General features: G+C 35.5%; 4 protein-coding genes and 1 long non-coding RNA gene across 5 annotated transcripts; 3 read left to right on the top strand and 2 right to left on the bottom strand.

The window, feature by feature from the left end:
* Nucleotides 1-660: 660 nt before the first annotated feature.
* Nucleotides 661-2419, top strand: LOC127841827 (DDRGK domain-containing protein 1-like). The gene is made up of 2 exons (XM_052370951.1): nucleotides 661-814; nucleotides 1510-2419. The coding sequence occupies exons 1-2, from the start codon at nucleotides 761-763 to the stop codon at nucleotides 1768-1770; spliced, it is 315 nt and encodes a 104-aa protein (XP_052226911.1). The 5' UTR covers nucleotides 661-760; the 3' UTR covers nucleotides 1771-2419.
* Nucleotides 2420-47634: 45215 nt separating this feature from the next.
* On the top strand, nucleotides 47635-86411 carry LOC127840758 (general transcription factor IIH subunit 3-like). Its single transcript, XM_052369174.1, has 8 exons — nucleotides 47635-47706; nucleotides 60369-60475; nucleotides 63002-63107; nucleotides 65347-65421; nucleotides 66631-66698; nucleotides 82379-82524; nucleotides 82803-82839; nucleotides 86345-86411. The coding sequence occupies exons 1-8, from the start codon at nucleotides 47635-47637 to the stop codon at nucleotides 86409-86411; spliced, it is 678 nt and encodes a 225-aa protein (XP_052225134.1).
* A 1994-nt stretch (nucleotides 86412-88405) lies between these two features.
* Nucleotides 88406-101647, bottom strand: LOC127840757 (4-hydroxyphenylpyruvate dioxygenase-like). Its single transcript, XM_052369173.1, is given in 9 exon segments — nucleotides 88406-88940; nucleotides 89391-89513; nucleotides 91343-91459; nucleotides 91868-91939; nucleotides 93922-93968; nucleotides 93971-94074; nucleotides 98541-98580; nucleotides 99517-99562; nucleotides 101552-101647. Coding segments are annotated over 9 exon segments (705 nt in total). The 5' UTR covers nucleotides 101633-101647; the 3' UTR covers nucleotides 88406-88865.
* A 4338-nt stretch (nucleotides 101648-105985) lies between these two features.
* LOC127841831 (uncharacterized) lies at nucleotides 105986-116480 on the top strand. Its single transcript, XR_008031350.1, has 3 exons — nucleotides 105986-106108; nucleotides 113883-113931; nucleotides 116084-116480. It is a non-coding gene; the product is annotated as an uncharacterized LOC127841831 (long non-coding RNA).
* A 16510-nt stretch (nucleotides 116481-132990) lies between these two features.
* LOC127842756 (zinc finger and BTB domain-containing protein 41-like) lies at nucleotides 132991-137288 on the bottom strand. The gene is made up of 4 exons (XM_052372457.1): nucleotides 136962-137288; nucleotides 135378-135460; nucleotides 133992-134087; nucleotides 132991-133739 (listed from the first exon to the last, which is right to left on the bottom strand). Exons 2-4 carry the CDS (start codon nucleotides 135450-135452, stop codon nucleotides 133041-133043), a joined length of 870 nt encoding a protein of 289 aa, XP_052228417.1. The 5' UTR covers nucleotides 135453-135460; nucleotides 136962-137288; the 3' UTR covers nucleotides 132991-133040.
* Between the last annotated feature and the right edge of the window lie 6891 nt (nucleotides 137289-144179).

Genomic DNA, 144179 nt, shown 5'->3' with positions numbered 1-144179 from the left:
CTCATATTTAGGGTTAGAAAATGATTCTTTTATGACATTTTCACACCATTGCTTAGTCTCTACTTCTTGTTAAGATTACATATAAGTGTTAAGAGAATATCTAGTTTCCGTCCAAGTATTTTATGTTAAAACATGGAGCATTGCTCTAATGAAAATTGCCAATACATAGGGACATATCTAGGATTACAAATGGTACGGGCAGGGTGGAATGGCGACCAAAGCGATCTTATGATATTTCTACTAATTTTCTAAATCTACGGAAGTTCTTATTTGAACACATGAAATGACGTTTCTTAGAACAGTTTTTGATGCCATTCATTTAATCTTTATTTAACTGTATAAAACTTCATAATTTTTGTTTACTTGTATTGAACAGTCTTAAGGGAAAGATGTAAAGATAAAAGTAAGAAAAGGTTTGCACCAAAAGGGCAGCAGGGGGAAGCAGCCTGGTTTTTCACTTTAGATCTTCCCCTCAATTACACAAAAATTGGGGTCTTGCATTGAGAAAAATGGGCTTACCGGTAATGCATGCTTAAAGTTTCATCCAGATTAGGCTTTGCAGTAGGCACAGGTTAATCAGGGACGACACTTAGAAGATAATTTCTTTAAACTAAAAATACCATTGAAGTTGAAAGTGACGTCCCTGATAAGCCTGTGCCGACTGAACAGGCTAGTCTGTGACAGCATATAACGTGCATACATTGAGCCTCCTTTACCCACAGCGATACTCATGTGATTCTGTAATGTTTCTTTACAGGAAATGAAAGTTGTGATGCTTGAGGAGCTGGCAACTCATTTCAAAATCAGGACCCAGGTTTGTAGCACACTTACAATTTTACACACCTGTTTTTACTTAACCCTTAACCTATTATTAGCCCACTTTGATGCGTTTGTAGTCCCTTAGAAAATCTAATTAAATTTAAAATCTTTACTAGAAACAAGTTCTCAAGGTTTGATTTCCTATTTTGAGATACTGGTGAGCACCAAACAGCATAAAACCTGAACAGACTGCGAGTTTAACTCGCAGTCTGTTGTGGTATTATGCTAGTTGCAAAAGTAATTTGCCCTTAACTTCTGATGGGGAAAGGGTTTAAGTATTTCTCAAATTTAAGACAATTGATAACCATACAGAAGGCTTTGCACACACCTTCAACACAAAAATACTTTCCATTTTTATGTAAGGTAGGAAGGTCACCTAAACCTTTTCTTGTTGCCAACTTTTAATGATTACCAGTTTAATAAGAATTATACTATGACATGCTGAAAGCATCCAAAGTTTTCTTCAACTTTTTTTCTTTTAGTTATTTTATTTAATTTAAATTTAATTTACCTGTTGTATTAATTAAAAAAAAGAAAGTTTAATAGTCATTTTAGTGAATTAAGAATGTGATCGAAAACTCAACTTTGAAAACAAAAAAAAGTTAAAGTATGTAAAACTAACAAGAATAGGGTTGGTATGGTTATCGAAAACAAACAACTGTTTTGCACCTTGTTATTTGTGTATTACAGGACTGCATTGACAGGATTCAAGACCTTCAAAAAGAGGGACAACTCACTGGTGTGATTGATGATAGAGGCAAATTTATCTACATCACCGTGGAAGAACTCGAGTCGGTTGCAAAGTTTATCAAACAGAATGGCCGTGTGTCCATCCGGGAACTTGCAGAATCGAGCAACCTGCTTATTAACTTGAACCCGGATAATACGGATATTCGCAAGAAACTAATTGTTGGGGATGCTGATATAGATATGATAGAAGTGACTGAATGAGCAAGGAGTGCTCATGATTTGTTTTGCTGGAGAGGGTCGGGACTAGATAGAGAACAGGGTGGTGCAGATGGGGTCAGTTTGGATGCAGTCGTGGGGCTTAATCCTTTACCACTTAGATGCGTATTTTGGCGCATTTGTAGTCACTTAGAAAGTTACATTTAATTAAATACCTGTCTTACTAGATTCAGGTTTTAAAGGCTTCATTTTCAGCCCTTGGATACTGATGAGCATCAAACAGCATAAAACCTGAACAGACTGCGAGTTTCTCGCAGGCTGTTCTGGTTTTATGCTGTTTGCGCATAGCTGTTTTCACTTTGCTTATAAGTTGGAAAAGGTTAAAACAAAAGAAGAAGAACTTGTGCACAAAGTTTCAGTTAAACATAAATCATAACATAAAATTTCAGTTAAACATATATCATAACATATAATGTAATACGTGACTTTTAGAGAAAAACACTATGTTTATCCATTATCTAGTCCGTCACCAATATGTTTGTGTGATACTAGTGACGCATTTCGTCTTTTAGCATGTTAATTTTTTTGTAAACAAAGCATTAGCTAGTATACGTCAACCATGTTTGTGTGATACTTGTGACATTTTAATTCTGATGGTTTAAAAAAAGAGACTAAAAACGGACATAAAGGAAAACATGTTTATCATCATATCTTTTATATAATTAACACATTTAAGCACACACTGGTATTGTTTATGATTGTATCTATTATACTAAACAGTTTGACAAAGGTGTTAATGAAACAAGCACGTTTTAAAAAAAATGAAGTTACAGATGCAAGGTTTTAATAGTATCAAGGAGTGTACGAGTTCCAACTTGTTTTGTCTAATTTCAACACATTATTGGAACAAGCTTAAAAAACATAAGTTTCTGAGTACTTAATTAAAACATTATAGACAAAAATAGCCTTAATAAATGTTTTTGTTTACTGAACTCTCTTTTAATTTGACTTTCCATTTGGATCCGGACTGATCCTGTTTCTATATGTACCACATTGCACATGATTAGGACCATAATGCAACATAAGGGCCGCGCTCTTGGAAATCAAGGCTTAATGCATGTGCTATTCCAGATCAGTCTGTGCAGTCCGCACAGGATAATGTTGGTGGACATTTTACGCCTTAACTGGATTTGTAGCTAAAAGATACTTCTTTTTAACGAAAAATACCATAAAAACAAAAACAATTCATCTCTGATAAGCCCATGCAGACTGCGCAAGCTAATCTATAACGACAACTTACGCGCTTGTTTAAGCCCCATTTTCCCAGAGTGCGGCTCATTAATTTACGGTACGTTTTATCCCAGCATGTGCATATAAGCAGCAAATGCCCTCTCCCTTCCTGAACCCACATGGGCGGTATAAAGGCAAGCATATAAATAGAAACAACAACACGTTTTTGCACTCTTTACAATTTCTGCACTTTCAAATCAATTGCAAAAATCGTCTTGGTTGAAATTTTCAATGTGGATAATTTTGACTTGTCGAAAATGGGACCCATAATCACCAAACCCATTATTATACTCAAGATTAAAGTACACCGTAGTCTAAGACTCTAAATAATTCACAGTTTGCATCACAGGGTCAGGAAAAATGGTGCTTTTAATCCGTATCATATATTTCTAAACCAAGAATTACATAGTAATGTGTGTTTACTTCCGTGCTAGACTTGACTTTCATGTACTTTCGGTACATTACAGTTGAAAAAATATTGTTTATATGTATACTTACGTTGGTGAAAACCGATCCTGATCTGATTGTTATATCTTAAAGGGGTGCAACGATATAGAAAATAACAGGCTACTGTCCGATCATTGTGTCATATATCAGGTGAGGCTGGGAATAATAAAAACGGCGAGGCTTGTCTACTGTGTCGAACCTGATATCTTAGGAAACGATAGGGCAGTAACCTGTTTTCTGTTCATCATACCTTTAGGCACACATTGTGTGGGTGCAACGATATACTGGTATATCGGTTTACCGTTGAACATTCAAACGCCATATAATAAATATAGTATATAATATTGCTGTTTGGTTTCGCTCGATCGCAACATGTATTAGTATTATTTATGTGACTATATGTGGCGTGTTCTGAGACTTTTAGTACAAATTCGGCAATTCAAATAATGAGAAAATTCATACGAGTCTTAATGCATGTGCGTAAAGTGTAATCCCAGAGTAGTATGTTCAGTCCGCACAGGCTAGTAGGGGAAGACACCAAATAAACTGGATTTCCGCAAAGAAGATAACCCCTTTAAACGAAATACCGCATACCGCTAAGCGGAAAGTGTCGTCAGTTATTAGCCTATGTGGACTGCTCGGGCTAATCTTGGACGCAACGTTACGCGCATGCATTAAACCCCGTTTTTCCATAACAAGACTCGAATGATACTGTTGACATAACAGCGAGAGATGTCCCTGTTAAGCTACCAATATAGCAATTGTATCATTCATAGATAACGAGATAACAATCGTATATGTGACATGAAAGGGAACATTCTATCATTTTCAAGTAGATTAAATAAGTTTTTAAATAAGAGTTGTCAGTATCGTTTCATTTATTTCAATCTACGCTGGTGTTTTCAAATATATACGATAATTTAAGTATCTAAGAATGACGTCACAAAGATATTTTGTTTGCCTCGGATTTCTACTGGGCGGCATTGTGCAATTCGCAGAATCTTTATTCATCAACGGGTGTCCAATGTTTGGATGTCGACCGAGCGGCTCTTTCTCGTTTTACCAGCATATGCCCGGGCTGGATGCGGCCATTAACTGGGTCAGTGACCTAAAACTCTAGCCATTACCAAAGCCGTACGGCTGCGTTTCCGATTCCTCCAGCATAATTTGTCTAAATAATGACGTATTCAGCGAGAATCAGGGATACGTAAGCCTTTATTCAACCAATGGCTCGCTACACTGGAAAGACAAGATTCTGCATTATCCGTCTTTACCCTTGCTGGAAAAATTCGGTGACGTCACTGGATCCGATGGTAGCAAGCTGGTTCACTATGATCAGGATGGTACCCGATACCCTGTTATAAACCTTCAAGATTTACGTCCCATGTTTAATATGGTGTTGGTTGGAGACGATGTCCAATTCTTGCTTCTTATTTCCGGAAATGGTAACATTGTTGCCATGGAGACCAATGGCGTCCCCATTGGTCTGTTGACGCTGAACGCCACATTTGACGGCGCTAACGGCACGTTTGTTCCAGTTTCACCGCCTGTGGTGAACGACTTGAGATTTTACGTCCTTACGCGGTTTTTGCCCACAGAAGATAACCGGAAAGCTGAACGCGAGAATACGAAAGGGTCGTCGGTGGGATCTATGGACTTCGATGACAAGTGTGTGTATCGCGTTTATGCTATTGACATCCAACAACAGATAAGCGATCGCATAAAAGTCGCTTGGTATTACACCTTTGGTGGTTCCGAAACGCAAAGAACTTAATCCGAACGACAACCGGTTTTGGCGAATGGTCTACAGTCTGTGATGTACGACTGATCAAACAAGCTAGTTAGATTTAGATTTATTTCGATAATGAGCATTATAACATAAAACAACAACACATACATACATTAAAATTTAACAGCATTTAAAATATGTTATTAATGAAATGCTGTGTGATGAACCATGTCAGTAAGCATCAATATCAAGGATGACACAAAAAAGAGATGATAATCTCTTGTTTCCATTGTGGTCCTTTCTACTGATGGTGGTCTGACATAGAGAGGCATGGACCATGAAAACAAAATAAAATATCATTACAATATAAAAGAACAAAGGTATTTATAAAAATGACTCAACTATGCTGTTGCTCAATTGATTATGACAATGTAACAAGATAAAAAAGAAATACCTTATAGTAACTGATCTATGTAGCTATCTCAGACTAAAAGCACAACGTTACAAATAAAATAATATCACATTACTCTTGGGACTAGTTAGGAGTTGAAAACAAAACATGAATAAATAGGACAATAATCATCATTCTAAAAAGTGGTTCTTAACCGCTCCTTTAAAAGTATCGAAAGTGGGAATACTCCTTATATGTGGAGGTAACATGTTCCATAACTTACATTCTAGGTAAGCAAACGACTTAATCCCAAAACTTTTAACCTTTGGAGGCACAAATGACCCATGTTCACTAGACCTAGTTCTATAAGAATGAACAGAATCCTTAGTTAAAGTTTTGACTCATGTAGCTTGGAGAAAGACCATGCTTAATTTTGAATACATGACATAGTGTAATTTGTTCCACTCTTTTGGAAACCGGCAACCAGTTTAAAGAAACAAAATGTTGGTTGCTGATATGAGACCTGGGTTCTAGATTGAGAACAAATCTGACCAATTTGTTTTGGGTGATCTGGAGCTTATCCTTCCAATATTTATTTAATCCATGAAACCAGAAAGAACACGCATAGTCAAAGTGGCACTGGATAAGTGAAGAAACCAAAAAAGTCTTTTAGTGTGGACTGTAAGAAATGCTTGTTTTCTGTACATAAATTTTAACCTGGCATTTGCCTTTTTGATGATTGAAGTAACCATGAATTCACCGGTTAAATGTTGATCAAGGGTGGCACCTAAATATTTTACTGATGAAGTTGAATTAATAACCTGGCCATTACATGTAATATGAAGATCCTTATTTTTCAAGTTTCTGCTTAGACCCAAATATGATTGATTCAGTTTTACCAAGATGCAGAGACAATTTATTATCAACTAACCAATGGCTAACAGTTTCAAGATCTTCTGCCAATTCTTTTTCAATAGTTGACCTATTTGTCCCAGAAACCAAAATAACAGAATCATCCGCATATAGTAACAATTTGTTTTTGACCACTGCGCATGTCATTAATATAAATTAAAAACAAAAGGGGACCGAGTATGGACCCTTGTGGGACACCACATGTAATCATACAAGGCTGTGAGAAGATACCAGACACATCAACAAGTTGTTGCCTATCAGATAAATATGACCTGAACCAACGCAGAATACCTTGACTAAGGCCTAAGGCTTCAAGTTTCATAAAAAGGGTAGAATGATCAACAGTATCGAACGCTTTCTGTAGGTCCAGTAATACCATGCCTATATAGTGACCTTTATCCATTTCAAATTTAATATACTATGACAAGTGAATGAGACAAGTATCAGTTGAAAATCTTTTTCTGAAACCAGACTGAAACTTGTATAATATTTCTTTTTCATTGAGATAGGATTCAATTTGGTCATAAACAACCCTTTCAAAAACCTTAGATATGATACTGAGTATGGACACAGGGCGATAATTGCCAACATCACATTTATCATTTTTCTTAAAAAGGGGGACAACTCTTGCTGATTTCAAGTCATCAGGAACTACCCTTTGGATTAAAGACAAATTAATGATATGAGTAAGTGGACATTTTATAATAGTAGCACTATCTCTAACAAACTTACATGGAATACCGTCCAACCCAGTAGATTTATTAACACTCAGATTATTTAAATATTTCAAAATTTGATTCTCAGACATAACTGAAAAAGAGAAATTGTTGTGACTTATACCTTTCTGTGAGTAAAAGCTAAACACAAAATTTCTTCCATACCTATAAATAGCCTTTGGCAACTTCTCAACCAGTTTAGATGCAACTGTTGTATAAGAAAAATATTAAAATTCTCTGATACCTTTTTCTTATCAAAACATATTTCATCACTATCATCCAATTTCAAGCTAATGTTAGAACAAGAGGATGATTTAGACTTTTTGGAAGGTATACCAAGATTCTCTAGTGTATTCCAGAGAGACTTAGAATCAGACTTGTTTTCTTCTAATTTATCTTTTAAAAAATCCTGTTTTGCCTTGTGTATCATATACTGAGTTTTATTTCTCAAATTTCTGAAATTCTGTAAGTTTACAATAGACCTGTCTTTTTTGTATACATGAAAAGATTTATCACGTTCGTTAATACTCTGGAAGATTTCTTGTGTTATCCATGGCTCAGTACGCTGCTTAACTCTAACCTGTTTGACAGGAGCTATGTTATCAATAGCTGACAAAAATATGGATTTAAATGATACCCAAGCATTTGAAACATTATCACATAACATCACTGAGCTCCAATCTGCATTTAACAAAGTATTCTCAAAATCTTCTTTAGTATAATTTTTTAAAGAACGCATTTTGACAGTATTATGTAAGCCTATAAAATGTATACTAACTTTCCTAGTACAATATGTCAATAAATGATCACTTATGCATGTATTTATCACACCAGACTGTATAATCTTATCAGTGTCAGAAACTAGAATCAAATCAATTATTGTAGATGTAATGTCACAAATTCTTGTAAAATCAGTAATTAATTGTTTAAAATGAAGCATATTCATAAAAATTCCAAGACTAGTATAAAGATTACACTTTTTGTTACACTTGGATACATCAGTGTTAAAATCACCTAAAATTATACATTCTAAGGAGGTAAAATGTGAAGTACTTGTACACACAGTTTCTAGAACATTGTAAAAGTTTGTCTGGTTTGGAGGTCTGTATATGATTCCACACAAAATGGGTTTCGTCATTGGAAGTAAAATTTCACACCAAGTAGCTTCAAGTTCATCGTGTAAAAGATCTTCTCTGGGATTAAAAGCTAAATCACTCCGTATATAAAAACACACTCCGCCGCCATGTCTATTTCTATCTTTTTGTATGATGTTGTAATTTTCGATCTGGATCTCACTGTCGAAAATAGAGTCGTCCAACCACGATTCGGAAATTCCTATACATGCAGCTCTGGTCTTACGAGCTAGTAAACGAATGTCATCCAATTCGGGTAAAAGACTTCTGACGTTAAGGTGAATAAAATGAAGTCCACGTTTATGAAAAACTTTATATTCGGATGAAAATTCATTTGTTGGAACTGGTCCGGGACAAGGATGTATGTCCCCACATAGAAGAATGCTCACTGGCAACCAGTGTTTACACATAGAAGATGAATATGAGGTTCTCTTCTTCTTTCCAATATTCATATACGTAGTGACATAGTTGTTATAGAATACAAGATGATTGTAAGACACATTTTTTGTATTGTCCGAAAATGTGGTACTATCCGACGTAATGTAATGCTCAGAAATTCGCTGAAGCGGGTGGGTGGGGTAATCATACACATCTCCGAAAAAAATATATTCTAGAACGTATCACATAAAAAGTCAGCATTAAAATCAATTTCAGTAACTCCATCTTATACCCTCTGCATCCACAAGTCACGGGAATGTTGTTAAAATGTCTAAAATTACGTTTAATAAAAATTATTTTCCGGAAGTAAACAAAAATGCCTCTCTAGGTCAGAAACCACCAAATTAATTACGTGGCTGTAAATGAGCATGGGCCAAGTAGATCCTTCACAGATACGCTGTATAGGCTAAATGATAAGTGGAATTCAGGAGAAGCGTTGGCATAGCGTCCATGTCAAGATTTGTCACCGACCATTGCTATAAAACGCCATCAGGAGAAGTGGAATGCTCGAAGCGAAACGTTCCGATGATAGGACCAGAGTCATTGCTGTGGATCGTCACACCCGAATCCACGATTCTAGGCGTAGACCATACCGGCACAACTCAGCGCACGTTTAATGTGAACGTCATTTTCAACAATGACGTCAACGTGACGTCATTGTTGAGTACAATTCGTAACGACGATACCGAAAAGGACACTCTGATTTTTGCTGTCACTACGGGCACATTCGTTCCTTCTGCCTACACAATTATGCTTAGAAACTCCCCAGATGGCACTGTATTCGAGTTTTCGAGTCAAACCAATCTCCGAACATCTTACATTGTTGCATTGGATACGGGTACGCCCGGTAACGGATCTGACGTCATACGCAGGAAGGTGCCCGTGCCCAACAATATGGTAGCACTGGGGCAGATAAGTGGCGTGCAATCAAGCGCGTCTTACGACAAGGGTCGACTTATCGTGTATGCCGAAGATACCGGCAAAGCGGCTGAAATCTTCTCCATCAGCTAAGACCAGTCTGATTTTATTTTTGTAATTGAGTCGTCAACCTTGAGGATCCATATGATCCGCGTTCTGGGAAAACTTGGCTTAATGCATGCTCAAACGGTGTCCTCCCAAATTAGCCTGGGAAGTCCGAAAACCTTATCGGGGAATACAATTTCTAAACTGGAGTTTAGCTAAAAGGAGACTTCCTTACAACGAAACATATCATACAAGCGGAAAGTCTCTACCCTGACTGCAGCGGCTGATTATTACTAGTAATTATGCACTCTATTACAGGAAAAACCCTTACTGTGAAAATGAAGATTTCACAGGAGAAAGCCGCAGAGTCACCATGATTCAAGAGACTGTCCGAATTCCCGACCAACCGGTAGTTGAAGCGGAACCGTTAAAAAACCTTGTATCAGAAGGACAAGTGGTGGCATTGTTCACTGATGATGAATTATGTAAATATTATTTAATGAAGGTAACACATCCGTTATCTAGTTCCACAACGGTAACCAAGGACCAGTGGGGAGCGGTTATACCATAGAACTCCGAAGTGTTTACTGGGTTATACTACGACAAAGTCGGAGAAAACAGATATTCTTTGATAAGGAGTCCATACGCAATTGTTCCCGCAGCATCAATTTTATACATTTGCGCACAGATTGACAGTAGCAAAGATACAAATAAAGTGCCAGAATATCTACACACATCAATATCGAATGTGTGAACATGTCAAAGGATGCTCGTTAAAAACTAACTGTGTGACTGTCATTTTCGTTGTCAAACGTCATGTGTTGAATATACGCCGAGTTATTAATTTTTTACGTCGTTTTACGTCGTTTTCATGTTACAAAGTGTAGTCGGACTTTTTGACGTTACTTCCAAGCACTGAAACCAATATAACAGCTCAATGAATAAATATAGTGATGACGTCATCAACTTCACTGCTTAAATTACGTCCGCAAATGATAAGAGCAAAAAGAAAGTTTATTTATGTGTGAATTTAAAAAAATGTATTAAACCATACAAATAATATTGTTAATAAAAACGGAAAGCGAACAATGTTATAAACAACGATTTTAATGGAATGCAATACTAAAGTAAACGTAGAATTTAAGCTTTGCTAATACAAGTTAACTAGACAAACCACTAACAAGATAAACAGATCACCAGTGAAAACGAACAGCTTTCTTATAAAATCATAAAATAGTCTTGTTAATGAAAACGGAAAGTGAACAATGCTATAGACGATAATTTTAAATTAAATATTGAATTGAAATGCATAAACTCATGTTAACAATTTAACAACATGTAAGACAAAATTATTCACTAAAATACATATTCGCTAAGTTGCCACACGATTGTCGCTGTTAACGCAGAATTTAAGCTTTGCTGTATAATACAAAGGTTAACTAAACAAACCACTAACAAGATAAACATATCACCAATGATACACGAACAGCTTACACAATGTAAGCCGCTTTCAAAATGTCACAACACTGCACGACACCACAAATAGTTGAAGTAGACTTTAGCTGTTTATTTATAGATTTAAATTTCGATAATCATACAGACACGTGATCGATCTATGTTATATCTAATCTTATATTTAATCTTATATCTAAAATCCAAAATATAATTATATTTCCCCAAAACTATATGTACTAAATGTTTATATAAAAAATAACTGTACGAAAAACATTTTGAAATTCTACATAAACATCGAAATGCATTGAAAACAATACTTCAACAACAATTAAGAGGTGCTCATTTGAAAAGAGCTAAATAAAAATAAAACCATTTTATATACTAACAAGTACAATCATGCGACACAAACTTTTTTTTAAAATTCTGAATAAACAATGAAATGCAATTTACTCAGCAGTGAGACAACAGGGTAAAAGAACGCACACGGAATTAGAGCCAACTACATACTATGGTTCAGCGCCCTTACTCGGGGGAATAATTTTCATGAAAGATAACTCTTATATGACGGATAATACGTATATATATAAAGTTAAATAGCTTGCGTTGGATAAAATGGTTTATTCTGAAGCGAATAAACATTAGTTACATTGTACTAGCTTTATTAAAAAACGGGTTGGGGTTTCGATCAGCTACACAATGACGCTTTTCATATCAAAATGAAATACGAAGCAACGCATAAGTCAGGTACTTTGACAATAAGAAACAGGCTACAATTGGATGCGATTTAGGCAAAGAGGGTGTTGATGCAAGCATTTTCGTAAAACGGCAAACCTAAGACCTCCGCAAGCTAGACATTAACCCCTATACAGAGCTTGTATGCAAGCATAGAATGTAAGATATTGGAAGTGGCCATAGTGTTTGGCCAAAAATGGTTTAATCAGAATGTATATTGGCACGAGCTCATAGTTCACTCGTAAGCAAATTGTAGCCATCATGAAAAACGCTGTCTTCAGTACCACCGCGTTTGCAGAGAAGGTTACACGTGATTAACATACGCCAATTGTGTCAAACGTAGGCTTGGAAACGAATTCCTATCAGCGACCTACTTTCTTAACAACCAATGCGTCATACGCTGATGAACATTACGGGTTTTACTTACAACTTCGCACAGACTGAACAAGATTAGTGACTAACACATGCAAATTCGGAAAAAATATATGGAGACCAATATACCAGTTTCTTAATACTACCACTGCTGCAGTTTTTAAATATCATGATAATATATATGACGCGTCGAATTTCAGAACGGGCTGAACATGCATCTTTGTTTGGCGGAGATTATCAATAATTATATACCAGTTCTTTGAGATTATTTATATTCGGAATATTGACGCGCACTGACCTCGTTTTCAATAACGTAAAACCTATGCATATAGACATGTGTTTAGTCAATATATTGATAAGTAATATAAACATTCTTATACCTCAATAATAATTGAGCGACATAATTGTTAGTACCATTTGCGCATATTTATACATTTTATTTCATCTTCATAAAAATACGAGTTACCCATTAACATCAGAGTAAAGGTGGTCTGGAAATTAAACATCGATAATTGCACATAACAAATATAAAAATACGCCGTATAATAAAATACTTTGTATTATATAAGTATAATTCTCAAAGGTATGGGTGTGTCGGTGTTTTTCTTTAAAAGTTTTCATGGACGAGCGAAAGTGTAAGAGGTGTGTTGAATCAACCATAATACAAAGCACTATAAAAGGCGAAGTACATGACACTATTTTAATTTGATCTTAATTTTCGTTCAAGTGGAATAATTTTTTTCTTTAATAGTGAATATTTAAGCATTTATATATAAAGTGAAAAAAACCTAACACTCTGTAAATTGAGCTGTTTATGTACGTATATTGATATATCTTTACACTTGATTGTGAATGATACATTTATGTCATTTATATAAACAACCTCTTTTGTTTGCATTTTTCAAAAACATTATCTAACCCTGTTGTGATCAGCGAAAACGCTTTTTAAATTATTTTGTTCCGTGCAATAACGCACACTCTTTATATGACTACGTACTGACGGAGTTGTATTTTACTGGAACCTGATAAATACTTAAATGTTTAGCATCTAATAAAAAAATGTATAGGTATTAAGCACTTTATTAGGTTGCCGGACATTCGTTCCCATGGAATATCGCTACGCTAATTTTGACAAGGCGAACATTCATTCCAACGACTACCCGGATTTCGTTCCAACGATATTTTGACAACCCGGACAGACCAGATGTTCGCTCGTATAAAATAAATTTGGGATCACATGTGAAACTAAAATCCAGGATAGCAATAATGAAAGAACCATTGCCCGGGATAGGAACGATTGTCTGTTGGAAAGAATGGCCGACATTTAAATATTTTTTTATGATTAAACTGGTTAATATCTATACAGTATTCAGTTTTTGACAATCAGTAGGGACAAATTACTTTAATTAAATTTGCGTATTTGGTGTCAAAGAAGTCCTACAAATGACTAAGCAATACACCACGAGAAGACATGGGGGTATCAAAAATTGTATTAAATGACCGGTCATCTTCCACATGTGGTTTATGACACCTTGTTGTTATTTGTGTGTAACGTAATTAAAAATCATAGCATCACCCTGGAATAAACATCACATACTTTCCAACGAACAACGGAAATCTTGCGAATGATCGTCGTTATAGTCATGGAACTTCTCGAAATGAAAAAAAGAACTTTTCAGCACTTTTTGTAGGATTTTGATTAAAGGAACGATACTATTAAGGTGTCCGATACTATGAGAGTAAGGGTTACTGTATAGTGTTTTCTAGTTTAATGAAAACATGTAATATTTTCAATAGTTTTGTTTTTCATGTAATTAGAAACATCATACTGTTAATCCACTGAGTCTACTTTAAACTGTCTGAAAGCTATGACAACTATAATTGTAAGGCCCCTAGGCTTTTAGTGCAGGTTGATAGCATGTTTTACTGGTCTGAGATCGCTGCTTCCTAGTCGGCTCCGAGATCATCAGTTGCAAGGGCGAGATCTCGGGCAGATGTTGCAGCCATCTTCGTAAGAAGGAGGTAGGTAGATAATCTGGTTCTTTCAGCAGAACCATTTGGGAGTCAATATGATGGTAATGCGCTTCTAGTATTCTGCTCTTCATGGCCCTAACAGGTTAAGTTGTTGCAGAAGTCTTCAACAACCAAGCACTTCTTGGTTTGTAAATTTTCTATTTTCCGCAGGAAAAGTTCTGTGTCTCCCTGGCTGTACAGACTTTATATTGTAGTTACAGACCTGTCTCTTCTTATGTTAATACTTTGATGTCAGCTTGTTGGTTAGTACAGTGGAAACCCTCTAAACCTGATCCTCTCTATACCGGAATCCTCTCTTAACCGGACAAATTGTCCGGTCCCATTTTTTCCCCTATAAAACCATGCGTAAAATATCTCCTCAAGACCGGAATCCCCTCAATTCCGAATACCGGTCATTCTTTGGATCAAAATTTGGTCATTCCATACGTAATTGTACCCCTCCAAACCGCTCAGGGCCGGTTTATCGCACCTCAGACCTAGTGTCGAAAAGTTGCGAATAGGTGGTCGAAAAATTTTAAACTGTAAAAATCGCAAACCAATTTAAAGATACTTGTCTTGTGATGTACATATCGATCAATAGAGGTGATAATACTGATTATAATTACTGATAACAAACATAGAGTTCTTTAGTGTGTTTTGTTGTTGATGTAGGAAGCCGTTTCAAATTTTAATAATCTTAATGCTTTATATTTTGTGTAGTTATTTACAAATGCAAATTTAGTGTCATATAAAATGGTGATTTGCAGAGTTCTTGAAGCAGTTGCATTTAGATATTCATTTAGATTTTCAAATTGGTAATTAAGATAACTAAGACTAAAAATACTCTTCACCAAACAAAAGACGGATTAACAATGAAATGAAATTTAGATTTTCAAATTGGTAATTAAGATAACTAAGACTAAAAATACTCTTCACCAAACAAAAGTCGGTTTAACAATGAAATGAAATTTAGAAACATCAACAAACTTGTAAGGGACTGGTTCTGTATTGTAAGGGCTAAGTCATTGCAGATCTCTGGTCCGATCATACAGGAATATGCAGGAAGCTTTGGTAAGGAACTAGGAATTAGTGACTTTAAAGCGTCTAATTGGTGGCTGTGTTGTTTGAAGATGTTTTTCTGTGTAAAAAGGAACTAAATTCACATAAAAATGCATACACGTGTGACATTGTTTGTTTTTCAGGGTGCACTGTTTGTTGTATGTTGTGAATGATATTGCTTTCGAATCAATCGATTAAGTGAGATATGTTGTTCTTATGTGATGCAGTATCGATAACTGTTACATGTAAATAAACTATTAAATTTTGCTGAAAGTGTTTTTTTCCACATCAGCTATGTAATTGAGTTTCTGAAAGTAAAATAGCCAATGTCCTCTCTAAACCGGAATCCTCTCTAAAACGGAATTTCCTCTTGGTCCCGGAGATGTCCAGTTTAGAGGGGTTCCACTGTATCTACTCTAATTTATTGTTCCGGGATATTGTTATTGAGGAGCATAAACACTCTCTATTTATGTCTTTCTTCTCTGTCTAGCCTGAATGCTTGGTATCCATTGTTAAGTACTATATGAACATTATTTAGTAAAATAAAACCAGTAATGATTCGTTTACATGTTATTTGGGATCGAGACAAGGTGAATCGCTATCGCCATTTTTGCATTTAAATAATATTGATGAACAGTTTATGCTGATTACGTTTGAAGGAGTTAATTTTGGTATGTTAAAAGTGTTTTTATTGTTAAATGCTGATGAGTGTAATATTTGCGGAATCGGAAACTGGACTACAAAATGAATTAGATTTATTAGAGCAGTATTGTACTTAATGGAAGCTAATGTGAATAAAACAAAAATACTGATTTTTAAGAAGGCGAGCAGAATAGACGAAATTGTTTTCGTTTATCGGGAACAGGGACGTGTTCCGTTAATAAATAAACGTATCATTTGTGTTTTAAAGTACTAGTTTCAAATATTACAATATGATAATGTCAAGTACATAAACACTGTTAATGATATGTTATTACATGCTAATGATATATATCCAGAAATAAATGTCTTGGGTTAATTCCCTCAAGGTATTTTAAGACAGATTAGGTTAGTGAAGTATGTTTTTTCTGAAGGGGTATGAGATATTAATATATTTTTATCCATAGCTATACAAACGAATATCGAATATGTTTTTCAAACCTGCTCTAGTGAAATGCAAAACTCGACCAGAGGTAGAAGTTATAGCCTTTCCAGTAGCTTTAAGTTCCAACCATATTTAAATGTAGTTAATGTTTCAACTGTTTTATAGTATCTACCCACAAACTTGAAGTGGAAGCAGGGAGATGACACAAGCCTGAAAATATACCGTTTCAAAACAGAAAATGCAAACACTGTTACGTTCTTGAGGACGAATCTCATTCTTTTACTTGAATGCCCAAGGTTTATTTATTTACGTAAGAAGTATTTAAATACATATTACTGGAAAAACACAAACATGCTCATTGTTATTGAACTCTTACAGACTGACAATGAAAAAAGTGTAAGAAAATATCTATATTTTTGCTTTTAAAGCTTTTAAACAAAGAGCTGACTTAATAATCACAAGTTTCTCTCCATATGCTTACATTTATCTATCTATTTAATATAAGCATACAAAATACGACAATGTGAATACAATTATTTTGTATTAAGACTTTCATCTAGCATAGGTTCTAGTTGTACACCATTTTTGTATTAAGACTTTCTTCTAGGTTCTGTTAAAATTCTGTACGCCATTGACATGTGTATGTAGTTTGTTGTAATACGTGTGTACTCAAGGGCTTAAAGCCTAACGTCTGTTGACATAAACTCTATATTTTCTGCAATACTTGTTGGTAAAAAATGCAGTTACATACTCATACTCAGAAACGTGTTTGAAAGTAAACACTTATCCATTTTTTCCATAATTTCATTGTCATTCACAGTGAACATAAGGTTAAACAAAAATATATGTGTATTGAGCTAGTACATTTAAAGGGGCCTTTTCACAGATTTTGGCATTTTTTAACTTATTAATTAAATGCTTTATATTGATAAATGTAAACATTGGATCGTAAAAGCTCCAGTAAAAAATCAAGAATAAAATTAAAAAAAGGAAAAGAACATTGCCCGGACCAGGTTTCGAACCAGTGACCCCTGGAGTCCTGACAGAGTCCTGAAGTAAAAACGCTTTAGCCTACTGAGCTATTCCGCCGAGTACATATACTTGAAGTATTTCATACCTTATATAAGCAATCTTCGTAGTTTCACAAAATTTAACGACAAAAACAGAACTCTCAAAATTATTCAATCGTTTCGCGTTGCAACGCTTTATAATTTTTAGGTTTTAAAATCGTCAAAAGATGCATATAATGGCTATATTAGACCATGGTAAATGTTCAGTATTACTGTTTCCTCACAAATATCATAACTAAAACGAAAATTTGCGAATCTGAAACAACTTTTTTCAATTTTGTCAATTTACCAAAGCGTGAAAAGATCCCTTTAACCCATGAATTATCTGTATAGAATCGTATACTCTACTTTGTCTCATTTTCTGTTGCTTTGAAATATAATATTAATATAAATAATATCATTTCTTTCAATCTAAAGCAAACAACCAGCAGTAAAATGTGCATTACGATTTGGGCCCCAAATGAACTAAATATCTTTACAAGATCCACCTACACGATGAACCTTAATTATAAGTCTGGATAAATATATGTAAGATATGGATTTTCCAAAATTCTTATTTTGTGAAAAGCGGCATGGTCAGGAACATATGCACCAAAATACTCAGGTGTACATAACCACACGCTGATAAATATATTTATAAGTTGTTATAACTCTAGCTTTTAAGTTACGTGCGATGCAAGTACATTTCTACTATATCATTTTTGGTGAATAAAGGCCATACATATTGTTAAAAATGTAAGAAAAAGTCGCTACGGATGCTTATTTACATGATGATATGAAATTATACGCATGCATGTACATGTATTTACAAACAATCACAATAGCACGTTGTTGAATAAATTTACCTAAAATATGTATCTATGTTTTTATATATTTTAAATACAGCATAACTTACTGAAGTCTGTACAATAATTTCATATTTAATTACACTGCAAAGGTTTTTGCAGTATCTTTACACGCTAATTGTAAAATCACCCATCTGGCACGAGTAATTATTATTGAATATCATTGTCCAGAAGTAGTTACAGTCTTTTTTATGGACACCGTCAGTCTTCTTTATAAAATCAACAACAAGAGGTTAAGCTATCGGCAATCATGCGTAGAACTTTCCAACTACCGGTAACTGCTGGAGGAGACATAGCAACGGTTTCCGCAAACATGCCGTCCCGTGTTTCATGAAAAAAGCGACCTACTAAACATGGGTGTTTACACCACAAAAAATATAAATAAATAATTGCCTGCTCGAAATGGCCTGCGTCTTTAAGAAATCGACATTATCCTCCGTCACTGTTGGCAAACAGTGCTGCATAACCAAGAAGTCGACATCGTACAATAAACTGCCTCGATAACTCTATAAGCATTGTTGTTTCCAGAGTAGCCTGGCTCTTCTTCCGAAATAAATAAACCAACCATATGTCTCGTCACTTTTCGTGCACTTCTTCAATAACAAGAATAAACTGTTCCTCAGCTAAATATATGACCGTATTTTATGGCGGCAGTTTCCATGTTAGCACAACCTAGATAGCAAATACATTGTATCAGACTTTGAGGCGGAGCCGCTTCAGTGGTTACACATACCTGTCTTTAATGGTTACACATACTGTACCTGTCTTTAATGGCTACACATACCTGTCTTTAATGGTTTCACATACCTGCCTTTAGTGGTTACACATACCTGTCTTTAATGGTTTCACATACCTGCCTTTAGTGGTTACAAATACCTGTCTTTAATGGTTACACATACCTGTCTTTAATGGTTACACATACCTGTCTTTAATGGTTACAAATACCTGTCTTTAATGGTTTCACATACCTCCCTTTAGTGGTTACACATACCTGTCTTTAATGGTTTTACATACCTGCCTTTAGTGGTTACAAATAACTGTCTGTAATTGTTTCACATACCTGCCTAAAATGTTTACACATACCTGTCTTTAATGGTTTCTATTACCTGCCTTTAGTGGTTAAACATACCTGCCTTAAATGGTTACACATACCTGTCTTTAATGGTTTCACATACCTGCCTTTAGTGGTTACACATACCTGCCTTAAATGGTTACACATACCTGTCTTTAATGGTTTCACATACCTGCCTTTAGTGGTTACACATACCCGCCTTTAACGATTACTAGATTTACCGAAAGCGCGCGCTTTCGGTATCGGTACCGAAACCGCATTGTCAGCACCGAAAGCGCACTGTAAAATGTAAATTATGGAACTAATCAGTTGACCAGTTAAAGTTTCAATTAAAGAATAAATGAAAACATGTTTATATATGCATTTTTCATGGAATTTTTATAGAAATTCGATCTTAAGCGCGTTAGATTATGTCAATTAACGCTGTATCGGTACCGAACGGACGGGCGCACTAACGAAGGGTCGAACAGACAGGCGAACGAACGGACGCATTGACGAACGAAGGAACGGACGGACGCATGCACGAACAAACGGACAGAAGAACAGACGAGTTCCCCATCCAGATCAGCAATCAAGGCGACCGCAGAAGTGCCTGTGCCCATTGCACTAGCACCATTGGTGTGATTTGTGAATGTTTCCTCTTCCCCCCTCAGTTTCTATTTCTTTTCCCCTTTAACATTGCTTATGTTTCTTTCCATCAATGTAAGTGGACTTGTATATACGTTTCATTCTGTATTATGTTTTTTTGACTTGTAAGTTGCATTTTGCATCTTGTATTGTCAATTTACTACGACGCCATGACATAATGTCATGCGTAAATATATTATTTATCGGGATAGGACTCCAATAAGGTTCGTCTTTCAGCCCAATCCTATGTCAAGTCATGTAACTTGCGAATATGTTTCTATGTCGTAATAAAATAAGTTTAAACCAAATAACGTCACGTTACATTCACAACAGGAACCATAGTGGCCAGAACAGAAATCAAATAGTAAGTGGTGTGTAATCTATATTTATATTGGATAACTACATATATGTATTGTCACGAGTAAAGATGAAGCATAAACAAAACAATAGTGCCCATCACACAAACATGATTATTATTAACAAGATTTGGGTAGATTTGGGTATCCTTATTATTATTATTATTATTATTATTAACATCTGTGCTCCGGCGTTATAATTTGTTTACATCTTCGTGGATTGTTAATGGAGTTTTTAAAGGGGCCTTTTCACAGATTTTGGCATATTTGAAGTTTGTCATTAAATGCTTTATATTGATAAATGTAAACATTGGATCTTAAAAGCTCCAGTAAAAAATCAAGAATAAAATTTTAAAAAAGGAAAAAAAAGGAGCCGGTACTAGGGCTCGAACCAGTGACGCCCGGAGTCCTGGAGTTAGTCTGGAGTAAAAACGCATTAGACCTCTCGGCTATTTTGCCGGGTATACACAGTATGAGTATTTTATACCTTATTTGCAACGTTCGTAGATTCGTAAATTTAAACTACGACAAGAAAACTCTCCAAATTATTCAATCGTTTCGCGTTGCAACGCTTTATAATGTTTAGGTTTTAAAATCGTCAAAAGATACATATAATGGCTATATTGGACTCTGGTAAATGTTCAGCAATACTGTTTCCTCACAAATATTATAACTAAAACGAAAATTTGCGAATCTGAAACAACTTTTTTCAATTTTGTCAATTTACCAAACCATGAAAAGATCCCTTTAACACTCCAATAATTGATTTTTGTGTTCTTATCATTTGTTCTGTATTGTTAAATGTTACATGTTGCAATGTTGACATCGAAATTATATTAAAGACAACTAAAACTATTATAGCGTTTTCCTGTAATACATATTTCAATTGAAGTAAATAATGAATACCATGGCATGATGGAACAACATTTATAAATCAAATAACGAGTTTGCATTTCAATAAATTTCAACAATATAGCAAATGTATCTCAAAATATCAACAATTCACATTTTAATAAGTGGCTTGAAACATTTGTATTAACAGTATGTATCTAATTCTCATTGTATTGTATACATAACGCATATATCCAATGCGCTTTCGGTAAATCTAGTAAACCGCCTTTAATGGTTACACATACCTATCTTTAGTGGTTACACATACCTGTCTACCCTACATACCTGTCCTTCTTGATTCGACAGCGTAAGTGGCTACATATTCCTGTCTACCCTACATACCTGTCTTGCTTGATTCGTCCCCTTTAGTTGTTACACATACCTGTCTACCCTACATACCTGTCCTGCTTGATTCGTTCGCTTGAGTGGCTACACATACCTGTCTACCCTACAAACATTTCCTGATTGATTCGTCCTCTTTAGTGGTTACACATACCTGTTTTGCTTGATTCGACTGGTTCAAAACAAGTGCCGCACTTTATTATTACGCATTTCTGTGGTAACAAATTCGACAGCACAACTTTACTCGTTTCTACATGGAAAGTATACGTGTTTACGTTTCTTCTTTTGAGCTCAACAAAAGTGTTGAAAGTCTTTTCGGTAAGGTTCAGTTGTTGACAAAAACGGCTTATCAATTTCTTTATCAGAAGCCTCCAAGACTTTGCTGTCACGAAAAAATAAAAAGAATGTTTTACTGCATTTTTAAAACTATTTACAGGTAAACCCTGTCTCTTTCCCTGTCTTGAACTGGCGACCAGACACGGTAACGCTGGTCAAAACTTGTCCCGGATTCGCTGGTATTTTTCGATGGTAGTTTAACGGTGGTAAATTGTAATGTCACGATATTATTTCAGCAGGATGCAAACAAAAACGAATGCTGAGATTACATAACGCTGAGACGCATTAAAAATTTAATGCCCATGTTTGAAAAATCGCGATCTAATCACTTTGGTCTAACGAACCAACCCCATTAATCTTATTCTGAATATCAGCATACATTGTGATAAAATGAGCTATCTAGCATTAAACAAACGGTAAAAAGAGGCTGAAAGAGTGTAGCAATACGTTTATGTCAATATACCCATATATAAAACAAATAAAGCACTGTTTTTAAATTATTAGATAAACACACTGTTGCCGTATTTGTTGTAGCTAGTACGCATTTTATCTATATTTAGCCTGTTGTTTCGGACGTAGTTAGGATCAAATTATGTCTGAGCGCAAACATCAAGCACCCGTGCTCGGACTGTGCTGTATATGAAACGCGTTTTAATACTTTACCTAGTTGTGAATATCTAAAAGAGACAAGAAAATTTCATAAAATGACGTGCATGAAGTTTCCTTTACAAAGTTATAGTTAACACTCTTAATCCATAATTTTTCCATATATTGCCAAATTATCATGAAACTTTCTGACAGCGTTAATTTTAATAAATATCGGTCGAGTTCTAAACAGTTCCTTATTGTTCACCTATTGTAACAATTTGTGTGTGCTATATAACCTTAAACAGACTATTCTTTCATTCGAAGCAACAATGTTATTTCCCTATACATCTACAAAAACAATAAGCCCCGTTGGCTTGCAGAGGGCGATATATTCATGCCAACGTATCCACAAGACTGCCTTACTGGTTCAGGCGTGAACCTGAGGTTTGAACACCTTCGCTCGATGGTCGGGTTTGATCCGAGTCCATTTCGGAAATTTGCTTGGGTGATTGGAACGCCTGGGATTATTTTGGTGAGTGTTAGTAAATTGCAGTGCTGTTTGCGCTGTAATGGTTATTAATGTTATTGTTCTCAATGTAGGGAAATACATCAAAGCTTTATATAAGTGCTTATGAGCTTATATTGTTTAAACCATCTGGATTGTTATGAACTAAATGATTGATATCCAGGATGGGACTTTTAATTTGTATTCCAAAGGATGTGGTTTTAAAATACAAAAAACACGATCCCTGCTTTTTAATCAGCACAAATATGTAGTTAATACATCATGTCGTTGAAAATTATTGATGGATAAGAAAAAACAAACATTTAAACGTCAGATACACCAATACGAAATGAAATTCTCGGACGATTCTATATCATAAACATTGTTCGAGTGTATGTGACATTACAAAAGCAATTTTCATTTGCCTTGAGTGCGGACATTATAAAGATAAGGTAGAAACTTTGCGTATTAAGAGTTTAAAATATTTTTGTTCAGCTAAAGAGTTACCATTTTTAACGAAAGACACAAACAACTTGCAACTGTTCAAAAGTCATAATTAACAAATTGACATTCCTCGTGGTATAACCAACTCATATGACGAACGTAAGTTTTTATATTATCCAAACATAGTCACGCGTTGAACAATGTGACGAATCACACGAAAAACAACGTGAGCGAATGCGACTGAAAAGGCAACTGTGGTATTATATTTAGAATCATGCACTAGAACCCAGACAGCAAATGATCAAAAGAATTAACAGTTTTCCTTATCATATATCAGTTATTTTCTGACACGAAGCAAACAGAGAGAAAACATTTTGATGTTACAGAACTCATGTCGGATTAAATTATGACTGCCCGTGATCGGAACTCTCAAAAGTATTTCGAAATTGCTGTACATACATGATTACTTATGACATTCTTTGTAAATTGAAAGTGCGTTCTTTAGAAAGTATGTGTGAGGTGGGAACTGTATCGATAATTTTTCGACAAAAGTCGATTTTAAACCAGGCGGGAGAATCTGCTTCAATACGTATGTTTAAGAGATGACTTTTATTTTATTTTATTTTTTGTACGTGTATGCCCTATTTTCAATAAGACATCCTCGAGAAAATTAAACTATTTCGTTGTGAATTTCAATAAGATTTAAACATCGCAGCATATAAAAAGTTCTTCGCAGTATTGCACGGAACATTACAATCGTTGACTAATGTCTGTATGTACGATGCAAATAAATGTACTTCGCTTTATTTTCCATTAACTCGGGTTTAGCTATAAGCCACAAAGTTTCACGTTGCACTGTTGACTTTCGAATCGTTGTTTTGTTTATATGACTTTCCAGTCGCAGCAATATACTAAGGCCTAATATGTATATTAGAGGCATATCAGTTGTAACTATCGTATATTTAAAACTTATATTTATAACTAGAACGAATGTTAAATTTTCAGAAACTTGTATATATATTTTTTTTTTTGGTTTGCATAAAGCACAGGTATCTCTTATTAGGAATTTCAGCGCACATTAAACCTCTCGGATTATAAGATATATTGTATGCATTTGCAGAAACCATGCATTTGATTGGACCGAAAGACGACTAAAAACCAGAGAAAAAAGAAAAGATTAGACGTATCAATGTCTGGTGTGTAACGAGAGGGTGTCACCCGTGCGCTTTCACCACAAGTGCTGCGCAACAAAACGTTTGTCTTCCAGAATACTTGGATTTGAACTACAGGAACTTAATAATAAAATTAACTCTACTTGAGCAATTTAAGGAATTTAACTTTGAACATGCAGAAAAAAATTCTTATCTTTATTTGTCTATATATGTACCAAATTTTAGCTGTCGTACCGACGGCAATACACTATTTTATTTCAGGAATTAATTAATGCATTTTCAGTATTTAGTCTATATTTACCAAATTATCATTTACAACACCTCGTTTTAAAAGATTCTTAAAACACAAGTATTTAAATCGTTGGGGGAACGTTATGTGTACGTTTTTTCTTCCAGATTACACCAATATATTATTATTTCTAGTAATATAAAATCGCAAACATTGGATTTTTATCGTTATGCATGCCTTAATATACCGTCGATATGCCCCTTAAACATGTGAACAATGTATACTTGGTTTATAAAACACTCGATTGCTATGTTATCCTGTTTCAATCAAAATTCGAATTGTTATGTTAATTATTATTCAATAGTTGTAATATACCGGTATATTTCAATAAAATCTGGTTGAAGATGTAATGGACATTATGCAAGTTGTTGGTTATTGGTTACACTCGCTTTAAAGTCCTGTTTTAGTGTTGAACAAAGAATTTAAAATAACGTTTGAATATGGAAAATATCTTGATGTCTTACCTAAACATCTCATATTTTACTTCTGTATATTAAGAATGTCATGACATCCATTACGAATCCAAAAGGGTAGGTTCAGTACTAATCGTATTGCTAGAGAAGAAAGGTATTGTATTTGTTGTAGCTCGCGTGATATAGAAAACGAATATCATTTAATGTTAATATGCCCTTTTTATAACGATATCAGGAAAAAATACATACAACCTTATTATTTCAAGCGACCATCATTGTATAAATTCCTAAGCCTAATGAGACTATGTAAAAAAGAAGAAGCTATAAAGCTATATGCTTTTGTTAAAGAAGCCCTGTTGACCAGAATGTCCAGAACACAAATACAACCAACTGAGTGTCGTGTTCCGCGTGTTCTATTGCATGTTTGTTTGTGCAATTGTTTGTTTAATGGTATGTTTAATTATTCAATAATCATATATACTTATATACTTCATATTTAATTAGTGTTAACAGCATAACAGCTGATTGCCACCAGGTCGCATAAATACTTGGTACAAATGCGATTACCGGTATTTTGGGTGTTCCCACCACTGCCAGGTACACTACTAAAATCTGTATTATCACTTACTTTTTATGACCTTTTGATAGGTCTATTATAGTATGGTTAAGACTGACGATGTTCAATGTACAAGTTGTAATAAAGTATATATTTTGCTCTATTCTGTTATGCAAGGGGTAACACACCTAACGCCCGATAGCAGTATCTTAAGCGGGAATTCATTTTCTGAAAAGTGTGATCATCAAGCAAATTCTACAAATAAACATCCCCGCCGAATATTATTGATTGTGCAAAAGATTGTTATTTACATAGAACTGCCAAAGAGAGGAAAACTTGCGTGCACACCACAGACCTATGGTAATAATACGCATAAAAAAATGAAAAACACATTCTTAAGGCTTTATCAATTAAAGGCATATTGCTCTGAAATGTCCTAGTCATCCAAGCAAAACTTGTAAACTAACACCGAAGTACAATAATACACATTAATGTTTAATTTCATGAAATTCATCAACTTCGTACAGAGATATTACAACCGCTTCAACCAATTAAGGGGCTAGAACTTTAGAGTCGCTCCCTACAAAAATTGGAAGAGCACTTCTTCAATATGATGGTATACATTAATTTACATTGCACGAAAGTTAAAACAAACTTTCATGAGAAACTACTCGGTGCAGACATATTCCTCAATTTCAATCAATTAAAGGGCCATAACTCTGAGATTTCTTAACCGAACCCGTCGATATATCAACTTGCACTACTGCTGCATTTTAAGTTTCATGAAATTGCAGGCGATAATTCCAATCAATTTAGGGACTTATCTCTGGAGTAACATAGTTGACTCTGACAGAATTTACGCGTGCACCACCGCAGTATGAAAATACACATTAATGATAAGTTTCTTGAAATTTCATGCAGCAGTAGCTGACCAACAGCTCCGGACGAACGGACGGACAGCACCAAAACAATATCCGTCCGCTATTGGCGGGAAATAAAAAGCAGATTTATAATTTACACTACAATGAAGACATGATAACAAAACAAATAACGTTTAAGTTTATTGAACACAAACAGACCATTACGGTAAACAAAGCATATTACCTTATGTGCCTGCGCAAAATCATACATACGCAAGTCAATAGTATTAATATATTCATACTTTTTGAACAACAAATAATATCACTTAACGAGAGCGACATATTTAGACACAGGTGGTGTATTAGTTTAACCATATTTATTGGTTCAAAACAATAGATAACAATAGTCATGTGCATATCAAGAAGTAATTAAACCTATCATGGATAAGAAGACAAACATCTTTGATGCTTATTTTAGATCTCTTCCATGCTGGAGTTACAAGACAAAAATGCAATATGGATTGTAAAGGATGCTATTGTTAATCTAAACATTAGTATATACAAAAGAAGGAAGTTCGTGTTGTCACACACTTATTGAAGATCACATGTGGTTAGAGTATAGCTATGATATTAATTAGTGAAAACATCATTTTGAATAATAAATAATCATATTTTAACGAAAAATCTACTTTTCTGAATTTTTCTTTTCACTATCAAATATATATAACAAGGTATTCAACTCGAAATCACCCCAAATCAGGGTGCATCGCTTTGAACAGCCATTACTTCATCAATTTTGCAGCGATTTTCATAAACGCGGTCTTATTCAGCGCAAAAATGATTTTCCTTTTTGGAAATGTATATATCTTGTTATATTTCTACACATGCTGGGTTAAATTGTAAGAAATAACACGATACACAATTCGCGTGACCAACTTGAGGGCGATCAGACAGGATTCATGAATGAAATCTCAAGGTGTAGAGACACACCTTCGCATTGGACAAATGTAAATACGTGTGTTTAAAATGTCAGTTAGTTGAAAGGTATGTAAACAAAGGTTTCAAACGGCGCTGAACAGTAAGTTTTGATGCATAATGCAACGACAAGCACGGTAAGAATGTTTTTTCATACGTTTTATTGAATAATGGCATCGAGGTCCGTGAACTTTACAGGGAAAATGCTCTTTACTCCGTACATATTTAAGTCTTATATTCTGTCTAATCGATGTCAAGTTGGGTTGTTGTGTATCGTGTTATTTCTTAAAAGTTGACGCAGTATTTGTAAAAATATTGCAAAACATGTACATTTCCAGAAATGAAATTCATTTATGCGTTGAATAAGACCGAGATCGTAAAAATCGCTGAAAAATTGATGAAGTAATGGTTGTTCAAAGCGATTCACTCTGTTTTCGGGTGATTTCGAGTTGAATACCTTGTTAAATATATATTTGAGGGTGAATCTTTTTTTCCAGAAAAGTTGATTTTTCGTTATAATATGATTATTTATCATTCAAAATGATGTTTTCACTAATTAATATCACAGCCACATGCTAAGCAGCTGTGTTCGGGATCAGGGGGAGGGGAATCTATCCAAATCACTGTCTATATGTCAAAGCGTTTTGATGCTTCAATGAAGCCTTGGACACGCTGAAATATAAATGTGTTCAGGTGATAGAATGTCATCCCCAAATAATATATTTTTTTATCGTCAATGGGCAATGTAGATTTGAATGGACAAGTTACGTAAGTTATCAAAATGTGGGCACTGCAATAAAAAGTGGGATGGCGTTTCTTCTGCACCACAGGAGCATAGAGGACTATTAATAATGTTTCTACGGTGTAACTCATAGTTTAATGTGCTACAACCTAGACGTAGTCGGCAGTGGTCGATCTTCGATGTTCGACGACCGATATTATAAAGAATTTGCGATATTGTGCTTTGTCTGTTTGTGAGTTTATGTTTGAATTCAGTTATCGTAGTGGCGTTTCGTGTGGGCGATGCTGGAGTATTACACGCTCATTTAGATAAAACTCATGTAAAATGCACATTAAATGAATTTCCACGGAATAAACTAACAAACCTTGGCATTAACAACAAACTTTATGTAAGGCTTCGTGTTTGACCAAAAAATTATGATTGTAAATACAAAAAATAATAAAAGCACAAACAAATTCAATATGTACTTTAATGAAGTTACACTGAACACTAAAATCAGCTGTTAAAGAGGCGAAATACTTTTCGAAAAACTTGCATTTTATTGGCGATTGAATGTGTTTCCACAAACTTTACATTGATACAGTTTGCAACGTTCTTTGTGTTAAGGCGATGTTCTGCTAAATATCGCTGTGCTTTAAAAGTTTCCGACATGTTTCGCATTTAAAACTTGCCTCTTTGCCGCATACGCTTGTATGTCTTTTTAGGCTGGATCAACTTTTGAATGAACCTGAGCAATGTGTACAGTTATATATTTTACATTCTGCCATGTGTGTTTTAGAATGGTCATTTAAATCAGTTTTATAATTAAATCGTGTTGTACACACATCACAAAAGTAAGTAAACGCGCATGAATATGTCTCATGTGACACTGCATCCTACTTTAGTGACGAACACCTTGTCGCAAGGTTCGCAGTTGTAATTAACGTGCACCCGCGATTGGGAACGTTCGTGTAAACGTGCTTTCCATTAATATCTTTGTCCACACACTTTACAATCAAACGGTGAATCGTGAGAAGCGTGCTGTTTCGTTTTAAGTTGAGCTTAAGTCTTAATGTCTTTTTGCAAACTATACATTGTAGACGTTCGATCCTTTGACAGTGTGCTCACAAACCTGTCGCAAACACGATCGACATGTTTGTGATTTATAATATAGATCCTGGATTATATCTTTGTCCACCGACAGAAATGACTCCGCCGTTTCTCTGCTTGCAGCCACCAACAGTGTATCTAACTCATTAAATGCCTCGCATGCATATCCAGGTACACTGCCAAGTAATGGTGACTCGGACTTTTCATTCTCGCTGGAGTCGCCAGTGTGGCTGAACATAAAGCCGCGGAACAATTTTTGAAATTGTTATGGTAACAAATAACATGATATAACGGTAAACATTATATGTATACCCCATGCATTATTTTTATTGATTGGATTTTAAAAAGATTCATGCATTTTTAAATCTAGAGGAGGTAAATGAATGGAGGGCCGGCGGCGCTATAGACGGTAGTTTCTGGTCAGTAAAATTAGTTTGCATCGACTTATGAAAATAGCCACGGATTACCCAATAGGCACTGTAGGCAGCTGCTTATGGGACCCGCGTCTTTAGGGGCGCCCCATAAGACTGTGACGAAACAATGGATTGACGTACTTAGATCTTCTTAGCATTATATACAAAATTGACAAGCAAATAATTATATCAATGTTAGGACCCCCGATTAGGTGAAGGTTCGTTACTCGTTTGTCGTAACAAAAAAAAATATGGTAATATACAGTATTATAATGAAAAGATATGCCTATTAAAGATATGTCACATTTTATTTCTTGCGAGTTATGGCACTGAAACGTTATTTAAGCCATTTGTATCGACAGGGCACTGGCGTTCTAGAAGGCAATAGACCAAATACAGGGGCCGGGCACGATTCTAAACCGGACCTGTATGAAACCTTCAATATAGCAAATCTGGTGTGTTTTGTATCAACAAACTAGAAGATTTATTTCCTCTGTTTTCACACAACTGCTTGAAATATACCCGAGTAAAAATTGTATCGATTATAATAGTAATATTAAACCTTTTGACGACAAAAAACAACAACAACAACAACACAATGATATGATGATACTTGTGCATCTGCTAAAACAGAATTGGTAGATAAAGATAAACAAGTTTAATGACCCAAACAGAAATGTTCCGAATTCTACAAACTTACATCATATAAAAAGGCTGAGGGATGGATTGTGTTGCCGCTGACAGACACAAATGACAATCCAGTGTTTGATAACCAGCAAAAGAGTGACATATTGAAAGACACATTTTTTGGCGGCAAGCGCGTTGAAAATGAAACCTTTAATGAAGATTTTTAGAAACAGATCGAAGACGACCAACGTAAGATTTTAAAAAGGCAGGCATAATAGTGGAAATTTAAATTTGCATTACAAAAGACACGTTGTGGAGAGAGTGAATAGACATACTTACATGTAGGTATAGTATTTTCCACTGGGTGTTTTTTTTTCAATAACATATGACGCACTCTCAGGACAGGCTCTTAAAGCATTATACAAGCTGAAAGCGGATTTAGTTAAATACCCAGATATATCAGTAAATCATAGAGCTTTTCGATGAACTTATTGAGCCTATTCTAAGCTATGGGTGTAAAGTATGGGGGTTACATAAACGTGTTCAGATCGAAACAATACATAAACGATACTGTACACAAGTGTTAGTTGTGAGGTTGCAAAAACAAAAAGATTTCGATTATCGGGAACATGGACGTGTTCCGTTAATAAATACACGTATCATCTGTGTTTTAAAGTACTGGTTTCAAATATTACAATCTGATAACGTCAAGTACATAAACATCGTTAATGATATGTTATTACATGCTAATGATATATATTTAAAAAAAACGTCTTGGATTTAAATCCCTTAAGGAATTATAAGACAGATTAGGTTAGAGAAGTATGTTTTTCCTGAAGGGGTATGAGATATTAATATATGTTTATCCATAGCTAAACAACGAATATCGGATATGTTTTTTAAACCTGGTCAAGTGAAATGCAAAACACGACCAGAGGTAGAAGTTATAGCCATTCCAGTAGCTTTAAGTTCCAACCATAATTTAATGTAGTAAATGTTTCAAAAATTAGAATTGCGTTAACTGTTTTAAAGTATCTACCCACATACTTAAAGTGGAAGCAGGGAGTCGGCACAAGCCTGAAAAGATACCGTTTCAAAACAGAAAATGCAAACACTGTTACGTTCTTGAGGACGAAGTTTTTCTTTTACTTGAATGCCCAATTTTTATTTATTTACATAAGAAGTATATAAATATATATAAGATCTACTGGAAGAACAAAAAAAAATGTTCATTGGAATTGAACTCTTACAGACTGACAATGAAAAAAGTGTAAGAAGATATATCTATTTTTGTTTTCAAAACTTTTAAACAGAGAGCTGACTTAAATGATCAACAGTTTCTCTCCATATGCTTACATTTATGTATATATTCAATATAAAAAAATATGACAATGTGAAAACAATTATTTTGTATTAAGACTTTCATCTAGGTTCAGGTTGTATACCCATTTTTGTATTAAGACTTTCTTCTAGATTATGTTACAATTCTGTACGTCATTGACATTATGCGTATATGGTTTGTTGTAATACGTGTGTACTCAAGGGCTTAAAGCCTAACGTTTGTTGACATAAACTCTATATGTTCTTCAATACTTGTTGGTAAAAAATACAGTTACATACTCATACTCAGAAACGTGTTTGAAAGTTAACACTTATCCATTTGTTTCCATAATTTCATTGTCTTTCACAGTGAACATAAGGTTCAAGGTTCAACAAAAACATATGTGTATTGAGCTATTACATTTAACCCATGAATTATCTGTAAAGCATCGTATACTCTACTTTGTCTCATTTTCTTTTGCTTTGAAATATAATATAAATAATAACATTTCTTTCAATCTAAAGCAAACAACCAGAAGTAACATATGTATTACGATTTGGGACAAATAATAAACTCAAATATCTTTACAAGATCCACCTACACGATGAACCTTAATTATAAGTCTGGAGAAATATATGTAAGATATGGATTTTCCAAAACTCTTATTTTGTGAAAAGCGACATGGTCAGGAACATATGCACCAAAATACTCAGGTGTACATAACCACACGCTGATAAATATATTTATAAGTTGTTATAACTCTAGCTTTTCAGTTACGTGCAAGTTCATTTCTACTCATTTTTGGTGAATAAAGGCCATACATATTGTAAACAAGCAAATTCGTTGAATTGATATCCCCCGCCAATATTCTTCTGGACACAAAAAGTTCTCTGGACGGATAGACAACACCAACGTGCATCATCATCTTATCCATATATACACTCCTACCAAGTTTCAATTAAATCCGTTAAAGTTATTCCAAGATATGGCTTCGAACACACAAACAAAGCATTTTTTCAAGATACAAAGGGCCATAACTCCGTTATTATCCACTGGCGTACAATGCCATTTGGCGCGTATCATCCTCTTATCCATATATATACTCATACCAAGTTTCAATGAAATCCGCCAAAGCACTTCCAAGATTGGCTCCTGACACAAAGAAGCCTTTTATCAAGATAAAAAGGGCCACAACTCCGTTATTTACCGATGGTATACAATGCCATAAGGCGTGCATCATCCTCTTATCCATATATATATATACTCATACCATGTTTCAACGAAATCCGTCAAAGCACTTCCAAAATATGGCTCTGGACACAAAAGTGCCGGCCGGACGGAAAGACGGAAGGAGGGACGGACGGACAACGCCTAAACAATATCCCTCCGTCTATGGCGGGGGATAAAAAATGCAAGAACAAGTCGCTACTGATGTTTCTTTATAATGAGAGGAAATTATACGCATACATGTACATATATTTGAAACAATTACACTAGCTTGTTGTAGAATGAATTTATTAAAAATATGAAACTATGTTTATATATATATATATATATATATATATATATATATATATATATATAAATACAGCATAACTTACTGATTTTTGTATAATCATGTTTTTTTAATTACACTGCAATGCTTTTTGCAGTATCTTTACACACTAATTGTAAAATCACCCATCTGGCACGATTTATTATTACTGAATATCATTGTAGTTACAGTCTTCTTCGTCGACACCGTCAGTTTTCATTACAAAATCAACAAAAGAAGTTAGGTTATCGGCAATCCTGCTTAGAATTTTCCAACTACCGGTATTAAAACTGCTTGAAGAAACATAGCAACGGTTTACGCAAACATTCCATCCCATGTTTCATGAAAAAAGCGACCTACTTAACATGGGTGTTCAAACCACAAAAAAAGAAAACATTTTCAATGCCTGCTCGAAGAGGCCTGCATCTTTAAGAAATATGCATTATCCTTCGTCACTGTTGGCAAACAGTGCTGCATAACCAAGAAGTCGACATCGTTCAATAAACTGCCTCGATAACTCTATAAGCATTGTTGTTTCCAGAGTAGCCTGGCTCTTCTTCCGAAATAAATAAAACAACCATATGCCTCGTCAGTATTCTTGCTCCTCTTCAATAAGTTGCTCAGCTAATATTTGACCGAATTTTATGGCGGTAGTTTCCACGTTAGCACAACATTGATGGCAAATACATAGTTTCAGACTTTGAGGCGGAGCCGCTTTAGTGGTTACACTATCTGCCTTTAATTTTTTCACATACCTGTCTTTAGTGGTTTCACATACCTATCTTTAGTGGTTAAACATACCTGTCTATCGTGGTTACAAATACCTGCCTTTAGTGGTTTCACATACCTATCTTTAGTGGTTACACATACTTGTCTACCCTACATACCTGTCCTGCTTAATTCGTCCGCTTTAGTGGTTACACATACCTGCCTTTAGCGGTTACACATACCTATCTTTAGTGGTTACACATACCTGTCTTTAATGGTTACACATACCTATCTTTTGTGGTTACACATACCTGTCTATAGTAGTTACACATACCTGTCTATAGTGGTTACACATACATGTCTTTAATGGTTACACATACTTGTCTATAGTGGTTACACATACCTATCTTTAGTGGTTACACATACCTATCTTTAGTGGTTAAAGATACCTGTCTATCGTGGTTACACATACCTGCCTTTAGTGGATACACATACCTGTCCTTAGTGGTTACACATACCTATCTTTAGTGGATAAACATACCTGTCTATCGTGGTAACACAAACCTGCCTTTAGTGGTTACAAATACCTATCTTTAGTGGTTACACATACTTGTCTACCCTACATACCTGTCCTGCTTGATTCGTCTGCTTTAGTGGTTACACATACCTGCCTTTAGCGGTTACACATACCTATCTTTAGTGGTAACACATACCTGTCTTTCATGGTTACACATACCTATCTTTTGTGGTTACACATACGTGTCTTTAGTGGTTACACATACCTGTCTATAGTGGTTACACATACCTGTCTTTAATGGTTACACATACCTGTCTATAGTGGTTACACATACCTATCTTTAGTGGTTACACATACCTATCTTTAGTGGTTAAACATACCTGTCTATCGTGGTTACACATACCTGCCTTTAGTGGTTACACATACCTATCTTGAGTGGTTACACATACTTGTCTACCCTACATACCTGTCCTGCTTGATTCGTCCGCTTTAGTGGTTACACATACCTGCCTTTAGCGGTTACACATACCTATCTTTATTGGTTACACATACCTGTCTTTAATGGTTACACATACCTTTCTTTAGTGGTTACACATACCTGTCTATAGTGGTTACACATACCTGTCTATAGTGGTTACACATACCTGTCTTTAATGGTTACACATACCTGTCTATAGTGGTTACACATACCTGTCTTTAGTGGTTACACATACCTGTCTACCCTACATACCTGTCTTGCTTGATTTGTCCGCTTTAGTGGTTACACATACTTGTCTTTAGCGTTTACACATACCTGTCTACCTTACATACCTGTCCTGCTTGATTCGTCCCCTTTAGTAGTTACACATACCTGTCTACCCTACAAACATTAACTGATTGATTCGTCCGCTTTAGAAGTTACACATACCTGTCTACCCTACAAACATTTCTTGATTGATGCGTTCTCTTTAGTGGTTACACATACCTGTCTTGCTTTATTCGGCCGGTTCCTGTCTTGCTTTATTCGGCCGGTTCAAAACAAGTTCCGCACTTTATTATTTAGCATTTCTTTGGTTACAAATTCGTTACAGTTACGTATCGATCTTTATGTCAGTCTGTAAGCGCACTATTTTATGCGCAATAGTATAAGTACAGTGATTCGACAACGATTGTAAACATTGGTGAAATGCTTCTTACATAGCTATTCTTTTGAGTGTTTATGAAGTCTGATTGTGCAGTTTGCAAACATCAACGGAAAGATTACAATCCAATGCATTTGTCATCGTCCACCGTTTGGAATGTCAATTAGGCGATGAGTGAGTTCTTAGTATGTTTCTTTCTATTTTATTAATTAAAAAATGGCTGCCCCCATGGTGATGAAATGACATGTGTTCGAGGTTTGATATTTCTAGATATGGTAACTTTTTTTTACTATTTAAGCGTAACTTGCCCTCGTCAATGTCGATATTAATCACTAGTTATATAATTTTCCGCCGAAATACGTGGAATAAACATGATTAACATTTTTGAAAATAATGTATATTTTATTGTTAAAATCGCTTTGTATTTTGATTGATTTTGTGGATGTTATGATACGTTGATGTACAAAATTGGTATAAGTTTGAAGGAAAAAGATCCTTTAAAGCATTTATGTATACATTTTCAATGTGGCATTCCCTCTTTAGTCAAATTTGAGTTCAGTGCTAGGGATCCCACATTTGTATGCCCCCTTCGAAGAAGAGGGGGTATATTGCTTTGCTCATGTCAGTCTGTCTGTCTGTCTGTCTGTAGGTCGGTCGGTCCGTCAACCAGGTGGTTGTCAGACGATAAATCAAGAACGCTTGGGCCTAGGATCATGAAACTTCATAGGTACATTGATCATGACTCGCAGATGACCCCTATTGATTTTGAGGTCACTAGGTCAAAGGTCAAGGTCACGGGTGAAGGTCACAGTTACTGGAAATAGGCATTTTAAGGATTTAGCATGGTTCAAACAAGGGAAACAACTACCGTTTATGCATGTTCTTTTTGTTACAGCATTTGTCTCCCTTAAATTCATTTAAAATCTCATTTTACATCAGAGATTCCAAATATGACCTGTAAATGAGCCTTATATTTACTGCCAGTGCTAGGTTACCTTTTCCCATTTGATCATTCTTAAGTATTGTTATTGTAATGCTACGTTAGCGTTACCACCACCATGCCCCCCTTCGAAGAAGAGGGGGTATATTGCTTTGCTCATGTCGGTATGTCGGTCTGTCGGTCTGTCTGTCTGACTGTCTGTCGGTCGGTCGATCTGTCTACCAGGTGGTTGTCAGACGATAACTCAAGAACGCTTGAAGATTATGAAACTTCATAGGTACATTGATCATGACTCGCAGATGACCCCTATTGATTTTGAGGTCACTAGGTCAAAGGTCAAGGTCACAGATGAAGGTCACCGTTACTGGAAATATGCATTTTAAGGATTAAGCATGGTTCAAACAAGGGAAACAACAACCGTTTATGCATGTTCTTTTTTACAGCATTTGCCTCCCTTAAATTCATTTAAAATCTCATTTTACAGCAGAGATTCCAAATATGACCTGTAAATGAGCCCCATATTTACTGCCAGTGAGTGCTAGGTTACCTTTTCCCATTTGATCACCACCACCACCACAACCACCACCACCACCACCACCACCACCACCACCACCACCACCACCACCACCACCACCACCACCAACCACCACCACCACAACCACCACCACCACCACCACCACCACCACCACCACCACCACCACCACCACCACCACCACCACCACCACCACCACCACCACAACCACCACCACCACCACCACCACCACCACCACCACCACCACCACCACCACCACCCAACCACCACCACCACCACCACCACCACCACCACCACCACCACCGCCGCATTTTGATTATGCTTGCTCTATATGGTACCATAGTCTCACCAAAGTGTTACAAAATAAGCTCCAAACCGCCTAGAATAAGTTATTGCGGTTTGTCCTAGGTCTCGATGCAAAGGCACATATTGATTGCTCAACTGGCTACCAGTCAATAAACGTGTAGACCAGATTGTTCTTGGCCATGTGTTTAAGATTAAAAATGGTTTGGCCCCTGACTATATGGGAGAACATTTTATTCCGCAGGCCTCCATTCATTCATACAGGACCAGGTCAACTCAAAAAGGTGCATTTGCTGTCCCCAAACTCAAAGGTTTCGGGTCAAAGTCCTTTTGTTTCACGGGATGCTCATTATGAAACAATTTACCCTCCAGTATAACACAGATTGATAGATTGTCTGTTTTAAGTCGTCTTTACAAACTCATTTATTAGAAAATATGTATCTTTTTATGTGTATTGTTTTTTTATTATTAAGGAATCATTTCTAGTCATCAATTTTCATCAACATTGATCCGATCTTCCATAAATGTAATGCATTCTCCATTGTTTATAAGTGTCACTTTATGTCCTGCCAGCAGCACAAAGGACCACAATGGAAATATGGGTTAACTCATTTTTGTGTTATCCTTGGTGTTGGTGTGTATGTCATGGTATATTTATCTTAATGTATGTAATATTTGTATATATTGTACATGTTGTAAATGCCCATGTATGCATTCCTTGTCGAAATAAATCCATCTAACTATCTAGAGAAAAACGATTCTTTAATGAACTTAAATATACTAGTACACAGACAGGAATATGGAAGTAATTACTAAATATGAGAACATAGCCTTTAAGTATAAACGCTCTGGTGCTGGCAATCCTCTGAAAATAAAAGGTGCACGCACGGACTGTATTGATGTCAAGAGTTGAGTGTAAAACTGTTCTATCTATCCAGCCTTTTTATTAGAGATAAAATTGTTTCATGCTGAACACGCAGTAAAACAGTATTACAAAGACGCGGTCATGTGTCTAATGTTCTGGTGGTATGCTCAAATCAGCCATTGGAATAAATGAAGTGTATTCATTCGTGTCTAGCCCCGGGAAATTTTATTTGAATTTAATTGGACACTTACAAAGGTCAGGTTATGTCAAAAGTGACGTTAAACAACTACGCCGAAAAAAAATGCGATGTAATAACTTAGGTCTAACGAACCAACCCCATTAAAGGGATCTTTTCACGGTTTGGTAAATTGACAAAATTGAAAAAAGTTGTTTCAGATTCGCAAATTTTCGTTTTAGTTATGATATTTGTGAGGAAACAGTATTACTGAACATTTACCATAGTCAAATATAGCCATTATATGTATCTTTTGTCGATTTGAAAACCTAAAAATTATAAAACGTTGCAACGCGAAACGATTGAATAATTTGGAGAGTTCTGTTGTTGTCGTTTAAATTTACGAAACTACGAAGATTGCTTATATAATGTATAAAATACTTAAACTGTGTATAACCGGCGGAATAGCTGAGAGGGCTAATGCGTTTTTACTTCAGACTAACTCCAGGACTCCGGGGGTCACTGGTTCGAGCCCTGGTACCGGCTACTTTTTATTCCGTTTTTTTTAATTTTATTCCTGATTTTTTTACAGAAGCTTTTAAGATCCAATGTTTACATTTATCAAAATAAAGCATTAAATGACAAACTTCAAAATATGCCAGAATCTGTGAAAAGGCCCCTTTAATCTTATTCTGAATATCAGCATACATTGTGATAATATGAGCCATCTAGAATTATAAATACGATAAAACGATGCTGAAAGAGTGTAGCAATACGTTTGTGTTAATATACCTATATAAAAACACATTAAGCAATGTTGTTAAATTATGAGATAAACACACTGTTGCCGTATTTGTTGTAGCTAGTACAAATTTTATTTATATTTAGCCTGTTGGTTCGAACGTAGTTATGTAGGATCAAATTATGTCTGAGCGCAAACAACAAGCAACCGTGCTCGGACTGTGCTGTATATTAAACGCGTTTTAATACTTTACCTTGTTGTGAATATCTAAAGAGACAAGAACATTTCCTAAAATGGCGGGCATGTGGTTTTCTTTACACAGCTATAGTGAAGCCTTGGGCACACTCTTAATCTATAATTTTCCATATATTGCCAAATTATCATGAAACTTCCTGAGAACGTTAATTTTAATAATATATCGGTCGAGTTCAAAACAGTTCCTTATTGTTCACCTATTGTAACAAGCTGTGTGTGCTATATAACCTTAAACAGACTTTTCGTTTATTCGAAGCAACAATGTTATTTCCCTATACATCTAGAAAAACATTAAGCCCCATTGGCTTGCAGAGGGCGATATATTCATGTCAACGTATCCACAAGACTGCCCTGATGGTTCAGGCGTGAATCGGAGGTTTGAACACCTTCGCTCGATGGTCGTGTTTGATCCGAGTCCATTTAGGAAATTCGCTTGGGTGATTGGAACGTCTGGGATTACTTTAGTGAGTGTAAGTCAATTGCTGTGCTGCTTGTTATAGTCACACATTGAACAATGTGACGAATCACACGAAAAACAACGTTAGCGAATGCGACTGAAAAGGCAACTGTGGTATCATTTTTAGGATCGTGCACTAGAACCAGGAAAGCAAATGATCAAAAGAATTAACAGTTTTCCTTTTCATATATTTGATTTTTTTTCTGACACGAAGCAAACAGAGAGCAAACATTTTGATGTTACAGAACTTATGTCGGATTAAATTATGACTGCCCGTGATCGGAACTCTCAAAAATATTTCGAAATTGCTGTACATACATGATTACTTATGACATTCTTTGAAAATTGAAAGTGCGTTCTTTAGAAAGTATGTGTGAGGTGGGAACTGTATCGATATTTTTTCGACAAAAGTCTATTTTAAACCAGGCGGGGGAATCTGCTTCAATAAGTATGTTTAAAAGATGACTTTTATTTTATTTATTTGTTGTACTTGTGTGTCCTATTTTCAATAAGACATCCTCGAGAAAATTAAACTATTTCGTTGTGAATTTCGATGAGATTTAAACAACGCATTCGTTGTTGTATTTTTGATGGGATAGTAATTACTAGGGAATCTGCAAAGTTCCTGGTGGTGTTTGTGCTGTTACCCCTACCATAATTCTCCACGTTATGTTTACTGTACAGGGGCGTCTTCCTGTTCTAGCTGGGGAAGTTCGAGTCCGTGATCTAGTTGGAATACCACTTCCAAACCTGGCCCGCGTAATCGGGGCCATGATTACCTTGTCATCCGTGGGGCTCATCCCAAGATGTATGATCTAGATCTGCATCTTACTTAAAACCCCGGGGCCGTAAGATAAATAGGTTTATATAGTATATGTAGCAGATATATATTAAATAATAAATGACAAACTATAATGGTTGTAGATACTTCCCGTTGATGGTTCCTTCTGCTGCCCAATCGACCGACCAAACCAGAAATACTGAACATGTTTCAATTAAAAGTTTTTGAAGATGGTTCCTTAACAAGTCAACATAGTACGCGAAGATTAGACTCAGATGTATATTATACTGACTTTATTTTACTGAAAAAGGACATGTTAACACATTTGCAGAATGACAATTTTCGATATGAAATGTTTAAGAGATGCAAAAGAAAAGAATACATCACCGATATATACAAACCAGCGAAAAAAACATTACTAAGAAGAGTACTTGAAATATCGCTTCTTAAAGAATGTATTGATATAACTGCATATGAAAATTTCTATGCAGTATTGCACGGAACATTACAATCGTTGACTTACGTATGTATGTACGATGTATATAAATATAAATATAAACCTCGTTTTATTTTCCAATAACTGGAGTTTAGATTTAAGTCACAAAGTTTCACATTGCACCGTTGACTATCGCACCGTTGTTTTGTTGATATGACTTCATTCGCAGCAATATACTAAGGCCTAATATGTATATCTGAGGCAAATCAGTTGTAAGTATCGTATATTTCAAACTCAAATTTATAACTGGAACGAATGTTAAATTGTCCGAAAATTGCACATATACATATGTTTGCATAAAGCACAGGTACATCTTATACGGAATTACAGCGCACAGGAAACCTCTCGGATTATCAGATACATTTTATGCATTTTCAGAAACCATGCACTTGATTTGACAGAAAGACAACTAAAAAGAAGGGGAAAAAGAAAAGATTAGACGTATCAAAGTCTGGTGTGGCGAGAGGGTGTCACCCGTGCGCTTCCACCACAAGTGCACGTTTGCCTTCCAGACTACTTGAATGTGAACTACAGGAACTTAATTATAAAATTAACTCTACTTAAGCAATTTAGAGAATTTTACTTTGAACATGCAGAAAAACATTTTTATCTTTATTTGTCTATATATGTACCAATTTTTAGCTGGCGTACCGATGGCAATACACAATTTAATTTCAGGAATTAATTAATGCATGTTCAGTATTTAGTTACTGTTTACCAAATTATCGTTTAAAACACCTCGTTTTAAAAGATTCTTAAAAAATAAATATTTAAATCATTCGGGAAACGTTATGTGTACGTTTTTTCTTTCAGATTACACCAATATAGTATTATTTCTAGTAATATAAAATCGCTTTTTATTGTAATGCAGGCCTTCATATACCTTCGATAGGCCCCTTCAACATGTGGACAATGTAAACTTCGTTTTTTTTTTATAAAAGAAACGGTTTCTGTGTTATCCTGTTTAAAGCAAAACTCGAATTGTTATTGTTATGTAAATTATTATTCAAAAATTGTAATATACCGGTATATTTCAATAAAATTTGGTTGAAGATGTAATGGACATGATGCGAGTTGTTGGTTATTGGTTACACTCGGTTAAAAGTCCTGTTTTAATGTTGAACAACGAATTTAAATAACGTTTGAATATGGAAAATATCCAGATGTCTAACCTAAATGTCTCATAATTTACTTCTGGAGATAAAGAATGCCTAGTCATCCATTATGAATCCAAAATACACATAAATGATAAGTTTTTTGAAATTTCATGCAGCAGTAGCTGACAAAACGCTCTGGACCTACGGATGGACAGCACCAAAACAATATCCCTCCACTATTGGCGGGAAATTAAAAGCAGATTTATAAATTACACTTCAATGAAGACATGATAACAAAACAAGTAACGTTTAAGTTTAATTCAACACAATCGAGCGTCAGACCAATACGGTAAACAAAGCATATTACCTTATGTGCATGCGCAAAATCATCCATACGCAAGTAAATAGTATTAATATATTCATACTTTTTAAACAACAAATAATATAATTACCGGTAAACGAGAGCGACAAATTTAGACACAGGTGGTGTTTTTCACGCTCCTTTAGATAAAACTCATGTAAAACGCACATTAAATGAATTTCCACGGCATAAACTAACACATCTTGGCAATAACAACAAACTTTATGTGAAGGCTTCGTGTTTTCCCACAAAATCATGATTATAAGTACATAAAAAATCACTAACAATTTCAATATGTACTATAATGAAGTTACACTGAACACTTAAAATCAGCTGTTAAAGAGGCGCAATACTTTTGTTTTAACTTTCACTTTATTTAATAGTGTTCTTTTTTCTTTGGCGATACACTGAACTGCGGTGATTGAATGTGTTTCCACAAACTATACATTGATACATTTTGCCACGTTCTTTGTGTGAAGGCGATGTTCTGCTTTATATCGTTGTGCTTTTCTAAGTTTCCAGTATGTTTGGCATATAAAACTTGCCTCTTTGCCGCATACGCCTGTATGTCTTTTAGGCTGGATCAACTTTTGAATGAACCTGAGCAATGTGTACAGTTATATAATTTACATTCTGCCATATGTGTTTTAGAATGGTCATTTAAATCAGTTTTATAATTAAATCGTGTTGCACACACTTCACAAAAGTAAGTAAACGCGCCTGAATGTCTTCATGTGACACTGCATCCTACTTTAGTGACGAATACCTTGCCGCAATTTGCGCAGTTCTAATTAACGTGCACCCGCGATTGGGAACGTTCGTGTAAATGTGCTTTCCATTAATATCTTTATCAACACACCTTATAATCAAACTGCGAGTCATGTGAAGCGTGCTGTGTCGTTTTTAGTTGTGTTTAAGCGTAAAGGTCTTTTTGCAAACTATACATTGCATACGTTCCTTTGACAGTGTGCTCACAAACACGATCGACCTGTTTGTGATTTATAATATAGATCCTGGATTACACATTTGTCCACCGACAGAAATGACGCCGCCGTTTCTCTGCTTGCAGCCACCAGTGTATCTAACTCATTAAATGCCTCGCATGCATATTCAGGTACACTGCCAAGTAATGGTGGCTCGGACTTTCCATCCTCGCTCGAGTCGCCAGTTTGGATGAACATTAAGCCGCGGAACAATGTTTGAAATTGTTATGGTAACAAATAACATGATATAACTGTTACTGTGAACATTATTTTATATCCCATGCATTTTATTTATTGGATTTTAAAAACTTCCCTGAATGTCTAAATCTAGAGGAGGTAAATGGATGGAGGGCCGGCGGCGCCAGACGGTAGTTTCTGGTCAGTAAAGTTTGCATCGACTTATGAAACCAGCCCCGTATTATCCATTAGGCACCGTAAGCAACTGCTTATGGGACCCACGTCTTTGCTTCTTCTTCTACTTCGTACTTCCTACAGTCAATTGCTGACTATTACAGGAAGGCCTATTATAGGCAGATATGGACATTGTCGAGTCCGTTTCCTGGGAAGAACCAGAACTTGGTGTCTATGGATCGCTAGGCGGACACCTCATCCACTACACCACAACGACCTTTAGGGGCGCTCCATAAGACTGTGACGAAATAATGTTCTTACTTAGCATTATATAACAAATTGACGAGCAAATTATTATATCAATGTTAGGACCCCCCGATAATGTGAAGGTTCGTTAGTCGTTTGTCGTAACTTAAAAAAATATATGGTAATATACAGTATTATAATGAAAATATATTCCTATAAAAGATATTTCTTTTTTTCTTCCGAGCTTTGGTACTTTATCCATTTGAATCGACTGGGCACTGGCGTTCTAGTAGGCAATAGGCCAACCTAGGGGCCGGGCACGATTCTAAACCGGACTTGTTTGAAACCTTCAATATAGCGAACCTGGTGTGTTGTGTATCAACAAACTAGAAGATTTACTTCCACAATTGCTTGAAAATTATACTCGAGTAAAAAATTGTATCGATAATAAATAGCCTTTTGACGACAAAAAAACAACAACAACAAAATGATATAAACAAAGTACCAGGACAAAGTACAACAGCTGAAAATTCAAAAGTTAATGTAAACATGAAGATTGTGGCCTTAAACTGTAGAGCATTTTCAACAGCAAAAAAAATTAAATATACTAGCTGAAAATTTTGGAAGTTTTGTGCCTCTGTGAAACATGGGAATCTCAGAATGAAAAACTGAATTTCAAGAAATGGTACATTCAATCTAAAGTCCGAACTGAAAAACAGCATGGAGGCATTGCAATCTTAGCAAAACATTCTGAACATTTCATAATCGAACCGAAAAAAGATTCAGAAAAAGACGATGTTGAAGCCATTTTCTCGCTGGTTACAATGCAAAATGGAGAACAATTCTTACTGGTATCATGTTACATTCCACAATCTGAAACCGAACGTTTAAAACGATTTTTGGATATGATGACATCAATCAAACATATATATAGAAATATAATAGTTACATGAGACATGAATGCAAAGAGTAAACTTTGGGGCAACATAGTAGAAAACACGACAGATGATATATTTGAAACCTTCTTAATGACAAGTAATTTCATTTGTTTAAATGATGGTATAAATACAAGAAAAATAGTCCCAGTGTTATAGACATGATCCTAGTTACACCTGAGCTAGTAAAGAACATACCCTGATGTGAAACATAAACGCAAGAAAACGTCAGATCTGATGACATGCCATGGCTTTTTGAACTGGAGGATGGGCTGCAACGAAACAATAATGAAACAATATAAAAGTACTTGCTCAACAAAACAAACTTGTCAGGATGGAATGAGATCACATAAGAGAAGTTTGGTTCATGGAATGTAGAAATACAGCCTGATATGAAAATCGATGAACTGTTTGAATCCTTCTTAACAACATTCAATGAATGTGTCGATGAATGTGTGCCGAAGGTAGAGAGACGCTCTAGTACAATAATGAAACTACCACATTGGTATAACGATGAAGTAAAAGAGGTAAAGGTTGAAATTAACCAAGCTAAAAAGCACTTTAAGAGGAGAAGCACGGAAAATCGTCTAGAAGATTTAAGAAACAAAGAACGTTAATATCATGATACCTGTAAAAGTGCCAAAATAGAATGGGTAGAAGATACTTGTGATAAAATAAATAGGTTTAAAGACCCGAAACAGAAATGGGTTGAATTTTATAAGCTGGCATCATATAAAAGGGACGAGAAAGGAAATTTGCTACCGCTGATAGACATTAATGACAATCCTGTGTCTGGAAATCAGGAGATGAGTGAAATATTAAAGGACACCTTTACGATGGCACGCACATTGCAAATGAAATATTTGATGACGACTTTAAGAAACAGATTGAAGATGAATTACGTCAGATAACAAGTAATTATTAAAGAGTCGGATGAGTATCTCAACTATCCAATCACTAGCGATGAAGTGAGAGCATCTCTTCAAGGACTTGAAAGTGGAAAAGCAGCCGGTCCAGACATTGTATTTACAGATCTCATTAAAAACCACAACGATGAATTAATAGGCGCAATAACAAAGTTGTTCCAACTCTCCTTCTCATCTGGAGCCTTACCCAAGATGTGGAAAACAACTAATGTGACATTATTGCAAATGCCTGGTAAAGACAATTACTACAAAGCTTGTTCATATAGGCCAATTAGTCTGACAAGCGTAATTGGCAAATGTCTAGAGAAGATCGTAAATTTCCGACTCTATTCTTATGCCGAACACTTTAAACTACTGGGCATGGAACAGGAGGGATTTCGAGTTTCGAGAGAGAAGGGGTATCACACATTTATTGTTACGGCTTGTCCAAGATATATCGGCTGGCTAAAACAACAACAAGATCACAGTAGCTCTTTTCATTGATATGGAAAAGGCATTCGACACGGTGTGGATGGAAAGGCTACTTGTTAAACTGTTAAGAATGGGGATTAAAGGGACCATTTGGAACTGGCTTAAGGACTTCTTATCAGACAAAGAAGCAGTATGTTGTATTGGATAATATATAAGGCAGTATACATTAAAAAATGGGGCTTCTACAAGGCTCTGTACTATCCCCTTTGCTGTTCAACATCTTCCTCGCAGACTTCTTTGAAAAGCTTAGCAACAAGAAAGTGAAGTTCGCTGATGATGGAACAATATGGAAAACGACTGATGACTTGTCAACCGTAGAAGAAAATCTACAAGGCGATTGAGTATCGATTGAAGAATGGACAATACAGTGGCGAATGAAGGTAAATGTTGATAAAACAGAATACTGTATATTCCGTGAAACATGTGGGATGATACAGACATTAAGTTGCGGATGAAAGGGAACATACTGAAGAAAGTCAGCCAGACAGAGTTACTTGGAGTGATCCTTGACGAAAACCTCTCATATTTAAAACACATATAATATGTAGAAATGAAAGCATCGAGAGCCTTAGGACTACTGATGAAAGTGGCCAAGACTGAGAAGATATCTAGAGAAACATAGTGAAATTATACAAGAGTCTGGTGGTGCCACACCTTGAGTACGCGGCTCCAATGTGGCAATGCAGCGCTCATGTCCAGATACTAGAAAAGGTACAGAGAAAAGGATTGAGTGTATGCCTAGGTGGTGTAGGTTCGGACAGTTGCATGGCCCTTGAAATACAGTCATGCGTTCTTCCACTGGACTTGAAAAGGGAGGAAATCTTAGTCAGAGAGTGTTGCAAAATAATGGCAGAAGATGACATGTCACTGCCGAAGCAGACCTTAAACGAGTATAGAAATGAAATCCCAGACGATAAGGTAACCCCAATTACAAAAATGATTCGCTAAGTGTGCGAAATTGAGACACTGACGGAGATAAATACAAACTACATAGAACCTTCAGTTACCTACATCTATAATATAATATCTCCGCCCAAGCCGCTCAAGGTCAACATATTGGAACAACCTTGGCACATTCAAAAACAGATCAAAGGTCCAAGAACAGGCAAAAACAGTCATCCAGCAGATGTTGCAAAATGAAGACCCAGACACCGTCATAGCCTTCACGGATGGATCCTGCAGAGGGAACCCGGGTCCATGTGGTGCTGGTTCTTGTGTGTTTCTGCCATCCGGTGATAAAGTAGAGCTGAAACAACCAGTCTCCAATCTATCGTCAATCTATCGTCAATCCTGGTTGGTGAACTTGTGGCAGTAAAAATTACTCTACAATTTATCTTGGAAGAACTGAAGAAGCGACCGATAAGAAAGATATCCTGTCCGACAGCCAAACAACAATAGATATGCTTAAACTAGATTGGGAGTGCAAGACGCATACACAACTAGTACTAGAAACCAAATTACTGTGGGCTAATATCCTTAAAGAAAACGAGGTGGGCATTGGTTGGACCCCAGGCCATGCTACCATAGAGGGTAATGAGATAACATACAGACTGGCTAAAGAAGCAGCAGCAGAAGCAGGGAAAATAAAAGGTAAAAGATAAGAGCCTATATCCCAGGCAGAAGTTCAAGCAGCAGCAAGAAAGTCAGTGGAAATACAGTGACAGAGACGTTGGGAAATATCGGACAAAGGAAAGAGACCGTTTGAATACAAAAACAAGGTTCTAAAAGGAAAAAGCATGGACTTCAACCAATGTAAAATACAGCGCGTGCTCCTCCCACTTAAAAGCGGCCACTGTCGACTGCGCGAACACATGCATAAGATAGGCGCAGCACATGACCCCTTTGCGAACGTGGCGAGCCGGAATCTGTTGAACACTACCTGCTTCATTGTGAGAACTATAACCGAGAAAGAGAGACAATGTTTAATAACCTAAATACCTGTACCGGAATCAGACCAACAGAGGTGACAAAGACGGTGCTGCTTACCACCACCCCAAATGATGATGATCCCTTGACACAGAACTGCAAACAAATAGTTGAAGAGCTGAGTCGCTTTGTTCAAGCAACAAAACGTCTCCGCAAACCTATTTTGGCACAGTTATTTCCTCCTTCACGCATGACACACGTTATAATTAAAAACCTCTCTGAGAGACTTTACACAGATGCGTATTGACCTTATCGCAACATCCGGGCACTTGCGTCAGTTAGAGTTACATGCCCCTTGATGACGGTGAAAACAAAAGCGCTGTCGCCATTTTATTTGCATTGAAATATTTAACACTGCTCGCAATTTTCTTAAGTTAAGGCACATCTTCGGGACCATTTGTTAGAATAAAAATACCCAGAAATAGAAATTCTTTCATAAGAAATTTAATTTAATGGACGAACACAAATAAGGATGAAAACAAACAACCAATAAATTTTAAATATATGCAACATATAGTAGCTGATTTGAACCTCTATATTTGTTACCGTATTACCTTGTTACGTATTAAATAAATTCTCATGATAAATGTTATTGTTTTTATTTAATTCACACCAATTTCGACACTTTTTGTTTCCGCATGTTAGGTATTTGAATGCCCCTTTCTTCATCACAAACCGATTATCTCGTTATGATCGGATACTGTCCAGACAAAGAAAACACGGTGTCATAAAGCCAGCTGGGGACCTATACTTGGGGCTCTGCATAAACCACATGTGGTCATTAAACACAATTTATGATACATCTTTGTCATCTCTTGTCATAATGAGCAGTCATTTAAGCCAAATTTTTAATGCCGAAATAATTGAATATACAGTTGCTTTATAAAACACGTTGACTCCTTAAATAAACTTTTAATTAAAATAAATGCAATATTTTTCATTAGATTGTTTGCATCAGTCTTTAAATCGTGTAAGCCTTTGTATTCTGTTGTTTAATTGCCCCTTTGTTTTGCATAATCCGATTATCTCGTTTTGATCAAATATTGTCCAAACTTAACTGACAAAAAGGTGTCATAAACCTCACTGGGTGGTCCAGTGTCATTTAATACGATAGATGCCACCATGTCTTCTCTTTCTGGTAGTATTAAGCAGTCATTTGGATGAATAATTAACGCCGATGTACTTAACAGTTGCTTATATTAGATATGTGACATATGGTCAAATATAAAGTCATGTCCAATTTAGATTATCAGAAATTTACACCGTAAAGATACTAGCCCGATTAATTTATTAAAGTATTTAATAATTATAAAATTTACGTAAAAAACAAGTCACGTATTTAGCGTGTATCAGTTAATTAAAAAGACGTCATTCCGTATTAAGATTTAATGTTACGACAATAAAAGATCGACATCATAAAAAAGAAATTACGTTTGACAGCAACGGGGGTAAAGAATGTTTGAAAAACAAATATTTATACAGATATACAGTGTGTATGTGTGTTAATTTTAATATTTGTCACTCGTACTCATAACAATGAACACAACTAAGGCTTTCAGTAAGTCATGTACCAGATGTCCCTACGTATTTTACAGCTTCACATTAGCATGATAAATTGACATTGTAGAAATATACTTATAATGTTCGAAGATGAATGAACCCTGAAAAGAACGACAATACTCATTACATCAACATCTACCTAGCCAGCAAACCTATATCAGGCCGCCGTCGGCCCGATATAGTTTATATATCGGGCCGATATCGTAAACGATGTTGAGCCGCAATCGGCTTGCCCATCGGCATTTGATCGGCCCGATATCGGCAAAATTATTTATCGACCAGTCGTCGGCCCGATTTCGGCAAAATGGCTTATCGGCCTGCCGTCGGCCCGTCGTCAGTTTTATGTAACACCATCAATAATACCACTAATACAGCACTTTGCCATGTATATAACAAACAACACTGATTATCTTATTAACATTTACTTTGAAAAGGCATTATGTCATAATAACATTACAACAACCAATTTATTTATTCACTTACATGATTATTTTTATTACAATGAAGTTTTTCTTTACCATATAAGGTTTATGGTTTATTACAAATTCTACCAAGAAGGCCAATAACCCAAGTGAACAAAGTTTTACATCAGTGTTTACAAATAGAAAACATATGAACACACATATATCATACATTTGCGTTTATAATTTAAATATTGCAACTAAAATCTTAACCAAATAACTAAATTATCCTCAGAATGTACTATAGACAAACAATTGAAAGTGGAGTATCACAATTTGATAATTTTAATGACAGTGTAGGATATCAATTGTATTTCATATTTAACATACATTTCAATGCAATCACAGATAAATAGTTTTCTTAAATGATCTGTTATTTCAATGAGTCTTAATAGAAATAAATAGATGAAGAAATGTTACTTATTCTGTACCATAATACCTAAGGGGTAAAACAGTATAGAGATTATGTATCATATTATACTTTATAGCAATTACATGCTTATAAACTGATGTTAACGCCTTATTTTAGACTACCTATTCTAAACAAGCGACAGGTAAAGCAAAAAAAAAGAAGATAATATCCAATAAATAAAGTAATCGCAACCATTTAAATGTAGTCTATTAACGCCACGTTTAGACTGTCTACCCTTAACGAAACAATAAACAGTCTTGAGGCTTACTACACTGCAATTCAGAAGATAAGATTAGAACATAGATTATACAACATCCTTCTTGATACAGGTGTTTAAGTATAATTTACAGCAAGTATGTTTTTACAGTTTTAAAAACGCAAACAATCCATAAAGTCCACATTGGGTCCCACTTTATAATGTGTAAGTAACAACATTATGTATGCTGTACATAACAAATACAATTACAGTAACAAGAAGGTATATGCGGTACAAAACACATCAGAATACATTATGTTGATGGTTGATGGAATAATGTGATTGAACCTGAAGAGTGATAAATATAACAGCCCAATTGTTTTTATATATTAACATTACTACTCAAAATCAACGACATTTTCGTACAATATTTCTTAAAATAAACTTAACCAATTAAAAATTATGGCAATTGCCGAAATTTCAACGCCAGATGTGGCCGAGTCAAATAGACTTGTTATAGAATTGTTTTCCATTTTAATTTCCCGCAATGATATCTAGTCATACTACACATGAACACTAACATGGTGTTCGTGTGTCGTATGAATAGATATATTTGCAGGAAATTCAAATATAATTAATTGTGGTCACAAATAAATACAAACGAGCATTTTATATCTACAAAAATCTATGTTATCATACCACATCTTGCGTTGAAATTGTGGCTATACCTATATGAAACACTGATTGTTTAGGTGTGAATTTTATTTGACGAAATACTTTACGAAATTTTCGTTGATTTTGAGTGTTATAGAGACTTTTATAGCCCATTAATTGATGTAATTAGCTCGATAAATGTGTACATATTTGGTCTGTGTCTGTAATACAATTGAATATATTTTAAAAACTTAATTTTGATCTCAGTTCTATATATACCGGTAATTTACATTCAAGAATAAAATTAAACTCATTTTCGAGTTTACAACAAATAAATACACTTTCTTTGATCTAATGGAATAGAAACAGGTCTAGCCATCTACCTGTCTCAATATGTAATCTATATGATAAAATGCATACTTTTGATAAACTTTATCGAAACTTTTTTACATGTCAAACAAATATTCAGGTATGGTTGAAATTGAAAAACAGCAATATGTTGACACAATGTGCCTTCTTTAGGCAACAACAGGATTAAATACAAAAAGGAACAAAAACAACCCTGCTGATATATTAAAAATATTAATTTTTAGCAGTTTAAAAGTAACCTATTAAACATACTGATGTAAAAAATGTGTGAAAAGGCGCGGAATGTAACTAAGTATAACACACAGCCTGCATGAAACAGGAATTAAGGACAATTAATTTTAACAAAATGTACATAATAAGTATAAAAATGCACTTTTCACCCACAATCTAATCTCAACTACCTATTTGGAACAATATACAGCCAAAATGGGCAGGGCTAACTCTGCCATTCACCAAATTTAGCCAACGACTGCAAGTTGAAACATTTTGTTTAAGAAATTAAAATTTGGCTGCATCATTTTTCTTCATTAAAACCCATTTATCATAAAATAGCAAAAGTTACAAGATTGTAAAATATATATTGGTGCAAATTTGGCTAAAGAAAGGAAAGCCTTGAAGGGCATTGTTTACAGATTTTCAAAATGACACTATATGGCGTAGACTGATGATGGAAATAAAGTTTAGTTTATGAATTGTGATCATTTGAAATTGATAAAATTATAAAGTGTTACACACTCGAAACTAGTGTTACACACTCGAAACGATTGAATATGTTGGAATAGCTTGTTTCTGTTAATTCCGTTAAAAATTTGTAGAGTAGCTAGTATCTGATAATTCCTTTAAATTGTGTAACAACTATACACGTACATCACTTATATAAATAAAGCCTTTAAATTGTGTAACAACTGTACACGTACATCACTTATATAAATATAGTATCAAAAGCAGACTTTGTATAGCAGTCCAGATTGCCGAGTGGTAACAGAAATAACTGTTTAATCAATATAATGACATACAATGGTTAAATTATATTAACTTAACGCCTTAATATTTAAGAATATATATATAATAAAACAAAGGCAGTCTTATTTCGAGGATGACTCAATAAAAGTCATAATTTAAAGTGTATAAGGTAAGATTAAAAGTGTAAACCTTATTAGTTGTAACTATTAACACGATTAACAGTCATATAGAAAGTTAATTAATCATAATAATGTTCTTTGGCCATGGCTGATGCCATCGTCGAAGGCTTGGTGCACCCTCCCTCACGGCAGCCACTGGCATTCGAAGCAATGCTTTTATGAAAAACTCCATGTAACTGTTTGTGATCAGAAAGACTTGCTTGACGGCTCCTGAAAAAGTACAAGTTTAGGTTTATTATTATATGATCATTTAAATACATGTGCTTAAATATCCCAAGATAAACAGTGCTATTTAATTTTGATGATTGTTTTTAAAACCTCAAATATTATGGCAGTTTAATTCATATAGTCACCAGAATAACACATTTTTTAAATTATCTGCATAAAGTATTGCACTACTGCTGACTAGTATTTTATGTTGTTATAAAAGTGTACTTTTAACGTAATACAAATAGCATGTTAACAACCAAAGAACAAACTTCAGGAATAGTACGTAACTTGGAACTATCGAGCGAGGTCTGTCAGAAGACAACCTTGCCAATTCCTCACGGCACTAGAAATGTGGGTTGGCTGTTGAGGGCATGGTCTTGTCAACAATAGTGGTGAATCTTTCAATGAAACAACGAAACACAAATATTCTTAATTTGTACAAATAAATTTAAACTGTATACACATCCAATTTAAGTGAGTGTACAAGAAACAAAAACAGCAAAGTATGAACGCGCGGTAAAAACTACCTCACGAATATATATTACGAATCAATAATTCAAATTCTTCATGTACCATCACGTTATTTACGAACAAATATACATGTGCGTAACAAATAAAGTTAATAATATAATATAATAAACAAATACTAACTTAAACTTTAATGAAGATCTCCGAAACAAAACGCAAGACGCAATGTTTGTATTCGAACGCCTAATTTAACTTGGCCGCCAGAAAATTTTCTTAACCGAACGAAATTATCGTTTTTGAACGAAAACATTTACAACAACAACGGGCCGTTGTCGGCTCGCTATCGGCAAAAACAAGCAAAAGTTGCATATTAATTATTGACCATATTTATGTTTTATGGTACGAATATATGTATTATGTAATATTTCATTAAACACGTTGCCTGGAAAATGACTTTTTTGGTAGTTACAAACATCGGGCGGCGAAACGGATTAACATCGGATAGACATCGTGCCGATTTTCCGATATACCGTTTTGCTACCGATATCTATCCGATAGTGGTGTGCTGGTTGGGTACAAGGATACTCCCGTTATTACAGAATAAACGAATTTACCCGGTGTCTCAGTGAGAGAGTTAATCATGAATGTCGCCGTAATCGATCATCGGCCACTTGGTCGGGTCATTTTTAGCTCATCTATTTTTTGAAAAAAAATTATGAGCTATTGTCATCACCTTGGCGTCGGCGTCGGCGTCTGCGTCGGCGTCGGCGTCTGCGTCCGGTTAAGTTTTGCGTTTAGGTCCACTTTTCTCAGAAAGTATCAATGTTATTGCATTCAAACTTGGTACACTTACTTAATATCATAAGAGGACTGGGCAGGCAAAGTAAGATGACTCTGGTGTGCAATTTGACAGAATTATGTGCCCTTTTTATACTTAGAAAATTGAAAATTTTTGTTAAGTTTTGCATTTAGATACACTTTTCTAAGAAAGTATCAATGCTATTGCATTCAAACTTGGTACACTTATTTACTATCATAAGGGGACTGGGCAGGCAAAGTTAAATAACTCTGGCGTGCATTTTTACAGAATTATGTGCCCTTTTTATACTTAGAAAATTGAAAATTTTGGTTAAGTTTTGTGTTTAGGTCCATTTTATTCCGTAAGTATCAAAGCTATTGCTTTCATACTTGCAACACTTACTAACTATCATAAGGGGACTGTGCAGGCAAAGTAGTGTAACTCTGACTGGCATTTCGACAGAATTATGGGCCCTTTTTATACTTAGAAAATTGAAAATTTGGTTAAGTTTTGTGTTTTGGTCAACTTTACCCCTAAAGTATCATATATATTGCTTTCATACTTGAAACACTCGCAAACTATCACAAGGGTACATTCAAAGGACAAGTTGCATAACTCTGGTTGTCATTTTTACGGAATTATGGCCCTTTTTTGACTTAGTAACTTTGAATATATGGTTAAATTTTGTGTTTCGATCCACTTTACTTCTTACCTATCAAGGCTATTGCTTTCAAACTTCAAATACGTTCATGCTATCATGAGGTTATTGTACCTGGCAAGTTGAATTTTACCTTGACCTTTGAATGACCTTGACTCTCAAGGTCAAATTATTAAATTTTGCTAAAATTGCCATAACTTCTTTATTTATGATTAGATTTGATTGATAATTTGACAAAACTACTCTTACCTGACATACCACAATAGATTCCACCCAAACCATCACCCGTGCCCTCCCCCCCTCTCCCCCCCCCGAATCCCTCTCCTATTATTTTTTTCTAAGATCATCTCACAAATGACCACCACATCCTCACACTATAACCCCCCCACCCCCCCCCCCAAATTATTTTTTTTGAAACGGTTAAAAAACACAAATATTTATTTTTATTATTTTATGTTTGAAATACCGTCATCCTTCGCACCCGAGAATTCCAACCCCCCCCCCCCTCTCCCCCCACCCGAATCTCTCCCCCTTAATTTTTTTTTTAAGATCATCTCACAAATGACCACCACACCCTCACACTATACCCCCCCCCGCAAATTTCATTTTTTAAACGGTTAAAAAACACAAATATTTATTTTTATTATTTTATGTTTGAAATACTGTCCAACCATCGCACCCAAGAATCCCCCCCCCACCCCCATTTTTTTTGTTTGTTTGTTTGCATTTTTTTTCGCATTTTTAGAAAATAATGTAATAAATGTCCACACCCCCACACTATACACCCCTCTTCACTCCACCCCTCCCTCCTTTGTGATTTAAAATGAGAGTCCATTCACCTTTAAAAAGAAAATAGATGAGCGGTCTGCACCCGCAAGGCGTTGCTCTTGTTCCAACATCCAGCTTGCAATTTGTACGGACATTTATTAAGTCCCATTAGTTTTATTTTCTGATCATATCGGGCTTTCGAAGTGCAATCTAACCATAATAGTCAAAAGACATTAAAAACACCAATTACAGGACATTTAATTACCTATTGACTTCCCAATAGGAATGCAATTGACGAAATATCAGCAGAGGTGCTCAATCAGCGTAGTAAATCGACCGTATTTAGGGCATTGTTTTCACCGTCGCTAAGGGACTGCCCCTTTTCTGACGTCATCGCGATAAGGTTAATACCGGTGATAGACGTTTACCACACAGGTGGAAGTAGCGTACCCTGGATAGTATTTTTCATATATATATTTTTTAGGAGCCCAATATATTCAAATAAATATATAAAATCATGTTTAATGAGAAAAAATTTGACAAAGAGCCACGAAAAAAATCCCCACCCTCTGATATTGGAATCATAACAAGGTCATTAACTAGACTTTATTACAGACCTGTCTTCGCGGGCCGCAGAAATGTCAAAAATAGCTTAAATCCAAGCATCCCTTGATCCTCCTATGGGCAATTGGACAACCTTTCAAAAAAAGTTAACTTCAAAAATATCTGTCCAGCTATTAACTCACAGTCGGTTGAAAACCGAGCAATATTTCCAGTCCGTTTGTCAACCCGAATAAATCTTCTACAGACTTTCAAACAATATTTTTGAGTTTTTGCCCCTTAATAGATAGCTCGCGTCCTATTCCTTTGAAATAGCGAAGCGTGTCAAATAATGCATGCATATGCAACCACTTACCCCTAAAAACTAATTCCAAAATGTTATATTTTCTTTGCAACAACTGTTATAACTCTAAATTTGATTTACTTGAAATCGAAAGTAGCCATCGCTCTTGAACCCGGCTTAGCAGTGAATTACACTGACAGAGCCAGGCACATGAATACCCAATCAACAACAACAACGATGTTTTAATAAATGTAAAAAAATGAAAAAATAAATAAGTTTTAAAGTGAACTTTTTTTGAAAGGTTGTCCAATAGCCCATAGGAGGATCAAGGGATGCTATTGATTAAAGCTACTTTTGACATTTTTGCGGCCCGCGAAGACAGGTCTATGATAAATTCTAGTTAATGACCTTGTTATGATTCCAATATCAGAGGGTGCGGATTTTTGTTTCATGGCTCTTTGTCAATTTTTTTCTCATTAAACATGATTTTATATATTTATTTGAGTATATTGGGCTCCTTATAAAAACAAATAAAAAAATACTATCCAGGGTACGTTACTTCCACTTGTGGTTTACCAGGGGAGATAACTGCGGCCGTGTGGCTGTGAACAACATCAACAACAATTAACAACATGGATTATGTAACGCTACAGAAAATATTACATTGCTACGTTTATGTCGCTTTGCGTGTGATTAATGTTTAATTTAACGTTGCATTTAATTATTGAGCGATACAACTTCTGGTTTCAACTGCTCCAAAATAAATATCACGGCAGGTGAGTGCTATATAAACCGGATAGTATAGTATTCGGACAAAAGTTCGCTACTGCGAGTACAAGTATTTATCGGAAATCAATATTAATCGGACGTTCTTTTTATTTCGTTTATTGTAACGCTTAAACATATTTTTGTCACATACTTACTGACGCTTGTTTTCTTGAAGTTGACAAAAGCAATGTGTTATATTGTTTTTGGCCTGACTGTCTGTTATTCTCATACATGCCAGGAATTTTTAGGTCGAAATCGGGACACTCCATTACAAATGTCGAGACATTTGACAAAAATGCGGGTCACCTAAAACAATCAATAATTGGGAATCATCATAATGCAGCCACCTTTACTGTAGTCAGTAATCAGTATTTTACTAACAAAACCTCATTATTTCTCACAAAAATTGACGATAAATGTGTTTAAGAATTTCATAAACACAGACGTTCTCCATTTTCCATTAGTAAACACACATGTGCACTTTGTGGATGAATCCATGACGTGAAATTTGGGGCGTGCCTCTATTTGACATCCATTTGGGACAGAGGCATGTGTAATGGTTCAACGCGATGTGCGCTCATCGAGCACTGGTTTTATTCAACCAATCATCAATTAACTCTAAATTTAGATTGATGCAATATGTACATATTATTTTCTGAAAATCAGTTGAAATCCAAAGTAAATCTATGTGAAACATCAATATGTAGTGGTAAGCTCTCAATTTGAATGATATACTAAATTGGTGTTTTGACAGGTTTTTTAACCTCCGGTGGTATAATACACAGAATACAGGGTAATAATATCTTTGGACTTGATTCGGGCCATGAAATACAAAAGCCGTCTGCTTTAAATTCATTTCGATGCAACTATTGCTCGCAATAAGCGACCCGTATCATAAAAACACCATTGTGTGAATGCCCGATAAAATCAATAATTTGCCGATAAATCGCTGATAAGGTGTCAAAACCATCACTGGATCACTGTAGATATGGTTTGTTAATTTTGTACCTCTCAGAAACGCACTTTGACTCATTTCAAGTCCTTTAGAATATCAAATTAAATGCAAGTCCTTTCTTAATATATGCAAGTTTGAAAGGATTTATTTTCAACCCTAAGATACTGATGAGTAACAAACATCATAAAACCTGAACAGACCGCGAGCTACTCATAGGCTATTCTGGTTTTATGCTGTTCGCACATAGCCATTTTCACTTTGCTTCTGAGTGGGAAAGGGTTAATAAGGGGAAAAAAGGGATTAACAATGATAATTTAAGCATGACACAGCTTGATTAGCAAATATAGAATGTCGGAACAAATTGTGTCACAACGAGACAAACACCCCAAAAGCAGGACTGTCCCACCAAGATAAGGACTTCTGGCATGTATGGTCATTCTGTCTCCAAACTTAAACCTTGGTTAACTTATCCCAATATATTTTGCAATATTGAAGATAGCAACTTGATATTTGGCATGCATGTGTATCTCATGGAGCTACACATTTTGAGTGTTGAAAAGTCAAGGTCATTCCACAAGGTCAAAGGTCAAATATATGGCTTCAAAGTGCAGTAGGGGGCATTGTGTTTCAGAAACACAGCTCTTGTTTTTTGTTTATAATAATTTATAGAAATGTTTACATTTTATGTTTTTGCATTCACAATTACAAATTGAGATGTGGTATTAAGGAAACATACATGTATCATTTAAATAGACACAAATATCTTATTCCAGACACTGAAAGTCTTAGCAGTCTTGTTGTGGTAGTACTGGATACAAACCCTGCCCGGTGGGGCGCATGAACAGGAATCAAGAAAAACAGGTCATTATCATTGTACTTCAGTTTGCTAAATCTTTGTTGTTGTTGTTTTTTAAACTAGCTCTGCACAACATGCTCATATGAATTGTTGAACATTGAGCCTTGTCCATGGTCAGCCTGTGCCTTGTAATCTTTCCAGATTTAGAAATGTTATTGCCTAAACAGCATAATAAAAAACGAGAAATAGTGGCCCAGATTGATAAGGATGGGCAAAATAGCTCACATGATCCTTTACCCAAATGTAATTGGACAATAGTAAAGTAACATTTTTATTAAACACAAGTAATTAAATTTAAGTTAAAAAATCAAGTATTATCAAAAATAGAAAATTATTATTTTTAAGGCAAACACTGACATAAGAAATCAATGTGTGCACACAATATTATGTACATGTATTGACTTTATTTGAGGTTCAAATGTGCACAATCAATTACGATATTTTTAACCAATGAGCTTATAACTAGTATTCCATTCAAGATTAAAGTTGAAGTATAAATTACATCATATTATTATGTGGCCTTCTTATTTGCAGCTGACATTATCCAAATGTTTGGATAGTTTAATGGTATTTGCAAATTCTCATCTGATAATGCATCACATTAACAAGCTGGCCATCATAAGTGCACACTCAAATGGTAAGTTGTGGATATGCCGTAGGTTGGTTGAAAAAGATCAATTGTGAATTTTAAGTTACCTGTCACCTGCCATACAATCAGATTTTCAATTTTAGGTTATTGTGACAATAGATTGTGATATCCTTAGTTTCTAACAAATATTATATCTTGATATTAATCAACATAACAATTCCATTAAATGTTTCAAGTCAAATGCATGTTATCCCTCTATTTGTTCTGAAACAAAATGATGCCATCTTGAAATTTATTTGTAAAAACACTTGCATACATAAAATGCTTGTTTAATTGGTGATTTCAATTATGCACACTGCGGCACAGTAACTTATTCTTGATCTTGCTCTTTCACGATACAGGCTGGTGCCTATACTAAAATCCTCAAACAAATGAGGAAAATCTGGGAAAACTTGGCTTAATGCATGTGCATAGTAGTGAACACAGTCTTATTATGCAGGAGGACACTTTTTGACGATGCTGCAAAGCAGCTCGTCTAAGTAATCATATCATGAGAATATTCATCACAATGGCAACCTATGTAAAAGACCGAGCCAGTCCGATTGAGATAGCTCGATTTTTCTAATCGGCATACCTCGCTGATTATCATTGATAAAGGTAAAAGAAGCTCAGCTATAAATAGCACAGTATATTCTGGGTAAAAGATTTAATAATAGTTTGAAAACGTTAATCTTAAATCAGTTATATTCAATCCATTATATGTTTATAGATCAATGAAACAACTACGCATTTTCTGTATTGTATTTTACATTTGTAGTGATTCTGTGAATAAATTGCGAATAAAAACGTGTATAATTAACGTTTAACGCGATCAGGAGTGTTAAGAAAACGAATTATTTTAAACCTGCCATTTGTAAACGTTGTAGCGAGTATGGTATATAAACAATAAAAGCCGTATAATATCTATGAAACTCGCTCTTAAACGTGCTTTCTTATTTTGCATATTTAATAAACTTTTCAAATAGAAATTATAGAGCTACATCAGTGCACATACTATGTTTGATAATTCATTCGTTTGTTGGATATTGTTTGCTGTTTTAAACACATATTAGGCCATATTGCGGAGATTTAGTCAACCTTACCATGTGTTCATGGGTGAACTCACATATTCAAGTATTCTTACGACTATGTGCTAATACCTACTTTCGGGAATCATCATGAAATTATTGCCGTACTTAACGAACAAACATGCCCAAGCTAATTGAATTATAGAAAAAAAAATACTAGTAATCAAAAGAGAAAAAATGTGTGAAATCACGTCCGTACACATGACATCATTAACTTAGGAAAGAAAACAACGAAATATAAAATTTGGTATGATATACATGTGAAATTAAAGAGCATGGTGTAATTAAAGACAATGTCAAGTTTTGAATATATCTGCTATAACGTAATGTTATAACGCACAAACGTTTTTCTGTAACAGAACGTTTTTTAAGATAAGTGGTACATAAAGTAAACGTCGAATATATTTTTAAAGATATTTCGTGTTATATTTGATCGATAATGTAACCCGCCTCCCAGTTTCGCTAAATGGGTCAAGTTCCCAACGGGTACTACTTCCCCGTACCCCCAATTTTTTTCTTACCCAAAATTGTTCGTACCCAATTTTTTTTTCGTACCCATTTTTTTTTCGTACCCAAATTTTTTTTGTACCCAAATTTTTTGGTATCCAATTTTTTTCCCTACCCAAATTTTTGTCCTACCCAATTTTTGTTTTCCCATTTTTTGGCATAATTTTTGAACCCACAATTTTCGTACCCATTTTTGTTTCGTACCCAACATTTTCGTACCCACATAATCGATTTTGGTGATGTAGATAAACTTAAATTGATGCTTTTATATCCATCCTCTTCAAAAGCATTGTCACATCAGTACTGTCAGTACTTTGATTACATTAGTGGAATGTTTTGTTTGAAAGTTGTTTCTTCAAAACTCAAACAGTGATTTTCATCGAAGCAGAATCCTGCATTTTGATGCAAGCAAGTTGCAATTTTCTTATGTTTGACTCCTTCAAAAAATAAGCCTTACATCATTTTGACATATTCGTTTTCCACAATCCAACTAGAAAAAAAGACCAGACATGATCTTTTATGGAAATAATAAAGCTTTTGTAAAATGTTTTATTCATTTTTATGATAAATAAGCTATTACAAAACCTTAAACATGTATTTAGGAACATTTCATGTTACCTCAGGACCATAGTCATTTTTATTTTGACCATTCACTTTGAGATCTTGGGTCATTTTGACTCCAGGTTTTCAAAATCGATTGAAATCCCAGTCAAATATTGTCTTGGTGAAAAGTGCCTCACCTGCAGTCTGCACAGGCTATTCTGGGATGATAATTAAGAACATGCTTTCAGCCTTGTTTAACCAGAGGGTGTCTCATATGAAAGTGCCTGTATGAAACCTTTTATCTCAATACATTCTTTAATCTGCACAGTGTGTGTGTGTGTGTGCCATTTTTGTGAAAAACTGTTGACCCATTAGTATGTTAATTTGAATTTTCATTCCAGCTTCTTTCTGTATCCTAAAAGATCGAGCAATGAACATGTTCAAGCAGTGAATGGAGATGAGAGCCATGATATGAAATATGAATTATTTGAAAGAATGAATGAAGACGTTAAGACTGAAATTAAAGTTCTGAGATGAGTTTATATGTATCATCATAAAACTTTGTGATAATGTTTGTGGGCATAACAATTTTTGCAAGTTATCTAACAATCCAGATCACTTCAACTGCTGCTGAATGATGCCACTGGAATAAAAAAAATCATATTCAATTTATTTACTCTCAAACTCAAACAGTTCAAACAAGATCATCATGTGTGTATGTTTGTGGGCATAATATATTGGTCAATATCGATAACAACCAAAATCACATGATGCCTTTCTGAATTAATGTCTTTGTCTTCAAGCAAGATATCCTTCTGTAACCCTCTTTGTGTTTAAGAAACATACCCTCCTGTAACCCTCTGTGTCTTCAAGCAACATACCCTTTTATAACCTTCTTTGTCTTTGTCAAGCAATCTATCCTTCTTTAACCCTCTTTGTCTTCAAGCAACATATCTTTATGTAACCCTTTTTGTCTTAAAGTAACACATCCTTCTGTATTCCTCTTTGTCGTCATGCAACATATCCTTCTGTAACTCTCTTTGTCCCCAAGGAACCTATCCTTCTTTAACCCTCTTTGTCTTCAAGCAACATATCTTTCTGTAACCCTCTTTGTCTTCAAGCAACACATCCTTTTGTAAACCTTTTGGTCTTCATGCAACATATCCTTCTGTAACCCTCTTTTTCTTCAAGCAACATATCCTTCTGTAACGCTCTTTGTCTTCAAGGAACTTATCTTTATTTAACCTTCTTTGTCTTCAAGCAACTTATCCTTCTGCATTCCTCTATGTCTTCAAGCAAAATATCCTTCTGTAACCCTATTTGTCTCCAAGGAACGTATCCTTATTAAACATTCATTGTCTTTAAGCAACTTATTCTTTTGTAACCCTCTTTATCTTCAAGCGACATATTCTTCTGTAACTATCTTTGTCTTCAAGCAACTCATCCTTCTGTTACTCTCTTTGTATTCAAACATTGTATCCCTCTGTAACCCGCTTTGAAATGTTGTGGTAATGATGCCCCCCCCCAGGAATGTTGCTTAGGTGGTCTTCTTTGAGAATTGTTTTTATGCATCCAGTTTGTTGATTTATTTGGTTAGATAATTTAGGCCATGAAATGGTTTTAAAAATGAAAATAGTAAAATTGGTTGCCTCTGAAACCTAATGGCCCAGTGTTTTTATATTTGGAATGAAACATTGTAGTGTGATCCTCTTCAACATTTGTTCTCATCATCCCTCTTTGGTCAAAATGTACTGAGCCCTGAAGGTTTCTTGGCTACGTATATGTATGTAAAGTCCAACCTGACCTAAGGGTCACTAGATGGCTGTGGTCAAATACGGTCACAAACATCAGTCTAGATTCACCACTCCGTCCACGAAATCATAGATTTCCAACCCCAACCCCCTCCACAAAATATTTCTATATTACGCCTGAGTATAACTGTCACCTTGCTTTATCTGCCAACAACCAGTAAATTTCACACCGAAAGCTATTTTTCTTTTTCACCTGTGCAGGCTGGTAACATTGTATTATTCAAAATAATTGTTTTTTGTTATTATACTTTTATATTGGAAATGAGCCCTTGTTGACATATCACAGTGTGCAAATGACTTAGTGGGGTAAAATCAATTGAATCATCACTGTTCTCAGCTTGGACTGTAGTAAAATCTTCAAATCTTTCTTTCCAAATTCCAAGACCAATATGTGTGGTATTTGTGATAAAACATTGTATAGTTGTCCTCAACCACGTTTGTAAATATCTTGCCCCTGGGTAAAAATGGTTATGTCCTGGTAGTTATTTGTTTATAACGACTACATAAGCCGAATAACCTTTAAAAATATCTGTAGAGAACAAGACCTATAGGTGTAATATATCTCCTCTACATAGTTTTTTCAGATTGTGACTTTAGAGTCAAAGTTTGCGGCAATGGTGTGACTTAGTGCAATGTTTTATATGGCCGTACATGGCAAAGCATATTCAATTCAATACATGTACCCTGTGGTATAAGTAGCCCCAAACCAAAGGTCTAGAGTATTATACATGTAGCACAGTTTGTCAGGTAAGGGTTTAAGTATTTCCAGGATCCTCTTTTTTTAATTCAGTAAAAAGCCTTTACATTCTTTATATAAGGGGTTATGATAGACCAGAGGTTTATTGAATAACATGTTTAATACATGTATAGTTAAATTACTATATAAATAAAACAGGTAAGCCTAATGTTTTTATAAAAAACCTTTTTATTTTTATGTCTACTTTGTTGTGTTGCATAATGTAGTTATAGATGCTTGCATTTTGGAATCCGACTCTGGACTATTGCAACAGGTATTTAGTTGTTATCTTATTCGAAAAGGAACCTTACTATCTGTCAACTCAGTCTGTAATGTCATTGAACCTGCTCAATTTAAAGTTAGATTTGATAATCAGGGTATTAAGCCTTATGATATTTTGGATGAGTTTAAAACTGGATGATTTGAGGTAAAAAGTACGATGTAGTTAAGTGGGTAAAATTAATGTTCACAGTCTTGTTAACCCACTAGAGTTCACAAGTTATTGCCAATCTTCATTGCTCTTAGTCAAAATATTTATCTCAAGGATAGTTTATTTTTGTAAACAGCACGTCTTGTCAAAAATTTAAAACGGAATAAAAGGCCTTTTTAAGGTCATTAAATTGCGAAATCTTGTATGTATGTATGTATTTATTTTGACCTTGCGGTCAAGGATAACCCATGAAAGTGCAAGCACTTATTTCCAATGGGGTCCTTTGGTTTTGCTGAAGAGACAGCAAGCAGAAGAGACAGTATTGGGATACAAGGAATCCGGGTGCGATACCCTAGCTCTTTGCGAATAGATACCTTGGTTCTTTTACGTGCTCAGTGTATAGCACCGATACACGCGAGAATTACCTGGGTATCATACCAGTACATCTCTAGTTGGGTGGGAAACACTTGAAGCATTTCTGAAATTTCCAGTGCCCCGGCCGGGATTTGAACCGGGGACATCTGGAATGGTAGACCAGAGTGTTACCACTCGACCACCGCACCACCCATCTTGGAACTTATTCCACCATTAGTTTTATTTGCATATCAATTTTGGCTTATTTTTCTACTATCATGGACAAATGTAATCAGCCTAGGGCTATCAATAGCATCTTGTTTAAACTGTTAAATAAATCAAAGGTATTTGCTTTGCATTTTTGATCTACATGTGATATTTAATGTGTTTCTTGCTGCACATTTCACATAGTGGTAATTATCACCCCTTGACCGTCAGAATTTGTTATCAGAATAGATTGCAAAATGGCTAATGGCTCAAGTTTTTGCTCTCAATGGATCTGACTGTTAATATACTGGTACATACGAGCAACATTTGACCAAAACTGGGCTTAATGCATGTTCTTAAAATGTTGTTTTACTTTCCGCTTCTATGGAATTTTTCCTAACAGCACAGGCTAACAGGACAACACTTAAGGCACATGCCTCAAGCCTGTTTTTCTCAGGGCTCAGCTCATATAGTATGTGTGTTCCATTGCAGGCCTGTGATATCACAGGAGGCATGTACCTAAAGATCCCTCAGTCTGCTGGCTTACTGCAGTACCTACTGGAGAGTGGCAACATACACATCTAGAAGGCAACCATACAGCTGCAGTACCTACTGGTAAGTGGCTACATACACATCTAGTAGTCAACCATACAGCTGCAGTACCTACTGGTAAGTGGCTATATACTCACCTAGTAGTCAACCATACAGCTGCAGTACCCACTGGTAAGTGGCTACATACACATCTAGTAGTCAACCATACAGCTGCAGTACCTTCTGGTAAGTGGCTACATACACATCTAGTAGTCAACCATACAGCTGCAGTACCTACTTGTAAGTGGCTACATACACATCTTGTAGTCAACTATACAGCTGCAGTACCTTCTGGTAAGTGGCTACATACACATCTAGTAGTCAACCATACAGCTTTAGTACCTACTAGTAAGTGGCTACATACACATCTAGTAGTCAACAATACAGCTGCAGTACCTACTGGTAAATGGCTACATACACATCTAGTAGTCAACCATACAGCTTCAGTACCTACTGGTAAGTGGCTGCATACACATCTAGTAGTCGACAATACAGCTGCAGTACCGACCGGTAAGTGGCTACATACACATCTAGTAGGCAATTATACAGCTGAATTACCTACTGGTAAGTGGCTACATACACATCTAGTAGGCAAATATACAGCTACAGTATCTACTGGTAAGTGGCTACATACACATCTAGTAGTCAACCATACAGCTGCAGTACCTACTGGTAAGTGGCTACAAACACATCTAGTAGTCAACCATACAGCTGCAGTACCTACTGGTAAGTGGCTACAAACACATCAAGTAGTCAAGCATACAGCTGCAGTACCTACTGGAAAGTGGCTACATACACATCAAGTAGTCAACCATACAGCTGCAGTACCTACTGGTAAGTTGCTACATACACATCTAGTAGTCAACCATACAGCTGCAGTACCTACTGGTAAGTGGCTACATACACATTTAGCAGTCAACCATACAGCTGTAGTACCTACTGGTAAGTGGCTATATACTCACCTAGTAGTCAACCATACAGCTGTAGTGCCTACTGGTAAGTGGCTACATACATATCTAATAGTCAACCAAACACTGCTGCAGTACCTACTGGCAAGTGGCTACATACACATCTAATAGTCAACCATACAGCTGCAATACCTACTGGTAAGTGGCTACATACACATCTAGCAGTCAACCATACAGCTGCAGGACCTACTGGTAAGTGGCTACATACACATCTAATAGTCAACCAAACACTGCTGCAGTACTTACTGGTAAGTGGCTACATACACATCTAATAGTCAACCATACAGCTGCAATTCCTACTGGTAAGTGGCTACATACACATCTAGTAGTCAACTCGACAGCTGCAATGCCTACTGGTAAGTTGCTACATACGCATCTAGTAGTCAACCATACAGCTACATTACCTACTGGTTAGTGGCTACATACACATCTAGTAGTCAACCATACAGCTGCAGTACCTACTGGAAAGTGGCAACATACACATCTAGTAGTCAACCATACAGCTGCAGTACCTACTGGTTAATGGCTACATACACATCTAGTAGTCAACCATACAGCTGAAGTACCTACTAGTAAGTGGCTACATACACATCAAGTAGTCAACCATACAGCTGAAGTACCTACTGGTAAGTTGCTACATACACATCAAGTAGTCAACCATTCAGCTGCAGTGCCTACTGGTAAGTGGCAACATACACATCAAGTAGTCAACCATGCAGCTGCAGTACCTACTGGTAAGTGGCTACACACACATCTAGTAGTCGCCCATTCAGTTGCAGTACCTACTGGTAAGTGGCTACATACACATCTAGCAGTCAACCATACAGCTGCAGTACCTACTGGTAAGTGGCTACATACAAATCTAATAGTCAACCAAACATTGCTGCAGTACTTACTGGCAAGTGGCTACATACACATCTAATAGTCAACCATACAGCTGCAATATCCGCTGGTAAGTGGCTACATACACATCTAGTAGTCAACCATACAGCTGCAATACCTACTGGTCAACCATTCAGCTGCAGTGCCTACTGGTAAGTGGCAACATGCACATCAAGTAGTCAACCATACAGCTGCAGTACCTACTGGTAAGTGGCTACACACACATCTAGTAGTCGCCCATTCAGTTGCAGTACCTACTGGTAAGTGGCTACATACACACCTTGTAGTCAACCATACAGCTGCAGTACCTAGTGGTAAGTGGCTACATACACATCTCGTAGTCAACCATACAGCTGCAGTACCTACTGGTAAGTGGCTACATACACATCTAGTAGTCAACCATACAGCTGAAGTACCTACTGGTAAGTGGCTACATACACATCTAGTAGTCAACCATACAGCTTCAGTACCAACTGGTAAGTGGCTACTAACACATCTAGTAGGCAACCATACAGCTGCAGTACCTACTGGTAAGTGGCTACATACACATCTAGTAGTCAACCATACAACTGCAGTACCTACTGGTAAGTGGCTACATACACATCTAGCAGTCAACCATACAGCTGCAGTACCTACTGGTAAGTGGCTATATACACATGTAGTAGTCAACCATGCAGCCGAAGTTACTACTGGTAAGTGGCTACATACACATCTAGTAGTCAACCATACAGCTGCAGTACCTACTGGTAAGTGGCTTCATACACATCTAGTAGGCAACCATACAGCTGCAGTACCTACTGGTAGTGGCTACATACACATCTAGTAGGTAACTATACAGCTGAAGTACCTACTGGTAAGTGGCTACATACACATCTAGTAGGCAACTATACAGCTGCAGTACCTACTGGTAAGTGGCTACATACACTTCTAGTAGTCAACCATACAGCTGCAGTACCTACTGGTAAGTGGCTACATATACATCTAGAAGTCAACCATACAGCTGCAGTTCCTACTGGTAAGTGGCTACATACACATCTAGTAGTCAACCATACAGCTTCAGTACCTACTGGTAAGTGGCTACATACACATCTAGTAGTCAACCATACAGCTGCAGTAACTTCTGGTAAGTGGCTACATACAAATCTAGTAGGCAACTATACAGCTGCAGTACCTACTGGTAAGTGGCTACATACACATCTTGTAGTCAGCCATACAGCTTCAGTACCTACTGGTAAGTGGCTACATACACATCTAGAGGTCAACCATTCAGCTTCAGTACCTACTGGTAAGCGGCTACATACACATCTAGTAGTCAACCGGGCTTTTGTCTTTGCAGTTCAATCCCTTCTACTTTTTCTACCTTTTACATGTTTATTTGTGTTAGCATTTTGCCTGTAAAGTGTTGAAGCTGATGCTTTATTTGCAGTGTATTTAATTACCAGGGGCTCGAAATAGAGTGAGTTATTGGTTACTGCCCTGTTGTTTTGTCTTATATTGAGTGAGGCGTAGAATAGCAGAACAGTGTTGTGTGGGTGCAGTGTCTGATGTAGAACTCACACATAGCGCAGTAACCTGTTTATATGCCCTCTATCTCCCCATTTCAAATGAAATAACAAAATGAAAACACGCTACAATGATCTATTTTAAGCTGAAGTGCTAATAACGTTTGACGTCAAACATGTTGATAATAACGTCATGAGCCTAATATTTGTAAACAAAAAGATGTATTTTGTGTTGTTGTTTTTTTGCTTTTTGTGTTTGCGTCTATAATATATTACATCTTGGTATCAAACTGTTTTGTTTAATCAGATTCTATTTTACCATAAATTATGACATAGTTTATTCCACCAAATATCACCTATCTTCACACATTGACTGATATTAGAACTTGCTGTTGATATAAAAACGATATCAATCATTGTTATTAGAGGCCGATATCAATGTAGCGGTATGATAAAAAATATTTTACTTATCCACTGACAAGTTAAGCTGAACAATCCATTTGTCTGCATAAAAGACTTACTTTAAAAAAAAACTAACAAGAATTTTTTCTGCACATTCAGAAACAATAAAATAAAAAAGAAAGTGATTTTGCGATATAAACATTGTTGAATGTCAGGTCTTGATAAAAAATAACCGTTGAATATTGAACCCGGACTTACTTTTAACAATTATCAAAAAAATATTTCAGTTGAAATGGCAGTTAAAGGCTTTTTCCTTATATGGCTATAGTAAAACCCTGTTTACACTCTAGAGGCCACATTAATGGTCCGATAATCATGAAACATGGTCAGAAGATTTGTCTTAATGATATCTAGGACGTGTTCGAAAATGGTTCTGATTCCGTTGACAGTTCCTTTGTATCTCAGGAGAGCAAATTCTATTTCTTAATAAATAGTGCATACGAAATATTTGTCATGAGTTCGATGCTACATGTTGAATGAACCAAATCTGGCGCTTGCTTATACCTCAGTCAAAACTAGAGAGCGATCTCTGTCCAATCAGTGGACGACAAATTTTTATGCTCAACAAGCTGGCGGCTGGCCAATGATCATATGGAGACCGGGTCATTTTGTAGCATGGGGCGGCGTCAGAATTAGTTTTCAGTCTCAATTAAAAGCTTTCATTGGAACAACCATGAATTTCAGATACATTTAGAGTTGGAGGTTTTGCTTTCAGAGTCATTGTTTTGACAATACTGATTGTGATTTTTCTATTAGGAAAGTAAATAATTGTTAGTTTTTAGTTTTCCATGAACAAGTACAAGTAATAAAGAAACAAGAATTTACTTTAGCATGAAAAACTCTAGTAAGGCAAGTCTGGCATTGGAATTCCTCACTCTGCTTTATGTTTGTTTGTGTCCATGTTGAATGGAATGTTTATATATACTGGAATAAAAACTTTGTGTTTTCTGTGAATTCGTCTTGTTTTGTCTAGTCAATTGTGAATATGTGCCTTATAGTTGAAAAAAACCCCAACAATAACTGTTTCAGTTTGAGGTTTTACCATAATCCCAGGACAATCTTCATTTTTTTAAAGACTGTTTGATGGAGATCTATTTGTTTTATACCCCACACACGAATTTTGGGGGAGTATATAGCAGTGAACTTGTCTGTTGGTCTGTCTGTCGGTCGGTCGGTCCGTATTAATTGACCACATTCTAATTCAAGTTGTTTTCATCCAATCTTCACCAAACTTATTCAAAAGTTGTACAGTATCTAAATGATGCCAAGGTTAACTTTGAATATGGGTCATGCTTGGTCAAAAACTAGGTCAAGGGGTCACTTAATGCGTTTTAAACATTCAGCATGTTGTCAGCTCTCTAATTCAAGTAGTTTTCATCCAATTTTCACCAAACTTGGTAAGAAGTTTTATCTAGATAATCTCTAGGCCAAGTTGGAACATGGGCCTTGCCAGGTCAAAAATTAGGTCACGGGGTCACTTAGTGCGCTTAAACATTGAGCATGGTGTCCGCTCTCTAATTTAGGTAATTTACTTCCAATCTTCACAAAACTTGGTCAGAAATTTTATATAGATGATCCCTAGGCCATGTTCAAACATGACCCATGACGGGCAAAACACTGGGTCACAGGGTCATTTAATGCATTTTACAAATTCAGCATGGTGTCAGCTCTCTATTTCAAGTACTTATCATCGGCCCTTCACCAAACGTAATCAAAAGTTTTATCTAGATGATCTCTAGGCCATGTTCGAACATGGGTCATGCCGGGCCAAAAACTAGGTCACTGGGTCATTTAGTGCGTTTTACACATTCAGCATGGTGTTCCCTATTCCAAGTTATTTTCATACGCTCTTCATGTGGGGGTATTCGTCACGTCTGTGACAAAGCTCTAGTTGTGTTTATAATGTGTTTTTGCAACGCGATGTGTTTCATATTTTAGCAATGCATTTCTGATTATCTTTACAATTAATCATTTGCCATCAATGATGTCAGAACTGCTAGTGTTAAAATTTATTTATGCTTAGAAACATGACCCTTTTAGGCTGCAAATAAGAGCTACAGTATGATGTCATTCAAATTAAAACATATTTGAAATAAACCTTAACCATAACTAGACTTAATATTGTATTTTATAAACTTTAAATAATGACACTGGTGAGTGTTATTGATAGTGATTTAGACAACATTAGATGATCATTCAATTATTTGTCCAATATATAATAGAAAAATTTTCATATGACAAAAATGAATAGAATGGTAGGATAATTAATGTAGATAATGCCCCAAAAGTTGCTTCTAGAATGTTGACAAGGTTTATTTTTATTTGATAAAATGACTGTTTATATCAAATGGGACCCTGTTTTAACACTACTGTGTGATATCTTGTGATATAGACAAAACAACAAATACACAATGCTTGTGGTGGAAGAAAAGAATAATATAAATCTGTCTGCTATTTGTTGTTGGAGTTATTTCCCTTTGATTGTGGAAATTCCTCTTAAATTCATTATAATTCTTCTTTTTTTCTTCGAATTTTTGTTAGATTTTCATTTCAAAGTGCATTAAAGAAGCACTAATAGTCTTAATAGGGACGCTGCATACGTGTTATTGTCCTCTTTGGCATGACTTACTGGTCTCACATAGGGACACTGCATACATGTTATTGTCCTCTTTGGCATGACTTACTGGTCTCACATAGGGACACTGCATACATGTTATTGTCCTCTTTGACATGACCTTCTGGTTTCACATAGGGACACTGCATACATATTATTGTCCTCTTTGACATGACCTACTGGTCTCTCATAGCGACACTGCATACATGTTATTGTCCTCTTTGGCATGACCTACAGGTCTCACATAGGGACACTGCATACATCTTATTGTCCTTTTTGGCATGTCCTACTGGTCCCACATACTAAGGACACTGCATACATATTATTGTCCTTTTTGGCATGACCTACTGGTCTCACATAGGGACACTGCATACATGTTATTGTCCTCATTGGCATGACCTACTGGTCTCACATAGAGATACTGCATACATGTTATTGTCCTATTTGGCATGACCTACTGGTCTCACATAGGGACACTGCATACGGTATGCAGTGTCCCTATGTGAGACCAGTAGGTTATGCCAATGATGACACTAAGATGTATGCAGTGTCCGTATGTGAGACCAGTACATCATGCCAAAGTGGACAAAAACATGTATGAAGTGTCTCTATATGAGACCAGTAAGTCATGCCTATGAGGACAATAACATGTATGCAGTGTCTCTATGTGAGACCAGTAGGTCATGCCAAAGAGGACAATAACATGTGTGCAGTGTCTCTATGTGAGACCAGTAGGTCTAATATCTAATATCTAAATTAATGATAATTATGCGCAAAGTACGGTTTTGAGTACATCATCTGAACTGCGTCTGTTTTTACTTTTAATGCGATGTTTATAATAATAAAATTGTAATAACATCTGTGATCAGCCAAAAACTTTATTTATAACGCTAGTATTCTTTTATTTTTACTACAAAAATCAATAGGAAAAGAAATTCTTCATGCCCATCTGTGAATGTGTGTTTATTCAATGTGTTAAAAATGTATTTGCTGTTATATTGTCAACTGTATGCTATTAGATTTAACTTTCAGAACTGAGATCAGATTGTACTACACAAGGTCCAAGAAGACTTTACCATGTATGCCAACAGCAAATCGATTCCGGTAATGTTCTCTTTACATATCGATGGGCAAATAAATTAAGTCCATAATATGAAGTGGACAAATTACCATGGATTGCTTTTGATTGTTTCATATTGAGAAATAGACAATAGTGAACGGAATGAAACAAGCTTCAGTAAGGGCATGTTTATATCTGCACTACTATGACCACGAATATTTGTGCTTAGGTACAGCTGGCTTGGTTTGGAAACGTCACCGGGAACGAATCTCTGTGCAAGACTGTTATCCAGGGCACGTTATAGGGAGGTCAACGCCGAGGCCGTCAGAAGAAAAGCTGGATAGATAATGTAAGAGTGGACATCACTTTCTATGGATGAATTACTCTAAGCAGCACACAACATACCTGACTAAAGAAGGATTTCTGTATTGTTGCCACTCATTCCCCAAAAACAGCCGAACCGGTCAAGGGATTGATGAGAAAATTATCACCGTGATATGACTTTAATAAATCTTGAGAACGACTGTGATAAAGAATTTATTTAATCTAACAGTCATATATTTGAATTTGTGAACATGCCAATCTATGAACTGTATATAAGCATTATCTTTACCTCGCTGACTATGACATAACCAATACAAAGCACTGGAAATTTAGTTTAGTGCAAATAAAAATTACATTTGTTACATAAAACATATAACGTTTAGTTTCTTATTTTTAGCTCACCTGAGCACAAGATGCTCATGGTGTGCTTTTAGCATCACCATTTGTCCTTAATGCGTCGTCAACATTTTTCCTTGGTAGCACTCTATAGGTAACATTTATTGCTTGATTGTCATGAAACTTGGTAAGAAAAGTTGTCCCAGTGCTATCTTTGTCGTGTCCGAAACTTGGTCACACCAGGTCAAAACCTAGATCACTTGGTCAAAATAAAGAAAAATATTGTTAACACTAGCATTAACATTTATCGTTCAATCTTCTTGAAACATGGTCACAACGTATGTCTTAATGATATATCAGCTTTCTTTGAAATTGGTTCAGGTTCGTTGAAAAAGATGGCCCCCAGGGGGGCATATTTGCTCACATGGCTATAGTAAAACCTTTTTACTTTCTAGAAGTCACATGTATACTTCAATCTTCATGAAACTTGGTCCGAACATTTGTTGTTATGAAACATCGGCTTAATTCGAAAATTGTTACGGTCCGTTGAAAAACATGGCCACTAGGAAGCGGGGCAGTTTACCGTGTATGGCTATAGCAAAACCTTGTTAACACTATCGTTTATAAAAAAAATATTGCTGCACTGATGTTGTCTATTGGAACTTATATCTGACAATGAAGGAAATACACAAAACACTAGTTGTAATGCACCACATGCTGAAGTGTACAAATGCATAATTTCAACATTGCGCTAGGCTATCAACAACAGTATATTCTGATAGGAAAACATTCATGTACCGGGTATAATAGATATGAAATAGATAATAAATATAAAAGTCCTCAAAATGATTTAATCCAGTAGATTTCTCTTGAAGCATCATAACTTTATCTGCCACCCCCCCCCCCCCTCAAATTGGGCACATGTCCGGTAGGAAGTTATTTTATCAGTTATTTAGCTTCAATAAAATATTGAAAACTTCCTGCGTGTGGCAACTTCTGATACAGTCAAGATTAAATAACACATACATGTATTCGAGGGCCTTTATATGATGTTGCATATAAAATATAACACTAGGTCATAATGACTTCTTTATTAACATTAAACTTTATTTCATGACATAGAATTAACATAATTTGTATTTGGCATAAAATAGCACAAAGCATTCTTAAAGCATTCGGAAAGTCTATAACAATTCATAAAATTGGTATTAAAAGGAGGTGGTAGAATCTGATTTAATATTGGATATGTAGATATACAACTATTTCATATCTTAGATACATTTGTACTAACTATTTTACGAATATGTATCTCGTTAAATTGTCTGCTTGTGTTGTAGTATTCTCATAGCTTTGAGATTCACACAATATCGATTCCACTTAACTGTTGGCTTTGCGTTTTGACTGATCCATTGTTAATGTTTAGAAGAAAATCTGATTCAGTAGCGTCATGAATGTCACGGCATATTTTTCACAAGATTGCTGATGCTCAAAAAGAGCCCTTGCAGAAATGCTTTTCTTTGCTCGCTTTTTGGGTGGAGATACTTTATACAATATTGAACAAAATGGTGACTTAATGGGCGTTAGCACAGGTGTAATTTGTTGCAGACAAACTCCAGTGTGACATGTAGTTGACAAAATGCATTTTGGTTTAACTAATCGTATTGTTTGCGATGTTTTCAAGCGCATTCTCTTCTAGCGATGAAGCGATAGACTTGACTTGTGGTGCATTCTGAAATAACAAAACAGCTATATATAACATATATATAACAGACATCTATCATACCAATTTATTTTATGACATCAATATTTTATCTTAAAAAATAATTATATATATCGATTACCACATATATGTAATTCAGACTAACATTTACATTTAATATTTTATACTACATATATTATTGAAGCTTGGCAAAATCACCGCAAGCTCAGAGCTGCCACTGTTTCGAGCCGAGCATTATATTTTTAATAAGTTCTCACATGCGCCAAGTATGTAAAAAGAAACGTCACATGCGCCAAGTATGTAAATAGAAATGTTAAGTTCAGTTTAGTTTTACTGCAACTTACACTTGGTCTTTTTAAATATAAATATGTGAAAAGCCAAGGATCTTTTGTCCAAATGACATATCTCCTATTACATTATTTTCATGCTTTTATATATATAAATAACAACTTTTTTCGAGCGTGACTTGTATTTAATTGAATTAATTTAATTAAATAAAATTAAACACTATGAAAACATGTAAAAATAACACAGGATTTTGTGTTTTCTGACCATAGAACGGAACGTCATTTGGACGAAAAATCGCTTGGCTGATCACAGATGTTAATACAATTTTATTATGATATACATCGAATTAAAAGTGAAATCAGAAGCAGTTCAGATGGTGTACTCAAAACCGTTCATACGATGTACTCAAACAAAAAACTACTCGCCACAGCTTAAAAGCTTAAACAACGTGGAAAACATTGTACGTAATATTCTAAGCATGTTAGAAAGCAAAAAATGTTGTATTTATTTGTTTGTTTGTCATCTTGAATAGCAAATGCGTCAAAATAAAGTATGTTCATACGATGTACAATTTTCATTGTTTATTGTGTCTGAATGTTTGAGAAAACTACAGAAATCTAAGAAAAACGACAATTACCAGAGTACATAAGGAGACTAAGCGGTTACTTTGCGCATAGTTATCATTAATTTAGATATTATAAAATATGAGAATACATTGATTGGCGTCATTAAGCGAGAGCTTTTTCCGCCATTTTGTGCGTACGATGTACTTTTGTGATCACGTGATTCCCCGCAGTGATATTAACATAACATGTTATATTTAAACAATAAATACTTATCAAACTCAGATGTATATGATGGTGAAATTATCTATGAAAAAAATAGATTGACATTGGTGTCTGCATTCCTTGTTTATATGGCAAACTGATATCAAGGGGGAGTAACTCAACAAATGTATAGCACCCACAATCAGGTAATTTTTAGCTCGGCTGTTTGAAGAGAAAACCCGAGGTTTTGTCATAGCCAGCTCGTCGTGCGACGTCTGACGTCCGCATCGTGCTAAAAAAACTTTACATTTGTTCTAAAACCAAAGTGCTTCCACCTACAACTTTGAAACTTTATATGTAGATGAACCTTAATGAGTTCTACACGCCACACCCATTTTGGGGTCACTAGGTCAAAGGTCAAGGTCACTGTGACCTCTAATTTTTTTAAAGCTTTCAGTTATTCAAAATTGCACCCGCAGTCGAGCGTTGGCACCAGTTATGCGGTGCTCTTGTTATTTATAATTAAAGTTGTCATAGCTTGACAGTTTTAAGTTGACTCAGTTAATAAACAGTATAATATAATCAAATGGGGAAAAAAACTATTGAAAATTGAACATTTTTTCATTGAACAAAAAAACACTCTGCAGTACTCATATGAAAATCATTATTTAACTTTTAATCTATGAATTTATACAACATTAATTCTTAGTTAATTATTGTCCCCTACCGGAGAAACCGGAGGGATTTTATTGTTTGCGCTCTGTGTGTCCGTCAGTCAGTCAGTCAGTCTGTCACACTTTTTTGGATCCTGCGATAACTTTGAAAGTTTTTAATATTTTTTCATAAAACTTGAAACATGGTTAGATGGCAATATGGAGAGTATGCACGTCATTTCATTTTGTTCCTATGTCAAAAATTGTGTTTGCTTTTGCAGCAAATATAAAAAAAACTATTCTGAGTCTCTACGGTAGGGGACCATAATGCTTGACATTAGTCTTGTTTAAGCTAACCTACCTTCGATCTTCGTCAGGACTGGCTTCTTAGATCTTCTCACATTTTCCTGTCACAACTTCTGTTAATTTCAACAATTCTACAATTAAAATTTTGTAAATAAAAATCATGCGCTATCTTGGAAATGACTTCATCGAGAAATTAATTATATGGTGACCTGTTGGTAGCCTATTGAATTCAACATTCAACATTATTGTAACGCTTAATTACGAAGACTCACTGTATTCCGGGAAAACATAAATAGCCATTTTTGCGACAAATAAAGTTGGGTTCAACTTATAGTACACATTTTTTTTACTCTTCAAAAAATTTTCACCCCCCATATAAGAGACGCAGGCAAATCGGAAGTAGTTTAACCCTTGCAACCATAAGAAGCAAAGTGAAAATGGCTTTTGCAACCAGCATAAAACCAGAACAGCCTGCGAGTAACTGGCATTCTGTTCATATTTTAATCTGTTAGCAGCTCATCAGTAACTAAGGGTTGGAAATGAAGCCTTTAAAAGTTCAATTTAGTAAGAAAGGTATTTAATTAAATGTACATATCTTAAGGACTAAAAATGCATCAAAATATGTATTTTAGTTGTTAAGGGATAGTATTATTATTAATGAAATTCATGTAGATCAAGTACTGCTACATGCATACCAATAACATGACTGAAGTGGACATGAATTTTCAATGAAGTAGGTTTGTTTCTAGTCATGAGTTTGAATAAGAATCAGTATTATGTAAAAAAATAATACAATTCTGCATATGTATTTTTTAACAATGTCATCAAGATTTGATGAATGATACAAACAATGTGCCATTGAACATTAAAACATAATTAAAGGTGGGGTCAACTCATTGGAACAATCAAATCAAAGTATTTGGGGTTTATACTGATTTTAAGGCTAGCCGTTCCTCAGATGAATTAAGCCCTGCAAGAATCACTTCAAATTCAATGCTCTTAATTGACAATTTACATGTATATTCCAATATTCGTTTGGATAAGCCATCAGAAACCACGTATTTATCTATTGCCTAATTACTGATTTTCCAAAATTAAACTCTCATGGTGAGAATTTGGATGGCTCTACAGGAGTACTTGGGATAAGTGTTGTTTATACAAATTTTAGAATGTTTTAATTAGATTGTGTCTTTTCATGTATTCATGTACCGCTATTTTGTAGACAAGCTGAATGCCTTCATTAAAGGGACCTTTTCACAGATTTTTGCATGTATTGAATTTTGTCATGATATGCTTTATATTCATAAATTTAAACATTGAATCTAAAAAGCTCCAGTGAAAAAAAAACAAGAATAAAATTAATGAAAGAAAAAAATCTCTTTATCACGGCCATCCGTGCTCATACAATGAGTGATGTATTTTATACTTTATATAAGCAATCCTCGTATATCACAAAATATAACGACAACCACATAACTCTCCAAATTATTCAATTGTTTCGCATTGCAACGCTTTATAATTTTCATGTTTTTAAATTGTCAAAAGATGCATAAAATGAATATTTTAGAGCATGGTTAATGTTCAGTATTATAACTGTTTCCTCACAAATATCATAACTACAACAGAAGTTTGCAAATCTGAAACATTTTCATGTGAAATGGCCCGTTTAATTCTCATTAATTCAACAATTTTCATTTATTTGTACATGTATATAAGGAATATTAAGGTTGAATTATATCATGTGTATCAATGTTATTGATCGCTTGTTATGTCAGAAACAAGTGAAAGCTATTTTATTATTTATTAATAAAAATGTATGGATAAATTCCACCATTTTGATGATCTGCACTATCAATTATAATGATTGATAAAAGTCCTATTAGTGTTTAATATTATTAACCCCCGCCATAGGCTAAGGGATATTGTTTTGGCGTTGTCCGTCCATCCGTCTTTCTGTCCGTCTTTCCCTCCGTCCGGCACATTTGTGTCCGGAGCCATATCTTGGAAGTGCTTTGGCGGATTTCATTGAAACTTGGTATGAGTATATATATTGATAAGAGGATGATGCACGCCAAATGGCATTGTATGCCATCTGTTAATGACGGAGTTATGGACCTTTTTATCTTGAAAAAATGCTTTTTTGAGTGTCAAATATAACACTTTTGTGTCCAGAAGCATATTGGCGGGGGATATCAATTCAACAAATTTGCTTGTTAATATCACTTTTATACGTTATAACATGGGGGATTTCGGTACCGGCTTGGCGTCAGAAAGCATGTAAAACTTATGCGAAATCCCATTTATTAAGCGCTATTCGTGCCAAATACATGTGGAATAAATGTTTTGTTAGTATTATCGTAGATAACATGGGTTAATACCAGTGAAGAGGTGTTAAAAGTACAGAAATACTCGTTATACATAGCTAATGATTTATACAAACCAATATTTTTTTGCATTTGCATAATAAATATATGCCATAAACCCATTTTACCAGTGTTAAAGGGGGTGAAAGAAGCCTATAAAAATCATTCGGAATACTGCAAAATCTATAGGCAATCTACAGGCAATGAGGCCACTTTGGCATTAGCTTGTCTAGGTTTTCTAACCGCTAAGCCGTGTGACTTAGTGGGCTGAGCGATCATCGTCCAGGCATTTAGATGTCACTTATATAATTTACCTCCTGGTTAACCGTAAGTCTCTTTATCTCCAGGATACAATTTTATCAAAGGTTTTCCTTATAAATATCAGGTTAAATTAAAATCCTATTTCAGCAATCAGAATTATTTCTGGTAAGTTTTATTTTGTTAGTTCAACTTTCATCCTGCTATGACCAGGAAATACATATTGATGAATATCAGGACAAATACTCTACCCTCTCTACCTGCCTCCCACATGTCTGGGTGTGTCAGTAAGGAATCGTTGAATGTATTTCTATTTAAAATTTTAGATTTTTCTTAAATGAATTGCAAGACTTGTGTGGTATGGATCTCTCTTTGCAGATTGTATAGTTAGAACATCACTACATGTGTAGTTATTTTACGTTTTGGAATGTCAAATATCATGTTTGCTGTTCGTTTGCAGCAACCTCTTTTAAATACTTGACTTTTCTCTGTAAAAAACACTTATGATTTTTAAGGTTATAGGAAAAACATTCAAATGCCATCCGCAAACCTGCTTACACAAAATTAGCACCATGTAGCATATACTTGGTGAATTTCGTGCATGTTAATACAGTAAACATGTCACTGTAAAATAACATTATGTTGTTGTTTATTATGACATTGTTTGTGTTGATTTTGTTTGTTTTAACATGTTTCAGTTATTTATAGTGCGAGTTGTTTTAAAACCTCATGGGATAACTTACCCTGTATTCAACACAGTAACCAGAGACTTAGATAACAATGATGTACGTCTCTGCAGTAACCAACTATTATTGATAAATAAATGTGCAATCGGGGCAAGTTTTATAATCATTCTGAATTGTTTAGCTCTATTCAGAACCTGATATTTGAGTCTCAACTTAACTGAGCATTAAACATCACTGGCAGCTCAAGAACAATCTTAAATCTCAGCTATCAGAATATTAACATATTTTTCCTCGATCTTAAGGTTGTACTCACAAGTTAGAAAATACATCTGTGAACACCGTCTTGAAGACGAAGGTCAAACTCTGCTCACACATTTATTTAAAAAAAAGGGTGAGAATGTAATGGCACAAGTATTTTTGTAAAAAAAAACAGCACCTGTTATTTTTCGTCTGTACCCCAGTGGGTGTACCTGCCTGACCCCGTGTCTCGAGAGAAGCTGAACCTTCCCCCCAGGGTACAGGTGGACTACAGGACAGCCTGCTTCTGTCATAGGAACCTCATAGACATCGGATATGTGTGCTCCGTGTGCCTCTCAAAAATGTGCAGCTCTGCTTTGACAGCTCATACATAACTCAATGGACTAGTATTTCTTTACAACATCATTTTTGTGTAGGAGGAGATAAAAGTTTGTTTACTTGTCACCAATTAAGCCAGTGGTGAAGGGAGACTACATTCGATTTCATAAATTGTATGTAAATTTGATTTTTTAAGAAATCTTCTGCCCATCAATTACAGGTAGTAATTTTCGAAGCTGACTATTACTTTTGTAATAGCGATTAATTGGAAGTTCATAAAGCTAAAATGCTTTTATTTCCATTTTCAGTTTTCTGCAACTTTAGTCCAATCTGCTCAACCTGCCAGTAAGTAGACAAGTGTGTATAGCTGGGGTGTTAGATGCACTGGTCTGGGAATGTCAAAGACTTAACCCTTTACCAGTAGACAAGTGTGTGCAACTGGGATGTTAGATGCACTGGTGTGGGAAGGTCAGAGAGTTAACCCTTTACCAGTAGACAAGTGTGTGTAACTGGGATGTTAAATGCACTGGCTGGGAAGGTCAGAGAGTTAACCCTTTACCACTAGACAAGTGTGTGTAACTGGAATGTTAGATGCACTGGTCTGGGAAGGTCAGCGAGTTAACTCTTTACCACTAGATAAGTGTGTGCAACTGGGATGTTAGGTGCACTGGTCTGAGAAGGTCAAAGAGTTAACACTTTACCACTAGACAAGTGTAAGTAACTGGGATGTTAAATGCACTGGTCATGGAAGGTCAGAGAGTTAACCCTGTACCACTAGACAAGTGTGTAACTGGGGTGTTAGATGCGCTGGTCTGGGAAGGTCAGAGGAGTTAACCCTTTACCACTAGACATATGTGTGTAACTGGATTGTTAGATGTACTGGTCTTGGAAGGTCAGAGAGTTAACCCTTTACCACTAGACAAGTGTGTGTAGCTGGGATGTTAGATGCACTGGTCTGGGAAGGTCATGTAGTTAACCCTTTACCACTAGACAAGCTTGTGTAACTGGGATGTTAGATCCACTGGTCATGGAAGGTCAGATAGTTAACCCTTTACCCTTTACCACTAGACAAGTGTGTGTAACTATGATGTTAGATCCACTGGTCCGGGAAGGTCAGAGAGTTAACCCTTTACCACTTAGATATGTATTTTGACATGTGTAGTCCTTTAGAAAGTTACATTTAATAAAATACCTTTCTTACTTAATTCAAGTTGTTAACGCTTCATTTCCACCCATAAGTTACAAATGAGCAGCAAGCAGCATAAAACCTGAACAGACTGCCAGTTACCGGAAGGCTGTTCTGTTTTTATGCTGGTTGCAAAAGCCATTGATTCTTTTTGGGGAAAGGGTTAATTCAATGTTTGTTTGTTTATGATGCTTGCATCTTCTATTCATCCATTGGGGATTATTCTCAGTAGGTTTTTGTTTTAAATAAAGTGAAATAGGACACCAAAGATGCATTTGGGAACATCCGTAAATTTCACTGCTTTTCTTGTCTAAAGGTCATTATGTACTCGAGTTCTTTGCCATTCCTTAGGAATGAATGCAAGAAGGACTTTGTAAAGAAAAGCTGTATTTAATGTTTGCACAAGAAAAAAGTATAAGTCTTCAAGGCATATCAAATCAGTTCAAAATGTTATTTATTTTAATTTGGCTTCTATATTTCAATGTATATGGCAACACAATAAATTTAAACGGGAAATGAAGTTTTCAGTTTGAAAAATTAAACAATTCCAATATTATTTTATATAAAGTGGACAGGTAGACATTCATTGTTGTATCACTTAGCTCACTTAATCAGTACATTTGTGTTATTGTTTGATGGTATTAGGATTTTTAACACACATCATATAGCATTCTGATGCTAAACAAGTATTACACTGTTGGTCAAAATCTCTGCATTTACAAGAATATCCCCTAAAATGGTACTGCTATTAAAAACAAACAAAATAATACAGATAAATAAAGTTTCATTTTAAAAGTCTTATTTCTGTTTTGATCAGAAGCCAACAATATTATTTTTATGTATTGTCTGTTATTTTGACTAATGCAAAAAAAATGACTATTACTTATTAAAAAAATAAGAATAAATGATTATTTAAAGGATGGCTACAAATAATTGAAAAATAAAGATATTGTCAATTTGCTATTGAAAAACCCACATCTTAATGTATGTAAGCAATTTTTACAATTCTGTACTGTATGTGCACTACAATACCCTTACCAACATCTCTTGCTGCCTTTGGTTCTCAAGAACACTGGAAAGGTGTCAAAATTGATTCTCATAATGTATGAAACAGTTTTCTGTAATTCTTAATGGTAGTCTAGTATCGAGAGTATAATGCACCATTAAGTTAAATTAAAAAATTATGCTTTTTGACGATTAACTTTAATACCTTTCAAAACTTTTTACCCTGTGCCATTAACATGCAGTGAACAGAAATATATGAGCCGCGTTCTGAGAAAACTGGGCTTAATGCATGTGCGTAAAGTGTCGTCACAGATTAGCCTTTGCATCAGGGACGACACTTTCCGCTTGAATTACATTTTTTATGCTCCCCCAAATTTATTTTGGGGGGAGCATATAGTCGCCCCTTCGTCTGTCCGTCCGTGTGTCCGTCCGTGCACAATTTTTGTCCAGGCTATTTCACAGCAACTAATGACCGGAATTCATTGACACTTAATGGAAAGCTTCACTACCGAGAGGAGATATGCATATTATCAGCGGGTTCTGGTCGGATGATTTTTCACAGAGTTATGGCCCTTTGAAATTTTCTATTAAAAAAATCTTGTCCCCCAAACTGCTGTGCCCTCAAGACGTTTCCTTTAAGATGGATATATTGTGCAATATTGTGACAAAAAACAACCTTTGGGGAGCATCACCCATCTCCGACAGTTTCTTGTTTTTTAAATGAAGTCTTTTCTTATAAAAATCCAATTAAGGCAGAAAATGTCACCCCTGGGACCACACTTTACGCACATGCATTATGCCCAGTTTTTTCAGAACGCGACTCAATTAATAAGCTTATTTTAAATTAAGTAATCAGCTAATGACCTATAAATAGCATTCTATTTTTTGGCCGATATATCTCATTTTGTTATACATGTAGTGGTATATATATATTTTTTCTGTATCTCTATGATATAAAATTAATGTAAACAACGCCTTGGGCTTATCGGATGTTTGTTAGGAAGCATTTTACTCATTTATCTGATATAAGGTATCTGCTAAAACCAACTTGTGAAACAATGTTCCAACTTTTGCAAGAACAACATCAAACATTTGAATTGAAAAAATGAACAGTCAGTTCTTGGTTATTTGTTTATACATAGTTATTGAATAATAGTCGAATTTACAAATTTTCTTTATGGCCGCTTTTCTAATTCCACTTTGTCAATTCATAGCCATATCTAAGTAATTTACACATATTTTTAAGATTTCCATTATACTATAATGCTAAAAATTTGCATACATTAAATAGTTTTGATATTTCTTTTAATGTACTTTACAAATAAAGAAATCTGTTCCTATATCTGCATCATATTTGTATTCAAAATTCGAGGGTTTCTTACATATAAACAAATCTAATAGTATATATATATATGTGGATTTTTATACACAAATGTATTAGCAATACATTTTTACCCTTGCCCATGTTCTTCTTGTTGAATATTTCAGTTATATTTGCATGATTTTCATTAAAAGTTTTAAACAATATTTTGTTAAGCATCATAGAACTTGTGTACCATTCGTTATAAAGTTTGAACAAAGAAAAATTGCATATATAAAACACATTTTGTTTTGGGACAGATTTGGTTGTTTCACATATGTGCACGCCTGTGATTACAGAACCACGTTCAAGATAATGGCACCTCCAAAGCTGGCAAAGAAGAAATCGAAGAAGGCTGCAGGATGATACTGGTTACCTTGGACACTGTGGTTACTATGGATATGGTTACTGTTCTTATGTGCAGTGATTACGGGGCTGGTCAAGTGTTTCTATATTTGCATGGATGTTGATATATCATGTATGACTTATCTGATGAGGGTAATTGTATTTTTGAACAAGTAAATTTTACCTGTCCACATGTCTAAGGACAAGGAATGAAAACCGTGTGGGAGATGGAAGTGAATTATCTTAATATATAGACCATACTTTTACTGTTGCTTGTGGCTGAGTAGCACTTTTCAATGAACGTGTCCATAAATAGCTGAGGTACGAACTGTTGATATTTAAAAATTACTGATATGTTAAATTTCCTACTCATAATAGCATGTAGTGAAAAATAAGGATTTTGCTTGCCTAGATTTCTACTCGCAGAATGCAATGATCACTGAAACTACCTGGTTTCTAAACATTGAATATTGTTACTTATATAGAGGATATTTGTTGGATTCGATGGATTATCGATTTTAATTCACGGGTGATCATAGAAAATAATATTTTCACGAGTGAATTAAAATTGTGCTTTTTTTCACAGTTCATATACATTGTTTAAGAGTTTAACTAAAGAATTTCACTAGGATAATGACGTCATTTCGTCAAAAGATGACGTCATTTCACAGTAAACAATGAAAATTATCGATAATTTTCACTGTTTGAAACAGTGAAATGATCAGTTTTAATTCATTGATATTTTTCTATAAACCACCGGAAAGCATAAAATAAAATATATTATTGCTTACACATGTGTTCAGCCTGTCGTCAGCCTTGTTGTTCTTTTAACTTTATACCCATAAATGACTTCTTTATTTTATATTATAAATATGTTGTATAGAAATCAATTGAAAAAATTTCTCCTGTCAACAATTTATTTGGCTGTCATCTGATACATATTTTGTAAATATCGATACATGTAAATATTTGTGTCTATACACATTTTTTGGTAATTCAGAATCATTGTTCTAATTAAATTGAGCAACTAAGCTTTCATCACAATAGAAAGATCAATATTTTCAAATAATATATAATTTGAAGCATAATTATCATGTTACCAGTATTACATACATGCTACAAAATTCACTTTACAACTTGTTTATTTAAATATTACCTCCAGACTTATATTTTTTATGAAAACAACATTTAAAAAAATTGACAGGGAATGGATTGGAAGACAAGTTCATTCAATGGATTTGTTGAATCAATTTAAAATGTGAAACAGTATGGCTGGGTTAAGCACCAAGCATTCAGCTTTTAACTACTATACTGAATAGCTAACAGACAAGAAAGAACACAAACCGGTAGTTGTACTGATCATATTGTAGCCTAATATGGGGCATTATTAAGAGAATACATACTACGGATTATGTCTACATTTTAACGACTTCCAGAAAGATAGAAAAAAACCTAACCTTGGCCCTGATTCAAATAGTTCCCAAGCCATGCTTGCTCGAAAATGTGCATGTGCACAAGTGACATGGAGAAAATTCCAAAAATGCGAACAGAATTCATCTTAATTCAATTGATATCACTGAAAATGTACCAATTTTCAAATAAACATGTCAATTATTATTCTTTCATCAGTGACATTTAGGAAGCAAGCAGTTATTCTGCCAATCATTTAATTAATGACCTCTAACATTTTTGGAAAATCTTACAAAGCAATCCATATATAATGATTATCTGTTGATAAACAGCATAGCTGTTTATGTACAAAATATGTGACCCTAAAATGTTCATGATTTACTATGTCTAAATTACATTTGTTTCAGAAAAAGAGCATCTTAGAAATATGCATGTATTTTTACTAGATTTTTCAACAAATATAACAATATGATTATGATCGCATTAAAATAAAAATAAAATAATGCATCTTGTTTAACAAACATTAAGTGCATTTAGAAAATATGAAGCTGGCAATCGAAAACTACACATGACATGTGCACATGTACTTCATTTGATGTAAAATACTCACAAGGTATTATGGTCAACAATATGAATAGCGTTTACAACCTTCACCCAATGCCAGATGTATGTCTTTAATAATTTACAAGTTAAATCAGGCTTATACATAATATTAACATTTTTACCAATAACATTTAAGTGTATACAATATCAACATTAATTCATAACAGAGCACCAACATGGATATGTATTTAAGTTGCTTTAAAATTAACTGAATCAAAGCGACAGATAATTTTGAGCAAATATCAGGTCAATGTTTTAACAAACCTTTCTAAAAATATGCATCTACAACCAAACCTTGTTCCATTTTTATAAAGGAAATAATTATTAACGTTTTCTATCAATTTGAAATAAACACATAAAGTGTAACTTAATTTTACAGTCTGCATAAATTATGTAAGCTTTATGTAAAGTCAATGTTGAATTTCTAGTCATCATATCCAAGGGAAGGTGATAAATGCTCGGTTACAGATTGCCTCGTTCAGCTTGATCTATCTCGATAGCTTCAAACAACGATTTAAAATTACCGACCCCAAAACCCTGAAAAGACACATAAACAAAAGTTTTGATGAAAAAAAAACATACATTTACAATGCTGCCATATTATGAAAAGTTTCCAGCAAAAGAAAAAAAAAGAGAATATTGATTTAATTTAGGAGCTTAGTAAGTGCCAGCTCAGGAACAACAACTAAGACACAGGAATACATTAAAAAACAAACAAAAAAACTTTGCTTAATGCATGTGCACAGTGTCTTCCCACCTTAGACTGTGAAGTCTGCACAGGCTTATTGAGGATGACGCATTCCAGCTAGACTGGATTTTTGTTAAGAAGAGACTCCCTTAAACCAAACCAAACATTTCATAAAAGCGTAAAGTGTTGTCCCTGATTAGACTGTGCGTACTGCATAAGTTAATCAAGGACGATACTTTATGCACATGCATTAAGCTGGTTTTCCAAGAGTGCGGCTCATATCTCCATGGAGTCCATACATAGTTGTTTTCCCTCTGTATTACCTCGAGGAAGAGAGTGGGTTGGTCCTGCATGGGTTTGGTGAAGATCTCCAGCATGTAGCCATTGTCATCATAGTCCACCAGGATGTGCAGCTTCTCAAGCTGCAGGAAATCATACCATTTGAGATAGGAACAGGATGCTGCTAACAAGAAATTTTGGGGCCGGACCATATTGCTGACATAACACAGGGACTCGAAGCTTTAACTCATTTATGCCTTGTTGACTCTCCCATCCTTCTAAATTGGATCAATTAATTTCCAAAGTTAGAGATGTCTAGTATATTTATTTCTTTATTTAGAATATTTCATACAGAAATTCCTTTAAGCAAACAGTGTAGACCCTGATGAGACGCTGGATCACGTCGCGTCTCATCTGGGTCTACGCTGTTTACAAAGGCCTTTTTTCTAGACGCTAGGCATAAATGGGTTAAGATTATGTTATGTTCTTAATAGAGAACAGCGTGTGATGGCATCCAAAAGTTTTAAGTACCGTACCTGTCTCTTGTATTTATTTGCAAAATATCAGGCACTTTAATGACTTGTACTTCTGATTAAGGTTTGTATTGTCTTATTATCTGCCATGTTATGTATGCAAAAATCAGTTACATTTTAAATGATTCTAAACATTTCTGTGTTGATCAAACATGCAAACACAGTGTATGAAATTAAACAGACTAAAAATGTCATAAGGGGGCAGGGGCAGGAAAACCTCTTTTGTGAAAACATTTTTGATTGTCAAAGTTGTGCTTTGTGACTTAATTGTGTTATTTCCACTAAAGTACTAATATTCAATCATCCTGTCCGCTTTAGATAGGTCCTTTAATGCAGAATGCACATAAAGAAATAATTTCTTGCTGCCGGTAAAATTAAAGAAAATTTGATGTATCCCAAATGTAAAAAAGTTAATACTGATTTATTTGTAAAAAACAATTTCATTATAAATTCAACATACCAGATCACAGAACATTCTTCGAAAAAAAATTAACATGTGGAAGTACAAGTTTAACTTTAGACAAAATAAAATACTTGTGTTTTGAGAATAAGAATGTTATAAGATGCTTAGTACATAGTGGTCTAAAAAAACCTCTGCACCGCTTTGTCTCAGGTATGGAAACCATGCCCATGGCTAAGTAAGGGGAAAATAATTTAGAAATAAATAGATCACTGGTCTCAAAATTATGGCTATAACATGTACACTTCATGGCAATGATGTTTCAACTTTCAATTCAATTCCTTGAGAATAAGGAAGTACATGTAGTTTTCTCTACAAAGTAAGAACAAGTTATGCTTATGCAATAACTTCCAGGGCATATAAGTCTGAAACATGTGGATCACTGAGCATGAAACAATAGTTTCGCAGATTAACTCTTTCATGTGAATACATCCATCAAGATTTAACTCTTGTGCAAGTGAAATGTATCGAAATTTAGCTCTACAATATCATAACATTATGCAGCAAAATCAGCAAGCCAAACAATCACCTCAGGGTGTGACTCTGTTATACCCATTGTCAAACTTTATATATACCCCTTGTCAAACTTCATATATACCCCTTGTCAAACTTTATAAATACCCCTTGTCAAACGTTATATATACCCCTTGTCAAACTTTATATATACCCCTTGTCAAACTTTATATATACCCCTGTCAAACTTTATATATAAAAATATAATTGGCAGGAGTGTCATTGGATCCATGAAAAAACATGTATTTTTTAGAATAACTTATTGTTCTTACTTCTATATAAAATTAAATAAATCTAAACTAAAATTAATTGTAAACAATCTTAATGTCATATGTCTTCTATGTAGCCTTGTCTGTTAGCAACATTATTGCGGGCCTTTCAGAAAATAATGTTGAAGATAAACTTTCCCCAACGAATATCACTAAAATATCTTTTTGCATGTAACCCCACACAAATGTGCACTGACCTTGTCTAGATCTTCCGTAACTTTCACTGGTGAGGATTTCAGCCTCTCCATCAGATTAATGTAGTATGTCTTTTGGATCGAAAGGAACTCCTGGCCTCGGGCCCTCAAGTTGGACACCTAAAAATGCATGTCAATAGCATGACATTGAAAGTAGCGGCTCACATATCACAAGTTAAAACTTGTCTATGTATCAAAAGACTTATTCTTAAAGAGGCTCGGGTACTCAGAAGAGCAGGTATTTGATATCTTCAGAAAGTATTTCAGAATTTTCACTGAGTGAGGGATCTGTTTTTTCTCCTTTCAGCTGATTTTGTTTCTTTTTAAATGTCGTCACTACTGACTCAGCCACTTTTTGAACTAATTTTTCTCCCCATTAAATAATTCTGTTTCTGGATTGACCCTAGGGTCTCTTGGACACAAAATGGTCACCACAAACTCATCTGAATTAGTTTTGTCATAAAAAACAGTTCCAAAACCAATAACTGAAGTAAATATAATAAACAGTCTAGTACTACTAGTACTAACAGCATGGATGACGTTGTCAGTGTTCAGAGCAATGTGCTGCACACCTGCACCACCATAGTAGTCCACATATTCCTAGAAAACATTAAACATTGTAAGGCTATCTGCTGAGTCAAGAGATTTATATACATGTATAACAAAAACCAGCCTACCAAAACATTGTTATTCTTCACACAACTAATTATTTTAAGAAAAGTGGGCATGATATATTGCTTACTTTTCTTTTATTGAATTAAGTGCATTACTTTTGTTGTATCAATATATATTTATTACCTGTAAATATGCCGGGATCTTTCCAAGGAAAAAAGGAAGCACATTTTATCAAGAGGACCTGAAAGGTCTCAAGTCACTCACCTGGGATACCAAGGAACAGACCTGTTCTGTGCAGCCCAAGATATCATTAGAACAAATGTTGTGACCAACGTTCATGAAGAGTGGACAAAAAATGTAACTTCAAGAGTTCTAGCAAGGTTTTACTTTAGCCAAATAAGGATATTCCCTGCCGCCTTGCAGCCACGTTATTCATGAGACCGGAACCACTTTCCTACACATCCAAAATATCATAAAAACAAATATTCTGACCAAATTTCATAAAGATAAGACAATATATGTCACTTTAAGAGTTTTTAGAATAGCCAGTGCCCTGCCCTCTGGTGACATTGTTATTTAACTAGCTTGAACCATTTTCAAACTCATCCAAGATATCATCTTGGGACAAATCTTATGACCAAGTTTCATGAAGATCGGACAATGAATGTGGCCTCTAGAGTGTAAACAAGATTTTACTAGAGCCATATAAGGATATAAATACCCACCCCCTTGCTTCCATGTTTTTCAATCAACTGAAACCATGTTCCAACTTCCCCAAGGTATCATTGGGACAAATCTTCCGACCAAGTGTCATGCTGATCAGACAATAAATGTGGCCTCTAGAGTGTTAACAAGGTTTTACTATAGCCATATAAGGAAAAACGCCCCGCCCCCTGACTGCCATGTTTTTCCAACAACCAGGACCATTTTGAACTTATCCAAGATGTCATTGGAACAAATGTTTTGACCACTTTTTATGAATTGGACAATAAATGTGGCCTCTAAAATATTAACAAGGCAAATGTTGAAGCTGCACAAGGCACGATGGCCATAAGGCGATCACGAAAGCTCACCATGAGCACATTGTGCTCAAGTGAGCTAACAAGAGGACCATGCTAGTCCTAACACACTCAGCTGACTTATAGATAAACCAAGACAAAAATATGGAAATTTGACAAGGGTGACCTAGTTTTTGGACAGATTCAAACTGGACCTAAGTATTGCAAAGATAAACATTATGATTTAGTTTCTTCAAGAGTCTTCTTTATGAGTCATAAATGTGGCGTACTGAGTGGAAACAATGTTTTTCTAAGTTTTGACCTAGTTTTTGGAATATGTGATCCAGATTATAAATCTGCATATATTAAGAAAATAAACATTCTGATAAACTTTCATCATTATTGAGTAATATATATTGCCCTGTACAGTGAACACAAAGTTTTGATAAGATTTGACCAGGTGACCAGACCTTGTCTTTGGATACACATGACCGAGACTCAATTAACTCATCCCAGATATGGTCAAGATAAATATTCTGACCAAATTTAATTCAGATTGGGTCATAACAAGACCTCTCAAATTATAACAAGGTTTTTCTAAGATTTTGATAAATGACATAGTTTTTGGATGCACATGAACTTAATTTTAAAGACAAATATTCTTACCAAGTTTCATGACCATCATGATGATTCATGACTAAATATTGATGAAACTTTTTGAGATGTCATTTTCAAAAATACCTAGGCCTAGTCATGTGTGTCTAAAAGCAAGGTTGCCAAATAAAGTTTTGACATTTTGTTTATTTTTTCTCAGGTGAGCTTTCCAGGATAATCATGGTGCTCATCATTGTTTTTTTATAGAGCATATACAGATTAACATACTATGTACACGAGGTAATCATGAAACCCTCTATATACCTCAACAATATAGCAATAAATAAACCTTAATCTAAATGTTTGCATGCGCACCTGAATCTGGCTCTTGCGTTTACCAACTGCAGGCTCGTTGATGGGCATTTGATGGTCTCTTCGAAGTTGGAGACGACAATGGAGCATAGGGAGGAGTACTCTGTTTGTACCTGGGAGTCGTCCACGGAACAGAAACGGAGATTCTTCTCATACCTGCAAGGTACACATTATAGTGCATACACATCTTTCAAAGTAAAATTTCCGCTTCAAATGCATTTGCACAATAAACCACTTCATTATTTCTGAAAAATTTGTCTGACAAACATTAAATAAACCTCAAAAAAGCTAGTTTAAATCGTGCTTTAGAATGAGTACAATGTACATCACAGTTCTGTCCTCAGATTATACGAAGTCATCATGTTTTTTCACCCGATCTGGACCATTTTTGAACTCATCCGACATATAAATAAAACCAATGTTTTGATTAACTTTCATGATGATTGGGCCAAAAATGTGACTTCTAGAGTGTTAACAAGGTTTCTCTTTAGCCATTTAAGGGAAACTGCCTTTCCCACTGGCGGCCATGTTTTTCAACGGACCAGAACCACTTTTGAGCTCAACCAACATATCATTATGACAGACATTTAGACAAAGTTACATGAAGATTTGGCATTAAATGTGACTTCTACAGTGTTTACAAGCTTTTTCTTTTCTTTTGACCTATTGAACTAGTTTTTGACCCAGCATGACCCAGTTTCGAACTCGATCGAGATATAATTGGGACAAATCTTCTGACCAAGTTTCATGAAGATCAGACAATAAATGTGGCCTCTAGAGTGTTTACGAACAAATGTGGACGAACGGACGACGGACAAGACCGGTCACAAAAGCTCAACTGAGCAAACGGGTGAGCTAAAAACAAGAGCTTTCACCAAAGAATGACATATGCCCCTATAAACGCTTTGATAGAAGTTATAGCATTTTTTGAAACCTAAACGCAGATTTTGAAACCTAAACGCGGACCCTTAGTTCAAGGTCAAGGTCACAGGGGTAAATAATAATGTGCGCATCATGGAAAGGCCTTGTCCATATACACATGAACACCAAATATGAAGGTTATATCTCAAGGGACATAGAAGTTATGAGCATTTTTCGAAACCTAAACGCAGATTTCGAAACCTAAACGCGGATCCCAAGTTCAAGGACAAGGTCATAGAGGTAAATAATAATGTGCGCATGGAAAGGCCTTGTCCATTTACACATGCATACCAAATATGAAGGTTATATCTCAAGGGACATAGAAGTTATGAGCATTATTTGAAACCTAAACGCAGATTTCGAAACCTAAACGCGGATCCCAAGTTCAAGGACAAGGTCAAAGAGGTAAATAATAATGTGCGCATGGAAAGGCCTTGTCCATTTACACATGCGTACCAAATATGAAGGTTATATCTCAAGGGACATAGAAGTTATGAGCATTTTTCGAAACCTAAACGCAGATTTCGAAACCTAAACGCGGACCTCAAGTTCAAGGTCAAGGTCACAGGGGTGAAAAAAAAACCCTGTGTGTATGGAAACCTTGTTCATATACACATGCATACCAAATATGAAGGCTATATCTCAAGGGACATAGAAGTTATGAGCATTTTTCGAAACCTAAACACAAAGTGTGACAGACAGACGGACGGGCGGACAGACGGACAGTCCGATCACTATATGTCCCCTTTTCGAAGAAAAGGGGCATAAAATCATCCAACCTCGAATAACAATTTACACATAAATGACACAACTACACTGTATTATTATGAAAACATTAATAATCAAAGGGGAGTACCTACTGTTAACTTAAATAAAATATTTAGAAGAGTTGTCTCGCATGTTATATGACCTTTATTCATGATAGTTTACAAGCCTTTTAACTATATAAATATAAGGAAAACTGCCACCACCCACCGGCAATCATGTTTTTCAACGGATCGGAACCATTTTCAAACTACACGCACGTATCTAGGAAACAAAAGTTCTGACAAAATTTCATGAAAATTGGGCCAAACATGTGACTTCTAGAGTGTTGACATGTTTTCACTTTATACATATATAGAAAAATGCCCCGCCCACTGGTGGCCATGTTTTTTCACCGATCTGGACCATTTTTAAACTCGTCCGAGAAATCAATAAAACAATGTTTTGACCAACTTTCATGATAATTGAGCAAAAATTGTGACTTCAAGAGTGTTTAAAAGGTTTCTCTATAGCCAAATAAGGAAAACTGCCCCGCCCACTGGCGGCCATGTTTTTCAACCGACTGGAACCACTTTGAACTCAACCAACATATCATTAAGACAAACATTTTGCTAAATGACAAAGTTACATGAAGATTGGGCATATAATGTGACTTCTACAGTGTTTACAAGTTTTTTCCTTTTTTTGACCTAGTGACCTTGTTTTTGACCCGGCACGACCCAGAGATTTCATTGGGACGAAGCTTCTGACCAAGTTTCATGAAGATCGGACAATAAATGTGGCCTCTAGAGTGTTTACGAACAAATGTTAACGGACGGACGACGGACAAAGACCGGTCACAAAAGCTCACCTGAGCAATCAGGTGAGCTAAAAATGGCATGATAAATGTTAAATTAAAAGTTGGGACCAGCTGTTATAACGCCAAATCAGATTTTACTGATCCACTTTGTTTTACACAAATGATGATGTTTCATTGGACTTATAATTATAGATTTAGGATAACAGACCAGTTGCTTCAGTTATATTGTTCAGAGTTCGCCCTTTTGGCCGCGTATGCGTTCTTGAGTTATTATCCAAAAACCATTTTACCATTTCGAGTCACCGTGACCTTGACCTTTGACCTAGTGACCTCAACATCGATAGGGGTCACCTACGAATCATGATCAATGTTCCTATTAAGTTTCAAGATTCTAGGCCCAAGCGTTCTTGAGTTATCATCCGGAAATCACCTGGTGGACGGACCGACAGACCGAACCGACATGTGCAAAGCAATATACCCCCTCTTCTTCGAAGGGGGCATAATTTTTTTTTTGGTGTGTAGGGGGGTGAGAGGGGGGTATAATGTGGTGTGTGGTAATTTATCCCATCATCAGACGTGCATTGTCGAAATAAACCACTGTGGAATAAATTTTCCTCTATTTCGGCAGTGCTGAAATATAGCTGTCACGCGCGGCGGAGAATGGTCATATTACTCGGAATCAACTATAAAAAAATCATCTTTAGTAAAATCGAATCAGATTCAACAAAACAAACAATTTGATACCAAGATGTAATATATTTTTATATTTTTAACACATAATGCAATTCAAAAAGCAAAAAATATTATTTACAAATAACAAGTGCGCGTATTCGTGACGTCATTATTAACACGTCATACGACACAATGCATGTTCTGTCACGCTAAAGCTGCATTTGTTTAGTGTTTTATTTTGTCTTTATTTCTTAAAAATCGGGGACATAGAGGTATGATAAACAGAAAAACAGGTTAGTTACTGATCTTTTTGTAATGTATTAGGCTCGTCACGATTAAAATGATGAAACAATGTTTGCTTTAAATAATTTTCCGTGTAGTTCGATTTTCCTATTCTATTTTGAAAGAAATAATTTATGACTAAGAAAATTGATGGGATAAATCAAAAACTTGGTTATAGCCGAATAAAGCAAAGTTTATTTAGTTCGGCACGAAAATCTGAACCACTCGCCAAGGCTCGTGGTTCAGATTTTCTAAGCCTGGCAAATTAACTTTGCTTTATTCGGCACCGACCTAGTATTCTCTATTTATTGGATGTTTTAAAAAAAACATTTGGGTGGGGGGAAGGGGGTAGGGGCGTGGGGGTGAGAGGGGGTATAATTTTGGGTGTGGTAATTTATCAGATGATGTTTAAAAAAAAAATTGGGGGGGGGGTATGTTGGGTGGGGGATTGTAGGTAGGAGCGTGGGGTATTGTTTGGGTGGAATCCATTGTGGTATGCAGGTAAGTGTTGTTTTGTCAAAGTAATAATAAAATGTGATCATAAATAAAGAAGTTATGGCAATTTAAGCAAAATGTTCAATTATCTAAGTGTAAAAGGGGCCATAATTATGTCAAAATGTTTGATACAGTGGTCTTCTCTTATTTATAGGTAGGGGTCATATTGGTTAACAAGTATGCAACATATACAAGCAATATGTCAAAGGATATAGGAAATATTTGGGGTAGTACGCAAACTTTTACATAGATTTATCAATAATATGCATATTCTAAGTGTAAAAGGGGCAATAATTAGTCAAGGGACAATGAAAATAAATGGGGTAGTACGAAAACTCTAACATTTGCTGCATATTCTAGGTGGAAAGGGGGCCATAATTATGACAAAATGCTTGATAGAGTTGTCTGCTTTTGTTTATAGGTTGGAGTCATGTTTGTAAACAAGTATGCAAAATATGAAAGCAATATGTCAAGGGACAAAAAAAATATTTGGGGTAGTACGTAAACTTTAACATTTGCACGCTAACGCTAACGCAGACGCAGACGCCGGTGTAAGTAGGATAGCTCCACTGTATATATTTCATATATAATAGTCAGGCTAATAATACAAGTAATACAGGGTATTAAACGACGAGAATACCTGCCTCGGCATGGAAGTCGCCATCATGTTTGTCACGTGATTACCTACTCTGTGACAATACCTTGGGTTTTGTCGAAAAACAGTAGAGCTAAAAATTGCATAATGTATAGCTAAGGTACAAACCAGACAAGCAGTTTTACTGCTAAAGTTGAAGTGTTGTCTCAAATGTGGCTAAATTTTAAGTTTTATCTCAAAAAGTGACCTTTACATTTAAAGTTGGGACAAAGGTGTAAAGGTCACTTGCTGTTTCCTCATGATGGTCATTTTTGGTAAGCTATTATGAAATTGCAAGAGTTATGACAAGTTAACAATCAAAACAAGCTGTTCTAAAGCTAAATTTGACCTTCACCTTTGAGGTGAGAAGACATGTGATACACACAACATGCACTTTTTTATGATGATCATTTAAAGCTATTTAAAAATTGCATGATAAATGAAAAAGTTACAATCATGACGAGCTGTTTAATGACCAATCAGACCTTTGACATATATGCGCTACCTTGACCTTTCAGGTAGCATGATGTGTCTCTAGATGGTGAACTATAAAATGTTTCTAAATGGAACTATTTAAGCTAGATCTGCTTGCATACACACATGTACGGACAAACACTTGACAATGTGGCTGCCATATTTAGCTTTCCGTATGAGGGCTTAACAAACAAAATACAAAAACAAGATACTGTATTTGATAAACAAGAAAGCTTGATTGGTGGCTTCCTATTGTTTCTGGTAATCCTTTTAGAATCAGTCCAATTCTAAATACGTTCAATGCAAAAGTGCATTTAGTTTATATGGTTTGATAAAGAATCATCATAAGCTAAGCAATAACTTTGCAAGTATAAAAAATTGGTTACAGGCCAAGTTAGTGCTAGAAAAAAACTGTAAGATCTACTTATAGTCATTAATTGAATGATGAAAAGCATATGAAAATTATCAAAGGAACATCTTAAATCCAGTGCTATTAACTAAAATGTTAATTATCAGCATGCTTTTTAATAATTTTATATTATGTGGCTTATTATACCTTTTGGGTCATGTGGATTCAGCATGTTTTTAAACTCAAACAGAATCTGGAAGCAAAAGACAAACACTGAACAGTCAACCTCTTATCAGACCAGAAGAAAATACACTTATATTTAAATAAAAGCAAACATCATTTAAGATATACAGTAAACAATATTTATTGCAACACATTTTTATTGTTGAATTGCACAGATAACCATTTATCAGTGCTTACATTTCAAACTGACATATTGATATAAAACAAGAGGGCCTGAAAGGCCCAAAGTCGCTCAACTGAGATAACAAGATATTATTGGGACAAATCTTCTGACCAAGTTTCACGAAGATCGGGAAATAAATGTGGCCTGAGTGTTAACAAGGTTGTACTAAAGCCATATAAGGAAAAATGCCCCGCCCCCTGGCAGTCATGTTTTTCAACTAACCGGCATCATTTTTTAACTTATCCGAGATATTATCGGGATGAATCTTCTTACCAAGTTTCATGAAGAACGGACAGTAAATGTGGTCTCTAGAGTGTTAACAAGATTTTACTATAGCCATATAAGGAAAAATGCCCTGCCCCTTGGAAGCCCTTTTTTCGAGCAAACATAATTATTTTCGACCACTATAGTCTTAACAAGGTTTTACTATAGCCATATAAGGAAAATAGCCCCGCCCCTGTGGTGGCCATGTTTTTCAACCAACCGGCATCATTTTTGAAGTCGTCCAAGATATTATTGGGATGAATCTTCGGACCGAGTTTCATGAAGATCGGACTATAAAAGGGGCCTCTAGAGTGTTAACAAGATTTTTCTAAAGCCTTTTATAGTCATATCAGGAAAAATGCCTCGCCCCTTGGCAGCCATTTTTTTCAAGCAAAGGTTACCATTTTTTAACTCATCAAAGATATCAGGGGGAAAAATCTTCTGAGCAAGTTTCATGACAATCGGATAATAAATGTGGCCTCTAGAATGTTAACAAGGTTTTACTATAGCCATATAAGGAAAAATGCCCCGCCCTCTGGCGGCCATGTTTTTCAACCGACCGGCATCATTTTCAAACTCGTCCAAGATATTATTAGGATATATCTTCTGACCAAGTTTCTTGAAGATCAGACAAAAAATGTGGCCTGTAGAGTGTTAACAAGATTTTACTATAGCCATATATAGCCATATACGGAGAAATGCCCCGACCCTTGGCATCCAAAATATCATTGAAACCAATCTTCTGAGCAAATTTCATGAAGATTGGACAATAAATGTGGCCTCTAGAGAGTGAACAAGGCAAATGTTGACGTCGCACAACGGAAAACGCACAACGGACGACGGACACAAGGCGACCACAAAAGCTCACCATGAGCATGTTGTTCTCAGGTGAGCTAAATTAAGCAAATTCGTTGAATTGATATCCCCCGCCAATATACTTCGGGACACAAAAAGTGGTCTGGACGGATGGACAACGCCAACATGCATCATCCTTTTATCCATATATATACTCCTACCAAGTTTCAATAAAATCCGTCAAAGCACATCCAAGATATGGCTCTGGACACACAAAAATGCAATTTTTCAAGATAAAAAGGGCCATAACTCCGTTATTATCCAATGGTGTACAATGCCATTTGGCTTGCATCATCCTCTAATTCCATATATATACTCATACCAAGTTTCAATCAAATCCGCCAAAGCACTACCAAGATATGGCTTCGGACACAAACAAGCATTTTTTCAAGATACAAAGGGCCATTACTCAATTATTAACAATGGTGTACAATGACATTTGGCGTGCATCACCCTCTTATCCATATATATACTCATACCAAGTTTCAATGAAATCCACCAAAGCACTTCCAAGATATGGCTCTGGACACAAAAACGCTGGACGGACGGACGCACTGACGAATGGACGACCAAAAAATATCCCTCCGCCTATTGCGGGGGATAACAAAACATTTTATTTACTTCATAAACGATTCTCCTTACCTTTTATCTTGTATGCATTTAATTGATCGTACACAAAGCATGTATTTAAAATTTTCATGCTGGGTATAAAGGCACCTTATTCTGCATGACAACGTGTGATGCCACTTGACGGCTACCAGTCTCCAGGCCTCTGTAGGCAAAAGGCTCAAATCCCATCCTAGTGACATACTGGGAAGCAGCCTGCAAGCATGGGCACATGCAAAGGCAGAACACAATTCTATGCAATTTATGCATGAAGCAAACATGTTTATATACATTTAAATATAATTATGACAAATGATTAGCATGATGACGATAATAATGCTTATAATAATGGTTTTGAGATCAATGATTTTTATTATCATAATTAGTTTAGTTTAAACCTATTTCTTTTAAATCGATTGCATCGAAAGCCTATGGTTTATATAAACGCTTTCGAGTCCGTTTCCTGGGACTAGAACCCGTACTTGTTGTCTTTGGGGGAGATTTAAAGAACGCTCCCACGTTGGGGATCGAACCTGTGAACTCCCGGTCGCTAGGCGGACACCATATCCATTACACCACGGCGACCTTTATTATCATAATTATAACTGGCATCATCAACATATCTCAAGCTTTCACATCACTCTTCACTTTCTTACTTAATATTAACATTTCTTTATGTATAATTCTGTGTACATGATTGAATTTAATTAAACACAGATTGGTTTAATGACAAAATAAAAAAGGGCTATTTGTAAAAAAACAACATGCATCCCCCCCATATGGGCTATCAGTTGTAGTGACAGCCATTGTGTGAATACGTTTTTTGTCACTGTGACCTTTGACCTAGTGACCTGAACGTCAATAGGGGTCATCGGCCATTCATGATTAAGGCCTAATTATTCTTAAGTAAGTTATCATCAGGATACAATTTTACTGTTTCGAGTCACTGTGACCTTTACCTTTGACCTAGTTACCTGAAAATTAATAGGGGTCATCTGCCAGTCATGATTAATGTACCTATGAAGTTTCATGATCCTAGGCATAAGCTTTCTTGAGTTATCATCCGGAAACCATTTTACTATTTCGGGTTACTGTGACCTCGACCGTTGACCTTGTGACCTGAAAATCAATAGGGGTCATCTGCCAGTCATGATCAATGTACCTATGAAGTTTCATGATCCTAGGCGTAAGCGTTCTTGAGTTATCATCCGAAAACCATTATACTACTTCGAGTAACTGTGACCTTTACCTTTGACCTAGTGACCTCAAAATCAATAGGGGTCATCTACTAGTCATGATCGATGTACCTATGAAGTTTCATGATCCAAGGCCCAAGCGCTCTTGAGTTATCATCCGAAAACCATCTGATGGACGGACAGACGGAAGGACCAACATGTAATTAAATTATACCCATAGAATCAACAACTGACATGTTTTGCATTACCGACCCAGAACTTGATTCTGTGGAAGGAGACAAATCTCCCAGCCTCAGGCTGAAAGCAACACATTTGTAAGATTGATGAGGCCATTAAGATAAAACGGTCATACCTCTAATGTGGGTTCAGCTATGTGTATAGTCTGTATTTACATGCTTATGATTGTGTGTAGTGTATACACTTTTGCAAACTTTCTTTTAGAAACAATAAACAGCTTATCTTAATTATGAGATACCAGTATTTTGATTCTGTAAATTGGAATTGTTAAATCAATATATATGTTGATATCAAATGGTATGTGTTGTTACTTGTCAATACTAAAACTGGATAATTACATCCCCAAAACGTTTAATAAAAAACATGAAATAAAAAGCACTGACAGTGCTAATATTAATAAATCATTGATTATAAGTTATAAGATTAACATTAATACTACTGAAATGATGCGCTCATTTATCGATTGTTACAACTTGCATTTCCAAGGTCAAATTACGGGTCTCACTAAAACGCTTACGAAATTTGCATACAATATAGATAACGTTGAAAACTGCATACGATATGAACAAAGAAGGAAATTGCAGACGGTAATCGTTGTCCGTTATTATGGTGTTTATTATGGTCTAGTTATTTAATTTTATTTTTTGATGTTAAAAATACACGACGGATACTTAAATATTGATGTGATATTAAAAACATGGCTCGAAAATGAGATATTGACTCATTTCAATAGTTTCCGAGTGATACGCCGGTACATGTACCTCGGAGCTACACCGTTAATATGTGATTTTTTACCGATTCGCGTAATTAGTCACCCCATTGATAAACAATAGCTTTATTCTGAAGTATAACCTAATTAAGTATGCAAAATGGTTATTTACCTTTTTTATTTTGATATTTTATGGTGTAAATTAACCTAAGTTAATTCTAACCTTCACTCTGGATCCAACCGGCTTTTTATTGCATAAGGAAGCCTCTGGTATAACGTGGGCGCCATTTTGTTTTCGGACTTCTTTCAAGCAAAATTGCCGCGCCCATCGACAGATGTCAATTGAAGGAAAACAAAGTGCAAATCATGCCCAATACTTAGGAACCCGATACATAAAGTATGCAGTGCAGTTAATCTATAGATTGCCTCGATTTAAGACCAAAGTTATGAACGCTCTGTCCTGAGAATTGGAGAGGAACAAGGAAAATTTGGATATCTAAGTTCTGTAGTAGCGGCACCCTGTAATAGCTATAACTTTGTTTTTTAACGTCTAACTATGGTTCGAGTTGTCGTCAGCAGTATTTCTATGAAACTAACAATACAGATTTGTTTTTCATGGCTATAGTGCTTAAGACATAAAACACAATCATCTTCGAAGTCAAGTTTCTTGGAGCAAGTTTGTGGCTAGCATTTATCCAATAGTGTTAATACTTTTTGTCAACACAGCTAGATGCACATTAACGTTTCATGACCAGTTTCCAAGACTTGCCATTCAACCATTTCAAGTATTCTAATTGTCTGGTCCAAAGTACAAGTCCGTGGTCATCGTATGTTGTAAAACTAACATATATCATGTGTTTCAACTTTGTTTGATTTTTAAGGATGTCACCCTTTATGTACCAGTCCCCTTATGTACCATCCCTTTATGTACCTTTATCTGACCCATTATGTACCATATATATATAATATATAGAGATAAATTATATCAAGACTCTTTTTAAATAGTGCGTTTCAAGTAAGTGTCATTGTTATGGAGATATTATGAAAATGATATTTTTTCATTAATTTTATTTTATAAGATCATAACTCTTATTGATCGCATGCTATGCGCGTGGAAAGTTAGTATTTTTCCAAAACTATAAATAGCGACTCATGGCATTGACATGTTCATTTTGAAATACGCATAGTGTCGTTTTAGGGCTGTATTGACGCAATTCAATGCTCGGAGTACCTTACATATAACTTGCATATACTGTTGGTGTTTTTATTTGGTGCATTTGTGTTTTTTAATGAAATTGAGAATTTGCCATACATTGCAATATTTTTGCTAATAATAACATTATTACTAATATTTGTGAGTGTTTTTTTAATTGTATACATATATGGAATACAAATGTGATTATTGCAACCATATGTAAATTTCATTAAGTTATTTTGGGCATTACTGATCATTTTTATATTTTAAAATTTCTTCTATGTGGGGTCATTTTGGGACTTTACATGAACCTTAAAGCTGCATGCTTTTGTTGGATAATGTTTAATTTATCATTCACGTTTTACATATGATTCTGTTTAAACCATATTTAATCAATGTTTTGGTGAATTTCGCGCATTCTTAACTTGCCTGATTTCGGACGTAACTTACTTTCGGAAACATGCTCCTCTTGTGTTTTTTTTTTCAATGTTTTCTTATGTGTGCAGATTTAAAAAACAGCTCATGCTTAAATGTGTTATTGAGCAAGTGACATCTTAATTCTATGGCAGGAATAAAAAACTGTCATAAAATTAAACAGGCAGTTTAGTTACATGCATAAACTCACAGTCACAAGCGTGTAAATATAACTACTAAATTTATTTATATTTACTAAAAGTAAATATATTCTCATATATCACTAAGTATTGTACAGCCCTAAATTATATTTAATACACCCGTCTAGGCAGTCAATTTATATATGTGCTGGTTTTAATTTACATTCATGTTATTGTCCCCGAGCAATAGGCGTAGGGATATTGTTTTGGCCTTGTCCGCCCGTCTTTCCGTCCGTCCGGCACTTTTGTGTTGGGAGCCATATCTTGGAAGTGCTTTGGCGGATTTCATTGAAACTTGGTATGAGTATATATATGGATAGGAGGATGATGCATGCCAAATGGCATTGTACACTAGCTGTTAATAACGGAGTTATGGCCCTTCAAACCTAAAAATATGCTTTTTTACCTGAGTGTCAAATATAACACTTGTTTGTCCAGAAGCTAATTAGAGGGGGATATCAATTCAATGCATTTGCTTGTTGGTAATTATTATAGAATGGAAATAAACCTGTTATTTTGTCTTTCATTATGGTGTTTTAAATCACATTAAATGGCATCGAACATACTTGATTTCAAATACAGATTCTAAGCAGATGGGCCAAAATGGGGGCAGCTGGAGAGACTCGCCCGGAACTGACAAGCCTGGAGGAAGCTGGTTGGCGAGATGGGACAACAGGCGAAGAATAAATGAACCTACTTGATTTGATAAACATTTTTGTAAGTCATTAAAGATTCGGGCAAACTTTTTGTTTCCAATAAGCAGTCCTGTATATATCCGAAATAAAATAAAATGTTTCATTCAGGTTCCTTGATACTCATCTTGGTATTTAAGGGACCTTATAACAGATTTTGGCATTTATTGAAGTTAGTCATCAAATGCGTTATATTTATAAATGTAAACATTTATTCTAAAAAGCTCAATAAAAAAACAAGAAAAAATTAAAAGAAAAAGTAATCCTCATCTGGGCTCGAACCACTGACATCTGGAGTAAAAGTCTAACGCTAAGACGGCCATCCATGCTCATACAATATTTCATACTTTCAGTTTCTATAAGCAAAGCTTGTAGTGTAACAAAAAAAGACAACAGAACTCCAAATTATTCAATTGTTTTGCTTTGCAACGATTTACCATTTTCAGGTTTCTAATGTTAAGTACAACTGTGTTCTCACAAATATCATAACTGCAACAAAAATGTGCGAGTTAAATCAGTCTGAAACAATTGTTATGCCCCTTTTCAAAGAAAAGGGAGCATATAGTTATCAGACTGTCCGTCTGTCGGTCCGTCTTTTCGTCACACTTTGCGTTTAGGTTTCGAAAAATGCTCATAACTTCTATGTCCCTTGAGATATAACTTGCATATTTGGTATGCATGTGCATATGGACAAGGCCTTTCCATACGAATACAAATTTTTATCCCTGTGACCTTGACCTTGAAGTTAGGGTCTGCGTTTAGGTTTCAAAATCTGCGTTAAGGTTTTGACAAATGCTCATAACTTCTATGTCCCTTGAGATATAACCTTCATATTTGGTATGCATGTGTATATGGACAAGGCCTTCCCATACGCACACAAGTTTAGATCGCTGTGACCGTGAACTTAGGGTCCGCGTTTAGGTTTCGAAATCTGTGTTTAGGTTTCGAAAAAAGATCATAGCTTCTATCAAGCATTTATAGGGGGCATAAGTCATCCTATCAGCTCTTGTTTTATTTTGTCAATTTACCAAAACATGCAAAGGCCCCTTATAATACATGAAGTAATGTTTACAGTTGTCCATAACCACATATTGAAAAAGAATGTGCAAGCTCTATCTATTGGCATACAAACAAAGCCAATCTGTTGGATTAATACTCATGGCAATCAAAATAATCTAACGTATACCTTCTATAATAAGGTGTTTGTACTTTAATCACATTAAATTTAAAATGCTATGGAAGTACAAAAAGGTCAGAATGATAGCAAACAGGTTTGTAATGGACATCATCTTGCAATTGCTATTTGTGTGAGTGGGATGGTAAAAAAATTCTGAATTTGTTATATGTGGGACATTTAGTAACTTAGCAACCCATGCATGTTGCAAGTGTGTTAATTGTCCGGATTATTATGAAATCCCGATTCGAGCCATTCAAGATTGAATTTTAGATCAGTGTAAATCCGATGATTTATTTTAAGGGGGTGTGAACAAATATTGTAATTGCTTCATTTGCATGATGCCGGGCATGTTCGCTTAGTACGGATTTTTCCTGGTTTTTTTAACAAGGTTTTATGAAGAAAAAAACGGGTTATTAGATTGGTAAATGTCGGCTGGCGGGCGGGCGGAACAAGCTTGTCCGGGCCATAACGTTGTGGTTCATGGTGAGAATTTAAAATCATTTGGCACATTTGTTCACCATTATTAGAGGGTGTGTCGCTTAAAAGAATTACGTTTATATATCCAAGGTCAAGGTCACACTTTGAGTTCAAAGGTCAAAAATGGCCATAAATGAGCTTGTCCGGGCCAAAACTATGTCATTATTGTGAGCCTTAAAAATCATTTGGCATATTTGTTCACCATCTTGGGACTTTGTATCGCACGTTAGAATTACGTCAATATCTCCAAGGTCAAGGTCGCCACAACTAAAAATATATTTATTTTGAAACAAAGGGGGTTAATTTTAAACAATCTTACAAAATACAAAATGTAGCATATGTCCCCCATCATTAAATTTCCATTTTCTGCTGTCAAACTAAGTGCATATATTATTTCATTTGCAAAAGACATATCTGGATATATTTTTGGACAGTTGTTTTACTGTATGATTAGTGGATTAACATTTTTTATGCCCCGTTCGAAGAAGAGGGGGTATATTGCTTTACACATGTCGGTTGGTCGGTCTGACTGTCCGTCCACCAGGTGGCTTCCGGATAATAACTCAAGAACGCTTAGGCCTAAGATCATGAAACTTCATAGGTAGATAGATCATGACTCGCATATGACCCTTATTGATTTTGAGGTAACTAGTTCAAATGTCAAGGTCATGGTGACCCGAAATAGTAAAATGGTTTCCGGATGACAACTCAAGAGCGCATATGACTAGGATCATGAAAATTCATAGGTAGATTGATCATAACTTGCAGATGACCCCTATTGATTTTGAGGTCACTAGGTCAAGGTCACAGTGACCCGAAATAGTAAAATGGTTTCCGGATGATAACTCAAGAACGCATACGCCTAGGATCATAAAACTTCATAGGTAGATAGATCATGACTCGCAGATGACCCCCTATTGATTTTGAGGTCAGTAGCTCAAAGGTCAAGGTCATGGTAACCCGAAATAGTAAAATGGTTTTCGGAAAAAATAACTCAAGAACACATATGCCTAGGATCATGAAACTTCATGGGTAGATTGATCATGACTCGCTGATGACCCCTATTGATTTTGAGGTCACTAGGTCAAAGGTCAAGGTCACGGTGACCCGAAGTAGTTATATGGTTTCCGATGATAACTCAAGAACGCTTACGCCTAGGATCATGAAATTTCATGGGTACATTTATCATGACTCCCAGATGACCCATATTGATTTTCTGGTAATTAGGTTAAAGGTCAAGGTCACGGTGACCCGAAACAGTAAAATTGTTTCCGGCGTATCACTCAAGAATGCTTTTGCCTAGGATCATGACACTTCATAGGTACATTGATCATGACTCGCAGATGACCCCTAATGATTTTCAGGTCACTAGGTCAAAGGTCAAGGTCACAGTGACAAAAAACGTATTCACACAATGGCTGCCACTACAACGGACAACCCATATGGGGGGCATGCATGTTTTACAAACAGCCCTTGTTATCGATGTTCTTTATAACATTTATATAAAATGACAAATTACCCATCGAGTGTTACTGGTGGTCTGGCTTATACTATTTTGCATTTTACTCACCAGAAATAGCAACTAAAAGACTAAATAATAAACAATAAACTATGGCTTTGGGGGACTCTACCTGTAAGGGACCTACGGCCTCATACTCCAGACTTTATCATAAGGATTTCAAATTTGGGACATTTGTCACCCCTGATGTTGTGTCATGTATCAAACCATCTATATATAAATATTAATTTTATTAATTGGATATGTAGAAGACTTGGTGATGCAATCATTGGTTTTCATTTTGTGTTTTGTTGACCTACTTGTAATTTTTAGGCTCAGCAGAACTATGGCTGTCAAAACACAATTGTATTAAAATGAATAGTGCTTCAAATTATACAAGACGTCTCTTTCTTTTAGATGTTTTTCAGTTTCGTCGGAAGACGTTTCCCACCAACCATCCTTTCTTAAAAGAAATAACTTTTGAGCCCGATTTTCTGGTAATACTACTTTTTTTTACATACAGTTATTAGGGAATTATGAACATGTCATAAGGATCTCAAGGGTCAAAACAGGTATATATATATTTTCCGATCATGTCGCCGCAACGCTTGTATATATATATATATATATATATATATATATATATATATATATATATATATATATATATATATATATATATATATATATATATATATATATATATATATATATATATATATACATATATATAATATCAAGATTTTCCGAATAGCCTGGGCCGAATAGCCTGGACAAGTTAACACTTTTTTTTTAATATCTCGTGTGTAAAATTACTTTGAATTGCAGAGAACTTTAAGATCATTTTATTTCTGTAAAAAATGTTCAAAGTTCGTTTTACAAAATTATATCCTGAATGATTTTAGGGCCTTAAATGATATATGGAAACAAGCATATTTAATAATAAAAAAGGCCTGTTGAGTTTTTAATTTGTTTACAGAAAAACCCTTTTTAGCTCGACTATTATATATGAAATCTATATAGTGGAGCAATTCTACTCACCCGGCGTTGGCGTTAGCCTTAGCATTTGCGTTAGCGTGAGCATGCAAATGTTAAAAGTTTGCATACTACCCCAAATATTTTCAATGTCCCTTGACAAATTTCTTTCATATGTTGCATACTTCTTAACCAACATGACCCCGACCTATAAACAAGAGCAGACAACTCTATCAAGCATTTTGTAATAATTATGGCCCCTTTTCCACTTAGAAAATGCAGCAAATGTTAAAGTTTGTTTACTACCCAAAATATTTTCAATGTCCCTTGACAAATTGCTTTCATATTTTGCATTCTTCTTTACCAAAATGACCCCAACCTATAAACAAGAGCGGACAACTCTATCAAGCACTTTGTAATAATTATGGCCCCTTTTCCACTTAGAAAATGCAGCAAATGTTAAAGTTTGTGTACTACCCCAAATATTTTGAATGTCCCTTGACATATTGCTTTCATATTTTGCGTTCTTCTTTACCAACATGACCCCAACCTATGAACAAGAGCAGACAACTCTATCAAGCATTTTGTAATAATTATGGCCCCTTTACCATTTAGAATATTCATATTATTGATAAATCTATGTTGAAGTTTGCGTACCACTTAAAATATTTTCAATGTCCCTTGACATATTGCTTTCATATTTTGCAAACTTATTTACCAACATGACCCCAATCTATAAAGAAGAGCAGACAACTGTATCAAGCATTTTGTAAGAATAATGGCCCTTTTTCCATTATTATATGCATATTACTTGAGTTACATTGCCATAGCTTCTTTATTTATGAACAGATTTTATTAATACTTTGACAAAACAACACTTACCTGAGTACCACAATGGATTCCACCTAAACAATACCCCACGCCCCAACCCAGAATCCCTGCTCCCCTCTTCCCCCACCCAATTTTTTATATATTTTTCCTTTTTTTAATTTTTGATAGATCATCTAATAAATGACACAGTATATACCCCTCTTATCCCCCTTCATTTTTTTTTTGGAAAGATTGCCTTATAAATGATTGAATATGAACAATTACCCCATGATGGCTTACGTTATACTGTCAAGCACTCGAATAGTCGAGCGCGCTGTCCTCTGACAGCTCTTGTTTAGCTCACCTCAGCACAATGTGCTCATGGTGAGCTTTTGTAATCACCTTTTGTCCGTCCTGCGTTGTACAGCGTCAACATTTGCATTGTTGACACTCTAGAGGCAGCATTTATTGTCCAATCTCCATGAAATTTGGTCGGAAGATCGGTCGCAATAATTTCTTGGATGAGAACATGGATACGTTTGCTTGGAAAACATGGCTGCCAAGGGACGGGGCATTTATCCTTATATTGCTATAGTAAAATCTTGTTAATAATCTAGAGGTCACTTTCATTGTCCGATCTTCATGAAACTTTGTCAGAAGATTCAACCCAATAATATCTTTGACAAGTTTTAAAATGACGCCGGTTGGTTGAGGTGGGGCATTTTCCTTTTATGGCTATAGTAAACCTTGTTAACACTCTAGAGGCCACATTTATTGTCAGATTTTCATGCAGCTTGGTCAGAACATTTTTCCAATGATATCTTGGATGAGGTTGAAAATGGTTTTGGTTGCTTTAAAAACATGCCCACCAGGGGGCGGGCATTTTTCCTTATATGTTTATATATGGTCCCTATATGGTTATACATAGCTTTAGTAAAACAGTGTGAACACTCTAGAGGCCGCATTGTCCAATTTTCGTGAAATTTCGTCAGAAGATTGGTCTCAATGATATCTTGGATGAGTTTGAAAATGGTTTTGCTTGCTTGAAAAACATGGCTGCCAAAGGGCGGGGCATTTTTCCTAATATGGCTATAAATGGCTATAATAAAATCTTGTTAACACTCTAGAGGCCACATTTATTGTCCGATCTTCATGAAACATGGTCAGAAGATTCATCCCAATGATATCTTGGACGAGTTCAAAAATGATGATTGGTTAAAAAACATGGCTGCCAGGGGGCAGGGCATTTTTCCTTCAATGGCTGTAGTAAAACCTTGTTAACATTCTAGAGGCCACATTTATTGTCTGATCTTTATGAAACTTGGTCAGAAGATTTGTCCCAATGATGTCTTGAATGAGTTCGAAAATGGGTATGATTGCTATAAAAACATGGCCACCAGGGGGCGGGGCATTTTTCCTTATAGGGCTTTAGTAAAACCTTGTTAACACTTTCGAGGCCACATTTATTGTCAAAGCTTCGTGAAATTTGGTCAGAATATTGGTCTGAATGATATCTTGAAAGAGTTTGAAAATGGTTACATTTGCTTGGAAAACACGACTTCCAGGGGGCGGGGCATTTTTTTTATTATATGGCTATAGTAAAGTCTTGTTAACACTATAGAGGCCACTTTTATTTCCGATGTACATGAAAAATGTTCAGAAGATTCATCCCAATAATATCTTGGACGAGTTAATAAATTATGCTGATTGGTTGAAAAACATGGCTGCCAGTGGGCTCTGCATTTTTTCTAGAGGCCACATTTATTGTCTGATCATCATGAAACTTTGTCAGAAGATTTGCCCCAATGATATCTTGGATGAGGTCAAAAATGGTACAAATACGTACAGATTTAAATGATAAACACTAGTCTGGCCAAAGTCGTCTTACAAGCTGGTATATACACTCACTGCTAGAGCATAATCATTTGTCGTGTGCTGCAGACAGGCAGTGGTGATCGTTCTTAGCAAATTGAGTTGCGGTTCTTTCCGTAGCTAAGGCTTCTAAGCACACACAGATTTGCAAAATATCCTCTGTAAATTCTTAAATGCGACCAACTAAAAACAAACCCTTTGCCAACTCCTAGGTCAAAGGTTAAGTTTGAACATCATGATTCCTTTTAAATGGCAAATGATATTCGCGTACGATCTGACAACTGTAACTCACTGCTAGAGCAGAATCATTTGTCGTCTGCTGCAGACAGGCATTGGTGATCGTTCTTAGCAAATTGAGTTGCGGTTCTTTCCGTAGCTAAGGCTTCTAAGCACACACTGATTTGCAAAATATGCTCTGTAAATTCTAAAATGCGACCAACTAAAAACAAACCCTTTGCCAACTTCTAGGTCAAAGGTTAAGTTTGAACATCATGATTCCTTTTAAATGGCAAATGATATTCGCGTACGATCTTACAACTGTAACTCACTATTAATTGTTCCCAACTCGGCATTTTCATCGAAGGGCATTAAGGGTGTCCAAGGTGGACATGTTGGAATCTTTGAATGGCAGGGTGCTGCGCCCTTTCATTCATGCCAAGCTGGAGCACTGGTTTTGATGGTGTTTCACTTGTAACACACCAAGCATTTTGACCCATTATATTTATCAACATGGCTAAAATGAGGCCAAAATAATTGTTCAATGCCCTTTGTTTATTTCCAAAGACATGGATGGATAATCTTTGTCTCTGAATAAATAATAAATACTCGTGTTGTTGATTTTGTCCTGTTTGCTTATTGCAGGAAAACTGTTAACGCATTATGTTGTGAAGACTCCTCTGTAATCAGACAGCTAGCAGTATTATGATTATCAAATATTAAAATTTGACTTAACAATATAGTGCTTCAAATTATATAAGACTTTTTTTTCAGATATTTTCCAGTTTCTCCTCACAACAATTTGCATCAAACTTCTTGTCTGGTAAGAAATTTCCATTGAAACCAACTGCTGGTAATACTATCTTTTTATACCCCCATTACCATTGTTATTTGGGGCTATATAGGAACCACTTTGTCGGTCCGTCGGTCTGTCCCGAAATTTCATCAGATCTTCACCTAAACTTGGTCACAAGTTGTATCTAGATGATGTATAGGTCAAGTTTGAATATGGATCATGCCGGGTCAAAAACTAGGTCATGGGGTCACTTATTGTGTTTTAAACCTGAAGTTTGTTTGGACCATAATTTTGTCATTAATTTCATACAGTATTTTAATTGATGAACAGTTCATAGTGATTTCAAGACATCTTCTTATCCCTTGAAGATAAACTAGGAATTGATCTGTCTGTATATAACGGTTCAGAGCCTTCCAATCTAGCGTGAGAAGATGTAATGATAATGTAAAATGGAAATTACATATAACAGCTCATACAGTTTAAGAAATTCAATACATTTTATACAATATCATTTTTATGCCCTCGAACCAGCGATTTTGGGGGCATATTAAAATCGCTCCGTCCTTTAGTTAGTTAGTCTGTCCGTCTGTTAGTTAGTAAGTCCGTCTGTCAGTCCGTTCGGATTATTTTCCGCTCAATAAGTCAAGCAATTGTCATCAGATCTTCATCAAACTTCATGAAAATGTGTAAGGCAATAATATCTAAGTCAAGTTAGATAATGGGCAAAATAGACCCAGACACCCCTGAGTTATGGCCCTTGAATCTTAGTAAAATAGGGTTTTAAGCTCGACTATTATATATGAAATATATATAGTGGAGCTTTCCTACTCTCCCCGGGGTTCCAGTGTCCGTGAGCGTTGGAATGAACAATAGTGGGGAACTATAGTTTTTGCCTTGTCTGTTGGTTTGTTTTCTCCAACTTTAACATTTTGCCATAACTTTTGTAATATTGAAGATAGCAACTTCATATTTGGCATGCATGTGTATCTCATGGTGAAAGGTCAAGGTCATCCTTCAAGGTCAAAGGTCAAAGATACCTAGAAAGGTGCAAATTTGGTTCAGTTTTGTGTTTATGTTAATTTTATTCCTAAAATATCACAGATATTACACCATGCCTACAAACGATATACGAAAGCTTGACCCAAACCAAGACACTCTTTATGTTAGAATGGTAGGTGAACGTAAGAATTTAATGCTGGCAATTCACATGAGATTAACGTGAGGGTTTATTAATTATCCATGTTCTTGACCCCTTTAATATCTGAAATCCCTGTTTGTGCATTTACATTAATGAGAACACCCTTTGGGCGACCTAACTTCGTATTTTAATCAGTTTCTTGTTTTGACCATTATTTTTTACATTATCATCAAAACTTGTTAGTTTCTTACCCTTGAAAAAGGGGAGGGACTTATGGTTTGCGCTCTGTGTCTGTCAATCTGACACTTTTCTGGATCCTTCGATCACTTTAAAAGTTCTTCACCCATTTACTTCAAATTGATACTGAACCTCTCTTATGACAATACGGTCAATCTCAACCATGTATGGCCCCATTACCGACCCTGGGGTGCCCGCCCACATATGCCACGCCCACCCAAAATTGCCTTTTACTATAATTTCTTCATTTCTACATTGATTCACTTCTAATTGATACTGAACTTCTCTTATGACAATACGGTCAATCTCAAATATGCATGGCCTCATTACCAACCCTGGGGCGCCCCTGGGTCAAACATGCGGCGTGGGGATACGCGTCGGCCTCTGCCGCGCCATTTCTAGTCAACATTGGAAACATGGCATCTGAAAGGAATAAATTATGTATGAGCCCACATTTTGCAGAACTATGGTGCTTGCTCATTTTTGTTTAGCTCCTCAGCTGAAATCATCATCTAGCAGTCACAATAGCTGAGCGGTTGGAGAGGCATGCATTGCGTCCTACAACCTGCTCAGACTATATCATGGTAATGCCTTATACAAATAACACAAGTATTCACCATGTGCAAATATCTTGTTGTCTGTATAACTCTCTCTATTAGCTCAAAGTAAAAAGCATTTAAACTTGCACACTTTGGTATTTTAGTTTAATTTTGTTTGGACATTACAATTGTTTTGAAACTAAAGATTAGTGTGGGGGCATAACACTTCTCTTTAAATGTTTATTTGTGATTATTATTTTTTCAGTTTGGCAGACAAAACATGCTGATCAAAAAGAATGTGTACCACAGGGGCCAGTGTTTCCATTTGAGTGATTGACAAGAAGAAGAGATGAGAAATGTTATCATCATATTTTACACTCTACATTTATAGTGTACAGCTCAATGTATTGAACTGGTGTTGTAGAATATAATTGGAGATACATGCGAACATTATAACATTATATATAAGATGATATTTCAAAAGCAATAAGAAAGAAAAAGTATAAAAGGTCAAAACAGTAGACCTTGTGTTTACAGTGGATAGGCTTAAAGTGGAAGTGACTAGTTAACTGTTGATCATAAGCTGCACTGATGGAAAAAATAGTGGGAAATTACTATGTAGAAAACTGTTTAACGTACGACAACAGTTGTGGAACTTTATAAATGACCGTATGCAACAGGGCTGGGCAGTTTTCCTTATATAGCTATAGTGAAACCTTTTGAACACCAGTGAAGTCACTGTTTTTTTCCAATCTTCATGCATTTTGGTCGAATATTTGTTCAAATGATGGCTCAGTCCAGTTTCGAAATTTGTATGTCTATGCAAAAAACATATCCACACGAGCGCGAGGCAATTGTCTTTATATGGCTATAATGAAACCTTGTAAACTCTCTAGAAGTGACATTTTTAGCCATATCTTCAGAAATTTTGGTCACAATATTTATTCTAATGATAGCTCAGTTGTCGAGTTTGTAACTGGTTCCAGTTTGTAGACTTACATGGCTGCAAGTGGACATGACAGTTTTTCTTAAATCGCTAGACACAATTGGCCCTTTTTATATGCATTTTTCATGAAAGATGATAAGAGCATTTTGCAAAATGTAATCTCAGCTGACTTTCAAACTGGATCACATAACGTCAAAAAGTGGGTCAAAATGTCAAATTAAAAAAAGCTTGTAAACACTGAAAGTTGCATTTAAAATTGAGATCCTTTTTTAAAAGTTTGTCAAAACATTTGCTGTAATGTTAAGCAAAGTCAAGTTTATAAATGATTATTTGCCTACAAATTACATATTTTTCATCAAGTACATTTATTATTCTAAACTACACCCTCTCAGAATAGTTTAGTTCCTTCTGGTCACATTTGAGCACCTTAGGGCTCTTGTTTTATTATTTGATTGTTTTGGAAAATTGTCATTTGCGAAAATGTGAGCAAGTCCAAATTCTATTAACCCTGCTTTGTAGTATCTTGTTTTCCTTATATGTATAAAGTCGAAAATTATCTATGAATCTGACTGCATAGATATTTGGTATTCAGCATAGCATCGTGTAAATGTAGTAAAACTAAACACAATTGTGTCATCATAAAACTGGCCATGCCATGGGGGTCAAATGGTTAATACAGACTTGTAGGAAAAAGACTTCTAAAAATTTTATCCGTTAAATATATTTTGTGTACATAATGATTAGCTTTTTTCTTCAACTTATCGCTTTCATGGTGTAAAGAAAACATGCCGACTTACTAAGTAAGTAGGAGATCTGGGTTTGATTCCCAGTGAAAGTCAAGTCACAAGGAAAAATGCTTATTGTTGGAAGGATTTATTAGTTATTCAAAACGTAAGATTTTTTTCTTTGCTCGTTCAGTTACAAATTACGGCAAATGATCTGAAAGTAGTTGTTTATAACGTAAAAGTTAAGTGTCATGAATAGTAAATTGGAAGAATGCACTTATAAGAAACTATACATATTGTATATAAGACTAAAATACACAAAAATGAAATGCCAGTAGCATTATTAATACATTTTTATACCCCCACAAACGAAGTTTAGTGGTGTATATAGGAGTGAGCTTGTTTGTCGGTCCGTCTGCCTGTCTTGTCTGTCGGTCCGTATTAAGTGTCTGCTCTCTAATTCAAGTTGTTTTTACCCGATCTTCACCAAACTTGGTCAGATGTTGTATCTAGATGATGTCTAGGTCAAGTTCGAATATGGGTCATGCCGGGTCAAAATCTAGGGGTCACTTAGTGCGTTTTAAACTTTGAGCATGGTGTCCGCTCTCTAAGTATGCACCCCTTCAAAGAAGAGGGGGTATATTGTTTTCCACATGTCGGTCGGTCGGTCCGTCCACCAGATGGTAACTTGAGAACGCTTAGGCCTAGGATCATGAAACTTCATTGGTACATTGATCATGACTGGCAGATGACCCATCTTGATTTTCAGGTTACTAGGTCAAGGTCACAGATACTCCAAATAATAAAATGGTTTCAAGATGGTAACTCAAGAATGCTTAGGCCTAGGATCATGAAACTAAGGATCATGTAACTTCATAGAAACATTGATCATGACTGGCAGATGACCCCTATTGATTTTCAGGTCACTAGGTCAAAGGTCACAGTGACAAAAAAGGTATTCACACAATGGCTGCCACTACAACTGACATCCCATATGGGGGGCATGCATGTTTTACAAACAGCCATTGTATATACTACTACCCCATGCTCGTACATAAGTAATGCCGTATCAAGCCAATTCTATACTAGCGAGTTATATACCGGGTATATCCTACTACCACATGCTCGAATATAAGTAATGCCGTATCAAGCCAGTACTATACTAGCGAGTCATGTATCATATATATCCTACTTCCCCATGCTCGTATATAAGTAATGCCGTATCAAGCCAGTACTATACTAGCGAGTCATATACCGGGTAAATCCTACTACCCATGCTGGTATATAAGTAATGCCGTTTCAAGCCAGTAGTGTACTAGCGAGTTACATAGCGGGTATATCCTACTACCCCATCCTCGTATACAAGTAATACCGTATCAAGCCAGTACTATACTAGCGAGTCATATACCGGGTATACCCTTCTACCCCGTGCTCGTATATAAGTAATGCCGTATCAAGCCAGTTCTATTCTAGGGAGCCATATACCGGGTATATCCTACTACCCCATGCTTGTATATAAGTAATGCCGTATCAAGCAAGTAATATACTAGCGAGTCATATACCGGGTATACCCTACTACCCCATGGTCTTATATAAGTAATGCCGTATCAAGCCAGTACTATACTAACGAGTCTTATGCCGGGTATATCCTACTACCCCATGCTCGTATATAAGTAATGCCGTATCAAGCCAGTACTATACTAGCGAGTTATATAGCGGGTATATCCTACTACCCCATGCTCGTATATAAGTAATGCCGTATCAAGCCGGTACTATACTAGCGAGTCATATACCGGATATATCCTACTACCCCATGCTCGTATATTAGTAATGCCGTATCAAGCCAGTACTATACTAGCAAGTCATAGCGGGTATATCCTACTACCCTATGCTCGTATATAAGTAATGCCGTATCAAGCCAATAATATACTAGCAAGTCATATACCGGATATATCCTACTACCCCATGCTCGTATATTAGTATTGCCGTATCAAGCCAGTACTATACAAGCGAGTCATAGCGGGTATATACTACTACCCCATGCTCGTATGTAAGTAATGCCGTACCAAGCCAGTACTATACTAGCGAGTCATATACCGGGTATACCCAACTACCCCATGCTCGTATATAAGCAATGCCGTATCAAGCCAGTACTATACTAGCGAGTCATATACCGGGTATATCCTACTACCCCATGCCTTTATATAAGTAATGCCGTATCAAGCCAGTACTATACTAGCGAGTTATATACCGGGTATTTCCTACTACCCCATGCTCGTATATAAGTAATGCCGTATCAAGCCGGTACTATACTAGCGAGTTATATACCGGGTATATCCTACTACCCCATGCCTGTATGTAAGTAATGCCATACCAAGCCAGTACTATACTAGCGAGTTATATACCTGGTATATCCTACTACCCCATGCTCGTATATAAGTAATGCCGTATCAAGCCGGTACTATACTAGCGAGTTATATAGCGGGTATATCCTACTTCCCCATGCACGTATATAAGTACCCTGGTAATGCCGTATCAAGCCAGTACTATTCTAGCGAGTCATATACCGGGTATATCTTACTTCCCCATGCTTGTATATAAGTAATGCCGTATCAAGCCAGTACTATACTAGCGATTCATAGCGGGTATATATTACTTCCCCATGCTCGTATATTAGTACCCCGGTAATGCCGTATCAAGCCAGTTCTATGCTAGCGAGTTATATACCGGTACTAGTATATCCTACTTCCCCATGCTCGTATATAAGTAATGCCGTATCAAGCCAGTACTATACTAGCGAGTCATAGCGGGTATATACTACTACCCCATGCTCGTATATAAGTTATGCCGTATCCAGCCGGTACTATACTAGCGAATTATATACCGGATATATCCTACTACCCAATGCTCGTATATAAGTAATGCCGTATCAAACCGGTACTATACTAGCGAGTTATATAGCGGTATATACTACTACCACATGCTGGTATAAGTAATACCGTATTAGTTACACTGTTTGTAACTGATGGTGAATGAGAGCGAAGCTCGAGAAGGGAACTGAGGGTGTATATCCTATACACAATCAGTTATTAACTGTGTAACTATTATATCTCAACCGATTACTCCGGGTGTATGGAAATTTCTCAGGGTGTATGGAAAATCACAATGGGCACATAAACACTCAAAGCAAATCGAATCAGGTCATTTTTGTAGGAGGCGAGTTCTACCTTACTACCCTATGCTCGTATAAGTAATGCCGTATCACATCAGTTGTATTTTTTTTGACGTCATTTAGTTATATACAAGATAGTCATATAGCGGGTATTTCCTATAACCCCCAAGTACGTACTGTTAATGCTATATCAAACCTGTTATATTCCTAATTTCACAGAGCGGGTATAACCGACTATCCCAGGCTCAAATTTGCCCGGAAGTATCTACCCAGTTATATTCTATATGTCATTATGCGGGTATACCTGACTATCGTTTGTTCGTATTTAAGTGATGCTGTAGCACATCAGTTTAACACTCACAAGTCATACCAAGGGTATAGAGGGTTAGGGCAACTAAACCTTATCATATTGTTCACTGCTCGCCTGCATGGTCTGTTCTTCTAAAAGCCATGTAAGAAACACAATCATTCTGCTGTGTGTATATTTTGATCAAATTAATGAATGCTAGTTCGGTTGTTCGGCGTAGCTGTCTTACCAAGCTTTTCACATTGAATAACCTTTATCAACAAACAATTAATGATGGGGAAATTTCACGCTTGTAGACCCGAATGAATGCATCAGAATATTTTAATTATTGATTTCAGAGAAATCACTCACAGCATTGGTTAAATCACTGCGGAAATCCGGACTTCTTTATGCACGTTTTTAATCAAACAACAATCACTGCGAAATTGCGCAGACCGTGTTTGAGTTACGCCGGCCGCATACGCATCAAGACCTATTTTCACAAGACACGACTATAAGTGTGATTTGGTTGTGTTGAAAGAACACTGTGCATGTATGAACTATTTACATCTCATTGCGATGGCGATATAATAAATTCATAATAAGCCTTCTTAGGCCACATATGATCACATGTAGTATATTTTTATCTAAGTACAAAATTGTTCGGTTTGAATATACGTGCACTTTATAAGAAACACATCGTGTGGTGGATATGCGACAATTAAACCTTTTTATTTCTATTTAAATATTTATAAACGTGAATATACGACTTGCTTTAACGAAACAAGCGTTAATTCGTTACTGATATGAACATGCGGCAGCAATGAATTGGACACTCCTCGTGTAAGTAATCATCTTAGTCTAGGGACCCTTCATATTTTGCACCGTAAAAAGTGTGACCCAGTAATATTGCTTAAAATGGTTGAGCTAACTTAATTTTCATCTTTTCTCGTGCTCTTTGATTACCCACATATTTAGGTCTGGTTGATAGTACTTTTACTTCCCACAGAGCAATTCGGTTCAAATTACTAATAACAACAATACACATTTTTAGCTTTATTTCAAATGTGAACTTATTTATTTAACGCAGACGTGCACATACTTTTAACACAGAACAAGGGCTGTTTGTAAAACATGCATGCCCCAATATGGGCTGTCAGTTGTAGTGGCAGCCATTGTGAATACGTTTTTAGTCACTGTGAACTTGACTTTTGACCTAGTGACCTGAAAATCAATAGGGGTCATCTGCCAGTCATGATCAATGTACTTGAGAAGTTTCATGATCATAGACCTAAGTATTCTTGAGCTATCAACAGGAAACCATTAAACTGTTTTGAGTCACTATGACCTTAATCTTTGACCTAGTGACCTAAAAATCAATAGGGGTCCTCTGCCAGTCATTATCAATGTACCTATGAAGGGGGTCATTTGCCAGTCATTATCAATGTACCTATGAAGTTTCATGGTCCTAGGCGTAAGCATTCTTGAGTTATCATCATGAAGCAATTTTACTGTTTCGAGTAACGGTGAAATTTACCTTTGACCTAGTGACCGGAAAATCAATAGGAGTCATCTGCCAGTCATGATTAATGTTCCTATGAAGTTTCATGATCCTAGGCGCAAGCATTCTTGAGTTATCATCCATAATTCATTTTACTGTTTTGAGTCACTGTAACCTTTGACCTAGTGACCTGAGAACCAATAGGGGTCATATGCCAGTAATTTACCTATGAAGTTTCATGATGCTAGGCCTAAGCATTCTTGAATTATCATCCGGAAACCATTTTACTATTTCGAGTCACTGTGACCTTGACCTTTGACCTAGTGACCTGAAAATCAACATAGGTCATCTGCCAGTTATGATCAATGTTCCCATGAAGTTTCATGATCCTAGGTGTAAGCATTGTTGAGTTATCTTCAAGAAACCATTTTAGTATTTTGATTCACTGTGACCTTGACCTTTGACCAAGTGACCAGAAAATCAATAGGGGCCATTCGCCAGTCATGATCAATATACCTATGAATTTTTTATTTTATGATCCTAGGCGTAAGCATTCATGAGTTATCATCCGGAAACCATTTTTCTTTTTCGAGTCACTGTGACCTTGACCTTTGACTTAGTGACCTGAAATCAATAGAGGTCATCTGCGAGTCATCATCAATGTACCTATGAAGTTTCATGATCCTAGGCGTAAGCGTTCTTGAGTTATCATCCGGAAACCATTTTACTATTTCGAGTCTTTGTGACCTTGACCTCAAAATCAATGGGGGTCATCTGCCAGTCATGATCAATGTACTTATGAAGTTTTATGATCCTAGGCCAAAGCGTTCTTGAGTTATCATCAGGAAACCATCTGGTGGACGGACGGACCAACCGACTGATATGTGCAAAACAATATACCCCCTCTTCTTCCAAGGGGGGCGTAAATATAATATTCATTTTTAGTAATCTAAATTAACTAAAAATTGCTAGATTGTATTTTCCGAGAAATTATCGGAAAACATCGTTAAAGATAAAGGGTATCTGCCAGCTTATGCCATTATAACACAAATGTTAAATGGCAAAAGCTGTGGCCCGGTTCACGGCACGCGGAGCCTACCCTATTGTGAACCATAACCTTTTTGTGTTTTTCATCCTAGTAGTTACCTTGACATAGAACAGAAACATTGGTTACTTGTATGAAACAGTTCTTATAAAACTTGGTATACAAATTGCGACATTGTTGCCCAGTTGTCCGTCAGTCCAGGTCCGAATAGTCGCTAAAATTGAGAAAACTCAGTAAGATTTCATAAAACTTAATATTCACATCATTTTAAATACACAAAATAATACATTGACCATTTTAATTGTGTGATAAAACTTGGTTTACAAATGAACTTAGAAGAGCAATGTGATATTTATTTTGTCCCTACCGTTTTCACATGAAGGGATTTACGGTTGACCCACTGTCCATCGGTCTGTCAGTCAAATAAACCTGGATCTGGTTACAATGTTTTCTTAAGATTTCACCAGGTTACCTACTTTTTGGACACACTTAACCCAGGCTTACTCAACCAAGATGAGCATGTCGATCAGGTTTCATCAAAATTGATTCGAAAAGGGCCTGGTTTCTTCCTTCACCTGATGATGCCCTAACACAGCAAGTCAATCCTCGAATGTCCGAAATATGTTCTGGTTCTTATAATGGCAGACAAAAACAAGACCTATGATTTTAAGTAAATTTGTTATGTTCATATATACATTATTTATATCAACTATTTTTTAAGCTTGTATATGTTGTTATACAATTGTATTAAACATGGCCATTTAAGTCTTTCATTAGATTCTAACTAAACAAATGAGTTTTAATTTCTTTTAAAACTCATGATGCAAGCAAACGATGAACGGCAGTTTTGGGGAAAAAACTGGCAGACAATATGTATTTGACCATCAACACTAGAGAAGACTGAGATAAAGATATGCAGAAAATGAAGTAATACCAGTTCATACACAGTGCTAAACTCACATCATAGAGATGTTTAAGTGCATGGATTTCAAGAATATTAAAGCTCAGGACTTTGGTACAGTCTCCCCATCTACAGCATTTCTCTTGAACCACATGAGAGAAGATATGTGCATCTTGCTGTCCTATGGAGTGGAAGTCTTCCTTGCAGGATATCCATTTGCACGAATACTCCTATAACAAGCAAATTTGTAAACTGCAGATTGGAAGCCAAAGTCAATTAACTTACAGTGTCCACATTTTTAACTTTAGTTATAATCATTGATTAAGTTTTTCACAAATGTTATTTCTGATTGAAAATGTTAATGAAAAGGCAAAAAAAGAGAGATTTACTGTGAAATAAGTCAATGGAGATAAGCCTACTAATAGCTCTTGGTGTGTATTGCGGAATTCACCATGATTTGTTTTACTCTTTTTTTGTTTTATTTATCTATATATTGATATTTTCCATGAGTACGTAACGCATATACACATCTAATCAGAGCCTCTGTTAATGTAATAAAAGTATGTTACTGTTCTGTTCTACTGTTAAAAACTAATCTCAAAAGAAAGAAAAAAGTAAATTTGCTCTATTGTATGAATATGGCATACACTTAATTTTCCATGTTGAAATCTTGTTAAATTCATAATATATAGCCCTAAAATGTTTGTAACAAACAGATGGATGGATTGACAGACTGACCGATGGAAAACGCCAACACAATATCTCTCTGGCTTTGGCGAGGATAATGATTCAACAGAAAGTAGAAATCATCAACAAAAACTTAATGCATCTAAGTTAACTTAGCAATTAGTGAGTGCAATATGTCCTTTAACTGAACAAAAAACAGATGTTTCAAAAACTTAACATGATTTGTTGCAAATATTAAGAAGCACTTACAGGTCCTTGGTGTCAATCACCAACATACGATAAAAAAGTTCTCAGTAACAAAAGGCACACAAATGCAAGAAAAAAATCACTGGATTTTTCTCAACATCATTTAGGAGCATCAACATCCGCTTGGACAGGTTAACATGTTGTTGAATACACAGCTGCATCATGATGTAATGAAGACCACCTTGTCCACACATACGACCCAGAATCATCAGCCCAAACATCTTGATCCACATGGTGGGTGGGAAATGTTTGTATATTCCTAAAGAACAAAACATGTTAATGATTTATCATTTCAAGTAAAAAAGGCAAGCCTTAAAATTCTTAGAAAGCTTAAACTTCTGAAGGTTAATATCATCTGGCTGTGCAGATCTTGGTAATATACCCATTTAAAAAACATTCCTTAAAGCCACTAACCTTGAAATGAAATATCTGGCATAGTAAATTTGGATATAAATAAGTGACCCCGTGACCTTGTTTTTTGACCAGGCATGACTTCTGACCAAGTTTGGTGAAGATCGGATGAAAACTATTTGAATTAGAGAGCGGACACTGTTATGGACCCCGCCGCCCGCCAGGGTGAAACTATAATACGTCCCGTTTTTTCAAAACCGGCGTTTAAAAATAAGTAATATCCCTCACAGGGTTCAGGTCACACAATAAACTTATAGACAATAGGTTATACTTAATTCATTCGCTTCAAACTGTTTCTCTTGACAGATAACAAATGTTCAATCAAATTTTCATTCAAGACCTTGTCACTTCATTTGGTTACAAATTTGAAATATACTAAAATTTGCCTTCATAATGGAAACTTATATTTTCCAAGCATGCCTTCCACTTCCTTGAGCTGACTTCGTTGAGTTCATGATTAGCAGATGCAATCTGTAAGATTTACTTATAAATAACTCTAAAATAAGTAATGGTACCCAACAAATAAAAAAATATAAATTTTTGTGTCTAATTACACACTTTCACATACATAAATGTGACACACGCATAAAGGCCCATAACCATCCAATCAAAATATTCAGAAATAGAGGTGCTCATTATACTAACAGTAATGACTAAGTTTGTATACATGTAAGTTTTTTTAACTATGTTTTGCAAAATATTCTCATGCAAACCAGGGTTTCCAATTTAACAAGCAAATTCGTTTAATTGATATCCCCCGCCAATATGCTTCTGGACACAAGAGTATTATATTTGACACTCAAACAAGCATTTTTCCAAGATACAAAGGGCCATAACTCCGTTATAAACAGATGGTGTACAATACCATTTGGCGTGCATTATCCTCTTATCCATATATATACTCATACGAATTTTCAATGAAATACGCCAAAGCACTTCCAAGATATGGCTCCGGACACAAAAGTGACAGACAGACGGACAGCCGGACAACGCCAAAACAATATACCACCGCCTCTAGCGCGGGATATATACTCATACCAAGTTTCAATGAAATCCGCCAAAGCACTTCCAAGATATGGCTCCGGACACAAAAGTGCCTATAGTAAAAAGCATTTTTTTCAAGATACAAAGAGCCATAACTCAGTTTTTAACAGATTGTATACAATGCCATTCGGCGTGCATCATCCTCTTATGCATATATATACTCATACCAAGTTTCAATTTAATCCCCCAAAGCACTTCCAAGATATGGCTCCGGACACAAAAGTGCCTATAGTAAAAAGAATTTTTTCAAGATACAAAGGACCATAGCTCTGTTATTAACAAATGGTGTACAATGCCATTTGGCGTGCATCATCCTCTTATGCATATATATACGCATACCAAGTTTCAATGAAATCCGCCAAAGCACTTCCAAGATACGGCTCCGGACACAAAAGTGCCTATAGTAAAAAGCATTTTTTCAAGATACAAAGGGCCATAACTCTGTTTTTAACAGATGGTGTACAATGCCATTTGGCGTGCATCATCCTCTTATGCATATATATATACTCATACGAAGTTTCAATGAAATCCGCCAAAGCACTTCCAAGATATGGCTCCGGACACAAAAGTGCAGGACGGTTGGAAGGACGGACAGCCGGACGGACGGACAACGCCAAAACAATATCCCTCCGCCTCTGGCGGGGGATAATAAGCCACATGTACATTGCATGTAACAGGGGTAAGACAATGCTAACAAGAGATGTGGTTGTCAGAAACACAATGCCCCCTGATGCGCCACTTTGATTATTTGTTTACCTTTGACCTTGAAGGGTGACCTAGAATTTTCACCACTCAAAATGTGCAGCTCTATGAGATACACATGCATGCCAAATATCAAGTTGCTACGTTCAATATTGCAAAAGTTATGAAGAAGGTTAAAGTTTTGGTTAATGTTTTTGAATTATTTTTTTTTACCTTTGACCTTGAATGATGACCTTGACTTTGACCTTTCACAACTCAAAATGTGCAGCTCCATGAGATACACGTGCATGCCAAAAATCAAGTTGCTATGTTCAATATTGCAAAAGTTATGATGAAGGCTAAAGTTTTGGTTAAAGTTTTGGGACACACACACACACACACACACACACACACACACACACACACACACACACACACACACACACACACACACACACACACACACACACACACACACACACACACACACACACACACACACACACACACACACACACACACACACACACACACACACACACACACACACACACACACACACACACACACACACACACACACACACACACACTCACACACACACACACACACACACACACACACATACTTGTAAAACCTTCCAACCGGGGAAATGTGTTCTAAACCTACCAACCGGGGACCACCATTTCCACATATTCTAGAAAGCTGAAAGTGATAAAAAACAGACAGGTTTCGAACCTAAAATACGATTTTGACATAACAATTATGATAAATAGGGTAATAAATCAAAGAAAATTTTACATGCACACCGGGGAATTATGTGCGTACCAAATGAGGAACTGCGATGTGTGCCAACTGGGGAACGGTGTATACCAACAGGGGTACTAAGTGCGTACCAACTGTGGAACTTCAATGTGTACCAACAGGGGAATGGTGTATACCAACAGGGGAACTTAGTGCGTTCCAACTGTGGCACTTCAATGTGTTCCAACTGGGGAACGGTGTATACCAACAGGGGTACTATGTGCGTACCAACCGTGGAACTTTAATGTGTGCCAACAGGGGAATTGTGTTAACCAAGAGAGGAACTTAAGCGCGCTATTACTGTGGAACTTCAATAATGTCCAACGGGGAACTTGCGTTTACCAACAGGGGTAATTGTGTGTAATCATGGTACTGTTGTTGATAGGACAATGGCGTGCACGTTCATGGATAATATTTAAGTTAGTACAAAAATTGAAAAGAATATGTATGAAACAATATTTAAATTAAATATGTTTATTATATGACCTTATATAATTTCTGCAAAAATGCCTCATTTGATTGACTCAAATATTATTCACATCAAAATAAGCATACGAGACATAACGCAAATCAAACAATACATTTATGACTTTATTAGCTATAAGCCGACTACAAGCATGCAAGTGCTGCATTATACCATAACAATCATGGTGAATTAATCAACAAATGAATACAATTCGTTCTTAAAACTAAAAAATAATGTTATTTTTTTTCAGGCCACGCTATTTGTAAAACCGAGTGAAGGAGAGGGGGAGGCGGTTTATTTGTTTTATTCCTTTTTTTCCATCAGAAAAAAATATTCACGATGTTCACGTACTATGAAGTTTTTTATCCTAAAAGTAGAACTGCCCATAAGCATGTAGATTTAGTAGTGTAAATTTACTTTGTCCTTACTCTGACATTCTAAAATAACTCATGCATTTAATCCCCTGAAACAGGTAAACATCAGAAAATTCATTCACACGCATGGCACCTTCCACTTCACTTAAATTGTCTTAAATACATTTATTGCATTTTCAAAAATAATAAAATCTGTAACTTTAAACAATTATGAACGTTTCACAACGAATGTGGCGAGGCCTGAGAAACAAAATAGTTTAGTAAACTAGCAAAACGACTTGATAACAATGCATTTTGAAGCGCCAGTGACTTAGTCTACGGCGGTAGGTCAATCTGAATAATGATCAGTATTTATTGTTATAATATATGAATTCCAATTCTACAACTGTGATACCATTACACATGTGCTGTATTAAAAAAATACAGTATGTATGCACTTGTTTGAGTAGAGAATGCCAAAAACGGGTTAACGTTAATAATGAACTTACATTTAATTCTACCTGTCGAAATAACAGATTATATTTTAAGGAAAATAGTCACTGGCAATCGCTTAGTTTTCCCTTGCAAACCAAACACCTTTTTTCAAGATTTGAATTCACGTATTTTGTTCAAACTACCTTTATGTAAACCAACTTATGTACCTAATTTTTGCATAAAATATAATAGAAAGAGTGTATTTTAAGCACTGAAAATTTATGCCGATGTGTAAACCATATATTATTTGTTGAAAACAATATAAAAGTGTTAATTAATGTTGTTATACACGTATAATCACCGCTGACTTTGACAGCATTATCATTATATAAAAACACTAATAATTAAATATGTACCAAAGCAAACACTTATCAAACACGTAGTTTAATATTATTTTGCATCACTTACATTATAGTATATATACTTACTGGGGAGTGCACATGTGAATCAATTGTTAGACCCTTGTTGGTGCCAACTTAAAAATAATATGTACCAACAGGGAAATTATAACAGTGTGACTCAATTCAAAATATAAACATACCAATTATATGCACAAAGCAAATATGTGAATTGATAGTTAATGTGAATATCTACACGCAAAACAAATGCACAAAAGTCTGTGTAGGAAATTATTGTAATATTTAACAACTATTTAATCAATTCTAGTGCGATATTTACGCAATAATTTACATATTGGTAAAGTTTTACTTTAAAATAACTATTAAGTACTCAACTGCAAGTCAGACACCTGTCATTCAAAACAAATTTTGTAAAATTGACAAAATATTCATTTGTATTCTTCACATTGTAGCAGTAGTTTAGCAGTAGTTTTTTTATGTTATTTACATTTATCTTATTACATCTAAAAGTGTTTGTTTGTTATGCTTAAACAAAATGTTTGTTTCCATTTATCCGACTGAATTTTTTTGTGCCTTCTCTGAACGTTTAGCCTTCTAGATTGATTTGTTATCATGTTTGCTATATTCATTCATATTCACCAAGTTTGGGGTAAAAAATAACTTGTATAGTGAGTAACTCGTAGAAACTCGTAATAGAAAGTACAAAGAAACACTCTTTGGCCGAACTATATACCAATCCTAATTTGTTCGGCGATATGATTATGAACAAATATCGTTTTTGACTGAACCGTTTTAATAAAACATTCAAATACAATAAGCACACATATATCGTTTTCGAAAAGAGTATATAGAACAAGAAAACACACAAAACACATGTGGCAACTTCATCCTTTAATGTATTCTCCTAAACGTGCATTATATGTGTAATATTTTTTTAAGTTAAAAGTCCCCGTCGCTTTTTTGTTTCAATTAAATTTCTGCAAAAGTCTTTGACATTTTTCCAACTTCTGTTGTGAAGGTCATTCTCACTTTCAATACATGCTAGTAATTCTTTTTTCCCTGGTAATTTACCCATTATCAAAAAACGATCTAAGTGTCTGTGAACAGCTCCTGTTTTCGTCTTCACTCCATTGCTCTTTGGCTGCTTGTTTTGTTCTCCTGGTATTTGAAGTACCCTTTACTGTACATGGATAATAAAACACCATATGACGTCGCTAACTGCCATGTGTAAGATATCCATATTAAATATATATACTTCAGTACAATTTTTCATAGCAAAATTACGACAAAAGCGTCCAGGTACTTACGGCACCTGATAATGACATCGATGTCACACGAAAAATTTGGAAACATTATTTTGCCTAATGAATCAAACAATTACATGTAAGAAAATCATGTTCTAAGAAACATAAGAAACTTGGAGATACATAACTTAAATGCATTCACATGTGTATGCATTCCTTTGTCTGTTATTTTTGGTTGACTGGTGCTGGGAAGCAGAGTTTCAAGGTCTTCAGTATTTTCATTTTCTGATAATTCAGAAGAATATTGTTTATCTGTCGTGTAAATCACAAGATCAAAAATTATATATAGTTTATAATATAACAATGATGGAAACAACCGAAGCACACCAAATAAATATGCAGTTAGTGCATTGAAATTGAAAAATTAGAAGTAGCCAATGTAAACCTTACTTAGCACAAAATGAGTGTAGACTTTATATTCCACCTTACCTGGTCGTCTCCGATAAAAAAGAATTGCCTTGCATAACACAAGTATATTTCAGAAAATGTTTGTAATTCTGTTTATCACTTCAGGTTATCAAGTTCGGTAATGAGCCCATTATTAACATTAAGTTTACTGAATTAATTTAACACTGAAAATGCGACATACCTACAATACATTCGTCGTCAACATCAATATCGTCTAGCGAATTGACAGAATTTCTGGTAATTTGTCCACTTTCCATCATCATGAGCAGCTTGCTGACTTTGGCAACCTGCATGGTTCCATCTGGTAATCTGTAGAATTCTCTATGTACCCGAATTTCGTGACCAAGAAATTTAGCTAGAATGTCTATTTCATTTTCAGACAAGTTAAAAAGCTGAGTCATTGTGGCAATATGGTTCCTTAACTTTGTAGAACGAAGCCTTTTCGGATGTTCAACTCCACAGTCAATTGCAATTGAACGTAATACGTCTGTCCCACGAATATGCGATGATGCAGATTTTGTTGGGAAAAAAAATTTACTATTTAAACAGTTTGTTAGAGAATTTCTGCTGCGTATGAGGAGGTCGATATTTTCTTTCACTTGTCTTGGAAACAGTACTGCAGCTATTCGACCTCGTTTTGCAATAATCTCTGTACGGTAAAAATAACGGCACAGGTCTTTTTCCAGTTTTGTTAAACATCCATCTAATTCTCCATCGTCATTTGTCAATTTGTTTTTTGAATATTCTTCGACTGTCATTTTTGACACCTCGCCTGATCGTATCGATTAAAAAGAATAGTTTAGCACAAGCAGATTTCAGACAACTTATGCCATGCTTGCCTTTTCTCGCAATCACTTGCTGATCCTTGTAAGGTATTTGCATGTGTTTCTGCTTCATGTCGTAAGTATTCAGACATTACTTTGACATCATTTGCCAATGGCAACAGTCCTTTCTGACTGTTCTGCTTAGCCTCATGAAGTGTTCTTAAGGCATTGGAAGACATGTCATCCGTCCAATTAATTTCAAATAGTTTGGAAAGATCCTCAGCCCTTGTTTGCAGATCCCGGTTGCTTGTTTCGATTCCTTTCGAAATTAGAATTTTTAGACATTTCTGAAGCGTTGTGCCAATCTTTAAGGCTAATGATGGTGTAGCATAAGTATTGGTGTTTCCGTCGAAGCCTGCAACGTTTTTGCAAGATTGTGTAATAAATTTGAAAGCATCTGGATACATGAAATTCTCCAAAGACTTTTCAACATTGCCTGAACAAGATCGCATGTCTTTCAGCAATCTACCAACTTCTCTTAACTTCTGTCTAATATAATTGTGTTGCTCTTCATCATGGCCCCTTTTTATACAGAGTCTTTCACCGAATGCAAGGATTGTATTATCACTTTTGACTATGCGACTTATTTCGTCGTTTCTCATGGACTCGATTACTCGTCTTAAAAATAGTGCTTTCTTCTTTTGATTTTGGTAATAGCAGGCTGCTCTCTAAAGCGAGTCGTTTTCTTGATCCCGCCGCATTTGTAAACTTACATTTTTGAGTGTGCCTCCACAGGATTTTCTTCGGGTAATACCCGTAACAGTAAGGACAAGGTCCATACTCGTCTGCAGCTACGCGTTGATTGTTACGTTGTCTGTATGACACAAACAGCTGTCCTTGGCCATCTCGCAATACTTTAACATTATGGAGATGGTTCCCAACGTTCCTTATTTGTTCATACATTTTTTTATTTTCTGCTGAATTTTCCGTATTTAATAGATCTTTCACATCTTGCCCATCTTTATGCTGCGAAAGCAAATGTTTGTTTAGTTTTGTTTGAGCCTTTTCGCAAAACATGCAATAAAATCTCTTATCGTAATGTCTGTATTCACTGTTATTTGTTTGAGCGATGGTGATGTTGGTTTTGTGTGCCTCTGCGGATGATTCGTCACGTTCACGAGATTGCAAGGATTCAATAGGAGGTAGTGTTGACGCTGTCTTCTTTTGAAATCTTTGAATGTTTGGTATGAGTTCGACAACTATCGACTCATCTGACGATGCATCGCCTTCTTCCGGAATATAGTCTTTGTCATTGTCACTATCCTGTAAAATACAGTTGTTTTCCTGTGTGTGAGATCATATAAAAATATGAAAATATCACAACATCATAATTTGTTGTTGGTGAACTACATCCATAAAAAATGTGTAAGTGTAACATAACACTTACCAGAATGCATGTCTTAATTACAGTTCGTTACTAGAGCTTGAAAAAATCGGAACTATATATAATCTTATATAAAATGTGTAAATGTGTGTACTGTATTGCAATCACAAAATCGTTATAAGTTTACGTACATCGATATCCGATGATTCACAGTTCAACATATTTTCTGCTGCATCTTGTGAATTGTACTCTTGTGCAGTGTCGCTATGTTCTTTAGTTTCGGTACTCTGCAACACAATTCAATGAGACATTAATAGAGTAAGATTCATACATCCACGTTACTTAGTATCAGTTGAAATTGCAATTCTTTAGTAGCAGCATTTTCAATTAATATCATTACTCATGTGGCTTTTTATTATGATGTAGAAAATCTAAGTGACATGAGAATTTTGTGTAAATGTTTGCAACCGATGGTATAATACAAGTTTAATTCACTTCGTCCAAAATAGTTTACTTTTGCTTATCTTACATCACATGTTTTATTTTTTGCCGTTCACTGTCATTGGGGAAGATTTGAAACAGATTGATAGCTTGTTTTGTCGACATAATAACAAACTGAAAAACACCCATAAAACATTTTTAAAGGTTGCATTTAAATGATCAATTTCAACAAAACGGTTTCAAATTTAACATATCTTTGAGTATTCATCTTGAACGTATCAAGCTTTTTTAAAGATTGGCTGAATACACCGACGTAGCAAGTCTTAACATATACCAGGTTGTTCCAAACATGTTATCAAAGTTCGAAAAAGTTTACAAGGAATATTTTTTACAGATACTAATAAGACAAAATGTATGCACGGTTAAATGAAAGGTATTGAACTTCTCTGGACAAATGTGTTGGAAGAAAAAAGAACTGGTGAATGGACTGTGGTTCACGGTAAATCCTGTATGTATTGTGCGGTGGTTGGTGTAAAATGAACTATCTTTTCTTACCCATGTCAGAATGTATCGTATAGCAAATATCGAGTAGACGCTATTGTTTTTTTGTCGTTAAGATAAAATATCAACCAATGTCCATATGTAACACGAAAGTTAAATTTCCTAATGTCTCCGAGTTTCATACACAGTAATTGGCAGCGTATAAGTCTTACACTGAAAATTAAAATTAATGATATTACACTTCTTGGATAAGCGATAATTAACGTTTTTGTGATTATGATGAAGTCGATGTTTATAAACTACAGTGGTTAATACACATGCGCACCAGTTTCATTGACAGGTGTAAATTCTAAATTCTTTGTGTATATGAAGATTTTGAAAGACAAGTAGTTCAAAGTCACTATAACTGGTAAACAATATTTTATTCTTTAAACATTCGCATAACGTGTGCTATAAAATGTTAATATAATGATCGTCCACGTACGTGTTATGTAAAGCCCAAATACCAATAAGCATCACCCGGAATAAATATTGGCACAATATAATGTAAGGCAAAATTACGCCTATTTCACTGAAGACTAAACCAAACCAGAAAATACGCCTTAGTAGCTTCGACATAGTGAAATATTACAAACCGTCTCATCGACTTCTTCCGTGTGTATGGATGTTGTTTGTCCTGGTTCCTGGCTGTCCGTAGATCTAGTAGTCATTGTGTTGCCTATTCACAACAACAATAAAAAATGGTATAACACATAATCTAGTCAGAGTTGAAAAGTTCGCTATTCATAAAACCATTTAGTACACCACATTGACATTAATTCCTTGTACACAAATGACATTAATTTCATGATATACATAATATATATTTAGGCATGTGTAGTAATAACAAAATCACTAAGGAGCCATAATTCTTACAAAATGCTGTTTACAGTAGTCTGCCCTTGTTTATAGAGTGGGGTCATGTTGGTAAAGAAGTATGAAAAATATAAAAGCAATATGTCAAGGGACATAGAAAATATTTGAGGTGGTACGTGAACTTTAACAAAGATTTATCAATAATATGCATATTTTAAGTGGTATGCAAAATATAAAAGCAATATGTCAAGGGACATAGACAATATTTGAGGTGGTACGTAAACTTTCAAAAAGATTAATCAATAATATGCATATTTTAAGTGGATAAAAGTGACAGTAATTCTTACAAGATGCTTGTTACAGTTGTCTGCTCTTGTTTATAGATTGGGGTCATGTTGGTAAAGAAGTATGCAAAATATAAAAGCAATATGTCAAGGGACATAGACAATATTTGAGGTGGTACGCAAACTTTAACATTCCAACGCTCACGCTAACGCTCACGCTAACGCCGGCGCCGGGTTGAGTAGAATAGCTCCACTATATATATATATATATCAAGTTTACAATGCAAACAAGCACACTCGAGTGAAATGTAATGACTCTAGATGCGCCCTGTGTGGTTATATTATTGAAGGGAATTCTTTTGATTTTAATGGCAAAATGTTCAAAATAAAAACTAATATGTCATGTGATATACAAAATGTGATTTATGTATTATTATGCAATGGATGCAGACAATATTATATAGGCCAAACTGGCGATAAACTTAGAAATAGGCGATCAGTCCATGAACAACAAATGCGAGACCCCTCAACAAGACAGATGCCTTTAAGTAAACATTTAGATGAATGTTCACATAATGAACCAAAATTTAAAATATTTCCATTTTATAAGCTATTTTCGAACAATATTTCAGCTATGTTAGCAAAAGAACAACATTTTATACATGTATTTAAACCCAAATTAAATTTCATTTAATATTTATTGACGTTATGACGTCATAATTGATATGACGTTATCTCCATGACATTTTGACGTTGTAATATATTGTATTATGCCCTGATGAGCTATGCGAAACGCGTTGGCTAAATCAATATATATTTAAAATCCCAGACACGTTTTTTTACTTTAATTATATATAAATATATATATAGTCGAGCTAAAAACTGCTTAGAGCTCTACTTTGTTTAACGTATATTTATAAAATATATCCGTGAAATATGTACCGTAAAACAAGCTTTGTAATCAAATGATATTTATATAAATCGATCTTTAGAATTCGTCTTCCAGTATTACTTGAACGTTTACATAAAAGCGCTTTTTAATAGTAATTAAAAATTGTAAACATAATAAAAAAAACTTACCTTAGTTTAATGCGTTTGTTCGCTCGAAACTCCATTTTTCCAACTGACTTTCACTAAATGATATAAATACCGAGTGTATGATTTTTAAACAGCGCAACCGGGGAACTGTTATAAGCCTGGATACACACTCGATTGTAATATGGTCAAGATTTGTGTATATTTTGTGCACGCCACAAACCCGCTAATCGGGGAAGGCGTTGGATTTCTAACTTAAATTGACAGTTTGGTATTTCATTCACGTAGATTAGAGATTTTCGCCTAAAACCAACCGGGGAATTCCCCGGTTGGTAGGTGTTCCCCGGTTTGTTGGTGTGTATTCATACGATTTTCCCCGGTTGGTAGGTTTTACAAACTCACACACACACACACACATACACACACACACACACACACACACACACACATACAATGACAGACAGGCCAAGAACAATATACCCCCCATCTTTCGATCCGGGGGCATAAAAATAATCCTGGTTGTGTTTGTCAAGTTATCTAGCTAAAACAAACAGGTTTAATCAAAATAGTAAGATTAACTAAAATGAGCATACCAGTTATATAGGGCTATAACTATCATTTTGAGTATGCCAACACAAAATCGTGTCATTAGTTGCTAAAAGATACAGAAAGCATTATATGGGAAAGTGCATGTGTTGACCTCCTTTTTTGTTACTTTATTTGTACATAAAATGCTTGTCAAGCATACACAATTTATTGATTAAAAGTCATACCATTGGTGAGCCTATCAGCTTAATTTTACTCTCTTTCCAGTCTCTGGTTGCTTGATATGGCGACTGCAGAAGTGGCTCAGCAAAGCGTCTTCGTTAGAGCAAACAACCCTGCATTATGGACACCGATTGTGCGCCTCCTTTAAATATATAACTTTGTGAAACATAAAAATATATTTAACAATTATTTTTTCATCATTTTAAGCAATAAATACCTACTAAACAAGATCTTTGAGATGAACTTAGATAAGAAAACATGTAATGTAAGCAAGTTAGTTCAAAAAATAATGTACACAATTTTATTTTTTTCTAAAGTTAGTTCAAATAACAATGAACACAATTTCAATAATTTCTTATCACTAAATCAATAATTATTATTTAAAAAAACAACATCCTGACAGTCCCCTAACATTTATGTGACTGAACTATCAGTAAAAAAAACGTTTGTTAGCTAACAGGGAGATATCTGTTATGGGAGAAGGTTCAAAATATGTTTGCCATTTCTTATATCACACTGCAAGTGTCAGCACTACTGGCTCTGGGCTTTTTTTATTTTTATCAAACCACTAAATTCAATGTATTTTATTTAGTAAACTTTGCAAAAGACAACCTCCATGTCTGGACTGGCCTGATGCACCAAATCGCACAAGTCAGCTACATCTCTGAAATTATTTCAATACAATCATTCTCATTAATAAAAATATGTAACAAGAGCTGTCAGAGGACAGCGCGCTCGACTATTCGAGTGCTTGACAGTATAACATAAATCATGGGGAAATTGTTCATATTCAATAATTTATTAGATGATCTGTCAAAAATAAAAGGAAAAAAAATAATGGGGTGGTAGGGGGGTTGAGAGGGGGGTATAACGTGGGGTGTGGTCATTTATTAGTCGATCTGAGGATCTTTCAAAAATAAAAAAGGAAAAAAAAATTGGGGGGGAGGGGGGGGGAGCAGGGATTCTGGGTTGGGGCGTGGGGTATTGCAGTGCTGCAGCTAGGATTTGAAAAGGGCAGGGGGGGGGGGTTGTTAAAAGGGCACTTTGGACGCGCAGTATTTTGTCATAAGGGCACTTTTGAGCGTGTGGGCGTTTTTAGAATGCTTCCTCATGCATGTTAATTTATATGTTTTTAATAATTGTAAGAATAAAGTATTCCCATCGTCATTAAACAATTCAAATTTAATGACTGCAATGAGGAATACATTAATTACAATTGTTTTAATAAGAGATTTATAAATCATCATAATATGTAAAAAAACAAAAAAAAATACATTTTTTTAAGGGCAGGGGGGCCCTAGGAAGGTCAGGACGGAGGTTCAGGAGGGCAGGGCGGGGCGCCCTTCGATTTTGGCCTAGCTGGAGCACTGGTATTGCGTGGGTGGAATCCATTGTGGTATTCAGGTAAGTGTTGTTTTGTCAAAGTATTAATAAAATCTTATCATAAATAAAGAAGTTATGTGAATTTAAGCAAAATGTTCAATTCTCAAAGTAAAAAAGGGGCCATAATTCTATCAAAATGCTTGATTCAGTGGTCTGCTCTTGTTTGTAGGTTGGGGTCATGTTGGTAAACAAGTATGCAAAAAATAATAGCAATATGACAAAGGACATAGGAAATATTTGGGGTAGTACGCAAACTTTAACATAGATTTAACAATAATATGCATATTCTGAGTATAAAAGGGGCCATAATTAGTGCTGCAACAATATACCGGTATATCGGTATATATCGCAATACGCAATCCGCATATTGTATTTTGATACGATTTTCGTCATACCGGTACGAAAATTTTACAAACATGCATCTACATTTCGTTCAGAAAAGCCATCCAAAATAATGATATTAAGGTAAACAAAACAAAGCGGTATTTTGTAAAAATAAATTGTTACGTAAAAATGGCATTCTAAAAAGTATATTATACAGAGTAGCGTTGTTACATGGGAGCATTCATTCTATGCTTTTAAACGAATTATCGTTGAATTAATTACGCACAACTAAATGTTTCGTTCGATTCTGAAATGAGCATTATTAAATTTGTAATCCGAATTTCGGAAACACGCTTCCGAAATGTAATGCTAACGCGACAATAAAAAAAGTGCTTTGTTCTTTTTCTCAAAGCGCGAAAATTATACAGACATGTAGAACGTCGCGTGCAAAGTGTGGGTGTATTTGTGTTGTATTAAACGGGAACATCACATCAGGCGATTTACGCGTGTTCAGTGGGGAAAAAAAACGCCCGATTGGAAATTTCATCACATCTTTAAATAGTAACAAATGCCAAAATGTATTTGATATTTTAGAAAATTGGTGAATGTTTGTGTTTTGTGTTATTCTTGAGCATTTTTTTAGTAAACATTTATCAGAATTTGCTTTAAAACTGGAATATACGGGATTATCGGGTAATTTGCGAGTTATAATTCTGGTACAAGTAAGCAATATATTGCGATATATTGCAATACGAGTTTTTGAACTGACAATATATCGCAATACGCTTTTTTGCGTATTGTTGCAGCACTAGCCATAATTCTATCAAAATGCTTGATAAAGTGGTCTGCTCTTGTTTGTAGGTTGGGGTCATGTTGGATAACAAGTATGCAATATATAAAAGCAATATTTCAAAGGACATAGGAAATATTTGGGATAGTACGCACAATTTAACATAGATTTATCAATAATATGCATATTTTAAGTATAAAAGGGGCAATAATTATGTCAAAAAGCTTGATACAGTGGTCTGCTCTTGATTATAGGTTGGGATCATGTTGGTAAACAAGTATGCAAAATACGAAAGAAATATGTCAATGGACATTGAAAATCTTTGGGGTAGTTTGCAAACATTTGCACGCTCACTGAAACGCCAACGCCGGGGTGAGTAGGATAGCTCCACTATATATATTTCAAATATAATAGTCGAGCTAAAATACAGTCAACAATTAAAGAGTTTTTGTCACTGGGAATGTGATCTTGCATATATACACTTCATGTTGACAACATATTATTTTCAATTAAATTGTTAAACAAGAGCTGTCTCCATAGGATGACGTATGCCCTCAATAAATGCTTTGATAGAAATTATGAGCATTTTTCGAAATCTAAATGCATTTTTCGAACCCTAAATGCGGACCCTAAGGTCAAGGTCATGGGGAAAAATTTTGTGTGCGTATGGAAAGGCTTTGTCCATATACACATGCATATCAAATATGAATGTTACATCTGAAGCGACGAAAGAAGTTATGAGCATTTTTCGAAACCTAAACACAAAGTGTGACCGCCAGACAGACATCAGACAAACAGACGGAAGGACAGTGCGATCACTATAAGCCCTCCTTCGGCGGCATAAAAAAGTTAATCCAGAAATGCAAATGCAAAGTCCCAAACTAGAGAGCGGACACCATACTTAATCCTTGAAATGCAGTAAGTGACCCCGTGACCTAGTTTTTGACCCGGCATGGCCCATATTCGAGCTTCACCTAGATATTGTTTAGATACAACTTCTGACCAAGTTTGGTAAATATCGGATAAAAAAACTATTGGAATTAGAGAGCGGACAAGAAAAGTGTGAGAGACGGACAGACAGTGCGAAAATTAAATACCCACTTTTCTTCGAAAGGGGGGATTAAAATGTGGAGTTAAGTATACAATTGTGTTCTTTTTCTTTGAAGACTGACTTACCTATCAAAATAGTTACACAATTAAATATGTATTATTATATTGTTTATATTGTGCGCATAAATAAAACCTTTGCTATTTCATGTAAAATTATTTGAAGACAGCAAATGATGAAACAAGAAACCGTTTGAGACGGGTGATGCTCCACAATGTTTTTTTTATCCCAATATTGCACTATATATTCAGATAAAAGTAAACGTCTTAAGGGGCATAACTTTGGACAAAATAATACGATGGATGGTTTAGCAACTTAAAAATTTCAAAGGGCATTAACTCTGTAAATAAATCATCTAATCAGAACCCACTAATAACATGCGCATCTCCTCAAGGTAGTTAAGCTTCCCATAAAGCTTCATTGTATTCCAGTCAGTAGTTGGGGAGAAATAGCCCGGACAAGAATTGCACTATATGTACAGTTTATAAAAAATTTCAAAGGGCCATAACTCTGTGAAAAATCATCCGACCATATCCGGCTTATAATATGAACATCTCCTGTTGGTAGTGAAGCTTCCCATAAAGTTTCATTGAATTCCCGTAATAAGCTGCTGAGACATAGCTCGGACCAGAATTGCACTATATGTACAATGGAAAATTTCAAAGGGCCATAACTCTGTGGAAAATCATCCGACGAGAAACGGCTGATAATATGCACATCTCCTGTTGGTAGTAAAGCTTTCCATAAAGTTTCATTGAATTCCCGTCATAGGTTGCTGAGAAATTGCTCGGACAAGAATTGCACTATATGTGCAATGGAAAAATTCAAAGGGCCATCACTCTGTGAAAAATTATCTGACCAGAACCCGCTGATTATATGCACATTTCCTCTTGGTAGTGAAACTTCCCATAAAGTTTCATTGAATTCCAGACATTAGTTGCTAAGAAATAGCCCGGACAAGAATTGCACTATATGTACAGTTAATGGAAAATTTCAAAGGGCCATAACTCTGTGAAAAATCATCCGACCAGAACCCGCTGATAATATGCACATCTCCTCTTGGTAGTGAATCTTTCCATAAAGTGTTATTGAATTCCGGTCATTAACTGCTGAGAAATAGCCCTGACAAGAATATTTTTTTTATAGGGCCATAACTCTGTGAAAAATCATCCGACCAGAACCCGCTTATATTATGCACATCTCCTCTTGGTAGTAAAGCTTCCCATAAAGTTTCATTAAATTCTGGTCATTAGTTGCTGAGAAATAGCCCGGACAAAAATTGTGCACTGACGGACAGACGGACTGACAAAGCGGCGACTATATGCTTCCCCCATTTTTGTTTTTTTTTTGGGGGGGGGGCATAAAATGTCAAATTAACATGGATAATAGAAAATATTGTGAAATGCTTTATTTATAAATTAGAAACTAGATCACACGTCTACAATGATTGCAAGTTTCCATGACTCATTGAGGAATAAACCATGTAAAATGCAAGTTTTGCAAATTTATATAGTTATTGGAAACAACTACATTAAATTTAAATATCAAAGCTTTTTTTATAATTGTTTATGTACCGGTAAAACACCGCTTTATTCGTAAGAATGTCATTTGAGCCTAGATGAAGATACAGCTGTTGAACATCCATCATCCGCAAGTCTCTCAACAATGCATGACGAAAACGATCACAAGAAAATGTGGCACCTTTGAAAACGAGTTAGCGAATGTATGTGTAAATGAATCACAAATGTACAATGAATGAATACAAAAGGAAAATGCATGCTTTGCCTCAGGATTAAAATGAAAAGTTTGCAAATACAATTCCCTACAATCTGTTAAATTCCACACGCTTAAAATAACCATGCAAATTAGTTAGAAAACGCAATTATTGCACATCAGCAAAATTAGTTTAACTTTATATTGATGACAAACGAAACTTAGGACTTGAAATTTGAACTGTTCAAGTATAAAGAAATGAAATAATTACATCATTTATAGAAACTATGAGTATCACGTTTAAATGGTGGTGTTTCGTGTTTTCTCAAAAATGTTTACAAAAACAGTAAACATTTAATCGACTGTTGATATCACCATAAACCATTTTAGTTCATTACGTTACAATGTTGCAAAACTTATTAAAAGCTGTTAAAAAAAGACTCGTATACATTTGTATCATGTGTGCCAGATGGCCCTTATTCACAACAGCGTAAACATAACAAAACACCATGTACGACCTAGCCTTCTTGAATATTTGACACACGTCGGCACACAGTGCTCGGGAAAATTTTCCAGCTATTTGTTGCATGATCATGCCCCGAATTGTCTTGAACATTCGACGCGCGTCAGCACAACGTGCATGAGAAAATTTTCCCGACATTTATTCATCTGCATTCATTTTTAATTCAATAAACAGATACTCGTTTTTATGTACATCTTGTTAGGTAGAAAACAAAAAAAAATTTACACAGGTGAAGTCTTATTGAAGAAATGAGGGATCAATATTTATTCGTCTTTGTTATAAAATAGTACAGCATGTAAAAAGAAAACGTGTACCCAATGATTCGACAACGGCAAGAACAGTTGGTTTTAATATGACGTCATTGCACAAATGGGTTATGATCTGAATATAACTTCTGGAAATAATCATTACTTTCAGTTTGGAAATGCGATGTCAATGACGCTTTTATAACTGACATATGGATACGGTTTAAAAGGTAACCTTTTGTTTATTTCATTAATCATTCCGTTTTAACGTTTAGAAAAATGTGTACATGTGATACCATTAATAGAAACAAACCTGAAACTGTAATTACTGTTCTATACCATTTTCATTACATGTTCTCACCAGAGATTGGCAGGTATTTGACAGCTATATCGTCAGGAAGAATATCCT

Source organism: Dreissena polymorpha, chromosome 8 (assembly GCF_020536995.1).
Source record: "Dreissena polymorpha isolate Duluth1 chromosome 8, UMN_Dpol_1.0, whole genome shotgun sequence".
Lineage (NCBI taxonomy): Eukaryota > Metazoa > Mollusca > Bivalvia > Myida > Dreissenidae > Dreissena > Dreissena polymorpha.
The sequence above is the reverse complement of the archived record's forward strand: the minus strand, read 5'-3'. Positions and strand labels throughout refer to the sequence as shown.

Bases quoted from the DNA above. Each gene is read 5' to 3' on its own strand.
- LOC127840758 (XM_052369174.1), top strand. From the start codon at position 47,635: ATGGCAGAAGATGACATGTCACTGCCGAAGCAGACCTTAAACGAGTAT. The intron at 63,108-65,346 runs GTTAAGACTGAA...TTTTATTTTTAT, and splicing joins TTGAAAGAATGAATGAAGAC to GTCTACTTTGTTGTGTTGCA. The intron at 65,422-66,630 runs GTATTTAGTTGT...GTTCCATTGCAG, and splicing joins ACTCTGGACTATTGCAACAG to GCCTGTGATATCACAGGAGG.
- LOC127841827 (XM_052370951.1), top strand. From the start codon at position 761: ATGAAAGTTGTGATGCTTGAGGAGCTGGCAACTCATTTCAAAATCAGG. The intron at 815-1,509 runs GTTTGTAGCACA...TGTGTATTACAG, and splicing joins ATTTCAAAATCAGGACCCAG to GACTGCATTGACAGGATTCA.
- LOC127842756 (XM_052372457.1), bottom strand. From the start codon at position 135,452: ATGACTACTAGATCTACGGACAGCCAGGAACCAGGACAAACAACATCC. The intron at 134,088-135,377 runs GTTTGTAATATT...ATTGTGTTGCAG, and splicing joins CGGAAGAAGTCGATGAGACG to AGTACCGAAACTAAAGAACA. The intron at 133,740-133,991 runs GTACGTAAACTT...TGTATTTTACAG, and splicing joins GTGAATCATCGGATATCGAT to GATAGTGACAATGACAAAGA.